Below are 144,179 nucleotides of genomic sequence, written 5' to 3'. Positions count from 1 at the left end.
TGACCAGTGAGTCAATGCAAATGTCTACACATAGTTAACTGGGATGGTCTGACTTAGGGAATTCATGTTTTTCAAACTCAAGGACTTGAAACTAAGTATGGAAATGTTTCAGAAAATCAAAACCATGATATTAATATTTTGTGTTAGGAAGGAGTCTGTCCATATTTGGTATTTTCTGTACTTTTAATGTTGGAAAGAATTAGGCCTACTAGAGTGCCAGTGTTGTGATTCCAACTTAAAATATATAGCTGAATGACTGATTTAGGCTTATGATTTTAGGTTGGTATATTACTAAGTTTATACAAAGCATTGAGAATCTAGGTTCACCATATCTCTAAGTTTAACTTACTAGAGTCATAAAAAATAGTGTTTGGGAAGTATCATTAAGTCGAAGGAACATGTATAAAGAAAGTAATCAAATATATAAAGGCACTTTATAATATCTGAATGTTTCGATTATAGACCAAATGTTATTCAAGAATCTTTGAATGTGAGTAACATTTTCTAGACATATAAACTAACTGAGAGGATACGTAAGCTAAACTTAAAAGCCGAACAAAGAACTAGGTATTATGAATTTTGTAAACCCAAAGCAAACTTGTGAATAATCTTCTGTGCACACAACAATTACACTGAATAACACCAAAAGTTTCACATCAACGCTTCAGATTTGAGTGTGGAAATTGGAAGAGACCCCTTCCCCTGCCAGGGAATTAAAATCTTTAGGGTTAATTATAACCCTGATTGCTATCTCAGAGTCTAAGAATGAACCTTCCATAGCAGGGAATGGAAGGGCAGGGTCATTGTGCATTTCTTGTTTAATGTCTCACATCTAAAACTATGCTCTAGATAGTGGAGTTTCACTCTAATATTCACAGATCAGGGCAAATGGAGCACACTGGAAATCACACAGATCATAGTGACAATCTGAGAACTCTAAGGAGCTCAGTGTGGCTGACCATAGAGTACAAAGGAGGACAACTTTAACTTCATAATCTCTCTCTCTTTTTTTTTTTTAAGATTTAATGTCTTTACTCATGAGAGACACAGAGAGAGAGGCAGAGACACAGGCAGAGGGAGAAGCAGGTCCCTGTGGGGAGCCCAATGCGGGACTTGATCCCAGGGCCCCAGGATCACCACCTGAGCCAAAGGCAGATGCTCAACCACTGAGCCACCCAAGTGCCCTAACCTCATAATCTATTTAAACACAGGAATCAGACATCCATGAACAAAGAAAAATTTTTAGAACTGTAAGTAACCCTAGAGAGATTATCTATTTCACTTTATCAACAGCAGAGCTATCTATCTTCAATCTAATAGCTTGGGTTTTTTTTTTTTTTTAAGATTTCTTTCTTTCTTTTAGAGCAAGAGAGTGTGTGTGTGCAAATGGGAGAGGGGCAGAGGGAGAGAATTGTTCAAGCAGAGCATGACCCATGAGATCACAACATGAGTGGGAACCAAGAGTTGGGGCATTTCAACCATCTGAGCCACCCAGACACTCCTCTAATAGCTTGTTAAATGCAAAACACAAATTAGAACGTATGACCCTGTAATACGTGGCTAAATATTTTAAACTCCTAGAACCAAAAAAATTTAAAAAATAAATAAAAAAAAAATAAACTCCTAAAACCATCGCAGCTTTCCCATAGAACACTTACATGGCAATTCTTGATGAAAAGGCAAACGCAATTACAGCATCATAATTAACAAATAAAAAACAAGGGAACAGCAAATGGTGCTTGAAAAGATGTTGACAATAACTTGTTGAATCCTCAGAGGAGATTGAAAATGGCCCTTGGGATCTGCTGAACGGTAATATGAGCATAACCCGGAACAAAGAATATTTTCCATCTGGAATAATATACCTACATACACTAAGTAACTCCTCCTACATAAAGGAACAAAGTAAGTAGGAAAAGCACTCACACCCTTTGCTTGGTCCAAGAAATCTAGTGGAAATCTGTGTTTCTAAACATTTGTCATTCAGGTTCAACCATCATAGTTTTTGCCATATCCTCATCACTCTTGTGTCCCATCATTTACTTAACATTTTTCTTTAAGTCAAATTTAGCTTTTTCCTGTACATACTTTTACAGTGTATATATAGGTATAGATCCTAGAAACGAGATATGCATTATGCTATATACGTACTGTAAATTCTGTACTTAGGAAAATATCGGGCAAGTAAGGCAATGACGCTTTTTGTTCAGGAATTGCCAAATGCACAAAAGTTTTCTCTAGCTTCCAAAAGGAAAGACATTCTGCATTTGTCCTTCCTCTAAAAGAACCATTTATATACCATGTAGGTAGTTCAGCAAACATGAGCTCTTCTTACTCCATGTCAAGTCCAATCCTGTGCCCTGAGGGTCCCAGAGTCTCATCCTTGCACTCCGCGAATCGAGAATGTAATGCTGAATGAATGGATTTTTTGGGGAAAAAATATTCACCCCATCTTAATAAATATTCCTGTTATGACGGAATTTTAACATGCACTTTTCTCCTGAGACTGGTTAGAGTATCATTAAGGACAAAACTGATTCCTGACAAAGCAGACTGAGGAGCCCAGAATTAAATTTTCCCAGAAAGGAGCCAGGCGGGAACAATCTTGTGTGATATATTAAGATCTGAAATAGGTAATGAAATAATGTGTACGATGGGAGCATAATTATACAAATATATGTATATTTATGCATAAAATAAAGATTAGAAGGAAGTACACCAAGACCTCAAAGTATTAACAGTAATTATCTCTGCATATTGGAATTACACGTGAGTTTTATTTCCTTACTTGTAATTTTTGTGTTGTTTCATTTGATGAGATTCTATCTTTTTTGATATCAAAAATAAAATTTCTTTTTACTTTAACCTTTGATTCCCATTTACCTAAGACTTTTTTATTAGAGAGGTATTTTTTGTGTTACGTATGTGTGTTTGGGCGCCCCATCTTGAGCAACAAGAAAAAGACCACTTTTTCATAAATCTGATATTTTCAGCACTGACTTTCCCTACGTTTTCCTAGTCAGATACTTAAATATCCTCTCTACCTGCCTTTTCCCAATTATTTTATTTACTAGTATAATGAAAAATCTCACTTAATGGGCAGCTGAAAAATGTTGATTTCCAAATCCGGCAAGAAATTCTCTCAATTATTTTGTAGGAAAGGAGCTTTATACTACATTAGGGACCCACTTAAAGGGATTCTTCAACTTTCATTCAACCCACCCTTCCCTACATCCCATGCCGACCCCTCCAAGACACCTGCCCACATAGAACCCAGATTCATAACACATTTCACATTAGCTGATAGCAGTGCAGCCTTTTAAACACCAGTTATGTTTATTTATTATTAGGCAATCATTTAAAAATTTTATTACATTTCCTGTCACGTGGTATAGGAAATGGAAAATAAAAGCGCACACCCAGCTCTACTACAATTAATGCAATTCATTTGAGGGGGAAAATGGCGAACTCGAAGTATACTGAAAACTACACAGTCAGATACTCATTGGATTGAGAAAGAACCCTGTGTTTATAATTGTGAAGGAAACGGAACAATATGTTCAAAAGGCTGAAAATATATTATCAAATATTTTCTTAAAGGCAGTACTTTTTTAACATTGTTTCAACTATCTGGGAAAGGAAACCTCTTTATAACATGTTAAGTCTTTCTCAGATGCCAGACAGGTTCCAGTAAATCATCTATTAATTCTCTTTGACTTTTTGTTCTTGAATAAAGGTACTTACTTCTGCACCAGCTCCCTGGGCTTTCTACCCTTTCTAAAATATTGGTTCTTCCCCCCGTTTTGTTCAGAAGCCAAATGATTAGCTTCAGGCTCATGACTGATTTCCTATTGTTCCATTCACTCTAACCTCTCCTCATTGCGCCAACAATCTGGACCCCAGAGGGATTTGTCACAGTTCTCCAATTCTCTTTCTCCCTTGGCAGCAATTTTTTATTTGATTTTTTCTCTTCCTTTACTTTTATAAAAAGAAAAATTCTCACTTTAACACTTCCTTTTAAATGGTCCTTTGGTTATGAGAGGAGGAAAGGGCCTTCACTTCTTGGAACTCATGCAACGTTGACAGGGAACGCCGAGGCTCATCTCTTTGTGCTACAACCCAGGGATATGGAAATGATACTCTTAAAAATGGTATTGCCTTCCAGTCTATATTGGAATCTATTCATCATGATGATAAATTCGGTTTGATTCTATCACAGAAGCTATTTTTTTAAAAATCACTGATAAAGTAAAAACAATCAACAGGTACTTAAAAAAATCTCTGGAAAGGAATACAAAAATGATACTCCGCTCTCAGATAAATGGTATGACTTTCAGATAACAAAGTATGTGCAGCGATAGAACAAATATAACTATTGAAATCATTCTGGGGTGAGGGGGAGTGGGAGATAGAGGTTTCCAGTCATGGGCGGAATAAGTCAAGGGGATAAAAGGTACAGCATAGGGAATATAGTCAATGGTATTGGAATAGCATGCGATGACAGGTGGCAGCTACACTTGTGGTGAGCATAGCATAATATATAAAAAAGTTGAATCACTACTTCATGCACTTGAAAGTAATGTAACACTGCATGTCAACTATACTTAAATAAAAATAAAGAAATTATTCTGAGTGAGGAATCTTGTTGCCATCATTATGAGTAATTGCATCAATGATCCAGGCAGTATACACTGGAAATCATATTTCATCTCCCCAACATTCTGTGAGGCATGTAGTTCTTACCCTCCTTTTTTATATGTTAAGAACCAGGCTCAGAGAGGTTGCTTAATGCCCCCACGTCACATGGTAGGGCTGAAATGAATACTCGTGCAGAACTGGGAAAGCCTGAATGCAAGAAGAAAGTCAGGCAAATGAATTCTGTGTTGGACTCTGCATCATTTGAATCTTGAAGATTTGTCCAGAAAGAACAGATCTTTTAAAAAAAGATCTCACTTAGTTGAAATCCCATTTTTGTAAACTGTACACATACAGGAACTATTCATACGCAGGAACTATTCTAGTGGCTAAAACAATAAAATTAAAGTTTTATAAACGTCGCCTGATAACTAGTTATCACCACTATTGGGAATTTTATTTTAATATTTAAAATTTTAGATAACATCTTTTTTACCCTGATTTAATCTATGTAAAACAATCTGTGTTCCATATATCTCATTCACATATGTTATCATTACGATTTGAAAGATTTTATGTTATTTATGCCTAAGAAAAGTATCAAGAGTGGACTAAATTTACAGTTTAATTACAGAAATTTGAAAGCTGACCACTAGTTTCCTAGAATTCTAATTCTTTTTTTTTTTTTTTTTTTTTTTTTTTTTATTGCATTGGCAGTAAAACGCAGCCAATATGAGAGAATCCTTTTGGAAGCAATCCCAATGACCACAGGATATCTTTCATCTACACCTCATGTCTTACTTAACATCAGAAAACACAAAGTGGGTGGGTATTCAAACTATTACAAATCAGTTTTGAATTATAACACAGGCAAATCTTGTTGATTTTACCATGATTTTTTTTAAAGATTGTATTTATTTATTCATGAGAGATACAGAGAGAAAGGCAGAGACACAGGCAGAAGGAGAAGCAGGCTCCATGCAGGGACCCCAATGTGGGATTTGATCCCAGGTCTCCAGGATCACGCCCTGGGCTGAAGACGGCGTTAAACCTCTGAGCCACCAGTAAAATCATTTACCATGATTTTTTTAAGGTCCTTCTAGCACTATTTCCACTTATTAAACAGGACCCTCCAACTTCAATAAGATCTGCATCCCTAGAAATTGAAGAGTTAATTTCTTTGTTAAAAAAAAAGTTATTTTTCTACAGTCTTCTCCTTTCCCCTTAAGACTTCCAAGTCAACACAGTAGTGAGAGTCTCTCTCTCTCTCTCTCTCTCTTTCTCTCTCTCTCTCTCCCCCCCCCTTTCTTATTTATAGACCTATAGTGGCATTAGCTCATTTTTAATAATAATTTAAAATAAATCTACGTCTTAAATCTCTTGATTTGGGGATGATAAAGACAACTAAATCTTGAGAGATACAGAATTTAGGAGGGACAGAGTTACTTTTTCTTGCCAAAGCATGATATCCTGTTACGCAATTAAATGAGGAGTCTTCAAAAGGCTTAACTGACATCCCGGGCACCTCTGGGCTCAACAGCATAACATTTTGATAAGGAAAGTTGTAAACAGATGAGATACATATGGATTATGTTTCCCTTGAAATGCTCAGGGTTTTAAAAACTAACAGATAATGTGCTTTGAGCTTTCATCCAACTCTCCCTTCTTGTGAAATTCGATGACCCTGAACACAGCTCTCTCCCTCACCTAGGATTATGAACTGGTGTGGAAAGAGGAGCCACATATCGCAGCAGATCAGTGATGAGGGCACATAAAAATATCTGATGTACCAAATCCACCCTCTGTATTCAGATTTGTAGTTCAAGCCCACGAGACACATCAGAAAGTAAAGGGTAACAGAGAAAAAAAAGCAAAAGAGGCAAATGAAACAAACATGGCACAAGAGCATTGGAAGGGTTTTATTATACCACGAGTCCACAATTCTCAATTTTGCAAAATCCCTGAACGTTGAAACAATATGAAGTAAGTATGACCAGCCTATGAAACATTACTAAATGGGGCATTTGTCCTTATGTTCAATTGCCACAAATAATATATTTAATCAACTGAAAGGGATATAGTTGTATAAGGAAAAAGCAATTGGACATATTCTACTTAACAGTGTCTTGCAAGACCCCATCTCAGAACTTTTATTACTTTTAATATATAACATAAATACATGATAATATAATATAATTAATATTTTTAATATAAGTGAATCCTTAGGAGAGGACTTCTGTATACTAGTAACCTGAAAATAAGCCCGCAGCAGACAGAACTATACACAAAAGCACTTTGGGAAGGAGAATGAATGGACATTGCAGTTTGCTGGATGGCATAATTATGCTGTGGCCACAGTTGCCTGGAGCTTAAAAATACTATAGGACTTAGCTCTGGACAAATAAACTAACATTTTCAGAGTCTGCTGTGAGCCAGGCACCATATCTAAATCACATACCCAACCTCTTTGCCTCCTAAAAGCTCTCATCATGATCATCACCTTGAACGTGTCAATGACAACCTCCAGGACTCCAAGAGATCAAGCCAGGTTATTGTTAACTCTCAACTGTGTATATAAAATTTTATAGTTAACTTGTAGTTCAACGTGCCATACAAAGCACACATATTCCTCTTCTCCCTCCCAACTCCCTTCGAGATTACAAAGGTAAACAGACAAAAGAAGAGGAGAACAAAACCCATGGCACGGTGGAGTCAGAAGGGATGCTTTCTAAGGATTTGGAAGTCTGATATTTTCACAAATTTCTGGAAGATGGAAGGAGAAAGGACTTACGTTTATAAATCCAGTCTTTCAAAACCAAAACAGTCCAGCTTACATACGTGAGGAGGCTATAAAAGGGGATGCTGGCTTTCTCTTGAAACAGATACACATTCAGGAGGGCTGTGGCATTCATTTCCAGCTGGAGCTGCAAGAACTTTCCACTAAAAACAGTGTAAGATTTGTTTGGGAAGGATTATCACTTAGAGCGTTTGGGCTGGAGACATAGGCAGAGCAAAGCCTGCAAGAATCCCAAAATAACTTAGTGTACCCAGAGAGTAAAACAAGGATGGCAGTTATCCCCAGGGGTAAAACTCAGTGAAGGCCTCTGCTACGGGCTGAATCGTGTCCTTCCCAAATCCGTATGTTGAAATCCCAGCGCTAGTACCTCAGAATGCAATGTATTTGGAGACAGAGTCTTTAAAGATGTGATTAGCTTAAGATTATGGGGGGGCCCTAATCCATGAGGACTAGCGTTCTTATAAGAAGAGGAGAAAGAACACAGACATAGAGGAAAAAAACCATGTTAATGAAAAGGAGAGAGAGGCCTTGGAAGAAACCAACCATGCCGACACTTTGATTTCACACTTGAAGCCTCCAGGACTGTGAAAAAGTAGATTTCTGTTGTTTAAGTCAACCAGTCTGTGGTCCTTTGTTACGGCGGCTGTAACAAACTAATACAATCACCACCCTATTGGTCCCAGTGAATCTCCACTGCTTTGAAAACTGTGAGGATCCCAAGCTAGACCATCAATCTCCACCGATGGAGCCGAAAGTCCATAGTCAGTCTTGTATCCCATTCAAGAAAGACCTTGTGCCGAGCAGATGCCATACCGGGTATTTAGATGAATCAATATACTCCCCGTTTCAAAAAGATGATTGCTCAACCAAAACCCAACAAATATCTAATGGAAACTGAATAAGATGGAGAAACTTAACCTGGATGGATGAGAAATAATACAAGACAGAAATGCAGTCTAAAAAAAAAAATCTAAAAAAAAATTAAAAACTAAAAAAAATAAAAATAAAAATCTAAATAGTATCCTCAGAGTGTTATGGACATGAAGAGCCAGCCTCCGAATGGAGAGCTATCTCATTTGAAATCCCCTTCTCATACCCAGGCCACCAGCACTGCCAGCCACCTGTTTCTTTAGGCTCTAGACAGCTAGGGACAACGATTAGTAAATGAACGGGGAAAATATAAAGACAGAACAGAGTGCGCGGGTTTTCGTGGGCTACATCCCCACAAAGTTTCAGAATACCTGGTAAGGGAACTTTGATTAGTACCAGAACTATGCTGTATCCTAGTAAGAGATGATAGCTGTAAGCGTGTAGATGAGTCACAAACGTTAAATATCACCATATATCCGATATGCAGATAAAAATAATTATTATTATAAAGAAATAAATAATTTCTTTATTTCATCTGTGATGCCTCCAGTCTAGGTTTCTACCCAGGGGGTAAGCAAAAGTATGCGCATGGGTACTGTTAGATGATAGATAGACAGATGGATGGATGGATGGATGGATATTAGGATAAATGTCCAATGGTGTATAAAGTTTAGCCTCATCCAGTAGTTAAAGCAGTTCCGTGAGAACCAGTCCATATGAGTGTATCAGCGTGGTGCTTCGCACAGCGGCAGGTGACTGGCACTCGTGGGTCCAGATCCCTCTGCCCGGCTTGTGCTCATTCAGCTCTGGCTGCTGCAGGCCCCAGACCCTCGGCTTCACCTTCCATGGGGTTCCTAGCCCATGGGGCCCCTCCACCGGGAGGATCTTTGGGCGAGCTGGCTAGAGCTCCAGGACCCACTGCACAGGAGGGCTCCGAACTTCAGATCCCTACACGACCTCAACCCGTTTTGTTATCAAGTTTACGTTCCTGTGGCTGTGCCCAAGGTTTAAGGAGGAAGAACTCGAGAGACAGCCTCTTTCTAGGGGCCTAACAACGAGCGGGGAAGGTGGCGCAGCTCTAGCAGCCACCACCACCACCACCACCACCCCACCCCACCCCCCTGCCCTGGACGTTGCCCCCTCCCGGGCCTCCCTGTGCTTCTCTGCCCAGGGCGGGAGAGGGCGGGCCTGCCCACCTCGGGGGCCCACCTCCTGGCCCAGCAGGCCTAGATCTTGATAAGGCGGAAAGAAAGAGAAGTGAACTCGGACAACCCTTTCTGAAGATAATAGCTCGGTTTCCAAATCAGCAAAATCTTATTTTTGAACGTGAACAGTCAAATATGATCTTTGTTCTCCTCGCACTTATTCATGCTTTTCCTAAACCAAACCCAGGCCTTTGGATGCTCAAAGCCAAGCAAGATCATCCACTCTAAACAAGAAAGAAGGTGGTGAACGAGACGTGGCCACACAGAATATTCTTTGGCCGCACAAAGGAATACAGTGCTAGTTTATGCTACAGGGGCCTCAGTCAGGGACGGGAGTCTGCACGGTGGGAGCGGAGGCCTGGGGCCTCGACTCCCCACGACGAGAACTCGCCCGGGTCTCCCCACTTTAGGGAGGGACGAGCACGGAGGGCAGCATTCAGGCCAAAGGTGGGAGAGTCCCCAGGCTCCGCGAAGGTGAACCGGCCCCCAAGTGATTCTGGAACCCGGTATACTTAGGTGCCCCCCGGGTGAGCCGTGACCTCAGCGGGTCTCTCCGGGACGCTGCTTCCAGTCGGGCCGCGCCTGGCACAGGTGGGCAGGGAGCAGCGCCACGGCAGTCTTGGGGGGGGGGCGGGGGGGCTGCACCTGCCCAAACCCGGTGGCTGCACCTGCCAGAACCCGGGGGCTGCACCTGCCCGAACCCTGGAGCTGCACCTGCCCGAACCCTGGAGCTGCACCTGCCCGAACTCGGGGGCTGCACCTGCCCGAACCCTGGAGCTGCACCTGCCCGAACTCGGGGGCTGCACCTGCCCGAACCCTGGAGCTGCACCTGCCCGAACCCGGGGGCTGCACCTGCCTGAAGCCGGGGGCTGCCCTGGAGCAGAGCTGGAGCCGGGAGCGTCAGCCGCAGGGCTCGGAAGCCCCCAGGCCCGGGTGCTGTGTCCCCAGGCTTCTAGCGTGCGGCTTGTGTATCAGGGTCACACGTCCACCGCTTCCCTTGGAGGACTTGGGGCTCTGCCCGGAGGCACGCCCCCCCCCCCCCCCCATGCTCCCTTCTAGCTCCTCCCTGAGCCTTGGAAACCTCAGGTGAAGGAAGCCAGTTCCAGAAGGCCGCAAGCTGTGCGGGTCGGTGATAAGGAAGCTCCCAAGGGGCAAATCCATAGAGACAAGAAGTGGCTCAGCCATCGTCTGGGGCCGGGAAGGTGGGAGGAACTGGGAATGACTGGGGTGCCAGAGTGGCACAGGGTTGCTGATGCTAAGGTCCTAAAAATCGTGCCCAACTCTGCGAATATAATAAAACGGTTAAACTGTGAACTTTAAATGGGTAAAATGTATGGCGTGGAAATTACAGCTGAATAACCTGTTATAAAAAAAGTAAACCTAAAAGGTACCGACCGTACTTCCCAACCGACGATTGCAGCCAATACTTTGTGGCCAAGGATGTGCGGCAAGCAAGCGACACCACTTTCTAGGACATCTTAACTCGCTCTGCCCTCTCCGGGAGTGTGATGCGTTGTCATAGCTCCACACTGATGATATTTGTGATTTAGCAGCATCATCACCTTCATCTCCCGCAGCGATCGCACAGTTCAGTGCCACCTGCTTATCTCCTGCTGAGACTCCTATTGTTCTGTTTATCTTATTACTAAATAAATCTGTTTCATTTTAAAATGCTATGTTTTGGCTCCTGTGGCACAACAGCAAGCCCCTGGAAACTTGGCTCTTCGTGTTCATTCCTGATATCATTTTAATGGACTTCTGGCGCGCATAGGCAAAAAACAGGTAGGCCATTTTCTAAAAAGATTCTCTTTTCAGAGTTGACGTGGAGATATTTAAAATCTCAGATAAAAAAATAAAATAAAATAAAATCTCAGATAAGATTTTTTTAAAAGATTAAATTTTCTCTGTAAGATCTTCAAAACTCTAAGATAAATAAGTACTAAAACAAAAAAAAAAAGAAGAAAAAAAAAAGCTGGTGAAACCAAAATACCTCACCAGAGAGTTAATGTCAATTATTGAAAGAATATCTGAACTCATCAGGTTTTTTCTTAGTCATGAAGAGTACGTAATAAATACATTTTCAAATTTATGTTCATCAACGTTGGCTTCTTCGGGGGCTCGTATAGACCCACAAGGACAAGGAGGAGGCCCAGGTCTTTGTCTCAGAGCAGGGTTGCCAGAAAAATAGAAATCTGAGCTCAGGAAAGAAAAGATCATTTTGGGTTGTAGAAAGGGACAACTGCATCCAAAGTAAAGTGTCAGCCAAGGACCTCAAAAGATGATTGGGTCCCTTTGGCAGAGCCTAGAACATTCTCTAAGGTAATGAGCTGCGAGAGGTAAGATGTGTCGGAACGGGGCTTTGTAGTAGCTGCTGCAAACAGCCCATTGACAAGAAAAAGATTGGGAAGGACATTGGCATTCTGATTTTTTTAATCTTTATTTTTTTCTTAAGGACTTAAAATGTAGTTGATTCTATGCCCATGCATATTTCTTGAAATGTTAAAGGAGAATTGAAATGCAACTCCCAAATCTTCAAATCTGCAAAAGTATTTGATCTCAAAACTCATGTTCATACCATATACAATAATTTTTACCTATTTCTTTTTTTTTTTAATTTTATTTATTTATTTATTTGAGAGAAAGAGCATAAGCAGGGGGAGAAAGAGAGCAGGGGTGGGAGCTGGGGGGTGGGAAACAGGCACCCCGCAGAGCTGGGAGCCCAGTGTGGGGCTCCATCCCAGGACCCCGGGATCATGACCTGAGCTGCAGGCAGACACAACCAACTGGCCCACCCAGGTGCCCCACTGTTACTTCTTCCTGTGACTTTCCTATCAACTAGAGTAAAGGGGAAAAGACTAAAGCATCTGACTCAGACACAATTCACCACAAGTTCCCAAATAAACACTTCGTGAATTCATCATGAGAAAGGACTTCTAGAGGAGTCCTAGGAGAGTGCCAGGGTCAGTGAGTTCATACGTGACTGTAGATGCTCAACTAACGTTTGCTGATTGAAGACAGGTGACTAAATATGTGCCCAGACTGAGTCCTTACGACAACCACTCCTTAGCCTCACCATACACTATAGTTTTTGGTGAATCCTGCTAAAATCTAAGTGTATAGAGACACTACTACCAAAGTCATATTAATCCCCACAATCCTTCACACCAAAGGCCGCAACTGAAAGTCAGACACACTGTAATTATATTGATCTTAACTTGCGATAAGCTCCAAAGCCCTGGAGATGAGCCACATTAATCATTTACTCCATATACTTACTCTGAAGCTTCCAGACTGAATGGGCAACCAGTAACGATAAGTCCATGAGTGCCTTATGATATTCCATGACAGGTAAAATTTGGAACTCTTTCTACAGATGTCAAAAAACATTTGTGCTTTTCCGTATTCTGGTTAGAAAGGTTCCTTGTGTCAGTAATTTTGCACGAAACCCCAGACTATTTAGGAAAAAAGATTTTAGGTACATTAAGAGAAAATATTTATTAAATTAATATGAGATGAAAATTGCCTGAGGAAATAGTTGAAGTCTTAATCCTATTGACTGTGTGAGCTACTAATGCACAATTAATTATTCTCATACAATAGTCATTTGTGACATTGTTCTGTACTTGAGGGAAACATTAGGAATTTTTATGGAAACCAATTTTCATTGTGACGTCATAAAATCTGCTAGTTTTCTAACAGGTAATCAATAAGAGGCATTTGAGCCACCACGTATTCTAATAAATAATCATGCATTTTACAAGCTTACTAAATGGGGAACCAGACAGTGAGAAACAAGATGGGAAAGCTTTTAAGCAGAACAGGAAATAGAAATGGATAATTGTGATTATTTCAAAGTCGGGTTAGTACTTAAAATAAGAATAATTCTAACCAAATAAAATACATTGGGTTAATGTTTTTGATCACAGAAAAAAATAGATCAAGTTCAAAGTTCATGATAATGAAAGACAGACAACTAAAACTCTGAGTGATGCCAATTTCTAAACTATAGACAACACAATTGACCCACAGGAGCTATTTGAACAGTTTCTGAAACTTAAAAAAAAAAAATATCCATCTAATTTTGTCAGCTGCTGCTGCCAAGGAATGCATCGTGTTAAAATAAAAATGTCATACAATGTGTCCTTCAGCATAAAATCACCAAAGTGTTCTATGTTATTAACACAAGCACCTTTTATTATTCATAGAGAACTTCATTTCCATGCCTTTGAGTTAAAGGGGTTTAACTTAGTGAACAGTGTCCTCCATTTATTGCATACTTTCTCTAAAGCCCTGGACATTTCCAGCTGACAAATACAGACACAGTTTTCATTTTCAGAAACAACATTAGTTTGCTGCACCACTGGGTGAAATCCAAGCATTTAGTCAGGCTTGTTTCCCTTGCTGCCTGGCTTAGCACATGTAATGAGAATTATGTCTTTCATTTCTACGCCAACTTGAATATATTAGATGCAAGAATAACAGAGTCAGCACTATATCAAGATAGACATGCCTGCAGAAAATAATCTAATGCGTCCTTACCCAGGTGGCATTCAACTCCTAAGCACTGTAACTAATGAACCACAAAAAACTAAGGACAGACCACGGTTTTATATTAGTCTCATAAAATTTCATAATTTAAACTATTCAAGCCATTTGTTCTTTTAAGCAGAATTACCTTAAGACACTGTCCAACAATCTACTAGAGTATTTTCTGCCATTTTGAAAGTAAGCGTAGGAGGAACGCGGAGACATAATCAGACGATATTTGAGAGGTTAAAAAAGGCTGAGTACTACACCAAACAATACTATTTTCTCAAGAACAGTTAAGATCAAGAAAAGTAAATCAGAGTAATTGTATTTATTTTTTTACTTAGTTTTTTATATGTAGATTTTGGACTTTTTCCCAGTAAAGTGCCAAGTGCTAGTCTATCCTATCTCACATGTCTTTTCACTGAAGACTTACTGTCATGAATGAAATAAAGACTTCAATATCTTAATTTTAATGATGGAAAAATAGGGCTTGGAAAAACTAGGCTTGGAAGAATTAAGTAACTTACTCAGATGAGCTAAAATCCAAACTGACGTTCGCTGATTCATTTAATCACTCGACTGTATGGCCCCCCCAGGACGTTTTGTCCTTAGTAAACAATACCTACGTGGAGTGCCTAGGTGGTTCAGGCGGTTACACGTCCGACTCTTGATTTTGGCTCATGTCAGGATCTCAGAGTCCTGGGAGGGAGGCCCCATGTTGGGCTCTGTGCTCAGCAAGGAGTCTGCTTAAGATTCTCTCTCCCTCTTCTCCCCCACCTCCACTGCACTTTCTCTTTCTATCTCTCTCTCAAATAACTAAATAAAATCTTAAACACACACACACAATGACTACCTGCTTTTATCATTTTTATCATTTTATTTCATTTGTTATTTTTCATTGTATTTGATTCTAGGTCCTTACACTCTCCTTAGGTTTAGTTAACTGTCCAAAAAACTCAAATTCCTTACAGAAGTTAATATTGATAAACAGGAATTTAGCCATTTACTATACTCCTGAGCTAAAGCAACTCTTGTCGTTTTGGTCAACATTCACTCAATGACTTTGTGTTGACTGCTTTGGTAGATGCTATTGGCCATTCCCAAGACTCTCTTCCCCTTTGCCTGCCTCTGCTAAAGCATTTGGACGTTTTGAACAGTCATCTTCCAGACTCCTTTTCAGCTAGGAGTGGCTACATGACACAATTCTATTCAATGACATCCAAGCAAAAGTCACCTGGGAGTTTGTGGAAATATCTCCACTGCCTGATAAAAAAGTAACAAAGGTTCCTGGGATGACCTCTTTCTTTCTCTATCTGCCAAGATTATAAACTTAATGCCTGGAACTGAGGCAGTCATCTTGTGTTTGAGAGTAAAAAACATAAGGACCCAAGAACAACACTGAAAACGGGCAATTCAGATGGAGAGTGAAAGTCTTAAGACTCCACTCCAATCCCATGACAGTCAGCATTTTAGGAGTCTTTTAAAGTGTAGATAAATGTCCTTATAGTTCAAGGCTCTCTTGGCTGCATTTTCTGTAACGCAGAACCAAAAAACCATTCTAACTCAGGTATGCGCTAGCCACGTTGCACGCACTTTCCTAAGTCGTCTTGATACAGCAAACATATTCGCAGAACTCACATTCTCATGAAAATGACATAAACAAACAAGCAAGTAAAGAATTTTGAGTACAGTAAAGAACTAAATAAAGCAGGGCAAGGTAGAGTGTGACAGGATATGTCCACAGAAAGTTTCTCGAAGGAGGTGACATTTGACCTAAATAACATGTGGGACAAAACCATGCTTTGGAGGAAAATCGTTTTAAACTAAAAAACAGTATACGCAAAAGCCATGAGACAAGAAAATTCCTGACGTATTTAAGGATTCACAAATGACCAGTATGATGGAAGCCCAGTGGAAGGAAGAGCAGACACTGCCACAAAAGTAAGCAATGCAGTTTTAATATCCATGAACTTTGATTTTAAAGCCTCGTATTTATCTGGGAGCATTTAATTTCTTTAAAAAAAAAAAAAAAGCCATTCCCTTGACTTTTGGTAATTCCCTGCCATGCACTAAAAACTTTTTGTAGAACATTATCCTATCTCAACTCTCCATGACATCATTGGAACCATTTGAAACTCCCATCCATTCACCTGTTTTTAAGGACATTGATGATACCAAAGAATGGTGGAGTTTCTTCGAAGTTTGTCTTTAGACATCCAAGCGATGCATAACAGCACTTGCTGAGACCATAAAATAAATCAGTTCTCTGAATAGAGGTCTGCCATATTTTTCATACTTCTTTCCCTAAGATGCTTCTAACACTAACCTACAGCATTTTTTTAAATGAGTTAGCACCTAAGAATGGAAAAAATTAAACAATTTCCTCACAACATATTCAGAAATTTTGACATCCACATTAATGATGAACTATGGGATTCCTTCAAGTCACCATCTGTTTGCAGAGCTATTTCAGAACCAGTGGTGCAAAGATGCTGGATATTTCCTTCTATGAGGAGACAGCTGGTAGGTAAAAGAGAAAAATGATAGACCCTAATCTAACCAATTAATCTGGTTTCCATATCCCTTTGTATAAGCATTATGGCAATAAGCTAAGGATGATTGCTTTTCACCTTGCATCTCAGTAGGGAAAGTGATGGATTTGCAAAATTTAGAACAATTCTAAAGATGGAATCAGAGGAAAACACTACACCAAGTGGCAAGACTAGGGTTCTGTTAAAGTCTACTTGAAGCTCTAGTATTAATATGTAGTTGAACTTATGATAAGCCTCCAAGACTCCATTATAAGTCTAAATATTGACTCTGAAGATAAACAGAGAGATACATTCATAGAAATGAAATACATCAGATTATATTTCATCATATTGAAATATTTATGAAAGTCTTATTCAATACAAGAGAAAGTAATTTCTTCAAGTAGTCCAGCTAATCAACGTCAAAGAATTGATAACATTAGAATATCACCATTTTGCAACCCAAATGAAATCACTGATTCAAGCACTACTCATTAATGAATGAAACCATTAGTTAACAATTTGATGGTGGACTTTTCAATGGGAGGCAACAGGCTTCACCACCAGAAACCACTGGTCAATCTTGGAGCTTTTTTTAAAAAATTGTATTTATTTATTTGAGAGAGAGAGAGAGAGAGAGAGAGTGAGCAAACAAGCATGAGTTGAGGCTGGGGGGAGGGAGAAGCAGACTCCCCACTGAGCAGGGAACTTGAAGCAGGGCTGGATCCCAGAAGCCTAAGATCATGATCTGAGCCACCCAGGTGTCCCTGATCTGTTTTTATAACAAGTGGGCCAACCTGACATTGTGCCTCCACATGTGATACAACAGGAAACACAAAGGATGACCTGGAAAATAATCTGTTTCAAAAATTTGAATGTGGATCAAATCATATCCGTAGCACTAACTTTCATTTACAGGAAGTATGTAGGAATGAGGAACAATTTTAACATTGAAAGAAAGCAAATAGACAAATCCAGAACTTGGGCAACCTACAGGGCACTTGCCATGAGTCAATGACATGGGGAGAAAGCTACTGAGGAGATGACTTCAAGTGAAAAGAGTTTTAAGGGAGACAACCAACAAATGCATAAACTTGTTTGAATCTTTATTCTAAAAAAACAAACAAAAAAAACAGGTAAAGAGTTTTTTTAAACCAGAGAAATGTAATTATGAATTGCTTATTAGATGATACCAAAGAATTATTTTCAAAGTTTATTGTGAGAATGACACTGTGAGAATATAGCTTTTTTTCTTTGAGAAATGAATACCAAAGTTCATTGAGGTGAAGTGATGCTATGTGTAGATTGTACCTTACACTAAATCAGCAAAGTAGGGAGAGGGGAGAGTAGATGAAGCAAATATGTCAAAATCCTGATAATCTGAGTGAAGGGAATAGAGAGTTTATTGAACGATTTTTCCTATTTTTTTTCACATTTAAAAGTTTTTTTTTAGAGAGAGAGAGCACACAAGGGGAGGGGAGGGCAGAGGGAGAGAGAGAATCCCAAGCAGGCCCCATGCCCAGCACAGAGCCCATGCGGGGCTAGTCTCATGACCCTGAGATCATGACCTGAGCTGAAATCAAGAGTGGGTCGTTTAACTGACTAAGCCACTCAGGGGCCCCTCATATTTGAAAGTTTTTATAATAATTTTTAATACTCATTAATCAGAGCTTCATTAGGTAATTTGTTTGAAAATGTTTCTCTTAGGACAAATAATATTACCAAAGCACTTTTAAAAATACGTGGCTACTGAAAATGTGCTAATTATGTAAGCTGTCCTACATCCATGCATTCATATGTGGCACCTTTCATTAATGGGATAAATCTGCCCTTTTTTACTGGTTGATTTTAACATAATTTCCTCTTAGGCAGCCCAGGTGGCTCAGCGGTGTAGCGCCGCCTTCAGCCCAGGGCGTGATACCGGAGTCCTAGGATCGAGTCCCACATCGGGCTCCCTGCATGGAGCCTGCTTCTCCCTCTGCCTGTGTCTCTGCCTCTGTGTGTGTGTGTGTGTCTCTCATGATTAAATAAATAAAAAATTTAAAAAAAATAGTTTCCTCTTTGGTGGTCTGGCATTTTATTTTTACTTTTCCTGTTTGAAACTAATTGTGCTTCTTACAAACAAGACTTTGTAAAAAATAAAAATAAAAAAATAAAATAAAAAAACAAGACTTCGTGTCTTTCATCAATTCTGCTAAATTCTCAGTCATCATGCCTTCAAATATTTCTAGTTCATGCCTTCAATTTTCTCTAGTACATCTCTTTTGCTCTCCTTCTGAGTATGCAATTAAATGTATGTTGAACATGATTTTTCAATGTCTGCCACTATCACCTTCCTATTTTCTATTTTCCTGTTTCTCTGCAATTATTTGGTTTATTTATTCAAATATGTCTTCCATTTGCTAATTTTCTCTCCAGCTAACCTATTGTTCAACTTACTCTTCAAATTTTAAATCTAGCAACTACATTTTTTCATCTCTAAAAATCCTATTTTAAAATTTTACCTCTTTATAAATATCTTATTTACCAATAGCTTCTATTTTCTTGCCTTTTGATTATTATAAACATATTTACTTTACAATTTCTTACAGATTATTCACTATCATCTCAAGTTCTTAGATAATCTTGTTTGCTGAATCAGTCTGACTCACTCATTTTCTTGCATGTGTGTGTGATTGTGTCTGTACACACGCATGCGCCTGTGTGTTCACTCGTTTAGAAAATATATATTGGGCACCTAAGTGCCAGGCACAGTTCTACCTGCTGGCCAGTAGAAGTGAACAAGAGATAATAATAGTGAACAAGAGATAATAATCCCTGCCCTCTACAGCTTTCTTTCTAATCTTGTTCTTAAGCAAGACTCTCCGTCCTTATCCCAATCCCAAGAAAATATGGTGCATTGTGCATCATTGACACATTTCTCCTGAGCAGTTTTATTTCCCTTCCATCAGGTGACCCAACATGTTACAGCTTCAGATACATTTTTATGTTAATTTCTCATTTTAGAATTTCCTAAACCATCAGGATACTGTAACTTAACTCCAAATCCATTTGAAGGATAGACCAAAGTTTAAATATCTCCCACCCAAAAAAGAGGTAATTTTCCTTTTTCTCTCTTTCACCGTCCACTCTAATGGGTGATGTTTTCAGTCCCTTCTCTTAGAGTATATTCTGGGCTCTATGCATGGGTCCAGCCTCCAACTCTCCGTCTCAAGAGCCCCAGGTCCACTCTCACATCTTTGTGTAGGTGATCAAATCTAAGCCCCTAGCTGCTCTCTGGTCCAATTCCTCTTCCAGGCTGTCACAATGTCCCGTTTGTACCTATCCAGTGTTCGTGTTCCTATTTGCTCAAGCACCTGAGAATTTCTTTCATACTCTGTTAAGTTCATCTATGCTTATTATAAAAAATATTTTGCTTGTTTTCTCAAGGTGGGAAAATTTCTATTAACTTTCGGGAAGCAGAAATAGCAATACTAACATTTAACAAGCTGCTAAGCTGGCCTGGCTGTCATAACGTTGGGATGTCTTCACATGAAACTAAGGACAATTCTTTTGCTTTTAACTCTGTATGCATGTTGAATTGTTTTACTGCTTATAAAGTCAAATTTTCATCTTATAATGATAATTCGCAAGTGAAAGGACTTCATAGAGTAAGAGTTTAGTTTCTAAGATACTTTAAGATGAGACTTGAAAAAAGATGTGAAAAAAATACATACTAGAGAAAATGTATAGCTTTAGTTATTATAGACCAAAAAAGTAAGGGACATAGGGGACTTAACACCAAAATGATTCCAGGTGAAACCAAATAGAATCATGGAGTTATATGAATAGAATTTCTCAGTGGACAAAAAGTAGAATTAAGGGGCACTTGGCTGGCTCAGTCAGTAGAACATCAGTAGAACATGTGATTTTTAATCTTAGGGTTGTAAATTCAAGCCCCCTGTTGGGTGTAGAGATCACTCAAAATCTTTTTTTAAAAATTGTTGATGTGAGTTATCAGTTAGATATGACACTAGGGCCATTATGACCAAAATTCTTATTATAAAATATGATTTAGTTTCAGACAAACACTACCCTCTATCATATTAAATTATTGTTAATTTGAGTTTTATTTGTTTTTATGGTTTGATATATAGTGTATAACTTGTTATGATTTTATGGTTCTATTAGAGCTACAAGAGTGAAAAGAGTCTAATATTACGTTTATATATATTTATGTAACACTATAAAAATGTAAGTAAATACTAGAAACTGGACTTTTTTTCTCTAAAAAGATTAAGAAACAGAAATGCAACTGCAAAAGGTTATCCTTTCCAGGTTTGTTTGTAGTTGCAAAATATATGCCCACACATAGGAGAGTAATATAACAAACTGTGGGCAAGTCTCTTGAGGCTGCAGTTTTAGATTAATGCTCAAAAAGTGAATTTTTTTATTATGTGAAACTAAAATGACATTATGTTTTGTCAAAAGATAATTTAAAGACCCTCTTTCAATAATAAAGGAATGAAGCTAACATGTTAAGGTTAAAAACATGGTGTTAAACAACACTACGTTCAAATGCTGACTCCATCATTTACTCACTCTGTGACCTGGAATAAATTATTTAACCACACTGAACTTCAGTTTTCTCCAGTGTAAAATGGAGTTAATAATTACTTCAAAGGGCTGTTAAAAAAATTAGATGAGATTTACTATTGAAAGTATATGACTAACACCCAATTGGTCTTAACTCAAAGTTAAATCCCTCCTCCTACTTTTCCCTTATCCTGTAGAGGACAGGCAATAGAGTTCTGACTCTTTTTTTTTTAATCCCTAAAGAAGATGTTCATATTCTATAAAACTCTTGATGAAAAATGATGGCAGTTCAAGTATCTTTAGAAAAGAGCAATGGAAATAACTTTTATTTTTAAAATGTAAGCCTGTATCATGTCAAGTGTTCAATAAACAGCTGTGGGGTTTTTTATTTGTTTGGATAATAATCTATTTTATGCTTTATTATAAATAATTCATCATGCATACGTTTTTTAGTCAAATATTTTCTTTAGTATAAAACTGCATTGGAATTAATGATATAATATTTTTAAAGAGTTATTATTGAATGAGTTTCAATTTTTAAGAGAGCTAGTTCTGAAAAATTATAACTACAAATACAGGAAATACTAGAAACTTTACATAGGATTAATCAGCCAGTTAATACTGTTTTCTGAACATAACAATCAGATGACAATGAATGAAAGATTATAGAAATTAGATAATTCAGTCAACATAAATCATCAAAGCTTAGGTTGAAACATTTTTTCCTAATAATAGACATGTTCTAGTCTAAAGTCTACTCATTAAAGCCAAAGTATTCTATACCTTTATTTTTTAGTTAGTCACAGCCCAAATAAGTATAATCCAAGCTCTTCCAAAGAAGTAAATCAGCTGAAATTATTTAAAGACACATTTTTTTTAGACTCTTACCTATAGAGAACATTCTAATGGTGACCAGAAGGGAGGCAAGTGGGGGGATGGGTGAAACAGGCGGTGGGGATTAAGGAGGGCCCTTGTGATGAGCACCAGGTGCTGTATGGATACTATATTGTACACTCAGAACTAATATTACACTGTATGTGAACTAATTGGAATTTAAATAAAAACCTAAAAAAAAGAGAGAAGGGAAAAAAAATCCTAAAGATAACATTATTGAAACCTAAGCCTAAATATGTATTTATGGTACTATGATAAAAGGTGTTCACAAACTAATTTTAATACTCACTAATGTCCTTCACATCACTATGTAAATAAATTAAATGCCTGTTAATGTAGATAAAATATGTATAAATCATTATTTATTGAAGGCTTATTTTGCACAAGGCAATGTAATGCAATCATTGATTAAAATCATTTTTGATAAAATTAATGATGTCCTACATTTGAAACGAAAAAAAATGCTATTCAACAATCTATGACCAAAAAAAAAAAAAAAAAAACCATCTATGACCAGGAAGCCGCTGCATACCTTATTAGTCATTAACTTTACCTTTCTCCGTCAAATAAGTAACTGAGATTTTCTCTGTCTTCCTCTCCCTGAATGCTGTATTAGAGAGTGCAAATCAATGACCACTACAAAATGACTACTCCTGACTGATAAAAATCTCTTCTTGTGCCTATAAGAAGAGTTACATATGAAGAAGCAAAGCACGTTTCATATCCACCTACAATAAAAGCTCATTAAAGTTATGCAGCCCTCCAAATCCGGCTCAGTAAACGAGATTTACAGAGACATATTTGCATATATTAGTAGTACTAGACAGGATTTCTTAAATGCGATATTAAAAATCTGGCCTAGGAGCACTAGGCTGCCTCAGTCGGTAAAGCATGGGACCCTCTCCTGGGTTTGTAAGTTTGAGACCCAGGTTAGGTGTAGAAATTACTTAAAAAAATAAAATCTTAAAAAAAAAATATGGCATAAAAATTTTAGAAAGGAAAACTACGAACAGGGACACCCAGGTGGCTCAGCAGTTGAGCATCTGCCTTTGGCTCAGGTCGTGATCCCAGGGTCCTGGGATCGAGTCCCGCATTGGACTCCCCTTGGGTTTCCTGCTTCTACCTTTGCCTATGTCTCTGCCTCTCTCTGTGTGTCTCTTATGAATAAATAAAATATTTCAAAAAGAAAAGAAAACTATGAACATACATACATATCATTGTAGCCATATTTATGTATAGTTATATGTAGCTTTATGGTACCTAGGTTGTCCCTGTATCATTTTTAGAAATAAAATGTTAAGAGTGAGTTGAGAAATAGCAAAGGATTCTTCAGGAGCCCTTCCGTCCTTTATCAAAGACTCCTTGAGAAAGAAAATAGCTTCCAGACAAGACTCGTTCCTGATTAAACCCACAGAAAATAAGGACTCCTGAGTGGCTCGGTGGCTTAAGTGCCTGCCTTCGGCTCAGGTGGTGACCCCAGGGTGCTAATCAAGTCCCCATGGGGCTCCCTGCTCAGCAGGGAGCTTGCTTCTCCCTCTCCTCCCCGCTCACACACACTCTCGCTCTTTCTCAAATAAATAAATAAAATCTTTTAAAAATAAAATAAAAAACTTAAAAGTGGGGAATAATAGGAGACTCTCAGCCATCTGAATTGCTTCATAAACGCTCAGGAATTGGAGGGAGAACAATGTAACGGTAGCAAAGGTGAGGGATGTTGCTAACTTCTTCCTCTTGTCGGAGCCCATGAGAAGTAGCAGGTAGGGAAACAGAACGGGAAATGTGACAGCTTCATGGCAAAAGAATTCAACTCCGATAAATACTAGGCAGAAACAACAAAATTGTCAAGACTTCTCATTTACAGTGATGACTCTCAAACTGTAGGGTCTTCTAGTCATTAAGTGTCCCAATCAAAGTGTTGTTTTTCAAGTACAGGGATCCCTCGCTTAATGATTTTCATTAGTGCTTGAAAACCCTGTGGTTAAGTAAAGAGCTTTTAAATGAAAAAATAAAAATAAAAAACAAAGTGTTTCCATTAAGTTTAATAAGGAAATTGTGATGTTTGATCTCAACACAAAATTCTCAAATCATTTTCACAGCTAGAAAAATATATCAGTTGAATGAAAACATGTTTATATTAGTAATAAACAGCAATTTGAAAGTAAACAAATATGGCTTGTACATAAAACCCACTGTTATTGTAGTTAACTGTTTTCTTTATTTGTGAGACATTTTTCTTTTTTTTTTCTTTTTTCTTTTTTCTTTTGGTATATTTTTTTATTGGAGTTCGATTTGCCGATACATAGCATAACTCCCAGTGCTCATTCTGCCAAGTGGCCCCCTCAGTGCCTGTCACCCAGTCACCCCAACCCCCTGCCCACCTCCCCTTCCACTACCTCTTGTCCGTTTCTCAGTTAGGAGTCTCTCAGGCTCTGTCACCCTCTCTGATATTTGAAACATTTTTCTTGACCAATCTTTGAGATTTGAAGGCTCGTGATCATTTTGTCCTTAAAATAAAATCATATCCCAGAAAAATACCTTTTGGGCAAAATATAGGCTAAGTAAGGGAGGACATAACAGATTGAAGATACTAAATCTTCATCTCTCTCTTTAGAGTACACACACAAGGAAGTTTAGTTTAGTTTAGTTAGTTTAGTTTACCTAAACCACAAGCGCCAGCACATGTTTTAAATGGAAGGAATTTGAGAAACAGCAGGAGCAGGCAGTGCTCTCTGACCCTCCCTCCTTCCTTCCCTCCCCCCCACTCCCCGTGAAGCAGGTAATGTAACCCTCCTGTGAGAGGTGCCCTCCCCATTCCCAGAGGAAAGGATCATCCTTATTTCCAAAGATGCAAGTGGAGAGGAATCCAAACAGGATTCATAAGCTTCCCCCAGTTTACAAGTCTTAGCTCATACCCTCCATCCTATCATATTTTCCCAGAGTCTTCCACTCTTCATCAAACCTTGAAAAAAAACTCAGATTCCACCATTTGTTTGGATCTTCCTTACAAAAAGATTCCTGTGTCCCATAAAACTCATGTTAAAAAAAAATAATAAAAAAAAAAAAACTTGTATGCTTTTCTCTTGTTAATCTATCTTTTGTCAATCTAATTTACAGGGCCCCAGCCAGAGGACCTGGGACAGGAGAGAAAAAGTTTACCTTTCCTTCCCCTACACACACAAAGCAAAATGGTTTGGATTCATTTGTACATGGCAGGCAATTCAAATGTGTTCCATGTGGAAAGCTCTGAATGGAAATTTTTACATCAAGGAAATTGTCAAATATGTCTTTGCCTGAAATCATAACATTGAAATGTCATTTTTATGGTGTATTCCTTTAGTGTACTTTGGGGGGGAACAAGTTATTTAAGGAAAAGAATAAATAAAAAGAGTCATTGTCCAAAATGGTATCACTTTTCCAGTCATCACAGTGAAAAGTTCCTTCACTGAACAGTCATTATGGGGATAAATCTGAATAGAATTACAAATGGAAGACAGATTAGTTATTCAATAAGAATTTTTTAAATGCCTGTCCAAAGCAAATTGGACTGCTTGCAGAACCTAACCCTTAGATGGGTTGAACTACTCTGTTTACCCTTGTTGAGATTTTGCTGGAGGAAATGCCACAGGCTAAACCTGTTCAACCTCAAGGTAGCTTTCCTTTAGCAAAACTCTGCAAAACAAAAGATATGTCATTCTGGTACCATTTAGCCTGATTTCTTAAAACAGAATAATTGGCCCTGGCGTTATCAGCCACAGGATACCTAGATCAATCTTGTAGACTGAAAACCTATTACTACTTGTAGATCTTAGTCAAAACAACTGTATTCTAAAAGCGCTCTGACTCGGGAGGTGACAAATGGCGTGGGAGGAGATGAACCCCTGCCTGGCCAGCTGGGAATCAGCAAACTCAACCCTGGCTTGACAGATTTGTAGCTCATTTCCCTTTCCTCTGAACATTACCTTCATGTCATCCCCTCTGCCTTAAACTCTACCCTGAAACAATTCCTGTTCCTTAATGTTTTGCACAGAGAGTTAATATTTTACCATTTTCATTATCTTTCAAAAGTATATGACAATCACATATGGATTATTCCCCCATTGGCTGATCCTGTGTGATGTCATTTATTTATTTTTTCAAACATTTAATTTTTAGGGAATCTCTACACCCAGCGTAGGGCTCAAACCCATAACCCCGAGATCAAGAGTCACACACTCTACCAACAGCCAGCCAAGCACCCTAGACTGCCATTTAGATGTCAAAAAAGCAATAGCCATCTGAACTCAAGTCTGAAAAGCTGTTCTATTTACACCTCAAGTCTTTTTAGAACAACATAAAGGCAGTGCTAGCCAATAAATTTCTGCAATAATGGTTATTTTCAAGAACTGCACTGTGCCATAGGGTAGCCACTAGCCAATTTCTGTTAATTTGAGTTTGAATAGCTGCATATGCCTGTTAGGCAAAGGAAAAGGACAAAAAGTGAAAGTCTGGAAGGTCTTGGCAAAGGAGCCCATGTAGCATAGTAAAGAAGTGTAGTTGGGATGTTGTTAGCACAATGCAAACAGAAGTCAGAGTTATGGCTCTCAAGCAAGAGGCCTTGATCTCCACAGCAAGAAAGGAAGAGCCACAACTCTGTGCACACCGCTGGAGCTTATCTAAGACTTGTTATTGTAGAAGAGGAAAAAAACTGTATTCTCTACCCTCTTGAGTTTAGTACCTGAGATCTGTGAATTAAACTGACAAAAGAGAGATTACAGAAGAAAAGGCATACAAGTGTTATTTGATCTGAATAGTTTATTGCTTTTCTGCATAGGAATCTTCATAGAAAAGAAATGAAGACCCAAAGAAGTAGTTATACCCAAGGGCTTATATGCCATTTTAACAAAGACTGATGAACTGGTAGAGAAGTGACAAAAAGAGAGGGGCTTCTCGGGCTGGTCAGTGGTGTGAAGGTAGATATATGGGGGAACTAATGGAAGATAAAGGTAATTTTAGGAAGGGCTGTTAGTGTAGATCCAACTCAGTGCTGACTTTTTATCTCCAGTAATAATATCTGTTCCCCGCCCCCAAATCCGGATATAGGAGATGCAACAGGGAAGATCTCCACAAAGGGAAATCATGTCCTGCTATTAGGCCGATGAAGAAGACAGACACCTCTTTCTGCCTTTACTGCGTCTTAATTGCCTTCAGCTCAATACAGTTCTCCTGCAAGAGTGGCATATTTGGCTGAGGCGCGCTCCGATCGCCTTCGCTATCACTACCAACTTCTGCACAAGCTAAAGTCCTCTGTTTTCTAAGATGATTTTCGTTTCAATATCTTCCCTCTTTAAAAGAAATGTGTGTGGAAATACAATGGGACAGGACTATACAGGTCCACCTTCTCAAAGTTACGGGCTCACCCCAACCGTTTCTGAGATTTTTGCTTTCCTGGTCTCTAATCCACTTCAAATTTGGACCCTATGAATCTTTATAAGGCTCCTTTTTCTGCTGACATCATTGTAACCCATCAAAATACATCAGATGGTAATCAGATCGCACGCGTATGTAGTCAGAATCCACCAGGTACATAAGACTGTGCTAAGTACTGGAAATGTACTGGTGAACAACACACACTGACTCCCTCCCGGTCCTCAGTGAGCTTACAGTTTGATGCATCAGATATGAAAAAAAGTAAACAACCTTTTTTTGAACTGGAGTGAGGCTCTGCAGGAAAAGAACTGGGTGGCCCAAGAGAGAATAGCAGAGTGGTTGGGGGCGGGGGGCATACTCAAGCCAGGGGAGTTAAGGAAACCTCCCTGGAAATGTGAGCCGAGCAGCACACAAAGGAGCCAAAGACGGAAATATTAGAAAGGGCAAAAAAGCAGGACTGTGGGAAGGTGCATTTGAGGGAACAAAAGGACAGAGGTGCTCAGGAGAAGAGGACAGAAGCGGGCAGGAATGCCTTTATTCAGGGTCCTGTAGTCCTGAGCAGGTGTTGGGATTTTATTCTAAGTGCAGCAGAAAGCTTGGAAGCATTTTGGAAAGAAAATGATATGATCCGATTTACATTCTAAAAGAGTAGTTCTGGCTGCTGCATAATAGAGAACAAAATAGAGGGAACAAGAATGGATGCAGGGAGAACGTTCTGGAGATTATAAAGTGCCCTTGTAAGTGCTCACTGAATGACTGCAAATATTCCCACAGCAGTCTATAAATAATCACTGTCCCACGTGAACCATTTTTTTTTGAAACCCAGAACTATATCAGTAGGTTAGGAGGCTGGGTCCTGAAATTTCATCACAAATCAGCTTAATCCTGAGGCTGAGGCCTGAGATTGATGCAACTGAGAGACTACAGTAGCAGGATCAGGCATAGGTGATGAGAACCCAAAAAATGAGAAGAAGGAACGATCCAAAGACATATGAAATGACAGCACGTGGTGACAGAGGGACTACCGGAGCCAAGACGGAATCATGAAACGCAATTCTCCAAGGTGATGAGACTCAGTCCCAAGACCACACAGCTGCTCAGCAGCATGTGTCCATGTGCAGCTCTACGTCCTACTTTCCTCATCGGTAGGATGGGCAGGGGACGGGTTTCTAGATCCTGGTGGGGCGGTGACGATCAAACAGCTAATAAATAGGAGCACTGGGAACAGTATCTCAAAAACCAGTTCAGAACACGTACAAACCTTGTTGAAGTACATTTAAGTAAAAATGTCAGATACCCCTCGAGTTTTGTTCTGACTTCCAAAAACAGCAATTCCATATGGCCATCCAGGAAAATTTAAGGTAATATTTACAAGGTCATTTTAATATAAATTTTGTTGACTTACATGGTTTAGCCGCCCCATCTTATTAACTTTTATTTTTTTTATTAGTTATTTTATATACACCCAGTACCTCCTTTAGAAATCTTGCTTATTCGTTTTGTGGCTCCCTCTTGAGTTTAATAAGATATTTACTCTTAATAATGTAATAATTCTAGGTAAAACAGTATTGAATAGTTTGAAATTTATTTTCTGACTTCATGAAAAATATTTAAGTCTCTAGATAGACCAAAGTTCTATCTTGCAAGGCTAGGATCAACCTGGAAAATAATCACCTTCAAGATGATGAGTAAAGGTCTTGAGACATCAGACAAAACAGAGAGGCATCCTTTTACTTTGAAACATTTTGGGGAAAGGTCAAGAAAAGAAGTACTTTTATTTGAAGGATGATTCATATTGCTCTTTCAGTGATTACAAATCAGGAGAAAATATTTCATTACATTTCAATACCTAACTTGCAAATCAAATAGCTGTTGGGGTCATAAGTATTTACAATATATAATAAATTTTTCAGTTACAAGTGCTGATAGGAATCAACATTAACATTTTTATTCTTTTCTCTCACAGAGGGATTAAGGGACTGAAATCCCTTTAATTGTTACTAAATCCTATTCCAAGCTTGAATTTGCTCTTATGGAAATTTTAAAGCACTAGAAGTCTGAACCCATTTTAAAATAAATGCCATTTGCTTCTCGCGACTTTCCTTTAATAATTGTTTAAGTTATTTAAATGCATGCAGACTTCTTACCGAGTGCTGAAACTAGGTGCCCACACTAAGAGTAAAATTAAATGCCTCATTTCCTTTATGACCAAGGCGGCAAACCTTTTCTTGCTATTATGGTGTGAATTCAGCAAATAACTCCACCGCCATTTATTGAATTTTTCCTCGTTCAGATATTCACATTCCAAGCTCTTGTATAGGTAGTGAACTGGTAACATTTTTCAATAAACCTCAAAATTTCATTTGAAATGCCCTGAAGCGAAGACAATACTAGCTATTACCTAGCAGAGGGGTGAGCCAGTTTAGCCTTTCGAAAGTTTGACATTTAAAAGAAGTCCGGAAACATAGATTAAGAACATCTTAAATTAATGCTGTAGGTTAACATCCGGCAAAGAACACATTTGCCATTAACTATTTTTGAAGAAACCTCCTGCTTGAGAGAAAAGAATTCCCTTTCTTTCCTAAACAAGGTATCCCCTTGTGAGTAGCCTTGAAATACAATTTCCAAAGGCACAAAGCACCTTTGCCCTTTTTCTGCAAATAGAACTCTAATACCTCCACTTAGAGCGTGCCGTCATCCTACTGCAAAAGAACAAGAATCGGGGACTCTACAACAGTGGAACCTGGCAACTGCTAAATGGCGATTCGGGGGAGTCAGGAACAGAACATCATGAACGGGCTCTAAGAATCCTGGTAATTGTTTAAGAATTTTTGGAAAGCTTGAGAGGACTATGGGATGGAGGTGCTTTTGCATCTCCTCTAAAATCAACTTTCTTGCCTCCTTTAAAGCCCCACCCAAGATCAGTTTGGCTTTAGATGGAAAACTATTTTTAACCCACTGATCACTAATAAAAACATGATCTTCATATGGTTGGTACCTCGCATGCGTTTCTGGTTGCAGATAAAGAAGATAGCAAGAGACCCATCTGTTGCTAGGACATTCCAAAGATGTTATATTTTTGCGTCATAATTATGAGATGAATTAGGGCAAGGCTACGTGTGATACCAACTACTAAAAACGATAGCAGGTCGCAGTCTAGTTTCTGAAGGTATCCTTCACCCTCTCCCTTTGTCGTCTATATTCAATCTGTCACCAGGCACTGTCCTTCCTCCAACATCATCTTCCGGCCTTCACTGTTCTTTCTCCTCCTTTCCTAGATTCTCATCATCTTACGCCTGAATATTGATGACATTCCCTTAGCTCACTGACTCTCAGACATCCGTCTGAGGAGGCGGGCAGGCACAGGACACAGCTTTACTGGTACAAGAGAAGATGAGAAAATAAGGACAATGCAGTAAGTCTTTAATGACACCAAGTGGATTCGTTCTAATGTTCTGTCCTTTGCTCTGGGAGAGCGTCCTTCCTACTAATTTGGTGTTAAAATTCGATTCCTTTATGAAATAGTGGAGATAACATGCAGTCATTACTTTTTTTTTTTTTTTTTTTTTTTGGTGTGTGTGTGTGTTTTTTTTTTCTTAACATCCTTCCTTAGCAAAACAAATATTTGACAACTCTATGTTAGTTCTCAAGAAGAGCCTGCCCATGTGGACTAGTGAGCTAGGTGGCCTCCCTCACTCCCACGTACCCTGTCCTTCCAGCTCCAGCTCTGATTATGCTCTTAATCTCTGGAAACAAAACAAAACAAAATGAACCACCTCATTCTTTCCCCAGTTTAAATATGCCTGAAATTTAAAAATTCTATGCATTCCTATAAGGGGTTGCTCATCCTGTTCATTTGCTCTAGTTCCCTTCTAGAGCCAGATTCCCTCAATTTCTTTTCTTGCTGAGTCAGCCAGTTAATCTTCTTAATCTTTTGTCTTGACTATTCCCAGGAGTCTGTGCATATTCTCAAGGAGGCTGACTTTGAGAAGGATTTTATTAACATGAATTTGAATTGGGAAAGGCAAAGCCAGACTTTTGGTTCTAAGTGTTCACCCCTCTGGTACACTTTAATATTGAAAAGAACCTTTTAGGGAGCCACGCTTTAGTTTACTGCATACGGATCAGCCTTACACATCGAGTGGTGTTCTGTAGACTCCCAGACACGGATAAACCAGCGAAGGTGCCCAGCAAATTTTGTTATGACTACTTTAGGACAGATTGAAACTTAAATCAACAGCCTGTGGCTATGCTTAGGATAACAATTGTATCCAATTAGTTTTCTCACCATTTCTGCCCAAACGTCTTTACCCTCTTCTCATTGCCAAAGACTATTAAACACCTCTCTCTGTGTTAAGGACAAGGTCCACTTACATGTTCGGAGCAGAGTGGTGGAAAGAGCATCTCTCAAAGTGTCTGGCGGTTCCTTAGTAGCAGCCTAAGCTCATTTGACATCTAAAAGCTCTCAATATGTAATTTTAATAGGGCATCAAAATAGCATTAAATTATGGGACATGAATGGTCCTGGAATGTTTTAACAAAAATGATGGTTTAAAAAGTAGATTTAGGGATCCCTGGGTGGCGCAGCGGTTCGGCGCCTGCCTTTGGCCCAGGGCGCGATCCTGGAGACCTGGGATCGAATCCCACATCGGGCTCCCGGTGCATGGAGCCTGCTTCTCCCTCTGCCTGTGTCTCTGCCTCTCTCTCTCTCTCTGTGACTATCTTAAATAAATAAAAAAAAGTTTAAAAAAAATAGTACATAAAAAAAAATAAATAAATAAAAAGTAGATTTACTGGGCAGCCCGGGTGGCTCAGCGGTTTAGCACCACGTTCAGCCCAAGGTATGACTCTGGAGACCCAGGATTGAGTCCCACGTTGGGCTCCCTGCATGGAGCCTGCTTCTCCCTCGGCCTGTGTCTCTGCCTCTCTCTGTGTCTCTCATGAATAAATAAAATCTTTAAAAAAAAAAAGTAGATTTACTTTGAAGAGTCACAGTACCTCTGTTTTTCCTTATGTTCATGTGCTGCATCCAAGTAGCCAGGTCCTAATGGAAACAGCTCTAAATTGGGACTAGAAGAGCTAGCGTTGGGCAAACCCATCCTCACAACCTGTGGCAAGGTGAATTGTGGCCATTTATCTCCTTCTCTGAGTTTCAGTTCCGTCATTTGTAAGTAGGGTGAAAATTAAATACCCTTCAAGAAGTCCTTTGGGGAGTAAATGAGGAAATGTCTGTGAAAAATCCCTGTAATATTATTGTATTACTATAGGGAAGTCTCAAATTGAACAAGCCTTCATTATATTTGTGTTCAAGTATTGTGACCGTCAGCCAAAAGAGAAAAAAAAAAAATAGACACTACACAGCCTGCAATCAAAGTCCCTACTGAAATAAATAAGGATAGGGAATCACTTTGCATACCTTCCAAACTTGCAACCAATGGTACCGCTTCAAGCGACACAAAACATTTTTATTGTACAAGTTTCTGTTTACTGCTAACAAAAATATATTATTTCTTATTCCATGCAGTTTGAGTGACAGGTTCAATTTTCTCTTTGGCTAATACAAAATGAACTACTCAGCAAATAATCCGTGCACTGTGTCACAATATAAAATTAAAGAGATTTATGCAGAAAGTAAAACACAGAAAAGCTAATTATAGTTGGTTTTCATGAAAAATCTCCTTGGCATGAGCCATTTCAGTAGATTGATGAGGTCAAAAGTCAATTTGTAGTAGGCTGAGAAGGTGAAGAAGTGCAAATTGCAATTACATGCTTCTCTTTTAAGAAGTTCCAGGGAGAAAGGATGGAGGAAGCTGCGACACAATCTCCAGGAAGCCCACAGAGGTGGGAAGGAGGGGAGGAAGGAAAGAGTATTGGAGGGACGGAACTTCAAAGTGAGTAGGGAAAAGGGAAGGGAGAAATCAGTGGGATCAGAGGCCAATGGTTGATGTTGGCCAATTAAATGAGAAGCAAGAGAATGGCAACAGCAAGAGCCTCTCTCCCTTCTCCTACTGCCCAGACTTGTCATTTTTCTCTTGAGTTGTTAACCCTTTGAAAGGGACTGTGTTTGCTGCACATTGTATGATTTCCTACAATCACGAATGACCCTCAAATGCCAGAGCAAATGAAGACTTCTCAGTCTCTGTCTCGCAGTGAATCCTTCCCATCTTCATCATCTCAAAACCTCTCACCAACCTCTTTTCATCTTCCTGAATGTCTCCTTTCCTAAAAGCCTTCCCGGAACCAGTAGGGCTGCCAGGGTCATCATGAGGTAACAGCATCCCCCACCCCCACCCCGCCCCATGGCATATCCTGAAAAAAGCGCAGCCCTCACTCACACTACAAGCCCCAGCTGGGTCGTGAGGGGCTTCAGTATGGATGATCACTCAAGACAGGGTGACAGAGACTCCATCTCAACACATTTCATGATCATCAAGGCAGGAAGGAGGGAGCCAGCAGGCTCACGCGTTGTGGCCTAAAGCTCCTGTGAGGAGTGACATGCATCACTTCTGCTCACATTCCATTGACCTAATCAAGTAGCATGGCTGTCACTTCACAAAGGCCAGGGAAATGGAATACTTCTCTATGCCCAGAAGGAAGAGCACAGGAATATTTGTAAACAGTCCCTAAAACTCTATCCTCTCCCTCCCACCCTAAATATTTCACAAAATTAGATTCTTAACTTCCTTTTTCCACTGTGTACATTCTTCCTGAATAAACTTATTTACTTCCCACGTGACAATAACACTAAATCGACATGTCTTGCCCCAAATTCTCTTATAAACTCAAGACCCATTTACCTCCACTTGGATATCCCAAAAGCACCTTTAATTTAACACATATAATTGTAACTACCATTCTCACCCTATCCTATCTCCTATAATTGACTGTTTGCTGATTTTCCCTCCTATTAAACTGTAATTCACTTTAAATTATGTTTTATTTACGCTTGCATCACCAGGACCAAGCAACACATGAATTCTGGGAGGACACAAACATTCAGTCCACAACTGCTATTGAAGACTTTGGGTTTTACCCTGAGGGAAATGGGGAGCCATTGGACTGCTGGGCTTGCCATTTAAAAGCAGATTGATGGTACTCAAAAAAAATAAAAAATAAAAAAAAATAAAAGCAGATTGATGGAGGGTATATTAGTTATCTGTTTGTACATGAATTTCCAAAAGACGTAGCAACTTAAAACCATAAGCATTTACAGTTTCTCAGTTTCTAAGGGTCCATAATTTGGAAGCAGCTAGGAGAGGTCATTCTAGCTCAGGGTCTCTCATGAAGTTTTCGACGAGATGTCAGCTGGGGCTGTAACTCCAAGGCTCAACTGGGGCCCGAGGATTCCTTTCCAAGATGACTGACCTATGCAGTTGCTGTCAAGAAGTCTCAGTTTCCTGTTGGCTATTAGCAAGAGTTTTCGGTTCCCCATCATCGGGTTTCTTCATAGGATTGCCTGAGTGTACGCATGTCACGCCCGCTGATTTCCCCCAGGGAAGCGATCCAAGTGAAAGAGGCTAACATCACAATGTCTTCTATGACCCAACTCTCAGAGATGCACCTGCCCTTTGTGCCTCAATCTATGCACTAGAAGCAAATCTTTAAGTCCAGCTCACACCGAAGGAGAAGGGAGTTAGGCTCTACCTGTTGAAGACTCAGAGTTTGTAAATAGACTTTCAACCTCCACAGAGGGCAAGGGTAGAAACAGAGGACTAGTTAGGAGGTGCTAGCACAGGAAAAGGTGATAGTAGGGTGGGTGGGACAGGGTGGTAGCAATGGAGATATTAGGAACTGATTGGATGGTTGCCAGAGGCAAGAGGGTGAGAAGTTGGGCAAAACAGGGGAAGGAGAGAGGGAGGTACAGGCCTCCAGTTATGGAATGGGTGACTCTAAGAATAAAAGGCACAGCGTAAGGAGTACAGTCAATGATATTCTAAGAGCAATGTGATGGGACAGCTGGTAGCTACACTTGTGCTGAACGTCATGTATAAACTCGTCAAATCACTAAGTTGTATCCCTGAAACTAATGTAACATTGTGCGTGAACTATATTCAAAAAAGGAAGAAGAAGAATGGATTGGAATCTTGATATAAATTGAAAATTGAGCTAGCAGGATTTACTGAGGGACAAGCAAGATGAGGAGTAAAAGAGGATGAGGGAAGTCAAGAAGTGGCTACAAGTTGCTTGGCCTGAGCAACAGAAGGACAGGGTCATCCCTAACAGATAAAACTTTGGGGATGAGTACGAGCAGTTCAATTTTGGACAACTGAAGTGAGACCCAGAGGGAGTAACCAACAAGACGGGAAGGGAACCAAGTCTGCCAGCCCTGGAGAAAGCAAAAATGGGTATCAAGGGGAAGGCAGCGACTGATGGTCAAGTAAGAGGAGGACTAGAACTGACCAGGGCATTAGGACAGCACAGGACATCAGGAACCTCATGTGATGCCATCTCGGGGGTGTGGAGAGAGAAGCCTGGAAGGGGTGAGTGAGCTCAGGGAAGATGGAAGAGGAAGAAGGATCTACCCTCAAGGTTTGAGGAGCCGGGCACAAGGGCAAGTGGAAGCTAACACACATTCTCATCTTTTAACCAGTGATTCCACCTTTAGTTAGTGAATAATAATAGCATGTTTCAGGGATTTCACGTGACCTATTGACCTATTCAAGCTGTGGGTTTGATGAGAATAACTTTCTTGCTCGTTTTCCTTATTTTGATCAATAGTTAAGTCATCATTAGTTTATTAAAATTATTAATTTATCATGTTCTACTCATGATTTTTATGTGAGTCATCCTCAAAAAGAACTTTGTGCTTTATTTCTAGCTTTTAAAAATGTAAGCAGATTGCCTTTTTTGTAAGTTTTCTATTCCTTTTATTCCTTTTTTTTCCCTTCTAATTTTCTTCCTTCTTGAGCCTTACTTTTGAGGAAAGTACTTAAAAACTAAGACTCCATTTTTTTCTATTTTTATTCTTTTTATCACCATGGTGACATATGCATTCCCAATAACTTAAAGAATTAAAAACCAAATGGGGGCACCTGGGGGTCTCAGCCAGTTAAGCATCTGCGTTCAGCTCACGTCATGATCTCAGGGTCCCAGGACGGAGCCCCACATCGGGCTCCCTGCTCAGCAGGGGTCTGTTTCTTCCTCTCCCTCCACCCTTCCCCCTGCTTGTGCTCTCTCTGTTTCTCTAAAATAAATAAATAAAATTCAAAAAAAAAAAAAAAGAAGTAAATATAACTTTTTCAAAGTGTTCAAATGTGTATTTGTATCAAAAATATGAGTTAAAGCAAATGTTGAAAATTGAAAAAATTATTCCTCATATATCTTCAGATAGTTTATTTTTCTCCTAAAATATTCAAAATTATTTTTTAAAATGAAAAGTCGCAGAGCTACCAGTTTCAAATTTTCACATCAGAATTATTTAAAGTCCGTAGTTTAGTTTCATTTTTAAAATTTACTTAATAGTAATTATTCAATTAATATTAAGTTAATATGAATTAATATTATTCATTACTTTGGGAATTCAATACTTTGGACAAGTAAAACCATTCCCGATTCTCACCTGGAATAGCCATCTACCTGTCAACGTGGTATCATACTTAATACATAGTGAATCTAAGCATAAATACACAAGGATTGTGTTTAAGAACAAAACAGATTATCGTCGCCAAACCTGCCTCAGTAGCCATGTGCAACCACTGAGAAGACTTCACTAACTGGTGAGTGCCTCCGACCCACACGTTGGAACATGAAGGGAGACGAGGAGAGGACACCAGGCCGCAGGGGGTCCACTGCATTGGTGCCATCTCCCAGGAAGGCTTGGTAAGTGAACCTGTCTTTCGTCTCACTGATGTGTTTCCTGGGCTCACAGCCTCCCCAGGCCTTGAAGCTGGGTCCTTCCCAGTGTGGACACCAGCACAGTACACGCCCTTCACAGCGTTCAGGCTCAAGGACCTTGGGCAAGAGAAGGAGGGATGTTTCCCCTGTACCTAACCAGTGCGAGTCCTGAGAGCGAACGCTTCCTAACTGAAGTCCCCCAGCTGCGCTCTCACCCTCCCCGACCACAGAGAGGAGGGAGAGGGTCAGAAATGCCCCATTTGGTTTCCAGAGCAACCTCATACCCGCTACAGGCTGGTAAATGAAAATCACACAATCACCAGTGAGTCAACTAAGAGCTTGGGCACCCGGGGCTTTTTGGATAGTTGAAGATGCTCACCTCCAGGTAGAGGCTGAGAGCAGTGTGACCAAAATCAGAATATTATCGGGACACTTGCATTGGACAGAGAATAAGGGGCAGGAAGAAGCCTTTGAATGATCTTAGCTTTCTGAAATTTCCATTTCATTGCTATTTCAAAACTCAAAGTAAGGTCTAGACCAAGGTGGAAAGTCATCTCTACTTTTGGCAGTCAGCTATTTTCTCATTAAAGCTCTTTTTTTAAGGGAGGGGAGGGGCAAGGGGAGAGGCAGAGCGAGAACCCAAGCAGGAGCCATGCCCAGCACAGAACCGGATGTGGGGCTCGATCTCACAACCCTGAGACCATGACCTGAGCTGAAATCAAGACTCAGACACTTAACTGACTCAGCCACCCAGGCGCCCATACATAAAGATCTTTTTATTATTTTATTTTTAAATGTTCTGTCCTGTTTCCTTTAGTCTTAATTTATTTTAGTTGCTATAAATGCGTTAATTTATGTAATTGCAACATATCTTCCATAAACAGTCATCCATAGGGAGAAATTCTATAGTTTTGTGTATATTCTAACTTTTGGATGGAATCATGCAGAATTTTTTAAATAGTTGACATCCAAAATTTAGGTTTTTTGGAAAATAATCGCTTCTAAGAAGGTGATATACTTTTTTTTTAATAGCCACTGTGTTCTATACTTAATTTTATGAAAGGTTTAGTCCTCCATTGAGCGATGATAAAACTGATCCCAGATGCAGTTTTTATTTCACTAAATGCAATCTGAAAATGAACATGCTCTTTCATTTGGGAACAAAATTCAATTATAAAGAAACAGAAAAATGTGATCTGAGATCAATAGCCTATTACAGTGCCAGCATGAGGGATAATTTCAGTTCAGTTTAATGTACTGAAATATGTGGCTATATACTGTTTATTTGCTTGTGCATTCCTACGTGAGAACTGACATACATTTAGCTTAATTTTATGAGATACAAAGGATATACGTACAATTGAGTAGTGTTGAAAAGCGTAATAGAAAACTCAAAACCAACAAGTTAACATCCTATGGAGGAAAAATTATCTCAGCAAAATATGTAGATTCTCTTTTAAAAAGACAATGGGGGACGCCTGGGTGGCTCAGCGGTTGGGCGCCTGCCTTCGGCCCAGGGCGTGATCCCGAGGACCTGGGATCGAGTCCCACGTCGGGCTCCCTGCATGGAGCCTGCTTCTCCCTCTGCCTGTGTCTCTGCCTCTCTCTGTGTGTCTGTCTCTCTCATGAATAAATAAATCTTAAATAAAAAATACAGTGGAATGTTTAGATCCAACAGTCTCATTTTAATGAAATTCATATTTTTTTAAAAGTTGATTGTCAACAGAAATGCACTATGTCCCTGAGCTAATTAATTTTAAAGACGCATATTTCAATTTCATAGATTTGTTTTTAAGGTATGAGATTTATACAGATTATGTAATCCACGTCCGTGCTTTCATGGGTGAACAAGCAGAGGTCCAGAGAGGAAACAGAGTGACCGGCTAAGGTCCATCAGCTAGTTAGTTGGATAAGAAATGTGCTTCCGTGGCTGGTTGGATGGGATAGGAAGCCTCCGTATTTGAAATGTCTCTGACGGTGCTCAGGACATGCTACCCCAAAATATGGAACCTTGGTATATTAAATATTTTAAGCTGAAGGAATCTGGGGAATGGTGTGTTGAAATAAATTTCCGGGCCCGGGATGGAGCCACACATGCCTAGGGTACAACTCAAAACTTAGATAACTGTCTGGTCTCTGAAAATGATCTACTCGATCAGCGCCCATTTTCTTAGTTATCCATGTATTTGTTTAAATATTTTACTTATGAAAGTAATGCGTGTTTGTTATAAATAATTCAGGCCCCAAAAAAGCGTAATGTCTCATTTCACAAATACAGCATTTCACAATATGCAGCTATTACACGCCATAATTCTCTTAAACTACATAATGTCCAACTTCACAGTCGTCTCAGGAAGTTTCTCCCTCTGTCACAAATACTGACTTTGATCAAGGGCTAGTTTTCCAGTCAAATACATTTTTTTGGTGTTAGTGAAAAGCCCCACTCCCTTGCTAGGATTCCATCACAGTATTTTTATAAACAGTGATACAGGAAGGGAAGTCCAGGTCCCTGACATCAAGGATGTCTTCATCTAGTAAATTGGCTCATCTCCTTACAAGAGTAAATAAACAAATAAATAATCGTCATCAACAGAAAGAAGAAAGAAGAATGCCGTCTGGATCCCTAAATCCTTCAATGTCCTACAACAGCATAAAATTCTCTAGACATGCCTTTCAGATTTTTTTTTAAGATTTTATTTATTTATTCATGAGAGACACAGAGAGGCAGAGAACAGAACAGCACAATAAACTTAAATTTGCAGTAAATATAAATTTAATTAACCTAGAAAGAATGAGGACGGCCTAAGTTTCTGCACGAGGTCTCTCACTTTTCGTTTTACATCTATATGAACCAATGGTATTCCTCAGATCCCCTGGAGAATTTGCTCTAAAAACTGCCCACGAAACAAATCTGATGTTTCTTCACACTGCCCCAAATAACAGAGTTCCCTTTAAAATGTACCCAACCCTGCCCTTGTCTAGCTGTGACCTGAGTGTTCTGTCCTTAGCAAACTACAGTCAACCTCTACTTCTTGGACACATTCACACAAGCTCTATTAAAATAAATAGGGGCGCCTGGGAGGCTCAGTCTTTTGAGCATCCGACTCTTGCTTTTGGCTCAGGTCACGATCCCAGAGTCATGAGACGGAGCCCCGAGTGGTGCTCCTCAGTCAGCGTGGAGTCGGCTTGTCCCTCTCCTTCTGCTCCTCCCCCTACTCATGCTCTCTTCTCTCTCTCTCTCTCTTTCTCTCTCTCAAATACACGGGAGACCAGGGTGGTTAAGCAGAGTAAATGAGGCAAACGGTGGTGAGTGAGGTAAAGAGGTGAGGAAGTAAGGACAGGAAAACCGTAGAGCCGCTTGCGAACCAGAGTTAGAACCTTAACATTTGCTCTGAAGGGTACAAGGGGCCCCTGGAGGGTTTTGAGCAGAGGAGTATCCTGACCTCACACTCAAAAGCATCTCTCTGGTTAAGAATAGATTCTAGGGGCACCTGGGGGGCTCAGTCCATTAAGCATCTGATTTCAGCTCAGGTCATGATCTCAGGGTGATGAGACTAAGGCCTGCATCAGGGTCCATGCTCAGAAGGGAGTCTGCTGGAGACTCTCCCTCTCTCTCCCTCTGCCCCTCCCCCTTGAAAATAAATTAATACAGAAATCTTAAAATATAATATATATTTTGTATATATAAAAATAAATAATAAATATATGTATATATACATAATATATATGTATTAATAAATATATGTATATATATAATATATATGTATAAATAAATAATATGTATATATGCATCTATACATAAAAATATATAAAATATATATATACAAAAATATATAAAAATATATAAATATATATACACACTCCAGGGGCACAAAGGCGAAAACAGTGATGGCAGTGGGGATAGTAAAGGTCGTGAGAAAGAGCAGGATGCTCAGGTTTGCCGGTGGCTTTGATAACAGATGGTGAGAGAAAAGAGTCGTCCAGGATGAGTCCATGGCTCTTTGGCCTGAACAACCACAGGATGGAGTCATCATCAACTGAGGAGTTGGTTCCATGTGGACACGTTAAGTCGGGGGCGCGTGTTAGACACCCAGGGGAGCTGATGAAGAGGCAACGTGTCATAGGACGCGAGAGTTCAGGAGAGAGTTTCACGCCGGGTACAAGGACCGGGAAATACCAACATGGGAGTGATGTTAAAAAATCGTGAGACTGGGATCCCTGGGTGGCGCAGCGGTTTGGCGCCTGCCTTTGGCCCAGGGCGTGATCCTGGAGACCCGGGATCGAATCCCACGTCGGGCTCCCGGTGCATGGAGCCTGCTTCTCCCTCTGCCTGTGTCTCTGCCTCTCTCCCTCTCTCTCTGTGACTATCATAAATAAATTTAAAAAATTGAAAAAAAAAATCGTGAGACTGGATGTGATCACAAAACGAGTAAGTGTGGACAGAAAAGGGAAGAAATGCAAGGGCTGAGCCCTTACCTCCGCCGACATCGAGGAGTTGGAAAGATGAGGAGGTGCCAACCGAAGAGGCCGATCCAGGCCAGCCAGTGGGGTAAGGGAGGGAGGAAGAGGTGCCGGTTGTGCCAAGCGCTGGAGGGGCCGAGCCGACAGGGACGGGGAACGAGCTGTTCCGTTCAGCCACACGGAAGTGGTTGGTCGCCTCCGTCAGGGCAGTTTCAGCGGAAAGTCTGAGGTGAGAAGACGGCCGGGAGCTCGAGGGGAGCTGGGCCGGAGGACCTGGGGCACGTGAGGCCCGCCGTCGAGGAGCGGGCTGCGGCTTGCCCGGGTCGTCGGGTCTCGGCCACGGCCGTCGCGGGCCAGCCCGTGAGCCGTCCCCGGCCGCGGCCCCAAGCGCCTCGCCTGGGCCTTGCCGGCGTCCGCCGCTGTGAGAAACGCGTGCTCGTGGCCGAGGGCCCGGCCTGGGACGGTCCGCGCTGAACCCAGAGGCGGCCGGGCCCCCGCGGCCTTCTGACGGACCGATTCACGGCGAGGACAGAGGCGACGACTCGGGGGAGAAGGGAGAAGCTCGCGGAGGCGAGAGGCCGCAGAGCCGGTGGCCCAGCAGGGCCTTGGCCGGCCGGTCCTCTCCTCTCCGGGTGTGGAGGGGAGAGTGTGTGGAAATGGTCACAGGCGCGCAGGCGACGGAAGCTTGTGGAAGTTCCCCGCAGACCCCTCCGTGGCCGTGAGGAGAAAGCGAGGCGGGAGGCCAGCACGAGGGCGGCGGCCTGGAGGGGAGCCGCGCAGGCCGGGCCGGCCAGTCCCAGGCGACTCTGCTCCTGGAGGAGCGACGTCTCGCCTTCCTGACCCGGCAGCGCTGCCCTCAACAGTCCACCCGCTTGGAGGGAAAGGGCAGGCCGCGGTCGTCCCAGAGGCGCGGGGAGCGGTTCCTGGGCAAACGGGCTGTGCCGCACCGGGTTCCGTCCACTCCAGTTTAACCCCCGGTCGCAGCTGCTCTGCTCCGGGTCCCCGACCCCGCTGGCTCCCGGGCCACAAGCTTCCAGAAGCCAGGGCGTCGTCCCTCCCATGGGGCCGGCCGTGCCCGTGCGACCCCGGGGTCGGGGTGGCGGTGGGACCCTGGAGGCCACCAACCCGCATGCCTGATGAGGGAGGCCTGCTTGCTTTGCTGGGTCCTAGGCTGGTGACATCGGGGCAGTGAGGGGACCCCCAGCCTGATGCTGCCTGCACTGCGGGTGTCCCCAGGAGGCCTGGGACGGCCCCACGGGGTGGCCCACCTCACCCAGGCCGCAGTGGCCCACTGGGGCAGCAGCCGGCCCGTGGGAGCCCGGACGCTGCTCCGTCTCGCCTCTGCAGCCACCCCAGTTGGCCACCCCCACCGCCTCCCACCCCAGCTGGCGGCCCCACAGCCACGCTCCCAAGGAGAAGGGATGGAGAGCAGGTCTACGCGGGGCTGCCTCGTGGACTGAGCAGCACCCGGGCCTCACTCAACCTCCTTCCCTCATATTCTGAGATGGTTACAAACAAGACTTGCTCCCTTCCTGCTGGCCGAGTCCCCTGAGCACAACGTCCTCCTCCTTTTGGGTCCTAACCCCTACGGCTCCGTCTGAATGGGACAAGGGTCATCTTTACTGTCACAGAACAAAGGACGTGATCCGAGTCCTCTGGACAGGGTTCTAGACGAGGGAAGCCCTGGATGAACTTGGAACTGACGGGGGAGCAGTAGGTGGAGTGGCCCTGAGGTATTGGGGCCCCCTCCACACCAACAACCACTCTCTACTTGCTCCGGGTGATCTGGGACTATTGAAACCCCCTGACTCTCCACACTAGTGAGTCATGCAAAGAGGGGGGGGGCTTTTTCAAACCATTTTTCATTCCATGATTGTTTTAGTCGTTCGTGTTTGTTGTCATCACTGCCATTTTGCCTTAATTCTGCACTGAGGTGATTTCGCAAAGGGCACAATTTTTAAGAACCCAATCAATAAATAAATACGCTCCATGGCTATCTAAACTGTAAACCCAAAATATTATACCAAGTGATTATGTTGAGATAATTTATGCATTCCCTTTTAAAGGTCACTTCTCTAAATTGAAGGCTTTCTATCAAACTGACATTGCCTGTGTTTTGCTCATCATTGTTTAACCTGTAACAACCTATTTTCCTCCTGGGAGCAGAAAACCTCATTAATTCACCCAGGTCTGACAGCCAGGGCTGTAAGGAATTCAGTGCGTATTAACACTTAGGTAGCACAACCTCACTGAGAACTTTTCTTCCCGCCAACACACTGAAAATACATGGAAATATAGCTTCACTAAAGAGGCTTGCTTGAGAGCCAGCGCTCTACCTAAGGGATCGAAAATATTGATTCCATTGATTGTTCCTCTTCAAAGTTTGATACGCTGATCATATAGGGTCGTTTTGTGAAGCCAGCCCTGTAGCATTTTCAAATCTCTCAGTGACTCTGACCCTTCACACTCCAGCCTCCCTCTTTCACATATTACGACCCATGTGATCCCACTGGGGCAAACCGGATCATCCAGGATGGTCAAGATCCCTAATCTGATCGATTCACAAAATCTCTTTCGCCAAGGACGGTGACATATTCAGAGGTTCTGGGGGATCAGGATGTGGACATTGTGGGGTGCCACTACTCTTCCTACCGCACTGAGGTTTAATTTTATAATCAGTTGTCCATAAACTCTCTTCACAAACACCTCCAGGATGGTGTCTGAAGTTTCCAAGCTTGGGGGCACCTGGCTGGTTTGGTTGATAGAGCGTGCAACTCTTGATCTCAGGGTAGTGAGTTCAATCCCCATGTTGGGTGTAGAGATTACTTAAAAAAAAGAAAGAAAAGAAGGAAGGGAAGGGAAGGGAAGGGAAGGGAAGGGAAGGGAAGGGAAGGGAAGGGAAGGGAAGGGAAGGGAAGGGAAGGGAAGGGAAGGGAAGGGAAGGGAAGGAAAGGAAGGGAAAAGACGGGAAAGAAAAAAGAAAAGAAAAGAAAAGAAAAAAGAAGAAAAGAAAAGAAAGAAAGAAGGAAAGAAAAGAAAAGAAAAGAAAAAAAAGAAAAGAAAGGGAAAGAAAAGAAAAGAAAAGAAAAGAAAAGAAAAGAAAAGAAAAGAAAAGAAAAAAGAAAAGGCTTAAAAAAAAAGTTCCCAAACTTGGCTACATACACAGGAGGTGGTATCTAAAAACCTAAAGGCTGCAAGTTCCTAGCATAGGAGAGAGTCAAAAAGAGAAAACTGGCAGGTTAAAACAGCCAAGAGGAGACTGTTTGTGGACTTTATAGCTACAAATGACTGATGTATTTATTTACTCCCTTCCTACTAACACCGGAACAGGTAAACATCAAGAAAAAGTGCTAAAGCAACATTTTCAACAGAGATGAAACTGCTCGTCAGTAGTTACTGGGAAGTTAGTGAATATGCCAGGTAGCTAGTTGCTGTTCGTGGAATGTTCTTGGTTGTCACAACGATGGGGAGGGACCCTAGTGGCATTCAGCAGGTGGGGACAGACATGCCGGATACACTGCAACACGGGGACGAGGACTACACAGATTCAGTAGGAAATGGCAACCACATGGCTTGTGTAGGTGAGAACCTGTTTAAGATTGCTTGGGCAAGAAGATGTGAGGTAGATGTATCTGTGTGTGTGTATATGTATATATGTATATATATATGAATGTTACCAAGCCATCAAAAAGGATGAATCTTGCCATTTACAGCGACATGGATGGAACTGGAGGGGCTGAGTGAGGTAAGTCAATAAGGGAAAGACAATCATATGGTTTCACTCATATATAGAATATAAGAGATAGCACAGAGGATCATGGGGGAAGGGAGGGAAAACTGAATGGGAAGAAATCAGAGAGGGAGACAGACCATGAGAGACTCTTAACTCTAGGAAACACACTGAGGGTCGCTGGAGGGGAGCCGGGTGGGGGGATGGGGTGACTGGGTGGTGGGCACTGAGGAGGCCGCGTGATGGGGTGCGCACCGGGTGTTATATGCAACTGATGAATCACTGAACACTACCTCTGAAACTAAGGATGTGCTATATGTTGGCTGATTGGATTTAAATAAAAAAATAATCATTATAAAAAAATAAAATAACTTGGGCCTAGAACCTAATTCCATTTTACACATGAATCCAAAGTATTTTTTGCGTTTTGTTATGCAGTGACCATATATGTGGTTCGGTGTAATCAAGGACAAGATGTATTTTCTATTCAGAACTTAACCAAGAGTCGCTTATTATTTTGGAAAATCCTACCATCACTAGTCATGCTTCCTCGACCTTCTAGTGCAATCCGATCTGCATCGTCAGCTACTGCGGCCAGTGTGCTTCTGTGTCGACACACAAGTCTCTCACGACATCACTATGTCTTCCGGTGTAATTGCGCTCACGGATTTACATACCACAATACATGTGTATTATATATTATTTTATTCTTCTCTTTGTCTTACAATTACGGCATTTCCCCCCCTAAATTTGTGTGTGCGTGCAGGTTACAGTGTCTATGAATTCCTGGCTCCGAGAGTAAAAGAGGCAAAACAAAACACCTGTTATTTAAGGGAGCTTTAGGAATGTGCTGGATTTCTAGAGCTTACGCCTAGCGTCGATCTATCTACACTTTGGCCTTGATTTTACGTAGCCTTTGAAAATCACAAATATTCCTTACTATAGTCACCAAATAGCTATGAAGATTTCACATGCCACTTTTATACCACAAGCACTTTAGGTGGCTGCGTAGAGCGTGGTTTTATTCCATGTCTAACGGCCCACAACGAGTCCCTCTACCAGACCCCAGGGACTTTCTCTAACACTATTCAATCTGCACTTGTGGACTGTGGAGGAAACACTAAACAAATGTATTTTATTATACTAGTAAAAGGGTAATAACAAAATAGAGCCCCATTTTGAAAAATAGGGACGTGTTATGATACCAGTTCTAACTACGGGAATTCAGTGTGTGTAAAAAGTGACCTTTTTTCCCCCAACAAGATAAACAGTGTGACCCTACACAGAATGTTAGGCAGTAGGTGTCTGTAGAGGGAGAATGCTTTACTCCCTTTTTAAAAACACGAATTGATATTTTATTCCTATCTCTAAATTTAAGGACATAGTTTTCTGTCCTAGAGAATTTTGATGTATATGTTGAGTTTTTAGAGGGAAGGGTAATTCCTTTAAAAGGAAACATACTGGATAACCCTAGGTTGGGGGAGATATGCACATAAACTAAATATAGGTGGGCTTCCATGAAGCTGATATCAGCTTATCAACCCCAAAAAAAATAAAAAAAAGTAGAAAAAACAGAAAAGAAAAAAAATTGCCAGAAGCCTCAAAAAATCACATATTTACCACTGCTTTCCTGAAAGGAACAGTGTAAGTGTTACATAGCACATCACACAGAGTTGCCTAAAATTCCTCTTGACATCTCTCCCTCTTCCCGATACATGGCCATTATTAAGCTTTCTTCACAGTCCCCGTGTGTTTATAATCACAGACCTTACCAGTCCCTTAGGATAAGGGTTTTGTACTCCAGGACAACCACTTTTTTTGAGAGACCAGCCCACCAAGGTTTATTAATCATCTATCCCAGTTGCTCCCTGCTTTGGTCTTGTCTTCGAGACCACCTCACTGAGATGCTCTGGGCCCTGCTGCGTCTCAACAGCCTTAACACTTACATCCTTGCAAGTCATGAGCCAGACTGGAAGCTCCTAAACCTGAGCTACTGTGTGATATCCGAGCCGTTACAGTTATCAGGAGAGTCTAATTGCGTATGTTTTTTTAAGGCTCGATTTCACCTTTTTCAAGAGCACTCCTTCCATGAACCCTTGACCCAATTCCACCATCTACCAAATCCTTCCTTCCAAGATGGACCTTCACTTCTCCAGAAACCAACCACATTAAACAGGTTAGGAAGCAACCACTTCCAAATCTCCTTTCCTGTGACTTTTTCATTTGCTTTTTATCTCTTAACTGTGAAACCGTTTAAATATCCATTTTCAAATTTTCTAAGATACTCTTTACTGTGGAATCATTTCTACTTCCTACTGAAAGAAAAAAAAATAAAATCTTTTTATGAAAAAAAGTAAAAATAATAAAATCTTTTTATGACTTGACTCTAATTAACTACAAGCCTTTTATGCCTCTGTTACTAGGCAGTATGAGATTCATTAGAGTTTCCGTCCAGCACCGCCCAAAAGGGACTTTGTATTTGGAAGACATGACTGAGCATGGTCACTAGAGACACACATCCTATAGAGATCTACATTAAAGAGATCCCAGAATTCCCCAACCCTTTGACTTCATTTAATTTGTTCCCAAAGAGTAATCACTGGATTGGAGTTAACTGGAAACTACATAGGTAAATAGATGGATAGATAATATAATATCCATATCAATATCTCTACATGATTTTCTAGTCCTGAAAATTCTGCTTTCTTTCTTAAATAGTTCAACCTCCAAATAGGTCAGCTGCCACTTATCAGAATTAGCATATAGTCTCCTTCTTACTAATGATATCAGCTTTCACATAACACCTGATTTTCTCTTCTGTGCAAATAACTCTCAAACAGAAAAACCGAAAAAGGGGGAACAGATTAAGACAGAAATGACTTCCTGCTTATGTTCAACTGATGTTCCCTTTAAATGATTCTTATCCTATTATACCGTATATATTTTTAGAAGCTCCTTCCAATGCTTTTTTGAAAAAGATCAGAGTGCAAATATAGACACACATACTTACATAATATAGTTATATTTTCTTCTGACACTTCCCATTCTGATCCCTGTTAGGATATTTTTCCCCACTCTGGCAAAATATCTAACATAGATTTTATTTTTTTCTTGAAGGTTAACACAGTCTCTATCAAACTTAATATAAATATAACTATTCTAGGAGTGATTCTAAAAATCACTATCGTTAGCAGGATGGAAAGGGCCTCACAGCTGATTGGCAAGATAATTTGCATCATGCCCAGCAAAGGGCCAGAGTTAAACTTTAAGGATGTTTTTAATTTTTTTAATCGTTTTATTTCATTGTAATCTATTTCATCACGGTAAGTGTACGAGGAGGTTTTTAAAGCAGGATGGCTTCGTATTTCTTTTGCACACTCACAGAATTGCCAACGTCAAACTCCGGTAGCTCTAAAATCACTCGGGGCCGTTGTTTGAGGCCATTTAGCTGAACGCACCTTTGCACCTTGAATGGAGCCACTCGTGCTATCGCGTCTCCCGCCCGCCCACAACTCTCTACCGACAGGTAAGTCTGCGTAGCAGTTTGAAGAGATTAGAAAAGGAATAAAATATTTCCAGCACATGAGATTTATCCAACTATTTCTTGAAGACTGGCCTCTTTAGGATTTTTTAAAGTATGGAAGAGCTGCAATTTCCCACCGACGGGAAGGCTGCACCTCATGCTCCGAGCTCCCCTAACATTTACTCATCTAATAGTTACTGCTCCCCAGGTGCTGTCTTAAGCACTTTTAGACATCAACCCATTTAATTCTTTCACCAGCCCCAGATGATAGACACGAATACCATCTCCCGAGATGGGACGGCCCGCGGGGGGCGGCATCTGCCCCCGAGGCCCACGCTCTCCGTCGTGACGTGTCTTTCCTTTGTCTCTGTTTGGGAAGCCTAGACTATTTTAGAGGCGTCACGGAATAGGATGCTTTTTTTTTTTTAGTGGACGGAGGTGATCAGAGGTAAGATGGGAGAGAGGTGCGCCCCTGGGAGGAAAAGCGACCTGGTGCCACTACAAGATTTGTGATACCTTGAACTTCATGACCTGAAAGTGTTTATAAGTCTCTATTTTTTGAGTGTCTACATGTGCCCCCCGTCGACCCACTTGGAGCGGCCACACCTGGGCCTGCCGCGCTGTCCGTTGTCGGCGGCCACTGGGACGCCGCCTATAGGCCTTCCCAGTAGTGCGAGCTAAAGCCACTCACAATCCCCGACCTGGCGTGGCTTTGTCCTCCAGCCGGCCCAGCCCGGCCTGCTTTCCCGGGGCCCTGGGGACGCTGCGGGCCCCGTCAGGCCTCAAGTGGGGGCCTTCGCACCGTCGCCGCCCCGTATTCCGTTGGTCAGAGCAACTCCCCGAGCTGCCCCAGGCTCGGGGGGGCAGGGAAAGGGACCCCACTTTGCAATGCAAGGAACTGCCGAGTCATGTTGCAAGGGATACGGGCATGAAGTACACAACGGGGCGTCTGGCGGCCCGTCCTCCAGGCCCCAGGCCATGGCTGGCCCCACTACCCGGCGCCTCGCTCTCTGCAGCGCAGGCAGCAGCCTGGACCAGATTCAAGGTGACAAAGCAAACCCCAGCAGATCGGAGAGCCCCCCAAAGACGTCGAGACCCAGGAGTGCACAGCTACGACTCCACCCGCCACGGCCGGAGCCTCCGGACACCCCGCGGTGCCTCCCTGCCAGCCCGGAGCAGCCGAGCTGTGGGCCCAGGGACCCCCGAAGGGCTCCAGCGAGGCTGGTCCCCAGGCGGCACTCTCGGGAGCGGGGGGCAGACACCAGACTTGGGGAGCCCGGGGGCCAGGGGCGTCTAGCTGGAGGATGGGGGGGGTGGCTCCGGCCACCGCGCTGGGCTCTGGACTGCGACCCGCAAGGCCACGCGCCTGCCCTCTGGTGCCAACACCACGCAGTCGTCAGAACAGGTGACACGCGTGGTCTCCGGCGCAGGTAAGTCACAGGGCCCCCGACGCTGCCTTTTATTTTTCTCCTTTAGTCCCAGCCCGTGACCTCAGTGTCCTGTGGGTGGGACCTGTCTCCGTGGACTAGGTGTGAGCTGACTCACGACAGGAAAGACCGTGGGGCACCCAGCAGACTTCCCGGGTGAGGAGCGAGCGAGCCCCCGTGCAACGTCACAGGCCCCCGATGTCCCTGGGCCTTAGCGACTAATCAGTCGTCACCCTAACCACGAGCATCTCAAAACTCACAGGACTAATTTTCTTTCCCACATTGGTCACAGCATAAGTCGTTGATCTTGCAAGAGCTTTACGTCGAGCCCGACAATGTGACATGGGGATCGGGGTTCGGTGGGAGCAGGAGCTTGCTGCCTTGAGGGTGTGCATCGCGCTCCGGTGAGCGGGCTTCCGGCGCTGGGACAACCAGCTGGGCACGAGGCAGCTGGGTCCCCGGAGAGACTTGTCACCGTCGGGAAAGAGTCGTCACAGCAGTGTGCACCCATGCCCAGCGTTGGGCTCAGGGGGAGAGCCTGCCAATGAGACCCTCCCCCCCAGGGACTCGGGGACTCTGGAGGAGCATTCTGGAGCTCTGGGCACTTGACCTACTGCTTCAAAGCTCGTGGCCTCTCGTGGGTGACAGGGTCAGCTGGGGTGACGGAGACCACAAGGGCACCCAGAGGGTCAGCCTCGGTCGTCGCACACATGACGCCGAGCACAGAGCTTGGAGAAAAGCTCTTCTCGGGAGGATTCCCACGGCCGGGCCACTCGTGGTCCTGCTCGTGGCCCCCCTGAGCCACAGCTCCCCGCCCGCGGGCTGGGCTGCCTCGATGGGACCCGTCCTGTTGAGCCACTACTGTGTACGATCGGAGGGGACCAGGAGCTGTGACGGGCCTGACTCACTGAACTTTGCTGCATGTGCTCGAGGCCGCCAGAATGGAAGGGCGTGGAAAACACATCCCAATACTAGGGGACACTGAAACAGGAGCTTAAAGACAATCTTAGGATCTTTTCTCTCTCACTTAATCCTTAGCATTTTGGTTTTAACAAGGACTTAGCTCGTGGGAAGAAAATGCCAAAAAAAAAATAGGACGACAAAAGGCAGTCAAGGATTAAAATTGACTTCAGAGAGAATTCGGGTTGGCTGTGCTACAGACGAGAGGCACCGCTTTCCTCTAAATGAGTGAAATGACTTTAAATTCACATAATCGTTCCAGATCATATTAACCTGGATTTCCTGGGGAGGAAGAAAACATCAAGTAATGCTGAAGTTCGGAAAGCGTCAAAGCCTTTGCAAACTCCCCAAGTTACATCAGGGGTCAAGTCACTGGGCTTTCAGCCTCCAAGGGCGGAAGGCAGGGACCCGAGGGAGAGCCTGAGCGTCCCCCACCCGCGGTCAGGAGGCCCCAGGGACAGGATTAGTGAACGGGCCACACACACTCCGCCCGAGACTCCTCCACCACAAAGCATCCCTTCCCTTCCCTTCCCCTTTCACTCGGGGGGTTCAGGGGCTTATCGCTGCTTCAATCCAATGACCCCAAACGGCTTCAAACAGGGCAATGTTTATTATCTTGCAACTCCTGGAGGCCTGAAGTCTGGAGAGCTGAGAAGAGCCCCCACTTAGAGTCTCCCCAAAATGAAGAGGTCAACAGGGAGGCTGCTTGGGAGAGGCTGCTTCCTCGATGTCCCCTCGAGGTCCCCATCCTCCCCCTCCCCGCTGTCCACTGAGGGCTCCCTTCATCCAAGACACTGTCCACGGTTCAGGGGGTGGAAAGCCTCCTCCAAGCTCAAGGGCTCCTAGGATTAGGCCCCACCTAGATAACCCGATGCCCTGCCCACCTGGAGGCCATACCCTTTTGACGTTTGCTTGTTTTGAGCTTTTCTGTTTAAATTGAGGTGCAATTAACATCCTAGTTTTAAGTTCCCAACAGGATTCGATGTTTGAGTGTATTAAGAAATGATCAATAGTCACGAATTTTTCTATATGATTTTTATTTGTTTAGAGAGAGTGCGTGTGCGAGCGGGGGGAGGGCCAGAGGGACAGGTTAGAACGAGAACCTCACGCAGACTCGGCGCGGAGCGTGGAGCCCTCCCCAGGGCTCAATCCCACGACCCTGAGACCACGGCCTGAGCTGAAATCAAGAGTCCAGTGTTGAGCCGACTGAGCCGCCCAGACGCCCCCCAGTTTCCTTAGGAGAATGTTTAAGATCTACTCTCAGCAACTTTCAAATGCGTATCAGTGTCATTAGCTACGGGCCCCGTGGTGTACGTCCCATCCCACGCCTTATTTAAGACTGGAAGTTAGTACTTTGACCCCCTTCACCCATCCTACCACCCCCCACACACCTCTCCTCCTCTGGCAACCACCAGTCCCTTCTCCGTTATCTACGAAGATGGATTTGTGGTGGTTTTGTTGTTCCTCTGTTGGTCTTTGCTTAGGTTCCAAATAGGAGATCCTACGGTATTAGTCTTTCTCTGCGGGACTCACGTCACGGAGCACAACGCCCACAAGGTCCATCCGTGTTGCTGCATTCTATCACGGCTCGGTGATACTCTGTTGTGTACACACACTACATTTTTTGGACCCACTGATCCAGTGGTGGACGCTTACCGTCGTTTCCAAATCTTGGCTATGGTAAATCAGGCAGCAGTGAACATGGGAGTGCGCACATCTCTTTGAGTTAGTGTCTTTGTTTTCTTTGCATAAATACCCAGAAATAGTATTACTGGATCACGAGAAGGTTGTACTTTTGACTTTATAAGGGAACTCCACTCTTTTCCACAGCAGCTGCCTCCACTTATATTCCCACCAACAGTACTTAAGGGTTTCTTTCTTCTCCACATTCTCGTCAACACTTGCTATTTCTTGTGGTTTTGATAATAGTTATCCAGCAGGTGTGAGGTGGTATCTCATTGGTTTTGATTTGCATTTTTCTGGGGAGGGGCAGTGAGCACCTTTTCATGCACCTGCTGCCAAGGGCCACGCCCTTAATCATATCTGCTCAGCTCCCTTTGCCATGTCCTACAACATATTCACATGTCCTGGGGATCAGGATACTGGCATCTTTTGGGGCCATTACACACCCATCACCAAGAACAAAAGTTCAAGATCTTTATTAAGGTCTAGAAGACCCGATGTGACCTGAGCCACATCACCTCATCTGTTTTCCTACCACTCCTCCCCTTGCTCACTCCACTCCAGCTTCCTCTGTGCTGTTCCTTGAGGTGCCAGGCACACTCCTGCCTTTGCTCTTGCTGTTCCCTCTGCCTGGATCGTTCTTCCACAAACTCCACCCTCACAACCTCATCCCCTTCACATCTGCCCAGATCTCAGCTTGTCGAGGAGGCCTACCTACTAGGAGGGCTATTTAACACCCCAGTACTTCTGATCACTTTGTCCCCAGAGCAGCTACGACCCTTGAACGTGCCCTGTGACTTACTCACCATGATTATACCCTGTGGTCTTCCTGCTGGAATGTAAGCTCCACGGGAGCGGATACCCACCTGTACTCCTCTGATGTAACCCCAAGGCTCTAGCGCGTGTTAAGAGCTCAACTATATTTACTTCAATTGGTTGTTGAAAGAACTTTTCCAAATACTGCTAGGATTACAGGTACTGTGTACTTTTGCAGGTCATACAAACCGTAGTTTAGCTGCTTGAAATACGGAGTTAGATCTCCTTGATACTGACTTCTCCTTTTTAAATCAATGACCTAACTCAGTGTTTCTATGTTTCGATTCATCAATATTCCTTTTATTCTGGCTCAAAAGAAAACTCTGAGAAACAACCTATTTATACCTATTCATTCCCTCCAAAACATATTTTTGATCTTTTATGATAATAGTAAATACATGCAAGAAGACACCAAAGGCTCAATAAAGGGCAGATAGGAACAAAGAAAGTTGTCAATATTTCGAAAAGCGTAAATTTAGCAATTACTTTTCATCTCAGACTTTCCAGCTTGTTTTTACTGTACAACTTCACTTCGGGCACTTCTGCCCGTCTCCACAAGATGGAGCTACCTCTGTAGTTTGAGTTAAATGTGTCTAAGGCACTTGGAACAGAACATTATTGTCAACAATAGAAAATCTATTGAAGTTCCACTTCAAAACCTGTTTCTGCAAGAATTAGCAGGTGCTTATAAAAGAAATGTGAGAGAGACAGACTGAATTCATGAAAAAAAAAAAAAAAAAAAAAAAAGTCTTCCAGATTGGCCAAGAAATAACCCGGTAGGTCACTTGTGACTGGAGAGGCCCCTTCCAGCCCAGCACAAGGGCCTGGGCGCCCGGGCTGCAGAAGCCTGGGCCTTTGAGTTGCCAGAACTTCCTGCGCTAACAAGGCCTAGCTAAGTGCTCGCTGGCACAAGACCCAGGAGGAGCTGGGCAGAGCGTGAGGCTCGAACATTCGCCCTAACAACCGCACGCAGCCACCTATCCTGAGGTGTTCATGTGTTGCAAATGTGGAGAGGACTTTAAACATCCAAGTCATTCACTTCCTTGGTCTTACGTTGTTTTTAATACTTTCTTTTCAAATAGTCTTTTACCAGGTAGTTGATTCTCGGGCTGCACTGGGAACCCAGGAGACTCATTTAAAACACCTCCACAGTGCGTCCCAAGCAACTGAAGCCAAATGACCTAAATACGAAAGAAACCGCACTAGGCCTCCACGGCACTGCCCCGTGAAGCATCCGGTTGCTGTCCTATTCCTCGAAGTATGGATCCACGTGATCTTAGGGAGATGTTTTTTATTATTTTTTCAAGATTTCACACGTGTGTGTGTGTGTGAGCGGACAAGCGCAGGCACACACAACAGGAGGGCAGGGGCGGGGGGGAAGGGAGGGGGATCTGCAGCAGACCCCCGCTGAGCCTAGAGCCCCACCATGTGGGACCGTGGAGGGCGCCCTCCCGTGACCCTGAGAGCCTGACGTGAGCCCAGAGCTTGCCGAGCCACCGGGGTAGGACATGCGCTCTGCGGGCTCACCCTGTTCCAGTTGCTGTGTAACCTGTCTCCCTAAAATTGGGTTTACAGCACCCACGTCACTGTGTCTCCCAAGGTTGTGAGCTCAGGAAGGAAGAGGCTAGGCCCATGGGGTGCAAGCGGCTCTCCCAACGCGGTGCCGGCAGGGGGCTGCTGGGAGACGTGCGGCGGCCTCCCCTCCCCTTGTGGCAAATCAGGGCCTCAGAGCCCCAGGTACAAGCTGGTCCTGCACAGGCCAGTCTGGGGGCCAGTGGACATCACCCCCTACCCTGTGAACCCAACACCTGCACAGGAGACACAGACCCTGCCTCTCGGGGGCGCGGGGGGGAATGTCAAATCTGAAGGCATCCTTAATCTTCCACATACTCATTTTTTTTTTTTGAGACTAGTTAGCAGGCGGATTGACTGACTTGCTAACTACTCCATGATGGTTAACGATCAACGGGTCCTTACTACACGACAGGCGTCGACCTAAACGACTCACACCGTACCCGTTCATCTAGTCCGAACGACCCCGTGAGAAAGACACTGACGTTATTACCATTTTGCTGATGAGGATGCGGAGGCACAGAGATGTAACTTGTCCAAGGTCCTGTAGCTTAGTAGACACAGGATTTTAAGTCTCACTCCAAAATCCACGCTCTTAATTATTGTCGAAAGCAAATTCTAAAATTCCAGTAACTTAGCCACTATTTTCTCACTAACCAGTTAGCAGCACAGGAACGTGGGCCGCACACACTATCAACGTTCACGGACGGTAAGTAAACACCCCGAGTCAGGAAAGTAAGTACTAGGTCCATTTCGTCAGCTATTGAAAATGATGTCAGATGGATTATTTTCACATTAAATCATGACCTACTTAAATGTTTAAGTTAAAATACGGATTCATTTCCTGACCTGCAGTTAATTTCCAAAACTGGGTCTCTGAGTTACAGCACTCAAGCTTTGGCTGCTTTAGCATTCAGAAATCTCCCAACTTAAGAATTTTAACTTCCAGCAGCTTACTACATCCAAGGAGAAATCCCAACTCTTGGAAAGCCTACCTGGACCACCGAACAATTTAGTTAGAATAGTGTTTAATTTTGTGGGGAGGGCGAGGGTGGAGGTTGGACTGGGGCACAGGGAAACTGCAGGTGCAACTGTTCCTTCACGAGTGGTGGTCACATGGTTACTCACCTCATATTCCATTCAGCTGCATTTTCATTTTCTGTATTCATGTCTTATTTGGTGATTAAAATGCTTTTTAAAAAGAAGGGAAACTAAAAAGGTTTTGCTTTACAGACAATTTAAAAAGATCACAAGCAGATACGCACCAAGCCTGAGGCCAGCTGCCCTCAGCCCTACTTTCCCAATAGGAGTCAATTCTTAGACCCAGAAGAAACAGGAAACGACTTACAATTGTGGAGAGAATTTTCAGGGCCCCAGCGAGGACATCCAGTAGCAGTTCCCCCAAGGCTTCCTCATTGCTCTTCTCCTGAAGAGAATCCCCCAGGAATTTTAAGGCCTGTTAGATACAAGGTCATAGGTGACCTGATGAACCCCAATGTTCTCACGGCTCCTGAAAAATGGCCCGTCAGTGGGCAAATCACGGTATGTAACCAGGAAACTCGATCATTCAAATAATGTGCATTGATGGCCTCAGGTTCATTAAAAAGTAAGTGGCACATACTCAGGCAATCCTGGAAAGGCAGGTGGGTGCCGGGGGTGGGAGGTAAAGCACAGAAGTCCAGCTTTACCACATGGGTGCGGTTCTGAAGCCCTACAGCGGGACATCCTGAGACATCTCTCTCCCAAGGACAAATTGTTGTACCTCGTTCCTCCCACCACTACAAGAGATGAAGCATGTGGTAGGCTGCTGGATTTTTGAGACTACACAAAATAGATGGGAAAACACTTCAACCTATCCCATAGGGGACCCGGAAGATTTTAGTGGAGCCACGGGGAGTGGACACCCGACACGTCTTAGCGCCAAAGCATCAATCACACAGCACAGCCGCGTGACCAGGGTGGCCCATCAGCTCAGTGTGGTCAGATCTGCTGGCCCCCAGCCCGGCCAGCGTGGCAATAACCCCCGACACATGCAGCACGGGGGCCAAGCAGGCCCACAGGCTCTGAAGTCTCATGAAATGGTGGCCCAGAACCCTACATCACATACCCCCAAGATACTGACACCTCTCCCTCTGTTCACAGTCTACGACTTAGCCGGAGTTCACTACCATCAGCTAACGGGAGAAAAAATACAAGTTTCATTCACGGAGGGATGAGTTTCTGTACGCCGAACATGGACTGCTGCCGTGTTCGAGTGGACGAGAAAGACGGCAGCGAGGGAAGATCCACCCAGTGAGCTGAGCTTCAAGCAATGACGCTGGTCAGCACTCTGGTGGCGACGTGATGTCAAATTCAATGCTCACCGTAGACTTTGTGTCAACAGCTTCCCAGTAATTCAGCTCGTCTGAGCACATTCTCTGGTCCATTTCCCAGGAAGCGCTCAAGGAAAACATGTTTCCTGAACTCCTGCAAGCTGACGCCTGAGAAGTAATTTTTATGCTTCAAAATCATTTTTGTTAGAAATAAAATATTTTGTTCACATTTTCCCCAAGTATCTTAAATGTATTATTTTTACCTGGCACAGTGCTGTTTCTAAGTCACTTGCTGTTTTTATCTAGATACCCAAACCTGAAGTCTTTATATGAGAGAACATTCTCAGGTAGGCAGAGTGTTCTTTCAATACGTAGCTCCAAGTTTTTTAAAATTATTTTTTTTAGCAAAGTACACCTCCCTAGGAGAGCCCAAGTTCAGCATCTGCCTTGGGCTCAGGTCCTGATCCCAGGGTCCTGGGATCGAGCCCCACCTCCAGCCTTCTGCTTAGCGGGGAGCCTGCTTTTCCCTATCTCTCCACCTGCCACACACCTCCGCACCCCCATGCTTGTGTTTTCTGTCAAATAAAATCTTAAAAAAAAAAAAAAGTACTCCTCATATAATTCATTCTATTTAGGCTCTAAAGTTTGTCATTTTCTCATGAACCTTTTTACATCTTTCCTGATTTGTCTTTTAAGATTTTATTTAATTATTCATGAGAGACAGAGAGAGAGAGAAGCAGGGACACAGGCAGAGGGAGAAGCAGGCTCCATGCAGGGAGCCCGACGTGGACTCAATCCCAGGACCCCAGAGTCACGGCCTGGGCTGAAGGCAGACGCTCAACCACTGAGCCACCCGGGGATCCCCTTTCCAGATTTCTAAAGCCATCCTACTTTGACATTCTATTTCCTGTAAGACATTATCTGCTGTTTATCTGCTTTTGTGTTTATCCTAGTTTAGTCTTCATTTCTAAATTATTTTTCCTTTTATTTTTAGTACTTTCCTAAGTTTTTGAAATTCTGATTGATATTCATACTCTGTATCACTTTCAAAACATCTTAGAAGTCATTTTTAAATAATAGGTCATAGTTCAGATCTACTATGGGAATGTCTGGTGTTCAATGTCTTTAGGATATTTTGCTCCTTTTTCTTAACATCCATTTTTTTAAACAACTTTGCATGACTACAGTTTTATGTTACTTATTTTTGTATGAAATCAGCTTCTCTGAAATTGCAGAGTAACTTTTCTAGCTTTCTCAGTTTCCACTTCTGTAGTATTCTGTAGTATTGAAAAATACGGCACTTTGCTTTCTCAGATTTTCCTGGCTCTTTTCGTTCATTTTGGTTTTTGTAGTGTTTTTTTTTTTTTTTTAATTGAGATGTAATTGACATGTAACACCGTGTAAGTTTAAGTCATACAATGTGTTCATTGGATATATTTACATCTTTCCTGGCTCTTTTTAAGTAAATGATGTAACGGATACAAAGCCAAGTAAGCTACTCAGATATAGCAAACAAGTACTCTTGATTTACCTCAGGTCATGACCTCAGGGTCCTGGGACTGAGCCCCTCATCCGGCTCCCCACTCAGCAAGGAGTCCTGCTGGTCTCCCTTCAACACTTCAACTTTTTTTAAATAGTTAATAAGTCACTTACAAAAATGGTTCAATATATATAATTGACAAAGTTTATTATCAAGAAACTTTAGTGGGTTTTTAAAAAGACTGTTTTGGTTTTAGAATACTGAAGGATGACAATCCACAATAGGACATATATAAACAAGATAATTAAAATATTAAATTAAAAGATCATAATTCAAATTGTTAAGTATAATCTTTGTGTCTTGTCAGAAGGAGCTGTACAAGTTACCCTTCATGAAATTCAGCCCATTAACTCCTGAAGACTACAAAGCCTCACGACAAATTCAATTAGATATTTTACAGTAATCAATGCTGAGTTTTTTGTGCTTAAGCATGCAATTATCACAGAAAGCACCAAATCCTATTTACAGGGATTTTTTTTTCTTTAAAACGTGTCTCAAGCATCTTTTAAAGTGCGAGCTACAAATATGCTGTATCCTTAAAGAAAAAGGCTTCTAAGGAAAGTATGAGCCAGCTTTCCAATACCGCCAAGAGTGGTTATATAACTAACCACAGGAAGTTGGCGGTACTCTGCTGACTCTGTTTTAGTGTAGCAGCCTCCTCCACAGTAGGTGAGTTCTCGGTTCTTACTATACTACCAGCCGAACATGTACTCCATTGCTTTGGATACAAGACTTTCATCTTTTTTTGGCGTTTGTCTGTCAGAAATAACCTATTCAAAAAAACATACACAATTGTTAGGTTATAGTTTCCTCAGTATCATAATCAATTCTTGACTTAAAAGCTAATTTAAAAGAATCGAACAGTTAAAATCCATTTGTAGTACTGAATTGTATATTTAATTATTAATATCTGGATTTAGTCAGAACATCCTTTGCTTTAAAGGAAGGACAAAATCTTATTCCTTTGGCAAGACAAATTATATCTGCTCCTTATATCAGGAAACTGAACAAACACACAAAAGCTACAAGATTTTCTTTTTAATAGCCTATACACCCAGCACGGAGCCTAATGTGGAGCTTGAACTCATGACCCTAAGCTGAGATCAAGAGTTGGATGCTTATCCAACTGAGTCATCCAGGCACTCCCGGAGATGAGGATTTTAAAATACTGGTTTAGGGGCGCCTGGTTGGCTCAGTCAGTAGAACTTGTGACTCTTGATCTCAGTTGTGAGTTCAAGCCCCACACTGGGTATGGAGCCTACTTGGAAAATAAAAAAATAAAATAAAATACTGGCTTAAAAGAAAAACCTTAAGAAAAAAAAAAAAAAAAACAGTCCTAATCTCCAAATATCAAGGGAAATCCAAAGATTAAATCGTCACTGTCTTATTAAAGCATAGGGTAAAAACTTTTATTTGCTGTTTCAAGAACCATGTCTGTGGCTAGGCAAGTTCAGAACCTGGTTAATTAAGTAGGGTATAATATCACATCCTGAATGAGAGTCACAATACTTTTATCATTCTTCAATGTATACATGAACTTTCCCTTAAAATTCTTTGAAATGAGCAATTTTGAAATGGGAGCTGGTCAGTGGTTTTTCTGATAACTCTAACCTGAGGTTATTTGTGATGCCATCAGATTTAGTCATCAATTTTTTTTAAGATTTTATTTATTTATTCATGAGAGACAGAGAGAAAGGCAGAGACATACACAGAGGGAGAAGCAGGCTCCATACAGGGAGCCCAACATGGGACTCAATCCCGGCACTCTGGGATCACACCCTGGGCCGAAGGCGGGAGCTAAACCGCTGAGCCACCCAGGGATCCCTAGTCATCAGTTTTAACACAGTTTTTAATATTCCCTCATGCCAGAGATATTCACAAGAGAAACTTTTAATATATGCAAATATAACTTAGAAAAAATTAAAATAAACTCTCAAAATGTTTTAAAAAAATGGCAAAGTTTCAATGTAAGTTTTCAATTGGCCATAATTCTAATTTTTAAAATAGGAAATTTAAGAATGCAAAGTTTATAGGTATTTCAAGGCAATCACGTCAGTAAGAATTAACCATCAATCCAACGAAAAAGTTAAACATGCTATGCATTTCACCTTTTAAAAGTATATCTTTTAATAAATAAATACATAAAGTATATCTTTTTTTATCCAATTCTTAAAATACCTGATAGTCACTAGTAGAAGCTTTGTATGCTGTAGCAAGAGGTCTCATAGTAGAAATCCTAGGAGTACTTCCAGGTTGGGTTGGTGTACCTAAGGTTTTGATTGGTGGTGTAAAGGCTAGAGATGGAGATGATAAAGCACATCTGTCATTGTTTTCCATAACACTCTGGAGAAATAAAGATAAAGAACTTCTCTGTTTATAAACATAACATGTTATCTATCATCCACTACTACATCCTACTTAAAAAGAAAACTTTATTTTTTTTTAAGATTTTATTAATTCATGAGAGACACACAGAGAGCGAGAGGCAGAGACACAGGCAGAGGGAGAAGCAGGCTCCATACAGGGAGCCCGACATGGGATTGGATCCTGGGTGTCCAGGATCACGCCCTGGGCTGAAGGCGGTGCTAAACCACTGAGCCACCTGGGCTGTCCAAAAAGAAAACTTTAATAAAAGGGGCATCTTTTCTTTGATCTAATTAACCTTTCAAATAATTTTAGCCTTGATAAAGCAATGTATGCTTTTTAGCTAGTTTTTGATACACAATGCTCGGCCAGAAAATCCACTTCAATACTTGATCAAAACAACTAGAGACTCACAACAGCAAAAATCTAACAAACTACTATGAAAAAACACAAGGAAGAAAAAGCAGAATCTTGGGGAAATCCTGGGGTGAGGAGAGGAATAAAGTCCAGTGTTACTTAGTAGCTAGGAACCCCAGATTCTCCTCTATAAGCATCCGTTACAACACAATATAATAATTACATAACTAAAAAAGCTTCAGCCATTTAATAGTTAATCCTTTTAACCATTCCAGTGAAATCTTTCGTTCTACTGAAATAGCAGCATTCTTTTAAAGTATTTAAGGAATTTGATGTTGCTTTGCACAACAGAATGAGAAGTTAAGAAACCTAAAATCTAGGTCTCACCTTTAAAAACACACTCTGGATAAGTTACTTAAATCCTCTTAGCCTCTTTATCTGTAAAATTAAGGGGCCAGTATGGATTATTTCTAAATTCTAAAGTCTTGTGACTACATTTTTGGCTTCCCATGAAAACAGTACTGTAACACCATCACATTTTACAAAGCAAGAAAAAGGGGCATAGTGCAGCCAAGTGGCATAACCGTCAATGTCAATGCTTAGACCCATGCTCTCCGTATAGATTAAGCCACTTTCCTTACATCAGCAATAACTTACTTTATCTATACATGGTTTTACACCGATCATGATGGACTCTCCAAAAATCCTCCCATCTTTGCTTAAGGCTTTCCGGGCCTGCAGTTTAGATTGATAACGAATATGCATCCAATTTCCTGTGTTAGACATCTGCAAAGAATGAAGTTGTTTTTTAAAACATAAGAAATATAAAATCTAAGAAATGAATTCTGTTAGAAAATACAAATATATAAAGATATATCTGCTTCCACTTTTTTTTTTAAGATTTTATTTATTCATGACAGACACAGTGAGAAAGGCAGAGACACAGGCAGAGGGAGAAGCAGGCTCCCTGCAGGGAACCTGCTGTGGGGCTCCATCCCAGGACCCCGGGATCAGGACCTAAGCCAAAGGCAGATGCTCAACCACTGAGCCACCCAGGAGCCTCTGCTTCTACTTTTTATTTAATGCCCCATTATAAGCCGTATGCTAGGATTGAAAAAAAATCCTATTAAACAATTTCAATAATTTCTACCTAACCCTCAATTCTCTATCAAAAATATCTGGCAAATATTGGAGTTCCTAGCTCAGTCATTAATAAGCATATGACTCTTAATTTTGGCTCAGGTCATGACCTCAGGGTCCTGGGATCAAGCCCCATATGGGGCTCTACACTCAGCGAGGAGTCTGCTTGTTCCTCTCCCTCTGCTCCTTCCCCATCTCGTGCACACGCGCACTCTCTCTCTCTCAAATAAATAAATAGAATAGAAAAATAGAATAGAATAGAATAGAATAGAATAGAATAGGATAGGATAGGATAGGATAGGATAGGATAGGATAGGATAGGATAGGATAGGTGGCAAATATTCTCTGAAAGTAAACTAATTCCCAAAAAGATACTTGTTTCTTATAAATAGGCTTTATTAACACTATTAAGTTTATAAAAATTATACTCATCAATCTAATTTTCTGTAGGAGTTAGTCAATCCCTGCTAACAGAAAAAAGATTTGTTATTCATAACTTGTTATAGGTAAAGCAAGGTAAGATACTTTTTCAAAAATGTTCAACATAAGGTTAAAAAAAACCCTAAGAACTCTGTACATCAGGAACTTCTCTCTTTTCCTTTATCTCCAATAAAACAAGCTCATACTGGAAGACATATAATATATGTCATATATAAATATAAATATTTCCCATAATTTTTGTTAAAAGAGACTGTGAACTATTTAAGGGTGGGAGTCTGAAATTCTCATTCTCTTGTTTATCTTCTCTATCCCTTTTTATCAACTACTATGCAACTTCTACCCTTCTACACTCCAACAGATATATTAAATGAAAATTTAAGAAAGAAAAACTTTAGTTTGGAAAAAGTAGACAGTATTCAGCAGCAAAGTTTCCCTCAATTCACAGTTGGTTTTTTTTTCATACTAAATCTTGAACTGAAAAGAAGCCTTACCACATGTTTTAAGATATTCCCATATTGTGCAAATTGTAATAATATATAGGAAGCAGATGCTTGAGGAAACCTGAAAAAAGAATTGTCCAAATAGTCAACTTCCATAACAAATACAAATGCAAATTAACATACTTGTAAGTGTTTTAAGATACGGTCCCAAGAGACTAAAATATTAAGGAAACCCCTGATTGCTGTTTCCCCCATGTCAGCTAAATCTATCATTGCCTGTCACCCAAAAACAAATATGTTAAAATTAGTTTTGACTCAGCCATTCTTCTCCATCCCTATATTCCATCTATGAAATCTCTAAAATTCCACTGCCACTGCCTTACCATGCCCAAAGAACTAAGAACTTGCAGCTCTGTATATATTTTGCAAGAGTGTGTGAGCATGTATATAGGAGTATGTGTGAAATACTGAGGTATACTATGGTTATTAAAAGGAAACGAATTTTAAATTATATAGTCCTTATTACACATTGAGCACCAATTGAAAATTCAGAAATTTAGTTCTCAAACAAAAATGAAAGTCAGTACCAAGTATCAATGGTATAGAAACATTTAAAAGGATGGTTACCAAGATTTTAATAGCCAAAATCTGAGAAAATTGTGATTTTCATTTTCTCCTTTATAAAATTCTGTATGGTTTAAATATTTTATCAGACATTACTATTATAATCCAAACAATAAAGTTATTTTAAGTTGAAAATCTGGAGTTCTCTTAACCAACAGCTTCAGTTAGGGAGGACTTGAGACAAACCATAAGAGACCCTTAATCAAGCAAACAAACTGAGGGTTGCTGGAAGTGAAGTGGGTGGGGGAATGGAGTAACTGGGTGATGGACATTAAGGAGAGCACATGATGTAAAGAGCACTAGGTATTATATAAGACTGATGAATCACTGACCTCTACCTTTGAAACTAGTAATATATTATATGTTAATTAACTGAATGTAAATAAAAAATTTAAAAATTTAAAATAAAGAAGGAAAAAAACCTAAGGAAAAAAAGGAGTCACAAAAATAAATGAGACGTGTACATATTAAAATGTGAGTAAAATACTCACTGCATTCAAGACTCAAATTTTATAAGATTTCTAACCTTTTTTTTTTTAAGATTCCTAACCTTAAAGTAAAGCAACAAGTGCCTATAAACCAGAGCTGAAGAAAATAAAAATGAAAGAAAAATAATGGTTGCAGTAGGAGGTATTTGAAAAATAAAATGTAGTTCTAAGACCCTAGGACCACTCTGAATGGAAACATTCCAATATTCTGTAAAAGAAGTACCCTAAAACAATGAATGAATGAATGATGACCCTGAGTCAACAGGAAAAAGTTAAATTATCAAAGAAAGAACATACATATTTTAGATATACTACCCTATAAATGATCAAATTATTAAATGTTTCAGGGTGGGGTTGAGTGGGTGACGGGCACTGAGGGGGACACTTGACGGGATGAGCACTGGGTGTTATTCTGTATGTTGGTAAATTGAACACCAATAAAAAATTAATTTATTAAAAAAAATAAAAAAATAAAAAATAAACACATACTGTTAAAGGGTAAAAAAAAAAAAAAATGTTTCAGTTCTTGCAATCAAACTCATATGGTTACTAAACATAAAACCAACAGAAAATTAAGAGGTATGAAAGTGTTGATCTTAAAAATGAAGAAAAAGACTAGCAGAAGAACTTCAAGTAATTTATCCACTTACTGAGAAATCTAAAAGAGACACCATTAATACTGAGTCTCAAAAACAGACTTAAGGGTGGACGTCCAAGTTCAAAAACACAGCCATGCCATGAAAGAATATGAAAATTTAAATAAAGAAAAAAAATCAAGAGGCCATCCAATTGCTGTGGGCTAAGCATGATCTTTCTGGAGAATAAGAGAAAGCAATGATCCTGATTTGTCACCTAAACAGGATCAGTAACAAAGAATCTGTGGTAGGTTACACACAGAACAGGTGTCAAGTATTGCCTTAGAAGAAAAATTGCAGCTGGGAAGTGGAAAAAAAAGGACAAAAGTGGGAAGGACAAGTTTTCACTGTAGATTCTTATAATTCCTTTGAATTTTTAAATTTTAAATAAATTGAACATATAAAGTCCACTAACATTTACTGTGTATTGTTCAAGAAGCTCATGTGTTATTTTTATACTTCTTATCCCAAAACTAAATATAGTAAGATCCAGTATCAGTATGACACATCACACTTTCAAAAGCAACCTTACGTAGTATGGTAGTACGGTATGAACAGTAACAGCTTAAAAATCAAAGACCTAAGGTTTTTTGCGGACACTTTACTTAGAACTAGATGTAAACCTCTGAATAAGTCATTTAACCTACTACTTTGGTTTTCTCATATGTAAATAATGCAATGTGATCTCCAAAAGCTATAAAGTACTTTTTTTTAATCTAATAATCTATTCAAAATGCATCTAGGGCTGTCATGTACAATTTCTATTAATACTCAATATCTTGTGACTATTAAGTACCAACCTTGGGATACAGTATGTATGTATATGTATGTATACGTATACACACACATATGAAATTCGATTTTAGTTCCAAACTGGTTAAGTCCAATATAAGCAGAGAAATAACCACTACAAAGAAAGGAACTCCTAAAGTCTAAAGATGCAATACTATTCCATTATCCAACAAATAGGCTTAAGAGAAAAGAATATGAGAACTGGCAAACAGATAAACACAAATACTGAACGCTTGTTCAGAGGGGTACCTGGGTAACTCAGTTAAGTGTCTGACTCCTGATTTCAGCTCAGATCATGACCTCAGGGTTGTGAGATCGAGCCCTACTTCAGACTCCATGCTCAGCACGGAGCCTGCTTAAGATTCTCTTTCCCCCTCTCCCTCTGCCCTTCCCCTCCCTCTTTAAATAAATAAACAAAAATTTTAAAAAACAATATGCATGCTGAAGTGTCAGGATAAATGATTGGTAGTGATGTGTGCAACTTACTCTGAAATGTACCAACAAAAAAGGATGAGCTAATGGAAGATAAAATGAATGTAAGTAAAAAATTAACTGTAAAAGCCAGGTGGTGGGTATACAACCATCTGCTGTGCAATTTTTTTTGATATGTTTGATATAATGTTTATTATAAATGTTGGAGAAGGTTTTTTTTCTTTTCTTTTTTTTTTTTTTTCTGGAAGAGTAAATTATTCAGAAACCTTACCCAAACACAGTCACCCAAGTGTCATCAAGGTGATCTTCAGAAGTCAGAGAATCTCCTTGAGTATAAAAAGGATCCAGCTGTGCAGGAGATAATGTTGTCTTTCGTGGTTGACCAATGTTTGCTGGACTAAACATACTTTGCCCTATATTAGTATATTTAGTAAGTTAGTTACAAATATAAACATCTTGGTTTATTTTAAATCAAAGCTCTCAGTTTAAAATGAAAAAATACACATTAAAAGTTGGCAATTGCATAAATATTTCAAAATATACAACTGTAATCAAATGATAATTTTATACTACCGTACAATTTCAGAGCTCATTAATAATTGAGTATAACTTATAATCTTGCAAAAGTTTTATTATTTATTATAAATTTACTAATGTTTTAATTTTCAGTTAAGCCTACACCAGAAGGATCTCCAATCAACCTCAAGGACTTCTACTAGATTCATATTCCAAAGTACCACTTTCATCACAAAACCTTTGCCTTAAAAATATGCAATAACTCACTACCTACAGAAAAACCTAAATGCCTTGGCCTCCACAAAATAGTTCCAACCTTACTTTTTCAATATTCCCCTAAAGAGTATCTACCCTAGTTCCTGAGATATAAATGCAGTTTTGTTTTCTTTTATTCAGGTCATTTCTTTCTGAAATTTCTAACACTGTTTTCTGCTTATCCTTCAACAACAACTACCAATTAATGAGTACTGCTACATCGCCAAAAGGCCAAGCTAAATGCTTTACAACATGTTCATTTTATTTCAGAGGCACCATTATACTAAGACCACACATTTCTGAGAAGCAGAGATTATTCCTTCATCTTTGGAGTAGTAATAATGAGTCAAACAAAAATATTTTTACAGCACTTAACTATGCACCAAGCAGAGGTGCCTGGGTGGCTCAGTTGGTTAAGCATCAGACTTTTAATTTCAACTCAGGTTATGATCTTAGAGTCATGAGATTGAGCCCCTCATCGGGCTCCATGCTAGGCACAGAACCTGCTTGGGATTCGCTCCTTCCCTCTCCCTCTGTCCCTCCCCACACTAGCTTATGCCTCCGCCCTACCAAAACACACTAAGCATATTCTAGGTTATTGAAGAGACAGTAGTGAACAAGTTAGGCTAAAATAAACAAAAACCCCACCTATCTCTAATACAACTTAGATTCTAATGGAAGACAGGCAAACAAGTGAATAAAGTATATTAGAAAACAGAAGCTCCTACAGAAAAATAAACAGATAAAGCAGAGAAGGGAGACAGAAGTGTGTGTGTGTGTGTGTGTGTGTGTGTGTGTGTATATATAGAAGGGCTAAATGAAAAAAAATATTTCACTGAGGTGCCATTAAAACAAAACCCTGATAGAAATAGAAGTCAGAACATGCCAATATCTGAAGAAGTAAATGTTAACCGGGGAAAAAAATCTTGTACAAAGGCCCTAAGAAAGGATATGACTGGTGTTTGATGAACAGTAAGAAAACCAGTATTTGCATGGTAAGGAGGGGCATTTGAGGTGAAAACAAGTATATTAGCACAGAGGTAACTAGAAGCAGATCATGAAAAAAACCTTTGTGAACCACTGTAAATAAAGCCTCTGGCTTTCACCTCAAATGAGTTGGGAAGCCAAAGGAAAATTGTGAGCAAAAGTGACACAACAGGAGAAAAATTTTGAAATAATGAACAGCAGCAATTTATTTGGAGTACTTATTATACCATTTTTACATGTACAATTTTATTTTTTTTTAAGATTTTATTTATTTATTCATGAGAGACAGAGACAGGCAGAAACACAGGCAGAGGGAGCAGCAGGCTCCATGCAGGGAGCCCAATGTGGGACTCGATCCCAGGACCCCAGGATCACGACCTGAGCCAAAGGCGTCTAGACGCTCAACCACTGAGCCACCCAAGTGCCCCAATTTTATTTAATTCTAACAATCTTATAAGATAGGTCCTATTAATAACTCCACTTAACAAATTAGGAAACAGGGAATGTTAATGTCTAGAAGGGCAGCTGGAATTCCAATCTACATGATCCAAATTCAAAGTATAAGCTCTTAGGAAGTAGCCTAGTTAACACTTGTATTTACTCCAGCAGCGGTTTGTAAAAGTGTGCACTAGAGACCAAGAGCTCCCTATGATCCCTCTCACAAGATCAGCCAAGTCGTAATTATTTTCATAGTCATTTAAGGTTTCATTTGCCTTTACACTCTCACTCTCTCATGAGTGTACGGTGAACCTTTCCAGAGGATACCTGGTGTGATACAATCAACTGAGATTGAATACAGAAGCAGATAGGAGATTTCAGCTATTATTTTAGGCCAAACATCAAAATCTGAAAAGCACAAAGCAATGTCACTCTTCTCATAAGAATCTTTTCTTGTAGAAAAATATTTTATTTTTAAAAAAAAAGGTTACTTAGGTTTATATGAAACAAATTACTTTTAGATGAATTAATACATACTGCAAAATAGTTTTAATTTCTAATGCAGTAAATAAACATCAATAGCTATAATCCAAAAGCTCTTTGGGCTTTAATTTCTAAGTATATTAAGGACCCAAGGGGCCCCTGAGTGGCTGTCAGTTGAGCATCCTACTCTTGATATCAGCTCAGGTCACGATCTCAGGGTGGTGGGATGCAGTCCTGAGTCAGGCTCTGAGCTTGGCAGGAGTGGGCTTGAGGGTTCTCTCCTTCCTCCTCTCCCCCCACACCCTCTCTGATAGTAGAAATAAGTAAATCTTATTTAATAGGGGTATAAAGGACCCTGAAACTAAGAAGTCTGAGAACAAGTGTTCTACAGGGCCTTGTACATGATTCACAATCCATGTGCTAACTTCTAGAGGCTCTCTGCTCAGTACATTCTAACTGTGTATCCACTGCCTGGTCATTTGTCCTGAATGCCCAACGGAGTTGGAAATCAACCTAAAATCATTTCAAAGTGTTTGTAGTCAAATGGAGCTTTCAAAGTATGCTCTTTTTTTTTTTTAAGATTTTATTTATTTATTCATGAGAGACATAGAGAGAGAGAGAGAGAGAGGCAGAGACACAGGCAGAGGGAGAAGCAGGCTTCATGCAGAGAGCCCAATGTGGGAACTCAATCCCGGGTCTCCAGGATCACACCCTGGGCGGAAGGCAGGCGCTAAACCGCTGAACCACAGGGACCCCCTCAAGGTATGCTCTTAAAACACATAAAAGAGGAGGGACAAAGTTACTGTGTTAAGTTTCATAAAAGGCCATATACTCTATTATCCTGATCGGAGTTTTACAATGCAAATAAAAAATTCTCAAAGATTATTCAATAAAGAAAGATTTATTTGTAACTTTATTCAACCCAATATCTCCTATACTTTAATGACATTTTACCTTCATAAAACACATACTTTGGTAAATGGTGATCGTGAGTTGAGTATATCCTAAATGATATCGTGAGTTGATTAATGGGAGAACTTACACGAAATGTTATTAGGAAATGAGTAATAAAGCTATTCCAATCCAAAGCTGAGATACAAAAAGGGTAACTGAGTTTTCCTATTTATAAATACAGAATGATTTTCTCCGAACCACACAGAAAGTTCTCTTAACAAACATATTCGGGATCCCTGGGTGGCGCAGCGGTCTGGCGCCTGCCTTTGGCCCAGGGCGCGATCCTGGAGACCCAGGATCGAATCCCACATCAGGCTCCCGGTGCATGGAGCCTGCTTCTCCCTCTGCCTATACCTCTCTCTCTCTCTCTCTCTCTCTCTCTCTCTCTGTGACTATCATAAAAAAAAAAAAAAAAAAAAAAATATTCAATGACCAGTCACAGTGACACACTGTTAATCCATAACAAAGTAGTACTGGAGTTAAGTTATTCTCCAGATATACCACTCAAAAGGTCAAACTAAATTTTAAAAAGAAAAATCCTAAACATCCCCCCAAAATTTATTTGGGGATATTATTATTTTATTTTAGATCCTCATGTTCCAATTGCTAGTGAATTACAAAAAAATATGAAAATATCTTTAATGTACGGGGAGAGAAGGAAGTACAGCATCTTGCTTTTAGGAAGGCATCATGTGATCCTGGCAGGAGCCCAGAACAAGACTGGACTGAATAGCAGAAGGCTAGTGTTGCTACCCCTGGACCAATCATTGATCTTGGTAGAGAGCATCATGGGAAGATGAGATGGAAGACAGTAAATGGGTTTGTAGTTAGTTCACACTGTAGTTCTATTATTTATTGTCACAACTAGAGGGAATTACTGAACCTCACTTCCTAAATATTACAACAACAAAAATAAAAACAGTAACAGTATAATGATAATTGCTAGCAAATATATATCCTATATATTCAAGGTGCTGTTACAGGTTCTTTTGCATGCATTCATATTTAATCCTAAAAGGAATTCTATGAGATAGAACCTACCTTCCACATTTTACATATGAGGAACACAAAACACAACTGTATATAAAACACCTATCCAACATAGTTGAAGATTAACTGAAAGAGCATGTTTAATAGATTCAATAAATATTAGTTTCCATTTTATGAGGCCAGTATTATTCTGATGCAAAAGCTGGATTAAAATCAGATGATCATCAACAGAAGTAGAAAAAGCTTTTGACAAAAATGTAACGTCTTCTCATGATAAAAATGCTCAAATGGATACTTCAACATAATAAAGGCCATATTTGTCAAGTCTACATTTCACATATTCAGTGGTGAAAGGTAGAAAGTTTTTCCTCTAAAATAAGGAAGAAAGAAGTGTGCCCACTTATCACTCCTTTTGACATACTACTGCAAGTCCTAGCCAGAGCAACCAAGCAAGAAAAAAATAAAAAATAAAACACATCTAAATTGGAAAGAAGGCTGCAAAACTGTTTTTGCATATAAAATGATCTCATACATGGAAAATCTTCAAGACGCCACTAAAAAACTTTTAGAAGTAATTAATGGATTCAGTAAAGTTGCAGGATACATAATCACACAGAAATCAGTTGCATTTCTACACACTAATAACAAAATTAAAAATATGTAAGACAATCTTCTTTAAAATATCATTCAAGAACAATACATAGGAATAAATTTAACTAAGGAGGTGAAAGATTTTTATACTGTAAACCACAATACTTTGATGAAATAAACTGTACAGACACAAATGGAAAGAATCCCAGGGTCATAAATAGGAAGAATTAATATTGTTAAAATCCATACTTATCAAAGCCATCTACAAAATCATCAGCAAGATGAAAAAGGCAACACATGGAATGGGAGAAAATATTCACAAACCATGTATCTGATAGAGGCTACTCTCCAAAATATATAAGGAACTCCTACAACTCAACAGAAAAAAAAAAAAATTTTAAGCAGAGGAACCGAATAACATTTTTCCAAGGAAGACATATAGTCAACAGAGACCAAAAATGGTGCTTAAAATCACTAACCATCGGGGAAATGCAAATCAAAACCACGGAGATATCATCTCATACCTTTTAGAAAGGCTATCTTCAGAAAGATAAGAGCTAGGATTTGAAGAAAAGGAAAACCTTGTATTCCTTTTCAAATATAAATGGTACAAATATAAATTGGTACAGCCACTATGGAAAACTGTATGGAGGCTTCTCAAAAATTACAAATAGCACTATCATATGATCCAGCAATCCCCACTTCTGGGTATATATCCAAAGAAAATGCAAACAGGATCTTGAAATTGCACTCCCATGTTCCTGGCAGCATTACTCACAACAGCCAAGATATGGAAACAATCAAAGTGTCCCTCATTGGATGAATGGATAAAGAAGGGGTGGCACATATATGGATGTTTTTCAGGCATGAGAAGGGGGAAATCCCACTATTTGCAAAACAAGGATAGATCCTGAGGACATAATGTTAAGAAAAAGAAGTCAGACAAAGAAAAGACAAATACTCCATGATCTCACCTTTATGTGGAATGTAAAAAAAGCCCAACTCAGAGAAAGAAAGAGTAAAGGTTACTATGGCCTGGGGGCTGTAGAATATGGAGAGATGTTAGTCAAAGGATACAAACTTCTAGTCCTAATACTAGTAAGATCTTGGGAGGTAAAGAACACCACAGTGGTTATTATTAATGATACTGTATTATATACTTGGAAGAAAGTTAACTCCATGATCACTTTGTAATATGTGTGCCAAATAAACACAGTGCATACCTTAAACTTACACAATGTTTTATGTCAACTATATCTTGAACTTATAATACATGTTTCCCTTAGTTACTATATCCATAAGACTTACTCCAATTGGTTACTCCAATAATCAAAAGGAACAGTGGTAGATAAGAACAAAAGTTAACTGTTTAAACAATACAGAACTTCAATATAAATGATGTACTTGGTACAATTATTCTTTTACACTGAAGGAAAAAATATACTCAGAGTCAAGTCTAAAAAAAGACTTCCAGGAATGATGTCTAACTCTTGCTTCCAAATGGCACCAAACCAAAACTATACCCTCAACAGGATCAAAAGTTAAAGGTATCAATTAATTAAAAACTATAGTGTAACTATATTCTAACCACAGAGGAAAAAATATGGTCACTTAAAGATCTGAAAATTCTTAACTCTTTAGTACACCATACAACTTGAATCCACACACTTCACTTGGACTCAAGTTTAGAAACCTACAATTAATCTAATTTAACCTAATTTAGCCATTAAAGTAATGCAGCCTTTCCTTCAGAAAAAAAACTGTTTCAGATCACCTCAGATCTATAAGGCTCATTAAAGTACCTATTTAATTCAGAACACTATCTTAGACACTACTAGAAAACAAGGAAAGATGCTCAAGACTGCTTATGTTCAGTCGTCAAGTCACCAGGTTAATAAGAAACAGCTCAGCAGCCAGAAAGCTTGAAAAATATTCAAATATTTTTTAAAAAAGCAATCAAGCAAGTGAAGATATGCAATCATTATTAACTCTAGAGAAAACAAAAAAGCATACAAGAAGGAAATGGAATCTCAGTATATATTACATGGGTCAGTCTCATAGACTTATCTTTTAAACCCAAATTCATCCTTACAAAAAAGACAGTACAATTTATTGGGGAAAAAAAAATCAAACTATATACATGATATATAATACATTTAACAATTATTCTTCTTTTCAACATCACAGATGCATTTAATAAGTACAACACATTTTTAAAATCAGGATGATTTAAAATGAACATGCTACTTTGACAACTGTCGGCTTACCAGCTAACTTATCAACTATCCCCTTTAGGAAATAAGCAAAAGCACACAAAAGATACCTTTAAATAAATTTAGTTTTTACTACAAAGACACGCCTTTAACATAGAAAAGTTAGTAAATGGTATTTTAGTATAAAATCTGAAGCCAATTCCAATTTTTTATGTTGTATATTGCCATTAAAAAAGGTTCAATTTACTTATGCTACATCATGTAATAACCTTCAAGCAAGAAATTAAATGAAGGCTCAAAATGAGACAACCATTATGACCTTTAAAAATAAAACAAATCAAAATTAAGTCTCAAACGAATAAGCAATCTAATTTTTGCCCCGTCAACTACTCTGAAAAACATAATTACTTATACATAATCTAAAACTATTTACATAACTTTAGCATAATTGCCCCCCACCTTGTTAATGTTTAATTGCTCCACTGATTTTACTTCCTTTCAATCAGACTTCTGGTACCCACATGCTAAGCTCTGTAAAATGAAAATAAAGTACACCTATCAAACCACATCAAATTGGACTGTAATGTGTCTCCCTTGGTAAATCACTATTCAAACACTCTTCATAAGATCAAATTAAAGCAGAGGGCAAAAGACCTTATTACTCTTTATGAAATGTCTTCAATTAAAGAACAGATTCAATTATTTCAAAATAGGCCACTAACATAAATGAAAAAAAAAAAGAGTGGTAAATTTTAAACAGATGCATGGCATAAGAAAGGTGGGAAAGAGAGGTTCCTGGTACTGTTGTTCCCTTCTTACCATGAAACAATGTAGCACAAGGTATAGTAAAGAATTTAGCCTCAGCCCAAAGAAAGGTCTGGCCTTTGTTCAGGTTCTCAGGAGGTAACCTCAAAACCCTAGGAATTCCGGGGGAGACAGGAGTATTTGTGTTATTCATGGCTTGTCCCACAAGTGCACTTGATAGTTTATGCTAACAAGGTGGCTCACAGGGGGACAGGTCACAACATAAAGACCAACCATGTGATTCTGGTTGGAGCTTTGAGCCACATGCTGTCATCCCACCTCTCAGCAGAGGAAGGGACTGGAAACTGATTTTAGCCACTAGGTCACCATCTTTATGTAAAGAGACTCCAATAAAAAACTATGGACATGAAGACTTCAGTGAGCTTCCCTGATTGGCAATATTGCATGTATAAGCACCATATATCAACGCTGGGAGGGTAACACATCATGGAAGCTTCGTGTTTGGAACTCTCTTAGACGTTAACCCTATGCATCTTTGGCTCTAATTTATACTGTTTTGCTATAATAAAACTATAACTTTAAGCACTTTCAGGGGGTTCTGAATCTTTCTAGTGAATTATCAAACCTTAAGAGTAGGTTTGGGAAATCCCTGTGTTTGTAGCCACTTGGTCTGAAGTTGCAGGCAACTTTGGGGACCTCCAAATTTGCAACTGGCATCTAAATCCTGGCATATTAATCTGAATGTTTCTTCAGACTTTTCTGATTAATAAACTCATTGTACTCCAAGAGTACATTGAACAATGGATATAATACCCAAACATAGCGAATACCTGTATTCATCTCTAAGCCCTCTCAGACACCCCAATGATAGTCATTCTAGGAAGTCTCAGGTTTTGAGAACATGGGAACTGTGGAAGGTGTGAAAGAGGATGCTGGCTGAAATCAAGGAAAAATTCTTTTAAGGTATATATAATAAGGAATGAGATGGCAGGCCTTTCTTCATCTTAAGTAACCAGATGACCACCCTTCAGCCACTCCACCCCTAAGAGACCAAGAATTTAGTTAGTATCCGAGGAAAAAGGAACCTAACTGGCTCAGGATCCAGTGAGTCCAACCACAGTAGAGAACTATACAGAAACGGATAAAGTGAAAGTCTTGCATATTGAAAAGGAGACTGCTCCCTTTTCTATATTCAGAATACCTGCTTAGACATAAAGGCTGAATGTAAAGAACTCTTCTTTGGGAAAATTTTAATTCAAAGAAAAAGAGACCTACATAAACTGAAATCAGAGATTTTCCCAACAAAAATCTAGCTGATTGTCCATTCCTCTTACAGTAAAGCCCAGTAAGAGACAAAACATCAATTTCCACTTTCCAGCCAATGTTGATCCACATACATAGATTCTAAGTAGTTTTAGTGTCTCATTGAACTAAATATGCCCCCACCAAGAAAGAAAGAACACTTAAAAAAGAGAAAGGAGGAAAAAAGTAAGAACCAGAAGGAAATAGTATGAACAGGAATAACACGCTAACATTAATCTCACTTGTAAGATATCTTATCCATAAAACAAGAAAAGGATACTATGTTTTAAAGTACATTTAGAGAATAAAAATTAAAAACGGGAAAATAAAAAATTATTACAAGAGTTGGAAACTGAGACTGAAGACATGTCCCACCAAGTAGAATACATACATAAAAGACCCCATAAGAGAGAAAAAGTAGAACATTAGAAATCTCTTCAGTGCTCACAAACAAAAGGAATTCCAGAAACAGGAAACAAACAAACAAACAAACAAACAAACAGAAGAATAATTACCAAACAAATACAGGGAAATTTCCCAGAACTGTAGGTTAAGTGCTTTGATTTAAAGGATCTATAAATCAATTCCCCAGGAAAACAAATGAAAAAGTCCCACATCAAAGCACAGTTGTGAAATTGAGTATACTAACCATAGAGCGATCTTAAATTTTTCGAAACATACAAAAGCCTAAGAAATCATCACAAGTGACTTCCACGAAACACTAGAAGCTTGTAGACAATGGAATGATGCCTCCAAAATTCTGAACTAAAATACTATACCCAGCCAAATCAGCATCCAATGTGAAGACGGGGGAAAAAAAAAAAAAAAAGCATTTCAGATATGAGGTCTTAAATTTCATTTCCTTTTTTTTTTTTTTTAATTTCATTTCCTTCACAAGCTTTCTTAGAACGCCACTCAAACAAATATGTTCCTCACCAAAATGAGCAAATAAACTAAGAAAGAAGAAAGCATATCATGTAGGAAAAATAGCTCAAGTCTAGAAACTTGCTAAGGCAAGTTCTAGGATGATAGCTGTATACCATGCTGAAACAGCAAACCGCCAAAAGAGAGGCTAAGAGAGAGAAGGTCTCAGTTTAAAGCAAAACAAAACAGTATTTGAAACGGTCTTTGAGCATTTTTTAAAAGACAGATAAGTATCTTAGCAACAACATTTGCTTAAAATAAAGGTAGCAGATGGCACAGAGAAAATCAAATAGAAAAAAAACAATTATTAACTTAATGAGAAATACAAATTTTAGAGAAAGGATAATTATACTATTTGGTTCAGCATAAAAAAGTGTTTATATAGTCAGAAACACTGACAAAAGGAGTAAAGTCTGACATACTTATATTCAGATAATGTGGGGGATGGGATGTAAGACAGATTATCTCCAATTGCCTTAAGATAAATTACCAATACTGAAAACTGAAAATCAGTTAACATACATAATCATATATGGTTGAGTAATGGACCTCCAACATGACTACATCTCAATACCTGCAGCCTGTGAATATTTACCTAATATGGCAAAAGGGACTCTTCTGCAGATGTGATTAACAATCTTGAAATGGGGAGATTATCCAAGATTATTCAGATAGGCCCCCAATATATCCACTAGTGCCCTTACAAAAGGAAGAAGGAGGGAGATTTTAACTACAGAGGGGATGTGATGATGGAAACAGATTGGAGAGATACACTTTGAAGATGAAAGAGGCCACAAACCAAAGAATACAGCTAGAAACCAGGGGGAAAAAAAAAGGATTCTTTCTCCCTAGAACTTCCAGAAGAAACCCGCCCTATGAACACTTTGACTCTAGCCTTTCTGGACTTCTGACTTCTAGAACTGTTTGAAAATAAATCTGAGTTATGTTAAGCCACTAAATTTGTGGTTATTTGGTACAGCACCAATAGAAAGCTAATACACCATCTCAATTAGATAAATGGAGTTAAATTCCAAAAGGAATAGCTCTAAGATCTGGACTGATTGGTTCTGGAGGAATAAAGCTAAAGAATGCTACATTTTGGTTCTGGAGAAATAAAGCTAAAGAATGCTACATTTCATTGATTTTCTAAAACTATCTCCTTTTATGGTTTTGACTAAAAAATGTAAAATATTATCCCCACCAAAACTAGATACCACCCCATGATCCTATGGTTAGTCCGGCATGAGATTATATAAATTTTGGTGACTACTTTTTTAAAAATATGGTAGGGAGAAAATGGTCTCCCAAAGATGCCAGGTCCTAATATCCAGAAACTGAGTACATAATATTACATGATAAAAAGAAATAAGGGATGTAGATGAAATTAAGACTGCTAATCATCTGATTTTAAATGAGAAGACTGTTATGGATTAACCTAGTAGGTCCACATAATCACAAGGTTCCATACATGGGGAAGGAAAAGAGTGATATAAGAAAGGCCCAAGTGGCTAGTACAGGCTTCACAGATGGTAGGGAACCATGAACCAAGGAATATGGACAACTCTAGAAGCCGGAAGAGAGAGAGAAAAAAAAAAGATTTAGCCCTAGAACCCCCAGAAAAGAATATAGGCCTAAAAAATGCCTTGATTTTAGACACATTTTATACTTCTGACTTCTAGAATCTTAATAAATTTGAGTTGTTTCACACCATAAATCTGCAATAATTTGTTTTAGCAGCATCTGAAATTAATGCAATCTAGAATAAGGTTATTGTTTACTAAAATTATTTTTTTTAAAAACACTATGTCATGCCAAGTTGCACACAAATATTCCAATATGTTTTTTGGCACTGGGATGTCACTGCCTCAAAACATAACATATATATTGGCTTTCTGTGTCTCCTGTAACAAATTACCACATACTGGGTGGCTTAAAACAACAGAAATTTATTCTTTCACCATTCTGGAGGCCAGAAGTCCAAGATAAATCAAATTTTCAAAAGGGTTAAATGTATGCCAAAGGCACGAAGAGAAAACCCACTGCTTGCCTCTCTTACCTTCTGGTTACTGCTGGCATGTTTGGTGTTGACTGGCTCTTAGTGCCAATACTCTAATCTTTGCCTCAGTCTTCACATCATCTTATCCTCTGCAGGTCTCTCAGGTCTGTGTCAAATCTCTCTCCTGAATGTTCAGGACACTAATAACTGGATTCAGGACTAGCAAGGTAATTACCAGGATTATCTTCTCCCCATCTTTCTCTCTCCTTAACTCCCTAGCTTTCCTTGGGAGCTCCTCCTCTCATGATCTTAACTACTTGTTTTAACCACAGGGGTTCTGGGGATTAGGACACAGACATGTCATTTTGTGGCCACCATTCAACTCACTACAACTTACATCAATCCATTCAGTCAACAAATATTTACTGAGGTCCCTTTATAACCAGCTCTGTGATGGGTAAATAATGGGTGAAAAAAGGGGGGGGGGGGGAATTAATGTCCTGAATGAGTTCATAATCCAGTAATGGAGAAAGACAGGAGCTGAGCAGAAGGAGCCATACAGGAGCACATACAAGGAGCTACTAACCCCATAACCCTTTTCAGTAAAAGGTCCCTCACAGAGAAACTAACCCTTTCCTTTCCCTTCTGGGAACACTATCAGAACTCGGAGTCCCTAGCATCAACAAAAGCAGTCAGAAGTGCTATAGTCTGCATATCATACTTACTCTGTTAGCCATATGCTAAAATAAGGGCTCTCACATTCAAATTGTAGATAGATAAAACTGGTAACCATCTGAGAAGACAACTGATAGATATGGGAAAGAACTTCCCAAAAAAAATTTAAGAAAAAATTTAAAAGAGTGTAAAAAGCAGAGGAACATTTAAATAGTAGCAGAAGAAAACTGAAGAGTAAGGATGGGGAAATAGGGCAAACATATATTCAGGGCAATAATATCCCATGGTTGAAAAGTGTTTCTGAAATTCTCTAGAGTTTCCACTTTGTCAAGATTTCCCTGCATCAGAAATAAGATTTTTCAAAAGATTTTAACATCAGCTATGAAATAAAAACAAACTCCTTATTGGAAACAAAGACCTAAGCATAAAATAAGTCACATCATCAAGTCCCATGACATCGCTTTATAAAAGCTGCCAATCTCAGAAGCTAAAAATTACAAATTATATACAGAAGTTTCCATTTATTTAACACTATAGGAGCTTAAAAAAATAGCTCTAAGTAAGAAATTTATGTTTCCCTTCAATTTTCTCAAGTCAACTCCTTTTCCCAATTCTTGCCTATTACTGACCATGTATGATAGATCCTCAGGCCCATCACATATTTTCAAAAACACTTTTTTTCCACTTCTACTCCATTTAGACTTTGTACACATAAATTCCTTAACCTCAAAGTAGAAGCAGCAGTGGCTCCCAGTGGCCAATTTATGATACATGTATTTTCCTCCTACCATGGTTCTTATATTTTCACATATAATTTCTAAAAATACAAGAAGCTCCTAGAAGTTAAACTATTAGAAAAAAATTACAAAGGATGTCTAATTAACTTTAATTATATGCTCTTTCACTTGACAACAGTAAGAATACTATGTTTGCTCTTCAAACATTAAAAGACCCTTTAAAGAATAAAATACACTACTTAACATTATGTGTTTTTGCATTTTCAATGTCCCTGGGATCATTTACTAACTCAATAACTGACTCAGCAACTACTCAAATAACAGCACTGTCATCTACCTATTTCTATGATCAGATTAAGATTAAACCCTGAACTAATTCCCCCAGCACATTCCACCAAACATATGTAACTGAAACGGAAGTAACAAATCTAGAATTTTCACTATGATTAAGATGGCAAACAGAAATCTAAAGATACCTCCTCAAAGTTTCTGTCCCCTGATTTGACTGGTAATTCAAACACTAATCCAGGTACTGCTGAGATGGGACTTTGCAAAAGAATTAAGGTTATTAATTAGCTAGACCTTAAAATAAGGAATTACCCTGGGTTATTCCAGGGAACCCAGAGTAATCAAATGAGCCCTTAATAGCAAAGGCCAGATATGTCAGAAATACAACAGAAGGAGGAGGTCAGAGAGACTATGAGGACACTGCCTAATGAAAATTCAGACTGCTTGAAACTGCCTGGAAGATCAAAAGATCTAACTAGTCATTGGATATTGCTTTTATTACCCATTCTGATCATCTCTGCCTTTTGCTGGAATGTTCAGTACATTTCATTTTATAACAATTGTAGATTTGGTTCATTTTATTTATTTATTTACATCCTTATTTTTAAGACTTTTACTTATTCATGAGAGACACAGAGACAGAGGCAGAGACACGGGCAGAGGGAGAAGCAGGCTCCCCATGGGGAGCCGGACGTGGGATTTGATCCCGGGACTCCAGGATCACTTCCTGAGCCAAAGGCAGATACTCAACCACTGAGCCACCCAGGTGCCCGATTTGGTTCATTTTAAATCTATTGTCTTGCTATTGCTTCTTTGGTTCCATCTTGTTGCTATTCCTCGTTTTCTCCTTTCCTACTCTGCTTTGTCCCTCATTTGGATTAACGCAGTAGTAGCCTGGTCTCCCTGCTTCTACCCCACCCCTCACCCCAAAGTCTACAATCACTACAGCAGCAGTTTCATCCTATTTGTTTTCCACCTTTTCTGGGTAAAGATCAGCTGATATAATGACATACAAGTCCCCGAACTAAGGGTCCCCGTTATCATTCTGACCTCATTTCCTGTTTTACCCCTCACTCGCACCATTTCACACTAGCCTCCTTGAACACCCCAGATACACTCCCACTTCAGTGCCTTTGTACTTGCTATTTCCTCTTTTTAGAACACTTTCCCTACTTCCCTTACTTAGTTCAGGTTTCTGAACAAATGTTACTTTTCCTCTACCCTTCTATAGGAAGCAGAGTAATTGTCCCCAGAGATGTTCATGTTCTTAGTCCCAGAACCTGGGAAGAAGTCATGTTACATGGGAAAGGAGAATTAAGATTGCAGATGGAGTTAAGGCTGCTAATCAGCTGACCTTAAAATAAGGAGATTATCCCAGATTATCCAGTAGAGTCCAATGTACTCACAAGGGAATTTAAGAGGGGGACAGAGATGTGGTTACAGAAGAAATGACCAGAGACGCAAAGCTGCCAGTTTTGAAGATGAGGAAGGCGATCACAAGCAAAGAAACGTGCGAGGCCTCTAGAAGATGGAAAAGGCAAGTGAACAGATTGTCCCCCAAAGCCTCCAAAAACTAAACACAGCTCTCTACCAATGCCTTGATTTCAGCCCACTGAGATCCATTTCAGACTTCTCACCTCTAGATCTGCTTTTTAAGCCATTTTTAAAATCGTGGTAATTTATTATGGCAACAACAGAAAACTAATATACTACCTTACTTAAAATCCTAAGCCCTGACACCCACTACTTACCCTCTTTGCTTAGTTTTTCTCCATAAAATGCATTATTTTCTAACAAACTTTGTAATTTAATTATTTTATTTATAAATGTAAATTCTGTAAATAAATGCAAGCTCCACAGAGGTAAGGGTTATCTATTTTGTTCAGTTTCCCAGGGTCTGGTACATGGTTATGTGTTCATGTATTTGTTGAGCGAACATGTGACAGGCGATATGAATATGTAAGAAGAGTGTGCTAATGATGAAGCTAATGGTGATAAAAATACCATTAAAGAAAAACTACAGGGGATCCCTGGGTGGCTCGGCGGTTTAGCATCCGCCTTTGGCCCAGGGCACAATCCTGGAGACCCGGGATCGAGTCCCATGTCAGGCTCCCGGCATGGAGCCTGCTTCTCCATCTGCCTGTGTGTGTCTCTGCCTCTCTCTCTCTCTGTGTGTCTATCATGAATAAATAAAGAAAATATTTTAAAAATAATAAAATTAAATTAAAAAATAAAGAAAAACTACATATAATCAGTGAATGTTTGTAGTTAATAACATTTAGATCTATAGGTATGCATTAACTTCTTTCAAAACACCTTTATTGCTCGGTCTCTGTAATTCCTTTTCTTCCCAATTGCAACACCCCCTTTTTAAATCACAGGTTTTAGTTACTCAGGAGAGTAACTTAATAGTGTATGTACTATTCTGTATGTATTAAGTATGTATTTTTGGGGGGCGCCTGGGTGGCCGACTCTTGATTTTGGTTTAGGTCATGATCTCAGGGTCGTGGTACTGAGACCTGGGACAGGCTACACACTCAGCAAGGAGTCTGCTTGAGATTCTCTCTCTCCCTTTTCCTCTGTCCCTCTCCGCCACTCACATGTGCACTTTCCAATAAATAATTTTTTTAAAGTATGTATTTTTTCAAAAACTCTTAATGTTTTGAGAATATCACATCCTACCTATAAAATCAGGGAAAAACCTCAATTTACAAAGTATTTCCTGCCCAAATGAAATTACTAACATTTGAGTAAGTCTCCAAGTTTGAAACGTAAAAGAAAAAATTTTGGCAATTATCAAGGAAATTAGTCTTTAATGTTAAATGGCATTATTTACCTGCTCCAGGAGTAGGAGTAGTTGTCATAACTCCAACAAGAGGACTCTGCATCACTGAAATGTTTGGCTACATGAAAACAGAATAGAATGTTAAAGTAAAAACACAAAGTTCTAACTTCTAACCATAATGTAAACGCAGTGAGTGTTGGAAGGTTTCATTCATTAGACAATTGCATGCCGGGAGGTACTACAGAGGCCTCTAATTAGTTCACAATCTAAGAGTACTCCAACTTTTCCCACTGAGCAGTATTAATCTAAAATATGCTGAACCCTTTAGCATATTCTTTAAAATAAGACACATCATGGGGCAGCCCGGGTGGCTCAGCGGTTTAGCGCCGCCTTCAGCCAAGGGCGTGATCCTAGAGTCCTGGGATCAAGTCCCACATTGGGCTCCCTGCATGGAGCCTGCTTCTCACTCTGCCTGTGTCTCGCCTCTCTCTCTCTGTGTCTCTCATGAATAAATAAAATCTTTAAAAAAATAAATAAAATAAGACACATCAGAGAAAGACACTATTTTTAGTAGAAAGTAACTTGCTATTAGGTTTTAATCCCTAACGTACACAGTATTTGAAATAACGGAGAGCACGTGGTTCTTCAGATCACCAAGCTCACACAGAAAAATAGAAAGATGACAGACCTATTTGTAAACAGACATTTACAAACCATGAAAAAATAGTCAAATCAATCTACATAATAAAAGACAGCGTATCTCTGCCTCTACAAGTAGAAAGTTATAGAGCAAGAAAATTATCCATACAAATCCCTTTAAATGTGAGAAAACTAAAGATTAAACAGTTAGAAGTCCTTCTATAAACAAAGACAACATTATCTAATCAAAAATAAGAACAGACTCTTTCTCTAGAAATAAATATATAGATTTTTTTCTGCAACGTCCTCAATTAAGGAAATCTAAAATTTGGCTATCATCTAGCAACCAGAACAAAATGCTGAAATTATATTAAGAGAGATACAAAATACATTATATTGTTCAATTCTTTTTTTTTTTTTTTTTTATTGTTCAATTCTTAATGCCAGTTTCTTTCATGATTAGAAAGAGGCCTCAGGGGGCAAAACTAGTTTAGGCTTTACTAATATTCTTACCAACTTTTAAGTCAAAAACATTCTCTACAAATTATGACAGAAGACTTTTAAATATTTTGAACACACCAGTAACTGTAAACTACCTTTGTTTTCATTGATCATCAGAGAAGTAATGAAAACTAGCATGAATTTATAAGCCAGTGGTTCTCATACCAAACTAAACAACAGATTTACTTGTCAGTCTTTAGAAAAATATCCCAGGCCAGAATATTCTGATTTGTTAGAATGCCACTGTCCAAATATAACACAAACAATATAAGTAATTTTAAATTTCATAGACACATTAAGAAAATAAAAACAAGTAGTTTATTTAATCTAGTACAAACAAATTATTATCATTTTCAATATGTAATTAACAAAAAAAGCAAATGAGGTAGTTCACTTTCTTTCTAGTCTTCAAAATCTGGTGTGTATTTTTTAAGTTTTTATTTATTTATTCACCAGAGACACAGAGAAAGGGGCAGAGACACAGGCAGAGGGAGAAACAATGCAGGGAGCCCAATGTGGGACTCGATCCCAGACTCTGGGATCACGCCCTGAGCCGAAGGCAGACGCCCAACTGCTGAGCCACCCAGGCGTCCTGGGTGTGTATTTAACACTTAAGTATATCTCAGTTTAGTACAGGAAGAGCCACATTTCAAATGTCAATAGCCACAGTTGGCCAGTGGCTACTGTGCTGGAGAGTATAGCAGTTATAAAAGTGTTGGAAAGAGAGGTAATGTGTTCAACCCAATGTATTACTTTTGCTTTAAAACAAGTAGGCATAAAAAAAAAAAAAAAAAGGTAGACCTAGTATGCTACATTTTCCCAAACCAAACAGAAAAAATGTCTTTATTCAAAGAACTTATCAGTTTAACTGACACACAGTTTTAAGTCCTGCTAAGCACAAAAGTGACAGAAAACTTGCAACTATATAGGCAACTAAACTTCGTTGCCTATAAAGAAAAACCCATACTACCTTTCAACTAACCACAGTAGTGCGGCATGGCGGTTACAAACGCTGGCTCTAGACTGAAGACTGCCTGGGTTTAAACCATAGCTCCACTACACTAGTTGCATTAATCTTAAAAATTACCTAAGCTTTCTGTGTCCTAGTTTCCTCAATGATAAAATGAAGCTCATAAGAGCTACTTTGAAAATTCACCATGAGGAGCAACTGAAATAAAACCAGAACCTATAAAACCACAGAATTACTGATCTGAGAAAATAATCTGTTGTTCTATTACATTAAATACATTTCATGATAAACACAATCAAGGGGCAGCCCGGGTGGCTCAGCGGTTTAGCGCCGCCTTCAGCCCAGGGCCTGATCCTGGAGACCCAGGATCGAGTCCCACGTCAGGCTCCCTGCATGGAGCCTGCTTCTCTCTCTCTGCCCCTCTCTCTCTCTCTCTGTCCCTCTCTCTCTCTCTCTGTCTCTCTCTCTCTGTCTCTGATGAATAAATAAAATCTTTAAAAAAAATAAAATAAAATAAAATAAATAAACATAATCGAAGTAGATCCTATGATAAATGTCCTTAATGCTTATCCTGTACAACACAGTTCCACTAAAGCAAACCTCAGTAAAACATTGATCTTCACTGTGCATCCACATAAAAAAAACAAGAAATTATTGTGGGTCATATACATGAATGTGTATGTCACCTGTCTTCTTGAAGTTAAAGGTGTTGATCCAAGTCCTGGGCTGGAAATATCATCATATATACTTCTAACCGGTGGAGCTCCACTTTTATCTTTATGAGCTGGTACAACTGGTTGTGGTGGTGATCCACCTACAATGTACAAAAAATACAGTCAGATGAGAAAACAAAGAAATTTTCCACCTTTCTTTTTTCTTTTCTTCCACCTTCCTGATAAGATTCTTTCTCATTTATATTTTTAATATGTTGATTTAAACTCTTGTTTACTAGGGCTTCTCAAATTTCAATACACTTAAAAATCACCTGGGAATCCTGTCAAAAATTCAGATTCTGATTCAGAACATGTGAAGTGAAGCCTGAGATTGTGAATTTCTAACAAACTCCCAGTTATGCCAATGCTGGTGATTCAGACTCCATGTAAATGAAAGGTTTCAGAATAAGAAAACAGAAATTTTAGTTTTTAACAAATACATGTAGTTTTTGCTTTCTCTACAAAATCCTTAACATTTCAATACAAAACTTAATCCTATTTTTCACTTGATAGTAGGTAAACAGTTACAGCTTGTAGAAAACTTGAATCAATATAATCCCCTAATGTGGAAATTGACTGTCAAAATTAAACAGGTATCATTCATGTTTCACACAACAGAAGCATATTTAAGTACATTATAAACATATAAGAAAAGAATCAACTCTTGGGGACATAAAGATGTCTTTATAAGTCAGAGAACCAGCAATGCCAAATAGTAAAACAGTCCAGATTCTCTGTTATGACTTATCCTCTGAACTTAAATAGTATAGCCTAGGCTATAGCGTAGGCTGTAAAACAAGACTGATCTGCTCTGTCACTTATTAACAAGTAGACTTAAGCAATTCTTTATTGCATTTAGTCTCAGTTTCCTATTTTGAAAATCAGGGATACTACTATCTATCCCTTATGATTGACAAAAGAATTAAAGTAACATAAAATGCTTAGCATATTGCCTGGCTCATATGTACTCAATATATAGTAACTACAATAAAAACACACTTGAAATATACATTTGACCCTTGAATGACACAAGTATGAACTGTACAGGTCCACCTATACACAGATTTTTTACAGTACAGTACTATAAATCTATTTTATGATTTTTTAAAAAAAATTTTGAGAGCGAGAAAGCAAGAACAGAGCAGGAGCAGAGGGCGAGGGGCAAAGGGAGAGGAAGAAGCAGACTCCCCAGTGAGCAGGGAGCCTGATGCAGGACTCGATCCCAGGACCCCAGGATCATGACCTGAGCCAAAGGCAGACGCTTAACCGACTGAACCACAAAGGCGCCCCATCCTTATATTTTTTAAAGATTAATTTATTTTAGAGATAGAGAGTGAAAGAGCGTACAAGCAGGACAAGGGGCAGAAGGGAGAGCGAATCTTCAAGCAGACTCCCCACTGAGCACGGAGCCCAATGTGGCGCTCAATCCTAGGACCGTGAGATCATGACTGAGCAGAAAGTAAGAGTCAGCGGCCAACCAACTGAGCCACACAGGTGCCCCATCTTTCTTATGATTTTTTTTTTTAAAAAGGTTTTACTTATTTATTCATGAGAGACACAGAGAGAGAGGCAGAGACACAGGCAGAGGGAGAAGCAGGCTCCCCATGGGGAGCCGGATGTGGGACTTGATCCCAGGACTCCAGGATCACGCCCTGAGCTGAAGGCAGATGCTCAACCACTGAGCCACCCAGGTGCTCCTTATTTTCTTAATAACATTTTCTTCTCTTTAGCTTTACTTTACCGTAAGGATAGTTTTTTTTGGTTTTTTTGTTGTTGTTTTAATTTTTTATTTTAATTTTTTATTTTATGATAGTCACAGAGAGAGAGAGAGAGGCAGAGACACAGGCAGAGGGAGAAGCAGGCTCCATGCACCGGGAGCCCGATGTGGGACTCGATCCCGGGTCTCTAGGATCGCGCCCCGGGCCAAAGGCAGGCGCCAAACCGCTGTGCCACCCAGGGATCCCAAGGATAGTTTATAACATATATAACATACAAAGTGTGTGTCAGACAACTAATTTATGTTACCAGTAAGGCTTCCAGTCAATAGTAGGCTATTCGTAGTTAAGTTTTGGGGGAGTCAAAATTATATATTTTTCAAGTGTCCAGGGGGTCAGTACTTCTAACCCCTGCATTGTCTGAAGGTCAACTGTATAGAAAACAAAAGCTATCCAGAATAATGTTAAGTCAATTATATCAAATATAATTTTACCTTCCCTGATCAATCTTAAAATAATAAACCACTTTAAACCAAGTAATACTTTAAGAACAATCAAATTAAGAAGTTTTCCATTTAATCCCTTAAAAGGATTTTAGCTCACATTTGGAATTCAATCATTTTTGCAGCTAATTTTTACTTCTCATAGTCAAAACTTCACTTATCTTTAATATTTTGTGCTGATCACTGCAAACTCTGTAAAAAACTGCCCCACAGTTTGTAGAGTAAGTCCTTTCATTAAACAAGGTGAAACTCTTACTATGGCTAGAAGTAGAACTCATATCTACAAATTTCAAATTACACTTCTGATTGTTACAAATGGCAAGGTCTCATCTTTTTTATAGGTAACAGTCCATTGTGTACATGTCCTACACATTCTTTATTCATTCATCTATAAAGTCCTAGAAGGTACTGCGCTAAGTGAAAGAAGTCAGACAGAGAAAGACAAATACCATGATTTTACATGTATGTGGAATCTAGAAAACCAACTAAAATAACAAAACAAACCAGACTCTCGGATATACAGAATGAACTGGTGATGGCCAGAGGGAAGATAAGTGGGAGAATGGCAAAATAAAGGGGATTATGAGGTACAAGGTGCTAGTTATAAAATAAGCAAGCCATGGAGATGAAAAGCACAGCCTAGGGAATATAGTCAATAGTACTGTAATAATGTATGGTGACAGCTGGGGACTATACCTTCCATAATGAGCACTGAGTAACACAGAATTGTCAAGTCAATACATTGTACACTGAAAATAATATAGCACTGTAGGTTGATTATATTTCAATAAAAAAAAAAAACAAGTCACAGTTATTTTGACTGAATGTTTGCTATTGTATTTATGTTATTTAAATGCATTAAGTTATTCAGTTGAAATTATATGACAATATTTCTTCCCCAGTCCTCCACACTTTAACATCTCTGATATGGACAATTTATAAAATATGGTATCTTGACACTGTATCATGTTTAGTGCTTTTCTTTCTTGGTGCTACTTAAGATAACAGTGAGTTTATAATCAAGGGCATCCTAAATTGGATGAAATGCAATAAACATAGTTTTAATGTATGGTTCTTGGAATTAAAATAGCATATATGACATATACCTGTACTCCAAGACTCTAAAAATTAAAAATAGAGGCACTGCTTTTTTTTTTTAATTGATAATGTGTTGAAAAGGGTGAACTAGTGAATTACTCTTTTTTAAAACTCTAATACACATATTAATTAATAGTACTATGAAATTATTTTAAGCAGTTTACCTACCTGCAAGTAAAGGTGATCTCATTTCCATTACTCCTACCGATGGGCCACTGATTGATCGAGGTTGTGGAGTTACTGGAGCTGGCAAATCCCCCATTAAAAATCCAGGTAAGAACTGGGCATTAACCCCTGGCTTCGGAGATGTCGGTGACCCTAGCATCATTGGTTCAGATCCTAAATGAATCAAAGGATAAAAGGACTTTAACGTTACAATATCTAAAAGATGTAGGAATCTAGCATAAATAATTTTGAGAATTTAATCAAAACTTACATATTACAGAAGCATAGTTGAATTTATTACTTAAAAAAAAAACAATAAAAATTTCTATAAAAATGTGAAAGCATTTTTAATAATATTAATCTGACAGTTGTTCGGTTTACATCATTTCACAGATTTAAGAATCAACATTTATGTTTAAATGGAAAAATTTTGGATCTTAAAAAAATTCTTACTATATACAGAATATCATCTTTCCATTTCTGGGTCAGCTTCTACTATGCAACAACCAAAACAAGTGCAACGTGCTTGACACAAAGTCTTAGCATATCAAACATAATAGGTTCAGCTTGCCATATGTACCATTTTTTTCTTTCCCATAAACAAAAACCGTAAAAATTTTTGTAATAAGAGTAAAATCATGCACACTCATCATTGCATGTATATGAAATAACAGTAATGATTAGCATCCAAACTAAGAAATATATTGAAAAATTTGGAAAGTTTATTTTTTGTATCATTTTTTAAAATCATTTTAAAGTTAGGAATACTCAACAAAAGTCTCCCCAACATACTTCACAATCATGAATTCAAAATTAATTTTCACAATTTACAGGGCATTATTCCCATTATGAAGATAAGGAGGCTATAACGTACCCTAATTTCACAGCACAACAGCACAGTAAGGAAAACATGGGTCCTGGAGTTAGAGACCTGGGTTCAAGTCTCTCGGCAAAATGGGCACAATCAAAGCGCCCAGTCACAGAGCTTTGCTTAGGATTGCAGCCAAGAAAGCACTGACCCAGTACCTAATATACAGTAAGTGCTCAACAAACATTAGTTATTATCATTATTCTAAGGGTATCCTAGAATAGCAAAAACTGAGTCACTAAAATGTAAATGTAGAGCTTGCAATTTCTGCTTAAGATAATTTAAATTTTCAACTTTGTGAGAAGGCTGAATGTAACTCAGGGCACTCAGAAAGGGCATCATCTATAATGGTTAACTATCCTTGACCTCTACGCAGCCTCAAAAATCTGTTTCTTGCTATCCAAATGCTATTATTTATCCTTCCTCATTAACGGAGACACAGATATTAGCGTTGCCAATGCAAGTGTATAAAAGAGGAAAAAGGCAAAGCAATCCAGGAAAAAAATAAAGCAAATGCTGAAATAATGTGTGAAAAACTATAACTACATTGCGGTTATTTTAAAGTGCCATATTACTTACTATGTTACTATTACATATTTCCAAAGATCACAGGCACCAAAAGTCTAAAAAGAATATTCTGAACAGACCCTGAGAGACCTGTGGCAGTAAACACAAAGTTTTAGGTACGACTGACCAACTACCTCATTCTCTCGTCCCCACAAAACACAAACCAAACCAAAGACCATATGGCAATTGTAAGAATCAAGTCCATAAAAGTTCTGATCTACATTGTGACACACAGAAAGCACCAGAGTGGAGGGCACAAAGGGTGTTAATGCGCCTGCTACCAACCACCCTTCAGCCTACATTCCACTCGGGGAGCTGGAACAACGGCTCCTGCGGGTCTAAAACTCCATTTCGTGGTCTGTACACCTAAGATGCTGAGTCCTCCGTCCTACTCAGCTGGCACCATTTGCCGAAGAAACCCTTAAGTTTTAAGGCCGTATTGGTGCTGGGAAAGTCATTTACTCTTCACCTGGGATCCCTGCACTAGGTGGACCTGAGCAATCAGTATCAGCCAATGTCAGATTGCTAAGCAGGCGATAAACAGGAACAAGTTCATTCACATTCGCAGGCCCAAGAGGCATGGACTCCAAAATGTTCTGCTAAGTCGAAAACTTTGGAACTGGAAAGGGACGGTCTTCCGTTCTCGAAAACATACAGAAGTCCCTAGACCAACGTCTGTGTAGTAAGTGTACAGGCAGCAGAGCAGCGGCCCAACGTCATGCACGGACGAATACACTGCAAGTTATTCCTTGAAAGAAGCATTTTGCACAAAGCATGGCAAGCACTAAACACTTTTTAAGTTCTAAAAAACAAAACACTGTACAAACACACATGGTGCTTGCTCTTTCAGAATGTCTAGCCTCGTTTTCCAAGGCTCTCTAGGACAGCAGACAGCCCTCTGCTCTAAACCCGCGCACGGTTCTCCCAAGCGCCAAAAGGCACCAACGAAAAAGGATGTCAAGGAAGTGGACATCCTGGTCACTTGATAAGTCCGTATTTTTGTTGTTGTTTACTTTTTTGTTTTGTTTTTCTGTTTTTCCCAACGACAAAACACTTTCACCAGGGCTGTGGCTGATGCGAGATAGAGACCTCCGACGAAAAGTAAGTCACTTCCCTAAGATGAAGGCGGGAAAACGGGGCTGGACAGGGACAAAATGCAAAAGCCAGCATCTCCGTGGCTACCAACAATGGGTTAAAGGTCAAAGGTCGCGCAGCTCCAGTTCCCATCAATAACAGCTTCCTTTTGCGAAAAAGCCTGGGGAGAAGGCAGACCTCCCATCCTGCAGGAACTAAAAGCCAAGTGGGGGGTGGGGGGGAGCCTGGAGCCCTCTGGAGAGGGGAGCGGGGAGGAGGGAGCCTGGAGGGGTGGGGGGAGGGGGGACAGGGAGAGGGGAGAGCCTGGAGAGGGGAGGGGAAGGGGGGGGAGTCGGGAGGGGGGGGAGCCCGGAGGGGAGAGCGGGGAGGGAGGGAGCCGGGAAGGGGGAGAGGAGAGCGAGGAGGGGGTAGAGGGAGCCGGGAGGGGGGAGCCAGGAGGGAGAAGCGGGGAGGAGGAAGCCGGGAGGGGGAAGCGCAGAGGGAGGGAGCCGGGAGGGGGGAGCCGGGAGGGGGGAGCGGGAAGGGGGGGAGCCGGGAGGGGGGTGAGCCAGGAGGGGGAAGCGGGGAGGGGGAAGCGCGGAGGGGGGGAGCCGGGAGGGGGGGGCGGGAAGGGGGAAAGCGGGAGAGGAGGAGCCAGGGGGAGGGGAGGGGGAGGAGCAGTCCGCGCATCCAGGGCACCGCCCACCCACGTGGACGCGCCCCTCGCCCCCCGCACTCCCCGCGCCCCTGCCCCCCGCGCCCCTGCACCCCCGAGCCTCCCCGCGCCCCCCGCCCGCCCCGCGCCGGCCCCGGGGGAGGCTCAGGGAGGCGCGGCCGGAGCGCGGGTCCGCCGCCGCCAGCCGCCCCGCCGCCCCGCCGCCCCGCCGCCCCGCCGCCAGCGCCCATCCGCCCGGGGCCGCCCTCCCGGCGCGGAGCTCGGGGACAGCTGGGAGCTTGGGGGCCGACAGGGGCTCGTCGCCGCCACGCGAACTAGCGCAGGGCCTGACGGCTCCGGGGGCTCGGGCGCGGGCCGCGGGGCCGCCGGCGAAGAGCAGCCGCCCACACTCACCCGGCGCGGGCGCCTGGGCTTCCACCGCAAAGGCCGCCATAGCAGCGGCCACTCCGCCGGGCCCCGGGCCTTCCCGATTTTCAAAAATGGCGGAAACTCTCCCCACGGGTAAGGGCGCGCTGCCGCGCGAGGTTGCGTCACTTCCGGACCTGCGCCGTACGCGCGCTGTGGGCGCCGCGGCCGCCATTTTGGAATCGGGCAAACGTGTTTGCGCAGGCTCCGCCTTTCCGGCAGGGTTGCGGCGGGAACGAGGTCCCGGGACTGTTGTTGCTGCTGCTGGGATCTCACGGATGCACGAGCCCTTTCACCCACTGTTTTCTAATTAGCGTTGAGTTTACCCAGGACCTGCCGTCGGCCAGCTTTTGCAAGTGACACCTGGGACAAAGGACCTTCCTGAAGCCGTTGCTGCGGCTCTGCAGCGCTGTGGGCTCGGGGGAGGAGCCCCATCCCGAGGCCTAGCGCCCACCGTCTCCCTGCCGCTGCAGGGCCACAGGTGTACGCCAGGCATCATGCATGTGACGGCTTATTACACCTGAATACCTACAAGAGCTTTGCAGTAGCCGCCCCCCCCCCCCGCCGGCCTCCCCCCTGCTTTGCTACTTTCCTTGACAGGGTCTTCCAGGATGATAGGCAGCACTCATCGTGTATATCTGCATGTGCAAAAAACGTGTTTCCTGCTGCTCATGACTATAAAAGTGACACATTGCATGTGCATATTCCTTACCCTCTAAACACCCACCCATGCTCCCTCCCACCTGCCTCTGGGATTTCCTGAAATCCCAAGTCCAGCAAGAATGTTCTGAGTGAGGCAATGACAATTCCAGCATTGCCTAATTTCTGGCAAGTTCCCAGAAACCAAACCTAAAACCGGTTGACTTAAAAAAAAAAACAAAAAACCGGGTGTCTGGGTTGAATGGTGTCCCTCAAAGAGGTCATGACCTCAAAGAGGTCATGTTCAAGGTCTGACCTCCAGTACATATTTATTTATGTGACCTCATTTGGAAATAAGGTCTTTGCAGATGTCACCAAGGTCAGAGGAGGTCATACTACATCAGGACAGATTTGGCAGCTTAAACCAACAAAAAATTTATCTTTTATAGTTCCGAGGCCAGAAATTTGAAATTAGTCTTATGGGGCCAAAATTAAGGTTTCAGCAAGACTGGTTTCTTCTGCAGGCTTCAGGGGAAAATCTGTTTTCTTGGGCTCATAGCTCCTTCTTGGCCCTTCAAAGCCAGCGGCATAGCATCCTCTATCTCTCTGCTTCTGTCATCACACGCCCTTCTTCTGTCGTAAACTCTCCCTGTCCCTTCCTCTTTATAAGGACATTTGTGATTATATTTAGCGCCCCCTGAGATAATCCAGGATAATCTTCTCACTTCAATATCCAGTTATACTAAGTCAATAGTCATATCTGCAAAGCACCTTGTGCCATGTCCGGTAACATTCTTAGGTTCCAGAGGTGAGAGTGAAGAGACCTTCAGGGGCTATCATTCTGCCCAACACACCCACCATTCTCCTTTTTAGAATGAAGGTACCAAGTAGGATGCATAAATGAAGGAATTTCTATGTAAATTTTGATCTGGCCAAACCAAAGAACACTATGCACCTGTTAAAAATCATGAGATATATTTGATGTGTGTGAATTGACTTAGGAAAATCTTCATGATCCATATACTGAAAGAAGCAATTTAGGGGCGACTAGGTGGCTTGGTGGTTAAGTGTCTGCCTTTGGATCAGGTCATGATCCCTGGGGTCCTGGGGTCCTGGGGTCCTGGGGTCCTGGGGTCCTGGGATCAAGCCCCATGTCGGGCTGCTTGCTCATCAGGGAGCCTGCTTCTCGGTCTCCCTCTGCCCCCTGCTCGTGCTCACTCTCTCATTCTATCTCAAATAAATAAATAAAATCTTTGTTAAAAAGAAGCAATTTGAAAAAATATATATGACATCATTTTATCTTATTTTTTAAAGAAATTGGATCCATGTGCAAAGGAGTGGAAAGAATGCTTATTTAAATAAAAGAAAAAGGGATCCCTGGGTGGCGCAGCGGTTTGGCGCCTGCCTTTGGCCCAGGGCGCGATCCTGGAGACCCGGGATCGAATCCCACGTCGGGCTCCCGGTGCATGGAGCCTGCTTCTCCCTCTGCCTGTGTCTCAGCCTCTCTCCTCTCTCTGTGTGACTATCATAAATAAATAAAAATTAAAAAAAAATAAATAAAAATAAATAAATAAATAAAAGAAAAAGGGCAGCCCCGGTGGCGCAGCGGTTTAATGCCGTCTGCAGCCCAGGGTGTGATTCTGGAGACCCTGGATCAAGTCCCACATCAGGCTCCCTGCGTGGAGCCTGCTTCTCCCTCTGCCTGTGTCTCTGCCTCTGTGTGTGTGTGTGTGTGTGTGTGTGTGTGTGTGTTTCTATGAATTAATTAATTAATTAAAAAGTTGGAAAACATTTGTGCCAAACTATTAACAGGAAGGTAGAGTAGGAGACAGGTTTGTAGATTTGAGGGTTTCAGCAGGACCTTTAACTTATTCTATATAACTTTTTAGTGGTTGATTATACATGTCATTTACTATTGTAATTGTTCTTCACATTAAAAACTTCACTTGATCTTAGCCAAAAGGCTGAGAATCTTCCAATTAAAAACTTGATTTTTTTTAAAGAAAGTCATTTTCCTTCCTTCACTTGCATTTCAATTCTTCTACCCTTTCGACCCTTTCTTCCTTTCCTTATCAAGTTATAAAGATGCCCCCAGTTTGCCCTATAAAAAAACCTTCTCTAGACCTTGCTCCTTCTTCTAGATACCATGCACTAATTTCACTCAAGACCTCAAATGGAGGCTCTACAGACTTTAGTAGGTGATCTCTTTCCCTAACGTTTCCTTCTTGTTTTCTAATTCATTGCACACTGGCCCCTGTGTAAATCCTCTTCTGAAACCGCTGACCCCAACCCTTTCTCCTAATTGCCAAGTCCAGGCCTGCCTCTCTGACATCTGCAGTACTCGACTGCTTTGACAGTCTTTTCCTCCATACAAGTGTTTTTTGTTTGTTTGTTTGTTTGTTTGTTTGTTTGTTTTTTTCCCGTTTTGGTGACACTACACTTCCTGTTTCTCCTTACAACTTTCTCCTCTTTCCCTAACTTTTTCCGTTCCTGATCCATTTCATTCTAACCTGGAAATATTGTTGTTAGTAAAAACTTGGTCCTCTCTCTCTTCTGTCCAGTGTATGCCCCACCACTCTCTAAGGCCAAATGCTACTTTTCTAGATGGTTCCTGAACAACCTAGCATAGGAAACCTCAAAAACAAACTAATATTATCCCTAAAACTAGCCCCATTCCATTCATACCTTTCTCTTTTAGTCTCTTAGAAACCCAAAATTAAAATCGCAACATGTTAAAACAGAATTTAAGGTCAAACAGACTTGAATTCAGAGCCTAACCTGCCCACCTAAATCCTATATTACTTGGATTTGTATTAAATATCTCCAGATTTTACTTTCTGTAAAATAGAAACAATACCTTAAAAACGGAGTAACGCTTAATACAGGCGCCCGGTCCACTCTACTTTTTTCTGGCTTCCACCTTCCCTGCCATCAAGCATTCAGGTACCAAGTCTTATTTTTTTCTGCCTCCTCAATTCTTAGACAATTGCAGTCAACACTTGACATTTCCTGGCCTCCAGCCTCTCCCATAAAATCTAACATTCCACCAGCCAGTTCTCTCTTCTTTGCTCCTATTACCCAGCTGTTCAAAAGCCCTCACGGACTTCCTGTTCCCTAGAGCATCCCCCTTATCCTCAAACCCCTAAGATTCACGTGTGTAACACTTACCAGCCGGTACATATATTCTCACCTGGGCAAACAGGGAAAGGGAAAACCAGAAGCTCAGGGTGTAAGGTACTATATGTGTGGGTCCCCCAGATTCAAATGTTGATATCCTAACCCTCAATCTGATGGTTTTCAGAAATGAGCCATTGGGAAGTGATTAGGTCATGGGGCGGAGCCCTCATGCATGAGACTTCTAGTCTTATAAAAGAGACCCCACTGAACTCTCCATGCCTCCCAACCTCTGCTGTGTGAGGATATGCCATGTGTGAACCATGAAACAGCCTCTCACCAGACACCAAATCTGCTAGTGCCTTGATCTCAGACTTCTCAGCTCCCAGAACTGTGAGAAATAAATGTCTCTTTTATAACTCACCCAGCCCATAGTATTCTGTTCTAACAGACCAAATATACTGAGACAGGAGGGGAGCATCTCTTTCAGAGATTGCAAGAGGCCCCCTTAATGGGAATACGCATTGTCGTCCTAATATCACCATAATGTGGTTGAGAACTCTGGCCTCAAACATCAGGTCCCTTTACCCCAACCTTCTTCAATCAATTCTCCCCATCATTTCCCTGGGCAAACCTTCAACCTCTTGTGAAAGGTATTCACACTCTTCGCCTTGGTCACAAAGATCCCTCTTTGCTTTCCACCCCAATGACTAAGCCCTGCGCTTCCTACGGGTGGCAGCTCAAGCCTCTCTGCTACCATGAAGCTTGCTCCCCCTGTGCCAGCCCTCAGTCATCATTCCATTTCAGAATGTCCAACACGTTATTTCTGCAACTCATTTGCTATAAGACATTTGTTTCTTAAGTTTTTTCTCACTAGATGGGTTTTCTCAAGGACAGGGACTGTAAACTTTTCTATATTTCCATCAATCTTCAGTAAATACGTATTAGAAAAGTAAGTAATATATTGAAAAAGTAAATGAGTGAATGAGCTCCAAATAAGTAAACATTAAATAAAGGTTAATTGTCTGACATTTTGAATCAATTTTGTATGTTTTCAGATTTTTTAAGATCATAATTTTGTACACTAACTCTATTGTAAGTGCTTATTATTTATAAAATGAAGTTTATAGTTCTAATTATCCTTCTTTGATAAAGTGAAATTATCATAACTTGGATTATCTTGAATGAAAAACTCGTGGCATGATTTTACTTTTTTATATTTATTAAACTAGAATCTTTAACAATATTGCATGTTTACCATATTCCTCTGCACATGAATATTAATATCTTAATTACAATATACTTGTTTTTGTACTTTCCCCTCTGAACATATTAAGTAAAATTTCACATAAAATGGAACATCTAAAAAATAAATAAATTAAAAATTAAAAAAATTTTTAAATGGAACATCTATTCCCTATTTCTATTCTGGATTCATGGTTCCCTGAAGTCTGCCCTCTGATGACATAAGATTTCATCAAAGCACCATTTTTGTAGACTACGGATATTCAAATTTAGATGAGGAACCCTTTCTTTAACAAAGTATTGTGCAGATACTTACTACATACAAGAGAACTGCTCTGGTTGGGGGAAAAAATGGGAAGACTCTGAGGCCCACTAACTCAGGTTCTTGTGCCCTAAACTGTAGATTGATATCACACCTCCAGGTGACCCCGGAAACCTTTGGGTGGAGTACCTGGGGCTACACAGAGCCCAACTTGAAAATTAGATCTGGGCTTTATGTATATTTCAACTTTCTTCTAAAGTCAAAACAAATTTCTTAAAAGTCAGAAATGTGTGAAATCTCAAGATTTACTTATGTTCAACATATTTGATATATTCACAGAGCCGAGCTGCTTGTGTATATATCATATATACTCGATACTCGGTACCTATTTATGTTTATTAATATGCAGTATTTGTATATAAGCATAAATTCATTCTCCTAAAAGCCCACTCCTAGCCCATTCTAAAAATAAAAACAAATAGTTTTTTTAAATTAAAGTGAAGAAAAAAGATATCCAAACAGTTTGTCACCTTCAGAAAGAAAGCAAGGAGAGGAAGCCTCGGATCACTCAGGTTCTCAGCATCGCAGCCTCTGGCAGTTGGTATAGAGGGGCTGCCAGGCACTGAGACTGTGACGTCACATAGAGCACACAGAGGAACCATGACTCTGTAGGCCCCAAGGACAAGTGATCTCCAAGAGAGTTTTGTGATGTTTAAGATGTAGGGAACATGTCCAGAAAAATACAGATCCATTAGTTCCTATTCGCATCATCTGACTTCCATAAATAATCACCAAAGCCATGTCTTTATAAATCAAAAATGAACTATTACATTTGGAAATGTGTGAGTTTTGTCTCATCATCTTATTACAGGAAACAACTGGCAGAAAGGGGCAGCCAAATATCAGGAAACATCAGTTTAGCTGATTCACCTGTTGTTGTTAAAAAATTAAATGGTTCTTTGCGTCTGTTGGAAGTGAAAAGGTAACATCAAAATTTACAAACTTTGAGAGTGAGGGATGAATAGGTGCAACACAGAGGACCTTTAGGGCAGTAAAACTACTCTGCATGATACATAATAGTGGATACGTGTCATTACAAATTTGTTCAAACCACAGAATGTACAACAGGAAGAGTGAACCCTGATATAAGTGATGGATTTTGGATGAGAATGATGTGTCAGCGTAACAAGTGTACCATCCCGGTAGGAGATGAGGGAGGAGGGGCATGGGCACAAGGCACACGGGACATCTGCTGTGAATTTAAAACTGCTCTAAAAAATAAGGTATATTTTTTAAAAACTCATATGACTTTCAGGCTTAATTTTATTTCCTGCTTTTATATTGGAACTATCGTATAGATTTAATCAGATATTTGAAAACCCTGTGGAAGTTTAAGCAGGCAAAATAGACCGCTTTGAGAATAAAAAATAGGATTGATTTTAGAAAGAGCTTTGTCTGGGATTTGCTTTGAAATAATCTGTTGTGGTGAGGAGGGCAGGAGCAGGGAAGGAGCATAATGGTTAAAGGTATTCTTTAAAGAAGAAAAGCCGTGGGGTGATAATTACTGAGGAGGCATTGATTATGCTGATCTCTATAACTTTGTGTATGACATTTTTCCTAACTAAATTCTTTTTTTTATTTAATAAGACTAAATTCTAAGGTGTTCAAAGGTGTAAAAAAAAAAAAAAAAACTAAACTAAATTGTGACCAAAAAAAAAAATTTAATGGAAAAATAAATCTTCCTACTTGACAATGTCTTCATTTAGAGAAGCAGCATTTTCTTGAGGACAGGAGCAAACCTTGATTTTAAATAATGGTTGTTTGACATTAAAATCTCTAGAAGTTAGCTCTTTCATCTGAGTACTGGAAATAATAGTAACTACGTCATATGTAATACATTGATTTATTCACCTAGTGATAAATATATGAAATATATATTCAATGACTGAAATTTATCCTAATGTTCTTATCTGTATTCGGCATATCATATAGTTTTTAACAAACTTCTTTCCCCATTAACCCACCAAGCAGTTCTTGCCAGGGTCACCAAAGACCTCCACGAAACTAAATCCAAGACATTGTCAGTCCTTATCCTAAATAAATCTCAACAGCATTAGTTCACACTAAATGCTCTTTGAAATTCTCCTTAGTTTCTTTGACATTATACCCTCTTGGTTTTCCTCCCACCTCTCTGATCACATGGTCAGGTTTCTTTTCTTGACTCATCCTTCCCCGCCAGCCTTTAAACGATACTCCCCAAGGCTCAGTCTTACGGTCTGGTCTCACTCAAAGCTCTTTCCCTGTGATGTCATTCGTGTCCGTTGCCCTCAGTGCGTCTCAATTCATGCCTCCAGCCCAGATCATTCTCTGAGCTCCAAACTTATGTATCCAATTGTATCCTATGACATCTCCACTTAGATATTTCAAAGGTGCCCCCAAAACCAAATATAAAAACCCAAACTTAAGCTCTTTTCTGTAAAACATGAATATTTATCGCAGAGAAAGGAACCACCAGCCATCTAGGCCATCTAGGTGGAAAAGCCTTAAACCGTGGGATGGCCTTGAAAATTTCTTCCCAATACCAGTCCAGTGTCAGGCCCTAGGAATTCTGCTTTTAAATACCTTTCAAAAATATCCACTTCTTCCTGTTTTTACTGCTGTAACCAAATCCCAGCTTTCTCGTCTGATACCTGGACTTAGCTTCCTGAATGCTCTTACTTTTTCTCCCTAACCCATTCTCCACAATGCAGTGCGAGTGATCTTTTAAGAAATAACATTCTGGGGGCGCCTGGGTGGCTCAGTTGGTTAAGTGACTGCCTTTGGTTCAGGGCTCAGATCATGATCCCAGGGTCCTGGGATCGAGCTCCCTGCTCAGCGTGGAGCCTGCTTCTCCCTCTCCTCCCACTTGTGCTCTCTCTTGCTATCTCTCTCTCTCTAATAAATAATTTTTAAAAAAAAAGAAAAAGAAAAAGAAAAATAACATTCTGAGCATATTGCTCTCCTGCTTAAAATCTTTGAGTTGTTCCCACTGGTTTAAAAGACCAAAATCCTGGACGCCTGGGTGGCTCAGAGGTTGAGCACCTGCCTTCGGCTCAGTGAGTGCGGCTAACCGTGTGTCACCCAAGGACCCCCAGGTGCTTTGGGCTGTAAAGGAAGCTGCTCTCCATGCTCAGGTGCAGGCTTTTGTATTACTGTACATCGTCTTTTCTCTGAAGACAACGACCAGGTTCACAGTTGCCAGGGCTTAGGGTGGTTGCATGTTTAGCTTTTTGAGAACCTGCCAAACTGGTTTCCAGACAGCAGCTCTGCACTAGGGTTCCACCAGCAGCATGACCTGCAAGTGATCAGGTTTCTCCTCGTCCCAGGTGATCCCCAGTTTCTCCTCGTCCCAGGTGAGCCAGTTTCTCCTCGTCCCTGCCGGAATTCCTGTTGCCCCCGGGTCTCACTGTAACGTCCTGATGGGGACGCAGGGATGGCTCCTCGCGGGTCTGACCTGCACCTGCCTGGTGGCCAGTGGTGCTGGGCATCTCCTCGTGTGCTTACTCACCACGTGTGTGTCCTCTTCAGTCAAACGTCTCTTCATGCCTTTGTCCGACTTCTAATTTGATGGATTTTTTTTTTACATCAAGTTTTGAGGGTTCTTTATATATTCTATACGCCAGCCTTTTGTTGGATACATGGTTTGCAAATATTTTCTTCCATTCTGTAGCTTCTGTTTTCAACCTCGTCATAAGGTCTTTCAACAGAGTAAAATCTTGAATACTGATTAAGTCCAGCTTATAAATTTTGCCTCTTATGGATCATAAGTTTGGCGTCAAGTAAAAGAACTTTTTGCCTAGCTCTAGATCTCAAAGATTCTCTTCTATTCTTTTCTAGAATTTTTCATAGTTTAACAATTAAGTTTCTGCTCCATTTTGAATTGATTTTTGTAGAAGGTATTAGACTACGTCAAAACTCATCTTTTTAACTATGAAAAACCAGATATCCAATTGCTCCAACATCATTTGTTGAAAGGCTCTCTTTCATTCTTTTTTTTTTTTTTTTTTCCTCTTTCATTCTTTGAATGGCTTTTGTCAAAAGTCAGTTGAGTGTTTGTGTGGGTCTATTTTCAGGGTTCTCTGTTCTTTTTGGTTCCATTGATCGAAGTGACTATCTGTCTTGGGTGTGCCACACAATCTTGATTACCGTAGCTGTATAGTAAGTCTTACAGCTGTATGAGAAGTACTGCCATGGCTATATAATAAGTACACTAGGGATCCCTGGGTGGCGCAGCGGTTTGGCGCCTGCCTTTGGCCCAGGGCGCGATCCTGGAGAACCGGGATCGAATCCCACGTCGGGCTCCCGGTGCATGGAGCCTGCTTCTCCCTCTGCCTGTGTCTCTGCCTCTCTCTCTCTCTCTCTCTGTGACTATCATAAATAAATAAAAATTAAAAAAAAATAATAAGTACACTTTCTTTTTCTTTTTTCTGAATTGTTGTAGCTATTCTTGTTCCTTGCCTTTCCATATAGATTTTAGAATAATCTTATTTATAGCTATAAAAATCCTTGCTGAGATTCTTTTTTTTAAATTTTTATTTATTTATGATAGTCACAGAGAGAGAGAGAGAGAGAGAGAGAGAGGCAGACACACAGGCAGAGGGAGAAGCAGGCTCCATGCACCGGGAGCCCGATGTGGAATTCGATCCCGGGTCTCCAGGATCGCGCCCTGGGCCAAAGGCAGGCACCAAACCGCTGCAACCACCCAGGGATCCCGCTTGCTGAGATTCTGATAAGAATTGCATTAAACCTGTATATCAACCTGGGGAAAATTGACATCTTTACTATGGTGAATCTTCCAGTCCATGAACTTCCAGTCCATTTATTTACATCTTCAATTTCTTTCATCAGCATTCTGAGATTTGGAGCATAGAAGTCCTATTCATATTTTGTTAGATTTATGTCTAAGTATTTCTGTCTCTGTCTCTCTCTCTGAGTGATTATGAATGGTATTGCCTTTTAAATTTCGGTGACCTAGCGTTCATTGCTAGTATATAGAAAAACAATTAATTTTAGATATTTATCTGGTACACTACAACCTTGCTGAACTTTAACTTGTTCTAGTCTTTTTGTAGATTCTTTGGAATTTTTTATGCAGACAACAGTGCCGTCTGCAAAACGAAGACTTGTTTCTTTTTCTCTGATCTGTATACCTTTTATTTCCTTCTCATGATTTATTGCACTGGCTAGAAATTGAAGCAATATATTGAAAAAGAGTGGTGAGAATGCACATCCTTGCCTTGCTCCCAATTTAAAAAATAAAGAACAGCAGCATGCAGTCTTTCACTCTTACATATGTCAGCTATAGGGTTTTGTTTTTTGTTTTTTGTTTTTTGTTTTTTTTGTAGCTCCTCTTTATCAAGTTGGCAGAATTCTCGGTTTTTCTTATTTTTCTGGGAGGATGCTGAACAAGTGTTGAAGTTTGTCAAATGCTTTTTCTGCACTGATTGACATGAGCATGTGATCTTTCTTCTTTGCCTGGTAATCTGGTGGATTATACAAATCGACTCTCAAATGTTGAACCGGCTTTGTATACTTGAAAACCCCATTCTGTCATGGTATGTAATTCATTTTTTATATAGCTGAATTCTATTTCTAATATTTTGTCAAAGATTTTTCCATCTGTACTTCAGGAGTGATATTGGCTGTAGTTTCATTTTTCTTTTCTTCTTTCTTTTCTTTTCTCCCACTGTCCTTGTCAGGTTTTGGTATGAGACTAATACTACCTCCATAAAATGAATTGGGAAATATTCTCTCTTGTATTTTCAGTAAGAAATTGTGAAGTTATTGTTAATCTCTTTTAAACACTTCTCTAATGAAATTAGAGAATTAGAGTTAGAATTCTCTAATGAAATTTTATAAGAAAATCTGATCTTGGGGCCTGGGTGGCTCAGTGGTTGGGCGTCTGCCTTTACCTTAGGGCGTGACCCCGGGGTCCCGGGATCGAGTTCCGCATCGGGCTCCCTGGATGGAGCCTGCTTCTCCCTTTGCCTGGGTCTCTGCCTCTCTCTCTGTGTGTCTCTCATGAATAAATAAATAAAATCTCTTTTAAAAAATGATATTGGAGATGTCTCTTTTTAGCAGCTTTTAAATTGCTAATTCAATTTACCTAATAGTTTATAGAACTATTCAAATTATCTAATCATGTTGAGGGAGTTATGGTAGTTTGTGCTTTCCAAGGAAGTGATCCATTATTTTGTCTAAATTGCCAAGGTTATATGTAGAGTTATTCATAGTATCTATCTCTTTATTGTCCTTTTGATGTCTGCAGTCTCATAGTCCATTTAATTCCTGATATTGGTAATCTGTTTCTTCTCTTTTTCCTTTGTCAATCTTACAAGAGGTTTGTTAATTTTATTGGTGTTTTCAAAGAACCAGCTCTTGTATCGATTTTCCTGTTACTTTTCTGTGTTCAATTTCATTGATTTCTTTTCTTTCATCCTTCTGTTTTCTTTGCACTTATTTTGCTTTTCTTTTTGAGGCTCTTGAAGTAAGACTTAGATTAATGACTTGAGGCTTTCCCTTTTTTCTAAGGTATGCATTTCATTTCTCCTATAAGTTTCCCTTTCAGAGCTGTTTTAGCTAGGTGTGTCCCACACATTTTTCTATTATTTTTATATTCATTCAGTTCAGCGTATTTTTTGTTACTCTGAAACACTTGCCTTATTTGCCCTATGGATTATTTTGTAGTGCGCTGCTTAATTTCCAAGTGTTTGATGATTTTCTTGGTGTCTCATATTACTGGTTTATAAAATAATTCCAGCGTGGCCAAGAAATACATTTTATATGATTCAAATTCCTTTACATTTGTTAGAGTTTGGTTTCTAGCCCAGGGTATGTTCTTTCTTGATACATGTTCCACGGGCACTTGAAAAAAATGAACAATTCTGCTGTGGTTGGGTGGAGTATTCAATAAATGTCAGCTGGATCCTGCTGGTTGATGGCATGGAGTTCTTCTATATCCCTGCTGATTTTTTGAACATTTATCCTATCAAGTAATTGGTAAGAAAGGAGTGAAGTGTCCAAGTATGATTGTAGATTTGTCTATTCTTTCAATTCTGTAGGTTTTTGCTTTGCACGTTTGCATCCGTATTGGTTGGTACGGACACGTGTAGGAGTGCTGTGTCTTGTTGGTCTGATTATTCCATCACTTATTTCTTTATCCAGATTTGCAGCATGTTCAGCCATTCTTTTTTCAAGTACTTTGTTCAGCCTTGCTTTTCCACCTGTCTTCTAGGACTCTAATAACAGTATCACATCTTTTGTTATTGTATAGCTACTTGAGGCTCTCCTTTTTTTTTTCTTTTTTATTTTTATTACTTCTGTGCTCAGACTGAGTGATTTCTATTCTTCTGTCTTCCAGCTCACTGAGTCTTTCTTCTGTTCCTTCCATCCTACTGTTAAGCCCATCTCCTGAGATTTTTATTGTGCATACCTTTTGGTTCTAAAATTTCCATTTAGTTATGATTTATAGCTTCTATTTCTCTGATGACACTTCCTTTTTTTTTTTTTTCCTGAGGCTTTCTAACTTTTTTCATTTGTTTCAACTCTGTTTATAATGGCTCACTGAAACATTTTTATCATGACTGCTTTAAAACCTATGTCACATGTTCCATAGTTAATATTATCTTCAGGATCATAATTATTGATAGATTTTAGAAGAGAATACTAACATTTCTCCCATTACATAGATTTTCCTTGATACAAACAGTTTTTCAGCTTCTTGCACCCTGTACCATCACTGGAACATGCGGTAACTTTGCTCTTCCTCAGTGGCTTCTATTGTCTGTCATCTGTCATTCTGACTTCATTCCTAAACCTGTCTCTTATGCAACAACTTCCCAACAGCTTCTAAGTCTTTTAATTATTTTTAATATATTGCCTGCAGTTATATTGACCTCTTTCTCCACAAAATTCACTTACAAACATGAGAAATGTCTTTAGATGTGTTCTGAGCTTTGAACAGTATTTATATATGTAGTTCTAAGCATAACCCAGTAGTACTAAGAAACCCAATATTTATTAAGAGTATTTGTTGAGGGCAGCCCGGGTGGCTCAGAGGTTTAGTGCCACCTTCAGCCCAGGGTGTGATCCTGGAGACCCAGGATCGAGTCTCATGTCGGGCTCCCTGCATGGAGCCTGCTTCTCCCTCTGCCTGTGTCTCTGCCTCTCTCTGTGTGTCTCTCATGAATAAATAAATAAAAAATATTTTTTAAAAAAAGAGTGTTTGTTGAGAGCATTAGTTTTATGTCTACATAGGTTACAATATATGAGGTTCATTTTTAAAAAGATTTTACTTATTTTTTTAAGATTTTATTTATTTGAGTGAGAGTGTGAGCAAGAGAGAGAAAAGGAGTAGGGAGAGAGGCAGAGGGGGAGGGAGAAGCAGACTCCTTGCTGAGCAGGGAGCCCAATCGGGGCTCAATCCCAGATCCTCAGGTCAGGATCATGACCTGAGCTGAAGCCAGACGCTCAGCCGACTAAGCCACCCAAGTGCCCCTATGATTTTATTTACTTAGGGAGAGAGGGAGAGCAATAGAGCAAGCACAGGGCAGGGGCAGAGAGAGAGGGAGAGAGAGAATTCCAAGCCAACTCTGCACTAAGTGCGGAGCCCTACGCAGGACTCAGTCTCACAACCCTGAGATCATGACCTGAGCCAAAATCAAGAGTTGGATGCTTAACCAACTGAGCCACCCAGGTGCCCCAATGAGATTCTATAAATTACAAGAGAAAATAAAGTTCTAACACTAATAACAAGAAACTTTCTTGTTTGGAATATCTGTGTGCTCATTAACTAATGAATTATATTGCACAGTTGACATTTTATTATTTAAAGTAAAAATAATTGAAGGGACTATCTTACAGACTGGGGACGACTGGCATACCCCATGCTATTGGCTGGGAGAGGACTGGCATCCTCTGTGCTAGGAACTTGGGGAAGACTAGTATACTCGGTGCTACAGAATAAAGGAAGGCTGGTACACTCTGTGTTAGAAGCGTATCAGATTGTGTTATCCTGTGATGTGAACAAACATTTTACAAAAGCAGAAAACAAGTGAAGTTTCTGAAAAAAAAAAGAAAAAGTCCAAAATGACTAAAAGATTTTTCCTGACCAATTCAGAGTAAGAAAATAACATCAGTATAGTGCTTTATAGTTTAAAAAATATTTTTCACATTATTTAAGGATAGACATTGATTAGGATAGACAATTATCAAGTTAACATATAACAAAAGAGAATGGCTTGATGCCTAATTTGTTCCAAGTTCCTCTGACCAAAGTATTGCAAAAGGTAGAACAGGGAGCCTGGTTTTCCTCTGCTTATGTCTCTGCCTCTCTCTGTGTGTTTTTCGTGAATAAATGAAAATCTTAAAAAAAAAATTTTTTTAACTGCACATTGAGGAAGGAAATTTTAAAATTGTGATTTTTTTGCAGCAACCTCTTTGATATCAGCCATAGCAACTTCTGAGACATGTCTCTGGAGGCAAGGGAAACAAAAGCAAAAATGAACTATTGGGACCTCTTCAAGATAAAAAGCTTCTACACAGTGAAGGAAACAATCAACAAAACTAAAAAGCAACCTTCAAAATGGGAGGAGGTATTTGCAAATGACATGTGTGAAAAAGGGTCAGCATCCAAAATCTGTAAAGAATTTATCAAACTCCACACCCCAAAAACAAATACCCAGTAAGAAATGGGCAGAAGACATGAGTAGATATTTTTCCAAAGAAGATAGATGTATAGATGGCCAGCCGACACATGACAAGACGCTCAACATCACTCATCATTAGGGGAAAACAAAACTACAATAAGCTATCACATTACACCTGTCAGAATGGCTAAAACTAACAACAGGTGTTGGCAAGGCTGTGGAGAAAGGGGAACCCTCTTGGACTGTTGGTAGGCAGGCAATGCAAAGCAAACTGGTGCAGGCACTCTGGGAAACAGTATTAGAGGCTCCTCAAAAAGTTAAAAATAGAGCCACCCTATGATCCAGCAATTGCACTACTAGGTATTTACGCAAAGGATACAAAAATACTGACTCAAAGGGACACGTGCATCCTGATGTTCATAGCAGCATTATCAACAACAGTCAAACTACGGAAGGAGCCCAAATGTCCATCGACTGATGAATGGATAAAGAAGAGGTAGTGTACACACACACTCTGAAATACTACTCAGCCATGAAAAGGAATGAAATCTTGCCATTTGCAATGACATGGATGGGACTAGAAAGTATTATGCTAAGCAAAATAAGTCGGAGAAAGACAAATACCATACGATTTCACTCATATGGAATTTAAGAAACAAACCAGATGAATATAGGGGAAAAGAGAGAGAGAAACTATGAGACACACTCTGTAGAGAACAAACAGGGTTGATGGAGGGAGGTGGGTGGGGGTGATGGGGATCAAGGAGGGCATTTGTGATCATCACTGGGTGTTACATGTAAGTGATGAATCACTAAATTCTACTCCAATTAATATTACACTCTATGTTAACTAACTAGAATTTCAATTAAAACTTGAAACAAATGAAAACTATGATTTTTAGGCATATTTTCTTACAATGAAAAGAATACACCATTGGTATCTGTAGACACATTTTTTCCTGGTGATGATAAACAGGTAATTGCTTTCTTTAAACTTTTTGCTGTTGTTAATTAATATTACCATTGTAAGAAGATGCTGGTAAGGGGCACCTGGGTGGCTCAGCAGTTGAGCATCATCTGCCTTTGGTTCAGGGCATGATCCCAGGGGTCCTGGGATCGAGTCCCACACTGAGCTCCCCACAGAGAGCCTGCTTCTCCCTCTGCCTCTCTCTGTGTCTCTCATGAATAAATAAAATCTTAAATAAAAGAAAGAAAGAAGTTTAAACAACATGGGAATAAGTGATGTAAAGGGCAGCCCCCCCCCCCCCCAGGGGCTGAGAATTCAAGGAAGAGCATTCCCAGGTTGGCACCTGATTGCTGTTGCAGTGGAGCCATGGCCCACTGGATGGCCGAGGTAGCACTGCGACGCTGAGTGATGGAACTTGCTGGAAGCCCCCCCAGGATGCTACCACACAACCAACCACCCGAAGGCCTACCTGGGGAACCTGCCGGCTGGTGGGCCTCGGGTTCTGAGCCAGGTGGTGGAGAAGCTGCAGCTCCACAGGAGCCGGGCCACCTTGGGGTACCAGAACCCCACAGAAAGCCCCCCCCTCCAGGTCTCTCCAGAACACTACATCTTGCCAGTTGTCACAGGGAAGTTCTCCAGCCCTGGCCTCCTCCTTGCGGAAGCAGTGAGGGTGGGGTTGGAGCTGAGGGACACTAAAACAGCCACATCACCCCTGTTCCTTCCTATTATGAGTGATGCAAAATATCACACAGAACACTCTCGCTAATGATCTGATTTCTAAGTAATTTTGGTAGAAGACTTTACCTGAGGTAAAAGGCACTTGTATTTGCTGCTGCTTAGAGTCCCTATGTGGGTCCTGTTCCAGACCTGTCATTCCCACTGTCACCTTCAGGCCCCATCAGACAGGCTGCCGAAGGACACTGTGGACTCTGCCAGGGCTGAACTGTCCTCTGCAGTGGCTGGTATTAAACCGCCACGACGACCTGCGTCAACTTTTGCCCCTTCCTTCCTCCCTCCCTTCCTTCTAACAAGCGATTTTTGAAAAGACTTACAAAGAGATCACACTGATGTACGTAAACAACATGGTAAAAAAAAAAAAAAACAAAGTCTCTGTCCTCTTTGGGAGCCCAAGCTTTAACGGAAAAAACCAACAAAGTAGAAAAGTAAAATATAGAGAATGTTGGTGATGATTCGGGCATGCAGCAAATCAGGGAGGAAAGGGAGATAGAAGTGTTAGGGACAGGGGCAACTTTGAATAGGGTGGTCAGAGGAGGCTTTACGAGGGGCTAACCCTTGGGCTCGGGTCTGATGTTGCGGGGGTGGGGTATGACAGGTAGAGAGAAAGGCTGTTTCGTGGTGGAGTCTTGATTATGCATTTTCAAGCAGATGCCGGGGTGGCTGCAGGAGGGAGGGAGAAAGCAGTCATCAGGGAGGCCGGAGCCAGACTGTGCCCAAATCATCTTGGTGCTGTCACGGTTGGAACACTCAGGAGTTCAAGAGTAATTCAGCATATTCTCTTGGTTTAAAATACGAGTGTTCTATTGGAATTTCACTGCCAGTTTATCCACCGCAATGACAATTATAAGATCTCACTTTAGCATTTCATATCCTCAAACGGTTGGCGCAACAAACCTCCACATAGACCTTTAACTAACTTATATTCTAAAACGTGTACTTTCGTGTTTTGCCGACAGAAGGTTTAACCCAGAATTTGATAACAAATAAGTAGTACATATTTTGGAACAAACAGCCTCAGAGAAACAAAGATATTAATAGGGGAAAACAGTAAATGTATTATTTTTATTAAAGTGTATCAATACCTAGAAACAATAAAGGGTACATTATAAATATGAATACAAAATAAGTAGATCACTTGAAATAGAAAAGTTTAACCATAAGTTAACTTTTAAAAGGATATCAATGGAAACAAATCATAATTTGTTAACTGTAAATGCCACTGTATGTAAGAATATAAACCTTTAAAATCTTGTTTAGATTTTTAAATAACTACAGCATGACTAGATATGTTAAGGATCCTTTAGGCATAAAAATTATTACTTAGAGACACCTAGCAAACCAAATACAGCTGACCTCTGAACAAAATGTGTTGAAACTACACAGGGCCTCTTAGTGCAGATTTTTCTGCAGTACAATACTGTAAATGTGTTTTCATTATGTGATTTTAATTTTTTTCTCTAATTGTTAGAATATAGTATATAATGCATATAACATACAAAATGTGCTGGTCACCTCTTTACATTATCAGTAAGGCCTCCGGTCCACGGTAGGCTGTTGGTATTTGTTTCAGGGGAGTCAGAAGTTACACATGGATTTTTTACTATGTGGGGGGTTGATGCCCCAACCCACATTGTTCAAGGATCAACTGTAATTTATTGTGCTGTATTTTTGTTTTAAAATGTACTGCAGTTTTGTTTATAAAGGTGTTAATTCATTAACTGAGTAATATTGTTAAAACAATGCTGACTTATATACTTGCTACACTTTGAGTATTTGAAGAAATTTTTTTTTTTTTTAAGATTTTATTTGAGAGACAGAGTGTGAGAGAGAGCATGAGTACGGGCAAGTGGAGAGGGAGAGGGACAAGCAGACTCCCCGCTGAGCAGAGGGCCTGATACGGGGCTTGATCCCAGGACTTGAGATCATTACCTGAGCCAAAGTCAGGGACAACCAACTGAGCCACCCAGGCGCCCCTGGAGGAATTACTTTTGAGGGGGGCTTTGTGCATTTGAACCTCATTTGAGTTACTAATAATCACACTGACAAATTCAGGAAAGTTCCCCACCACCACTGAAATTATCCACCAGAATCAAAGCAGGTTCCCTGTGTCAAACGCAAAAAAAATTTCTAATTCTATGTCCATACATTTCAATCAGGGTCAAAAGGGAAGAAGGGATACAGAAGTAAAGCTGCAGTAACAATTTTAAATATTGTACTCCATTTTCCCTGAAATCTTTCTCTTAGTCTAATGGTCTAAATTTTACCCAGAACCAAGAAAAATATTTCTTCAGTTTTCCAAAAATTTAAATAGTTCCTGTATTTTCCATTCAAATTATATATGATCACTAACGTATATTAAAGCACAAAGTTAGCAAAAGATTTAAAAAACATTAACCTCAAATAAATATAATTTTTATCATATGTTCCAGTATCTTTGTTCTACTTATCTTTTTCAGCTTGATAGGAAGGCTGTATATTTCTTTTAAATGTTTAAAAGCAAATGATATTTTAATTTCCTCCTCTCTCTAAAAATGGTAGAAAAAATCCATTTTAAAATAGAGGCAAAAAGTCCTTGAAACACTTTTCCTCTCCTCAAAACAAACCTATACTTGGTATGCATTTTTAAGACTTTTTAATATGGGAGACAGATGATCATTATAAACAATTTTCTTTTTATAAATAACTAGGTCTGACACAGTGACATATCCATGGGGCACACAAGAAACATGCTGTGCGTAACATATATAGGAGATACACCATTGCCTTATACAGTATCCCTAACTTAAAAAACTGAATTACATTCACTGATTTGTTTACCTATGTTAGATATAGCAAACTACTATCATTTAAGATAAAACAATATTGATGTTCAAAGCACTTCTGTAGCTGATACAGAAGGTATGTGTTTGCACCATAACCAGATAACTGACAACTAAGCACACAAACCAGAGACAAATAATATACTATCCGCTATGAACAAGTTCTAGTCAAGGCTCCATGTCACAACATCTAGTGGCTGAAGACTAAAGAGCACCTAGTAAAAAAAAAAAAAAAGATATTTAAATAAATGCTTTCGTGCAAATCGAATAGGTTCACTTAGCAAACCCTCAGCAATACTGACCATAAAGACAACATTATATATCAGTCTCATGCTTGAGAAGATTCCGCCTCCTTGGTCTGCTTCCAAGAGTTCACTGTAGGTAGGTCACCCACATTTGTTACTTCTCAACAGAAGCAGAGTTCATAGCTGTGCATGTGATGGCATCCTGTCAGGGTATAAGCAATCTCAAAACATCAGTTGCATTTATCAGTTCCACTTTTCGATCTTGACAGCGTAAGGAATATGCGTTCTCAAATACACGGAGGTACTCAATGTGCACTTTCCAACTTACACATAGGAATACGCTTGTTTTCTATAATGTGTATTTAAGAAGGGCTCGAGACTTTCTTAATAAAATCTAGATGGCGAATGAAATTTTCTAAGTCATGAAAGGCTATTCAAAAGCTATTAAATAAATTCTATCCCAATTACTGTGATTAATTTTAAATACACTTTATTCTGAATGATTCAAGTAGTATCTTTAAACAAATTTATAATGTACAGAGTTCAGCCTTGCCAATATGGAGACTTAATTTAAAAAAAAAAAAAAAGAAAAAGAAAGAAAACTATTCAAAGCCTCTTGCCAGAGATAAAATTGCAAATGATTTTAGGCTTTCTAACAAAGGACTTAAAATTTCTCACAAAACCATAGCTCTTCTTTCTTGAAAAATACATTCTCTAGTAGAATACCAAATTAGAAGACAGACTTGAACAAATCACACCCAAAGCATGATCCTTCACCATAAAATATATTCCCACAGATCCAAGGAGATAAAAAATTATGACATGTAACCCAAAAACAGAAAGCTAGGGACCTAGGATATGAAAAACAGCATGAGACCAGATCACCAAAAGAACCATAAGCTCACAATCACATGACAACATCTGTACAAAAGTTTTAAAAATTAAAAAATAAATAAATACAGGCAATAGAATTAAGTTAAAAATAAAAAGAAAGTTCATTTTCACAAAAGGACGTAAAATACTTTGTGAATACTGTAACCACTATATAAATACAGGCATACCCCAGAGATATTGCGGGTTCAGTTCCAGACTACAACAAAGTAAATATTGTGAGTCAAATGAACTGTGTGGCTTCCCAGTGCATATAAAAATTATGTTTACACTATAGTCTACTAAGTGTGCAATAGCATTATATCTAAAGAAACAATGTACATATCTTAATTTAAAAATACTTTATTGCTAAAAAATGCTAACCATCATCTGAGCTTTCAGCAATCCGTAATTTTTTTGCTGGTGGAGGGTCATGCCGTGATGTTGATGGTTGCTGAGTGATCAGGGTGGTGGTTGCTGAAGGCTGGGGGGACTGTGGCAATTTCTTAAAATAAGACAATAATGAAATCTGCCGCATTGATGGACTCTTCCTTTCACGAACAATTTCTCTGTAGCACGAGATACTGTTTGATAGCATTTTACCCACAGTGGAACTTCTTTCAAAATTGGAGTCAATCCTCTCAAACCCCGCTGCTGCTTTATCAACTAAGCTTATGTAGTATTCTAAATCCTTTGTTGTCATTTCGACAATCTTTACATCATCCTCACCAGGCGTAGATTCCATCTCAAGAAACCACTTCCTTTGCTCATCCATAGGAAGCAACTCCTCATCCATTACAGTTTTATCATGAGATTGAAGCAATTCAGTCACATCTTCAGGCTCTACTTCTAGTTCTAATTCTTTTGCTATTTTTACCACATCTGCAGTTACTTCCTCCACTGAAGTCTTGAACCCGTCAAAGTCATCCATGAGGCCTGGAATGAATGTCTTCCAAACTCCTGTTAGTGTTGACATTTTGACCTCTTCCCATGAATCACGAATGTTCTTAATGGCATCTAGAATGGTGAATCCTCTCCAGAAGGTTTTCAATTTACTTTGCCCAGATCCATCAGAGGAATCACTGTCTGTGGCAGCTATAGCCTTACGAAATGTATTTCTTAAATAATAAGACTTGAAAGCGGAAATGACTCCTTGGTCCATGGGCTGTAGAACGGATGTTGAGTTAGCAGGCATGAAAACAACATTAATCTCACTGTACATCTCCATCAGAGCTCGTGGGTGACCAGGTGCATTGTCAACGAGCAGTAGTATTTTGAAAGGAATCTTTTTTTCTGAGCAGTAGGTCTCAACCGTGGGCTTAAAATATTCAGTAAACCACGTTGTAAACAGATGTGCTGTCATGCAGGCTTTGTTGTTCCATTTGTAGAGCACGGGCAGAGTAGATTTAGCATAATTCTTAAGGGCCCTAGGATTTTCAGAATGGTATATGAGCATTGGCTTCAACTTAAAGTCACCAGCTGCATTAGCCCCTAGCAAGAGTGTCAGCCTGTCCTTTGAAGCTTTGAAGCCAGGCATTGACTTCTCCTCTCTAGCTATGAAAGTCCTAGATGGCATCTTCTTCCAATATAAGGCTGTTTCATCTACATTAAAAATCTGCTGTTTAGTGTAGCCACCTTCATTAATGATCCTAGCTAGATCATCTGGATAACTTGCTGCAGCTTCTACATCAGCACTTGCTGCTTCACCTTGCACTTTGATGTTACAGAGACGGCTTCTTTCCTTAAACCTCATGAACCAACCTCTGCTAGCTTCAAACTTCTCTTCTGCAGCCTCCTCACCTCTCTCAGCCTTCATAGAATTGAAGAGAGTCAGGGCCTTGCTCTGGATTAGGCTTTGGCTCAAGGGAATGTTGTGGCTGGTTTGATCTTCTATCCAGACCACTAAGACTTTCTCCATATCAGCAATAAGGCTGTTTCGCTTTCTTATCATTCGTGTGTTCACTGGAGTACCACTTTTAATTTCCTTCAAGAACTTATCCTTTGCATTCACAACTTGGCTAACTGTTTGGCGCAAGAGGCCTAGCTTCCGACCTATCTCTGCTTTCGACATGCCTTCCTCACTAAGCTTAATCATTTCTAGCTTTTGATTTAAAGTGAGAGACATGCGACTCTTCCGTTCAGTTGAACACTTAGAGGCCATCGTAGGGTAAATAACTGGCCTAATTTCAGTATTGTTGTGTCTCAGGGAGTAGGGAGGCCCGACAAGGAAGGAGAGATGGGGAAAGGGCCAACTGAATAGTCACCACATAAGCAGTATTTATCAGTTAAGTTCACCATATTACATGGGTCTGGTTCGTGGCACCCCAAAACGATTACAGTAGCAACATCAAAGATCACCGATCACAGACCACCAGAACAAATACAATTTCAATGAACAAGTTTGAAAGACTGTGAGAATTACCAAAATGTGACACCAAGACACAAAGTGAGCAAATGCTTTTGGAAAAAATGGTGCCAATACACTTCCTCAATGCAGGGCTGCCACTTTCAATCTGTAGCACATATAACATCTGCAAAGCACAATCAAGTAAAGTGCGCCTGCATTGTGTCAACCTTCAGATTTTGGTTATATCTTTTTGGGAGGTTTAAAGTATTAGTTTTTCATCTCAAATGCTTTACACAGAAATTGACCACCCTCTGAAATGGTAAGTGAAGTAGCACTTCAAGTTTTTTCCTTCATGAAAATATTGCTGGAATAGAAAAATACCAAAAGTCTTAATCAACTGATTTAACCTTTCCATGCTCGAATAAAGATTTTGAATGTAATTCTTTTTCTTCTACAGAAATCAAGCATTGGTAATACATTATTTTTTCTTAGCAAATCAAAGCAGCATTCGATCACACATTATAATACCAAAGAAAACATCATATAACTTAAAAATGTATTTATACTCTAGCTCAAGACAATCCATTCACCTCCATTTCTACTTGAAAAACGCCAAGACAGAAGTAAGTTTTTACTGGTCTACTTTTCAAAAACAAGGACGGGTAGCTGTAGGGGCCAATGCAGAAATTACAGTTGTCCTTTATCTGCTGGAATGTGACTCACAGACTGGTCACCCCTTTCTGACTCCTGTATGTTGTCACACTTAGTGCTTTCTTTGCCCTGTTGATATGTACGAAGCTGCTCCATGAAGCCAGCATTTGGACATATGGAAGGCCTTGCATTCTTCACCAAAGAAAAAGCACTGGTAAATGAGAGTTCTTCAGAATTCATCAGGAATCCTATTACAATTGCAGCAGCCCTGGAAACTCCTGCATTACAATGAACCAGAACCACTCCATCCTGTAACAAAATCAATGAAAAACCTCCATTATTCACTTGGAAAGGTTACTAAATCACTTGTACACTCTTACACTACTTGAAATTATAAAAGGAGGTTCATTTTATTAATTTGATTCAATGTATTCAATTAACAAAATTTAATTCACTGGGCAGCCCGGGTGGCTCAGCGGTTTAGTGCCGCCTTCAGCCCAGGGCCTGATCCTGAAGACCCGGGATCGAGACTCACACGTCAGGCTCCCTGCATGGAGCCTGCTTCTCCCTCAGCCTATGTCTCTGCCTCTCTCTCTCTCTCTCTCTCTCTCTCTCTCTGTGTCTGTCATGAATAAATAAAATCTTAAAAAAATATATATGTAATTCACTGTAAGCAACGAATGGAAAATAATCCGCCAATCAACCAACCAACTTCTCTTCCTACCCCTCCTCCCCCCGGAAATGAAATGCTTTGACAATGTATTTGGAATTTTGAAAAAGTATTTTTTATCAAACTGAAATAATCTACTAAAGTACATGTAAGAGCCTAATAAGCTTAGTAGATACATATCTATAACTAAGAGAAAAGTCACAGGTCATGTATGTGGAAACTTTTTTTTTCAAAAAAAGTTTGAAGACTTTATTTGAGAGAGAGAGAGAGACCTCGTGTGAGAGAGCAAGCACAAGTGGGAGGAGGCAGAGAGAGATGCAGGGTCCCCGCTGAGCAGTGAGCCTGATGCAACGTGGGGCTCGATCCCAGGACCCCAGGATCATTACCTGAGCCAAAGACAGACACCCAACTAACTGAGCCACCCAGGCGCCCCTGTTTTCTTATATATATGACTATTTCCAAATTTTAACTGCTTCTGTACAAGACGGGCTAACGCCAATACTCACTCTACATACATGGAACTTTTCTGTGTATAATAGCTCGTTTTTATGAGATTAAAGACATTTAAAAAATCATGTTTCAGTAAGTGATGAAAACTAGTAAGGAACTTCTCTCAAAACAAACCAGATGTTCCAAACAGACCCAGAGTGGTAAGCGAAATGAAAGATAACAGTCAATGTCATTTTTAGTATTTCCTGACTACACACTAGTCATCTGTTTTGAGCCATAATATGCCTTTGAAAATGAAACCAGCTTTATTTTCAGTCTTTTACACTATACATTCAGTGCCAGCTCATGTTTAATGTTAGTATTTTCTTCTTTCTTATATCTTGTATGTAACAGCCACCTTTCTGTTGCTTTTCTACAGCCTTTGAAATGACTTATTTACCTTTTATTACTCTGGTATCAAAATGTCCTCGCAAGTATTCCCACAGGGGCTTCTGGGTGGCTCAGTCTGTTAAGTGTCTGGCTCTTGGTTTCCGCTCAGGTCATGATCTCAGGATGGGGAGATCGAGCCCCATACAGACTCTGTACTCATTGAGGAATCTGCCTGAGATTCTCTCTCGCTCTCCTTCTACCCCTCCCCACCTCGTTCTCTTAATAAATAAATCTTAACAGAAAAAAAAAAGTATTCTCAGAAAAGTTATTGGCTTTATAGCCCCTTTCCAGAACTCAAAATAGTAATAATTTAAAAACTTATAAAGTGGGGCACCCGGGTGGCTCAGCGGTTTAGTGCCTGCCTTCAGCCCAGCACATGATCCTGGAGACCCAGGATCGAGTCCCACGTCGGGCTCCCTGCATGGAGCCTGCTTCTCCCTCTGCCTGTGTCTCTGCCTCTCTCTCTCTCTCTTTCCATGTCTCTCATGAATAAATAAATAAAATCTTTAAAATAGACAGATAGATAGATGATAGATAGATAGATAGATAAAAACTTATAATTTTTTCTTTGCACTTGCTGTTGTCCTCTCCCTGGAAAGCCTTTGTTCCTCTTCTTGGTCCAGCTAACACTGGCTTCTGTTCTAAGAAGTCTGTCTCTCTCTGAGTGAGATGGGGTCGGGGGAATAGCTCAGCCATCTTTGGGTACTGTGTCCTTAGTGCAATTTGAGGCACATAGTAGATATTCCAAAATGTTTGCCAAGCAAGTAAATTAATTTTGTTCTCCATTTCCAAGAAGAAAGTGTTCTCCTACAAATTTGAATCACTGTTTTGCTATGGGCAGACAGGAATCATGTTATAGTATTTCCAGTTTATCAAGCATCCTGTTTTCATGCTGTTGTGAATAAATTTTCAACTAGACCTTAAGCTCTTTGAGGGCAGCAGTATGTACGTATCCCTCATATCTTCTCAGAATAAGTAATTAATATTTATTGACAGATTAATGAACCAAGTTTAGGTTTTTATTTTTTTTTTCTTTTTAAAGGTTTTTTTTTATTTATTTATTCATGAGAGACACAGAGAGAGAGAGAGAGAGAGAGAGGCAGAGACACAGGCAGAGGGAGAAGCAGGCTCCATGCAGGGAGCCCAACGCGGGACTCGACTCCAGGTCTCCGGGATCACACCCTCGGCTGAAGGCGGCGCTAAACCGCTGAGCCACCTGGGCTGCCCAAGTTTAGGTTTTTAAATGAATCTTTTGATAAATAAAAAAATATCAAAACGCTACCAGTAGTTATGTCCACATGGTGTAAGAAGGGTGAATTTTTACTTATCTTTGTATTTGTCAATTTTTCTACAATGACATAATTTACTTACATCATGTTTTTAAAATCACATCTCATAAAATGAGTAATAAAGTAAACATGGAATATCAAATACGTATTTTGATATTAACAAAACCTTTTGTACATAAAAAAAAAAAGGGAGTCAAATAAATTTTCATGAAAGAACTCTTATGACCATACAGGTTACCCTACTATATATACCCTCATGTGTATTTCTATCCCTTCAGGTATAAACCTAACAAATAATGCATGACACAGAGATAGTGGAAAGGCAGAGAAACCAAACAACAGGGTTTTCACAAGTTCAGAGGACAATGAGAAAACACATGGGAAACCAGAAGAGATCCCATTTGGCAGCTGCAGGTAGAAAGATAAAACAAGCAAGTAGGGTCTAGAAAGGTAGTTTTGAAATACTCAATTCACTGAGTAATCACATTTATTAAAACTCTGCATATGCAACAGAGAAAGTTACAAAAAGATCTCTTCTAGAAAAAAAAAAAAGAAAATTCAAGAATTCCATCGCTCAAACTAAGTATGTATTAATCTGAAGAGTAAAGAGTTTTCAGGGCAAGGAAATACTGGCTGAGGTTAGGAATGCATCATAAAACTGCTTGAGAAATCAGAATAGATTATGGAATTCCAGCACATCTTGTAGCAGAAACATCTTAGGTACCTCCTCAGATTCTCTTGCTGCCATCATCTCATGGGCTTGCTGCACCTCAGCCTCCACCCCTGTGGCCAACTGCTCCCCTTAGGCCTGATGAGCATTGCTTGCCTAAGAAGGCCTGGCTCTTGCCCTGTGCTGGTCTCTGCATAAACAAGTACACCCTGAACTTCTGAATGTGGATGAAAAGTCAGACCACAGGCCACTGAGCTTGGCTCCAAGGCAGCTGCAGAAGGAGTGGAGTGCTGTCACCAGGCGTTGGGCGACCAGTCACCACCCCCTGCCCCTCCCCGTGGATAAACTTTGACCAGCCTAGCGCAGGAGCTGACAGAGAGCCAGACAGATACGTGCTCTCCCCTCTCCCTCCCAAAGTCGGTGTGGAGGAGTGATTTCTTTGGGCTCCCTGCGGGGAGGTGCCTTATGTGGCAGAGCAGATACACCTGCTGAGCACCCGACTGTGTCACACGCAGCTCATGGTGCACTGTGCTTGGCAAAGTAAATGCACCAGCTCACGTGGCTGCGCATCCTGTCCTGAGTCACCTCCCTTTCTACCCACTCTCACTGCCCGTGGATTCCACCTCTCACCTGAAGCACCAGCTCTTAATCTTGGTCTCAGGGTCTGTGTTTTAGGAAACCCAAGCAAAGGAAACTTCTACTTAACTGTTACCCTTTCCACTTGCAACATGGACACATCTTCTAACATGAATATCATTTGGATGATGCCTACATTTTTCTCTTCCCATGTAAGGTCTACCTCACATCTCCCTAGAGAAGCAGCTAACACGGAAACGTTATCTTGTTTATTTTCGCACTATCAGCCGGCACATTGGAATGGTATGATGTAGACCCTATAAAATTTTTCATGAGAGAAAACACTGGGCAGTATTAGGCCTTGAATCAGAAACTCTCTTCCTCTTCTTTTATCTAAATATCTGCTATTAAATAAAGCTGAATGGCAGTCATTTTGCAGATGACCTAATGGAAAGCACCTAGAACAGTGCTGGGGATGTAAGGCATTCAATAAATATTACTAAATAAAAGGAAGGAAGGGAGAGGGAGGAAAAAAGGGAAGGAGAAAAGGTAGAAAGGAAATCATTAGCCAGAACTCAGCTAAGCTGGATTCTGATTGTTAGAGGTGCCCCAGGGGAGTTAACTTTACTCTTTAAGTGCTTCTATCTATTTATCTCACATGAATTTTGTAAGAAATTATATACTAACTAAAAATGATGTCATTTCAAGGTACAATTACTGGTAACAGCCAACCTAGAAGCCCAATGTTGACTTGACTCTATTACCAAAGTTGAAGCATTATATTATCTGTTGGTCTTTTGAGGTCAGAAAACCAATGGACAGCTTCTGAACAACGTTTTCATACAATATCAGTAAAGCAATACACATATAGTCCTTAGAGCGGCCTATAATTTTCTACTGTTGACAATGCATAAATTCACTACTAGCCTTACCACAGCCACAAAAATGCATATTAACCTTTGTAAATACATTAAGAGGCCTACAGCAGCATCTATCCCTTACTCCACCTTATCTTGCAAATTGGTCAGAGGGCAGGTGGTTATAAATCATCAAAAGAGGGATCCCTGGGTGGCACAGCGGTTTGGCGCCTGCCTTTGGCCCAGGGCGCGATCCTGGAGACCCGGGATCGAATCCCACATCGGGCTCCCGGTGCATGGAGCCTGCTTCTCCCTCTGCCTGTGTCTCTGCGCCTCTCTCTCTCTGTGACTAAAAAATAAATAAATAAATAAAAATAAAAAATAAAAAATAAAAAATTTAAATAAATAAATAAAAATAAATAAATAAAAAATTTAAAAAATAAATAAATAAAATAAAATAAAAAAATAAATCATCAAAAGAAATCTAAGCATATATAAACACAGGGAAGTTCAGTAAGTGGAGAATTTTATCTCCTAACACTTCTCAGGAAGCCCAGGAAGATGAGAAATTAATGTTAAGAGTAAATATCTCATTGAAGGGCGCCTGGCTGGCCCAGCCAATACCGCATGCAACTTGTGATCTCAGGGTCATGAGTGCGAGCCCCACGCTGGGCAGAGAGATTACTTTTAAAAAAAAAAAAATCTCACTAAGAAAAAAAAATTGGAGAACTAAATAGTTGTAGATGTTCATGAAAGATTGTTGGAGGGGAAATTTCATAGTGGTTCTCTCTGTATTCATTTCAAAAAGAATTAAGATTGGATAACAGATGGTCTCTTAAAATTTCTGCCTTTGAAGAACCTGTGGATCACAATAAAACTTACCTTTGCTTTTGCTTGTTCAATAAATTCAAAACATTCTGGAAAATAAGACAGGATATTGGTTTCAGGAAGATCCAATATAGAAATGCTCTTATATATAAAGTCACCGAGGAAAGCATTTTCAACTCCATATGCAACATTGAGAATGTGGGTCACCTTAAAGAAAAAAAGAGGATGGTTTTTAACATTCTTTAATGAATTAATACTAGGTTGATCAAAAAGAGAATGGCATGTTGAGATCTGTAACAAGAATAAACAATTTAGGCATCACTCACTTGAATAATTCTTGCAGGAAGCCTTCTCCGACTGCCCATCCCTCGCCAGAAGTGCTAATTCTACATTCCCATGGCACCCTCTACTTGCCTTAATTAGGCATTTAGAGATTATTTGTCTCCCTTGTGGTACTAGAAACTCCATGAGGGTACAAACCATGTTTGGTTTATTATTATTATAAGTAAGTACTGTTGAGTAAGCAGTGACTTTAGCACAGAAAGTACTTAAAATACTTGTCGGGGAACAAAAAAATCAATGATTATCCACATAAAAAACAGGAATAAGGAAAGTGCATCAGTAACACAACCTTCCCTTTCAATAATTATTTCCCAGTTTTCCTTCATATTCTTTATACATATGATGGTTCTTAAGTGTGCTGCACATTAGAATCACTCGATGAGTTTGTAAAATATGTCAAAGCCACCAGGCCTCAAACCCAGAGATTCCCATGAATTAGTCGTGTTGAAAGGACAGTCACAAAAGATTTTCTTTCAAATGGTACACAGAAGCAACTTTCTACTCCATCTATGCATTTGAATTCCTTTCCTACAGTCTACCAAGCATATGGAAGGAGCCAAGTGGAAAGTCAATTAGAAGAATCTGAAAGCTAAATGGATCAGAAAAATAAGGCCCTGTTTCTTGTCGTGACATGCCTCTCTGTACTCTTCTTTTTCTTCACATGGGTGTTAGGTTTTGCCTATTTCTGTATTTTCACGTATTTCACGCATATCTTAGAATATCTGTCCAGCTGTGCCTCTCTTGCCCCACTGCCCTCATAGTTGCAACTCCAGCAGTGCCCTACTCCTCCTAGCACAGCTGACTAGATTCAGGCAGACACTGGACTTAAACAAGACTGATCAAATTATTTTTAGAAATTTAAAAAACAGGTGTATAAGACAGCTAGAGTGGTCCACAAACTTCAGAGCTTTAAGACAGCCACTTTCTATTAGTGCTCAAATAAACTGAAAAAAATTCTGCTCCTAAGAATAGAGTAGATGTGTAGAGAGAGGCCGTGACACCAGTGGGAGAGAGGGACCCTCTTGGATGGCAATCGATTCTCTAGCACAGCCACTCTCTGCCCCCAGAGATCCCCCTGAATCATTATACACATTCTCCTTCCTTCCTCTGGTGTTTGTGCTTCCCAACACAAAGAACACTGGTTAAGACACTACAGGAGTTAGGCCTTATGAAGAGAAAGCCACAGGCCATTACCTAACTGCCTTGTAGAAGACAACAGAAAAACCCTCAAATGTCTACTAAAAAAAGACTTTTAAAAAAATATTTTTTTAATTTATTCATGAGAGACAGAGAGAGAGAGCAGAGACACAGGCAGAGGGAGAAGGAGGGTCCCTGCAAGGAGCCCAACGTGGGACTCCATCCCAGGACCCTGAGATCACAACCTGGCCAAAGGTAGATGCTCAACTACTGATCACACCCTGGGCCCTAAGAAAGACTCTCGAATACAGAGGAGATGGGAGAACTAGAAAGAAAGATAAGAACATTTTTAGAAGATAAAGTCTGAAGTGTCCTCCTGCTTTCCCCAGTGAAGTCTTATCTATGTCAAGTCACTCAACACCAGTATACTCGTGACTGGGATTATGATTTTGCCCTTAATTATATAACCTCATCCAATGTTTCACATTATTGATGTGTCTCCCTTGTCTTTACGACTATATTCTACATTCCCAAAAGACCAGGAAAGAGGTCTCTTATATACAGATGTACTCATGCATGTATATATATCTCACTATCTATATATCTTCACAGCATTATGGAGAACACCAAATGCGAATCTTGGGAAAACCTGCTGAAAGGTAAAAGTGCTTTATGAATATGGTGGGTTACCAATGCCTGGGGAATTTAGTTGTTGGGAAATACAATTTACGTGTGTACTGATTGGTTCTGATAAAAAAAGAAAAAAAAATTGTACTGAGTTACAGGTGGTGTTGGGGATGGGGACCCAGTCTAAAACCCTTTCCAGTAATTAAACCTACTTCCAAAATGTAGTTATGGAGGTCCTGACTAGAGTGGTTGCCCTTGGGATGCCCTTTGTAACAGGGATAATAATAGCCCCTTTACTGAGAACTTAGTACGTGCCAGGCATATAAGTTATCTCACTTAATCCTCACGTTTAGGTATTATGATTTCCAATTTTAATAAACTTTCATATTTTGAAACTGGTTCAAAAATCGTAACATTATAAAAAAGAAGCAGTAAGAAGCCTTGCTCTCACCCTGTCCCTATCCACTCCATTATCTACCACCTACATGGTAACTACTTTTGTTGGTTTCCTGTACATTCTTCTAGAGCATCTTTAGGCAAATCATTTATCCCCTTTCTTAAACAAAGGGAACACCTTGGGTTCCTCTCTCACTTAAATATGTCCTGGAGATTTTCTCACATCAGTATTTACAGACCCTTTTCTTGGTTTTTTTTTTTTTTTTTTTTTTTTTATAGCTATACAGTATTCTATGGTGTGAATGTACTATTATTTATTTAGCCAGTTCCCTCCCTATCAATGAACATGTGGGTTGTTTTCAATGATTTGCTATTATGAACAATACGGCAGTAAGTAACTTGGAACATTTTATGTTATAGTCTGTTTTCTATTTTCCATAGAGCTTTATAGGGCACACACCAGGCACTCAGATATCTTATTAATATAAAGCAACTATTATTACTGTACCTAAACATTAAAATGAAATTCCTATCGAAATTTCTGAAATGATCCTCCACAAGAGAATTTCTATTCATTATAGCATTTAAGTCCTAGAATAGCCCTTTGAAACATGCCATGCATTTAAATGAATAATCTAAATTTTGCCAAATTGTGAAACTTTTCACTAAACCCTCTTATTCAGCTGCCTAGTTTACCTTTGCTTCTTTTAGGCATCTAACAGGGTCACGTGTACAGAGACAGAGGGACCTTTTAAACTTGCTGGGTTCACATAGCCAGGATGAACGTGAATTTGAACTAGCGTATTGTAAGGGGGGCTAGATAATGAAACACTTGCCAATGAATGAACTTATCAGTTTTTCTATTTTGCATTCTTTCCCCAAGAAAAACTAACTTATTAATGTAAGCAAGACTTTGAAACTTGTTCTACTTATGTTAAAATATTAATCTAAGAAGCGCCTGGGTGGCTCAGTCAGTTAAATGTCTACCTTCAGCTTGGGTCATGATCCCACGGTCCTGGGATTGAGCCCCAAGTCAGGCTCCCTGCTCAGCCTCTTATTTATCTGACTTTGTGTCAAATAAATACAATCTTTTAAAAAAAAAAATTGACCTAAGATGGATCCTATTAGGAAATAACAGTAACTCTCATATCCTTATGTGATTCCAGGCCATGATCTCTTATTGTCATGCAGTTATTATTATAACTGTTACTGCAACTACCTGCCAACTAGTCTCCCCACCTTTAGTTTGTGCAACACTCCAATTTATTTTCTATACTTCCTCTGACAAACAATTTTCCTAAACTGCCAATTTAGAAATCTGGTCTTTTCTCTGGGTAAAGACCTTCAAAGACTTTGGCGTCAAGTCCAAAGCGTTTACTCTGGCTTACATGGACTTTTGGGATCTGACTCTTGCTTATATCTCTGGCCCTATTTCTTGGTATCCTCTTTCTCACTCTCTATTCCTGGGCTACTGAACTTTTTTTATTTTCCTCTCTCTCTGAAAGCATTAGCCTTTCTCTTACTTCTAGGCCTCTACACAAATCATTTCTGCCTGTTCCCTCCCCATCCCATTCAGAGCACACTTCAGTATCATTGCCTCCAGGAAGATTTCCCTGACCTTACAATCCCTAACCCAACCCAATCCAAACAAACATGGCTGAAGGGCATCATCTCATACACTCTCCAATCGCACCTGCATTTTCCCATCAAAGTACATAGTACTCTGTCCTGAAGGTGCTTATCTGTCTTTCTCCCCTCCATGTCCCTTGGATTATAAGCATCACGTGAATAAAAACCTCTTGCATTCCTCAAACCATAGCAATTCCATGATGCTGAAATATTGCTTGACAAAGCAGATGGCTGAAATTCTTTTAGGAAATACTGAAATAAGTAATAAATCACATCCGTTGAGGGTGAGAGATGGCACTGGGGAAGAAGTGGTATGTGAGGTGGGGACTTGGACATGGGTAGATCTTGGACAAGAAGAGAGGAAAGTCTATCCCACACATAGGAACTACGTAAGCAGAGGCAAGAAAAAGCAATTCAAAGTCAGGTTCATGAGAATACATGAAGGGAGACAATATAAAACTGGAAAGTTGGGTTACAAATCCACACATTCTAATTAGGTACAATAATTTTTGCAACTTTATTAAAATGACAACTAAAAAATTAAACTCTGAAATGGGGAGGGGCCCCTTGGTGGTGCAGTCAGCTAAGTGTCCGACTCTTGGTTTCAGCTCAGGTCTTGACCTTGAGATCAAGCCCTGCATCGGGCTCCAAGCTCAGCAAGAAATTTGCTAAAATTTTCTCTCCCTCTTCCTCTGTCCCTCCCAGTGCTTGCTCATTCTCTCTCTCTAAAAATAAATTTAAAAAACCCCACCACCAAAAACTCTGAAATGGACTAATAACTTCCTAAATAACTGTAATAATTAAAATACTTCCTATACACGGTGCCAGACCTGAAGCATTTTTTTTACCTTGTGCTTTTTCAGAGTATCCAGATCATGAGCAGCATCTTGTGACCCTATAAGAAATAAATCATATCACCATGATCATAAAAACAATCATCCTTTTTAATCTAATTTTTACAATAATCCTATTAGTTATTCATTTATTTTAAAAATACAACTTGGGAGGACTTCAACGCAGCACTCTAAAAGACAATTTAGAAATATTCATTAAGGGGTGCCTGGGTGGCTCAGTTGGTTAAGCACATGCCTTTGGCTCAGGGAACCTGCTTCTCCTGCTCCCACTCCCCCTGCTTGTGCGCTGTCAACCAAATAAATAGAAACATTGATTAAAAAATATTCATTTTGTATATATCTTGTCTTCTAAAATCCCACTTCCAGCAATTTGTCTTAAAAGTCCCTGGTATTGCAAAGATTAGCTATCAGGATGTTCATTATAGTATTGTTTATAATACAAAAAACAAACAAAAACTCCAAAACAAATAAAAATTTTCAACCAAAAGCCTAATAATAAGGGTTGGGTTAAATAAGATAGGGTACACTGATGTAGTGAAATATATATATACAACCATTAAAATGAGACTGCACAGGCACCTGGCTGGCCCAGTGCATAGAGTATGTGACCCTTGATCTCAGAGTCATGAATTTGGGTCCCACGTTCGGGATAATTTACTTAAAAACAAACAAACAAAAAACAACCCAATGAGAATACAGAAGGCAAGGAAATATATTCTCGATATATTAGGTGATGATACCATTAGGTTACAAAACACCATCATCCATTTTTATATATAAAAAAAAATGTATATGCCTAAAAATGAAAAGGAAGTACTTTGAACAAAATATTTACAGTGGGTTTATCGGTGATTTTTCTTTGTCATGCTCGTTTGTGTTTTTTACAATACATACCTATTTCTTTTGTAACTTGAAAAAGGGTATTAAAAAACCACCCATAGAATGACTTGGCGCCATTTGGCTATGGAATACCAAATAGCTTAGAGCAAACACTGCTGGTCCCTGAATTCCACCCACATTCCGTGTACCAACAGGGCCATCCCCTTGTACCAGTTCTTCCTGTCAGAGCTGGCTCTCCAGATCTACCAAACTTGGAAAATGACTCTGGCTAATAAGCAAGATCAAACAGGAGATAACTGGTTAAAACAAAGTGAGTTAAAACATTTGAAAACACAGGGCATTTATTATTTAAAGATTTCAAATATTTTACTTTCCTAAATTAGGATCCATTTCTATGCACAATGTTTTTCTCACCATACCTACCTGGGGAACCTGCCAGCTTCTATTATGTGATTTTTAGATAGCTGAGAAGCCAGCAAGTACACTGGTGGGCCGATATTCTCCTAGTAATCTGAAACACACTGGTTTCTTACCGAGCCTACACTTAACTCTATTCCTAAAAATTAGTCTATCAAAATATCAACATCTGTTAAAGCTGGATGGTGGATACGTAGCTTTCTGTACTATTACGGCTTGTAATTTTCTATACATTTGAGATACTTCGCAATTAAAAAATAATTTTAGTTTCCTGCAGGAAGTTCTAAATCATCTCTGGGGGAAAAAAATGGCTTCCAATAAATTCAATGCTATTATTCTTGAGACCAAAAAAATGCAACTTGTATGCTCTGCCTTTTCAAGCAATAAGAAAATCATGAGTGTGTTAATAGGTGGGGCAACAATTTAGTCAGCATAAATGGATTTCAGGTAATTGGCTTGTATGTGTCATCTAATATTTGGTAGCATTAGAGTTCAAGTTAATTTTCTCTAAATTCTAGATATAAACATCAGCTTTTCTCCTTTTTTAAGTGGTTGCTTTGTGTTACAGTCCTGTGTTAAATTTTTATTGGGAAGATACCTCATTGGGCAGCCTTGGTGGCTCAGCGGTTTAGCGCCGCCTTCAGCCCAGGTTGTGATCCTGGAGACGCGGGATCGAGTCTCACATCGGGCTCCCTGCATGGAGCCTGCTTCTCCCTCTGCCTGTGTCTCTGCCTCTTTATCTGTTTCTTGAATAAATAAAATCTTAAAAAAAAAAAAAAAAACATTATACCATACTGGGGCAGCCCGGGTGGCTCAGCGGTTTCATGCCGCCTTCGGCCTGGGGTGTGATCCCAGAGCCCCGGGATCGAGTTCCATGTTGGGCTCCCTGCATGGAGCCTGCCTCTCCCTCTGCCTGTGTCTCTGGCTCTCTCTCTGGGTCTCTCATGAATAAATAAATAAAATCTTAAAAAAAAAAATAAAATAAAATTCTACCATAGTATTTTAAACCATTATTGCTACAATGGAAGCTGAATAACCAAAAAAGGTGCCTGGGCGTGTTTTCCTTCCTAGGAAGAGTGGTGTGCAAGTCCTGGGTAAACCTTTCAGACTAGCTAAATGACCCCTTAATTTTTCACTGGGCTTCAGAAACTAGCTGGGGACATTTATCTGAAATGCAAGATAGCTCATGGAGCGATTAGTGCACTGCATAACACAGTAACAAATCCGGTGTGAGCTGTGATTAATTTGTTTCAAAGACTTTTCACCACCTCAGGATAACCCTGTGAGAGAAACAGATACCTTGGCCTTAGTTTTACAGGCAGTTTCTTGGGGAACCACAGAGAATGAAGGACTTGTGCTAGTTCATCTACCAAGAGGCCGAGGAAGACTGAAAACCTGACTCCCTGGGGCATCCTAAACCACAGTGTAGACCAGGAGTGGATCAGACTCGGGCTAGATGCCCAGCTCTGTCATGTACTATGCGTGTTAGCTTGTGCAAACTACCTAACCCTTGTTAAATCCAGTTCCCATCTGTGAAACGGAGCTGATCATCCCTACTTTTTTTTTTAATATTTATTTATTTATTCATGAGAGACAGAGAAAGAGGCATAGACACAGGCGGAGGGAGAAGCAGGCTCCATGCCGGGAGCTTGACACGGGACTCGATCCTGGGACTCCAGGATCAGGCCCTGAGCTGAAGGCGGTGCCAAACCACTGAGCCACCCCGGCTGCCCCGATCATCCCTACTCTATAAAGAAAGGTGGTGTTTTTGTTTTGTTTTGTTTTTAAAGGAGATGCTGTGTGTGCTGCACAACAGGATGTGGCTATTTCTGACGCCCACCAGCTCAGGGTTTGTTCTACTCAAGAATGCATATATATGGACAAATCACTGGTCTTTCCAAGTCATAATTTCTCTATTCACAAATGAAAAAGAATCCAAATCGACTTAACACATTGCTGTCTTTTTTTTTTTTTTTTTTTTAAAAGGACTAGTGTAGGGGATCCCTGGGTGGCCCGGCAGTTTAGCACCTGTTTTCAGCCCAGGGTCTGACCCTGGAGACCCAGGATCGAGTCTCACGTCGGGCTCCCTGCATGGGGCCTGCTTCTCTGCCTCTCTCTCTCTCCCTCTCTCTGTCTCTTATGAATAAATAAGTTAATAAATAATCTTAAAAAAAAAAAAAACTACCGTAACAAACTCTTGCCAAGCCAACAGGTGTGTGTGCTTTTCATACCTGTGCTTCATTTACTATCTGTGGACCACGCACTGTATAGGGAAACAATATTCTCCACCATACAAGAAATCATAAAACTGGGATGCCTGGATGGCTCAGGGGTTGAGCGTCTGCCTTGGGCCCAGGGCATGACCCTGGGGGTCCTGGAATCCAGTCCCACATCGGGGTCCCTGCATGGAGCCTGTTTCTCCCTCTGTGTCTCTGCCTTTCTCTGTGTCTCATGAATAAATAAATAAAATATTTTTTTTAAAAAAGGGAAATCATGGGCAGCCCCGGTGGCTCAGCGGTTTAGCACCACCTGCAGCCCAGGGTGTGACCCTGGGGTCCCAGGATCGAGTCCCGCATCTGGCTCCCTGCAGGGAGCCTGCTTCTCCCTCTGCCTGTGTCTCTGCCCCTCTCTCTCTTTGTCTCTATGAATAAATAAAAAAATAAAATATCTTTTAAAAAAAAGGAAATCATAAAACTATCAAATCCACAGCTACAAAGTAAAGTCTCCTATTCCTTCAAGTCTTGCATCCCTCCGTAAGACTCCGAAAGCAGGCCCTTGGATGGGCTGCGGGAGGCTGGCCTTCCACCGGGTTCCCAGCAGCCCAGGAGGCAACAGGCACTTGGCTGGTTCGTTTCTGTGACCTCAACCCTTGCCTCTTCACAGTCCTACCTAATGAAAGCATTCCCTTTAACTTGATGATTTGGGAGCCTATACCCGTGTATAATCCGAGAAAATGCAACGTGGACATGCTATCCTGCAGAGAAAAAAAAAAAGCACCAGGCCGTAAGCTGTTCTCGAATCCAAGATCCAAGCAGCAGGTGCGGTGCGCTCCCAGCACCTGGGCTGCCTGCGGGTTATGCTGTGGGGCAGACACCACCGGCCGGCCCTCGCCAAGTCCCGAATCTGAGAAATAACGAGACATTTCGGCTTTTCGGGAAGCTGCGTGATGAGACTAGAGCACCGCGCATCCGGGGGTTGGGGGGGACCCGAGGAAGATTCAGGGCCCGCAGGGGGGGCGGAGGCAGCGGCAGGTGCGCGGACTCACCCAGCAGCAACCAGGGCTTCAGGACGGCGACCCGCAGGTCGAGGCTGAGGTCCGGCACGAATCCGCAGCTGCCCCCGCGGCCCGGCGGCCCGGCCTCCACCACGACACGCCGCGCGCCGTCCCATGTTTCTACGGTGGTCCTCCCGGTCAGCGAGGTCACCCTGGTGCATTGCTTCCGCAGGCCCTTCCGGGAGAAGGCGCGAATTTCCTGGCTGAGGGCGTGCATCCCCCGCGCCCCCGGCGCCCCGCCACCCGCGGCCGGCCAGCCCGGGCGGAACCGGAAACGGCCGGGGGAGGAGCGCGGAGTGCGCCTGCGCCGGGGCGGGGGCGTCGCCGTCGCAGTAAGGCGGCACCTGATTGGCCGCCGCCGCGCCTCGGGGCTGGCTACTTCCGGCGCCCGCCCCTGCCCCGCTGTCCGCGCTGGGCCGGCCGCCGGGCTCCTTCCGGCTGCTGTTGGCTCTGGCTCTCTTTTTACTTTTTTTGTAAGATTCTACTTATTGGTTCGTGAGGGACGCCGAGGCGCGGGCAGAGGGAGCGCAGGCGCCCTGCGGGCCGGTGATGTGATGCGGGGCTCGGTGCGGGACCCCGGGGCACGCCCTGGGCCGAGGGCGGAGCCCCCCCCCCCGCCGAGCCCCAGGCGCCCCCAGGTCGGTCGGTGACCCCCGCGGGAGCTCCGGGCCCTCCGGGCGGGCACTGCCGGCGGAGCCGCTCCGCGTCGCTCGGACCCCGCGCAGGGGCCACGGCGGCAGGCGCGGGACGGGGCCAGGGCGCCCGGGCTCCTCCGCGGAGACCCCCGCGGGACACCCCGTCTGCGGAGCCCCTCCCCCCGCGGAGACGCCCCCGTCCTCGGAGCCCCCACCCGGGCGCGGATCCGCCCCTCCGCGGAGCGCCTCCCCCCGCGGAGCACACCCCTGGCCGCGGGGACCCCTCCCTCCACGGAGATCCCTCCTCCCCCGTCCTCGGAGCCCCCCCCAGCCCCCTCCCCCCTCCCTCCAGGGGCCCGTCCTCGGAGCCCCCTACCCCCCAGTCCGCGGAGCCCCCTCCCCTCATCCTGGGAGCCCCCTCCCTCCACGGAGCCCCCCCGAGCCCCTCCCCCCTCCCTCCAGGGGCCCATCCTCGGAGCCCCCCGCGGAGCCCCCTCCCCTCATCCTGGGAGCCCCCTCCCTCCACGGAGCCCCCCCCCCCGCGTAGCCGTCTCCCCAGCATGGAGCAACCCCCTCGTCCTCGGAGCCCCCTCCGTCCACGGAGCCCCCCCACGGAGCCCCCTCCCCCCCCCGTGGAGCACCCCCACGGAGCTCCCCCCTGGTCCTCGGAGCCCCCCGCGGAGCCCCCTCCCCTCATCCTGGGAGCCCCCTCCCTCCACGGAGCCCCCCCCCGCGTAGCCGTCTCCCCAGCATGGAGCAACCCCCTCGTCCTCGGAGCCCCCTCCGTCCACGGAGCCCCCCCACGGAGCCCCCTCTCCCCCCGTGGAGCACCCCCCCCGCGGAGCCCCCTCCCCCCACGGAGCTCCCCCCCGCGGAGCCCCCTCCGCCGGCGCCGCGCTCCCGGGCGTTTGCTGCCGGAACACCGGGGGTAGATTGGGGAGGCAAAGCCGCAGAAATCACGCCGACGTTCTCCGTGCGGTTGAGAGGAGCTCGGGTCTCGCCCCCCGCCCCCGCCCCCGCCCCCCCATATTGACCGCCACCGTTGGAGCCCTTCTTGGCAGCGAATGCGCGCTTTAAGGCTCCCTTACACGGTTGCGGGGACGCGGGGACGCGAGCACTCGGTACCCAGCGCCTCGACTCCGGGACAGGGTTCTGCTGACAAAGGGACGCCGCGTTTTGCAAACGAAATCACGAGGTTAGCGCAGCCGGGTGGCGCAGCGGTTAGCGCCGCCTTCGGCCCAGGGCGTGACCCTGGAGACCCGGGATCGAGGCCCGCGTCGGGCTCCCTGCGTGGGGCCTGCCTCTCCCTCTGCCTGGGTCTCTGCCTCTCTCGCTCTCTCTCTCTCTCTCTCTCTCATATGAGTGAATAAATAAAATCTTTAAAAAAGAAATCACAAGATTAAATACAAAGTTCCTTACCCCGCTTATTAAATGCTCTTACTAAGGCGTGTATTTGCACTTGCATACAGTGAAGAAGTTTCACCTAACGAAAACTCCCCCACACGACATACCCAGCTTTTCCTCGTTTTGAAGTTTTCTGATGTGGAACTGAAATAAACCAAGTTTCTCCCTGTTGAAGAACGAGCTCCAACACCCGGCTATCCACAGGGCCCTCCAACATAAAGAGCTGGAAAAAATGCTTTGCACCATCTCCACGATCACAGGTTCATTAAAATCAACTCTAAGCACACATTATTCTATATGTTTATCATACAATGATAAAAAAAAAGGGGGGGGGAGCCCTATTAAATATTGAGCATTTCCTACTTGCTAGGAAGGGTGCTTGCAAGCAAGCAGTTTTTAGATTCTCAGGGCTATCCATCAGGTGCTTAATGGTGGTTTATACACATCATCCCATCTGATCTCACCACAAGCCTATTAGGGACATAGTAGTATAATCATCTGCATTTTACAACTGAGTGAACTCAGACACGGAGAAAGCAAATAACATATCCTACACTTCACAGCTCCTAAGTTTATAACTACAAATAAAACCTACGTTTGGGGATCCCTGGGTGGCGCAGCGGTTTGGCGCCTGCCTTTGGCCTAGGGCGCGATCCTGGAGACCCAGGATCGATTCCCACGTCGGGCTCCCGGTGCATGGAGCCTGCTTCTCTCTGCCTGTGTCTCTGCCTCTCTTTCTCTCTCTGTGACTTTCATAAATAAATAAAAATTAAAAAAAAAAAACCTACATTTGTTTTAATCCAATGCCTTAGCTCTTATTTTCTTTGAAATAGTGCCTCACTCCCCCCAAAATTACAGCTAACAAATACTTATCCAGTATCTGCTATGTGCCAGGCACTATCACAGTCACTGGGGATGTAGCACTGAATAAAAACAAAGTCCCCTCTTTCGTGGAGCTTGTATCTAAGTGGAGGGAGCAGATGGATAGACAATCAATATATAACCACGTTAGGTCATGATTTAAGTGCTAAAAAGAAAAATTAAGTGAGATAAGGGAACAGAGTGAAGGCACAATGTGCTATTTGTCATGGGTCAGTGAGAGAAAGGCCCTCTGAAAAAGTGAATTTTGAGCAGAATTTTGAATAAAGTTCAAGAGCCAGACCCTCCTCGCCATCTGGGAGAAGAGCTTTGCAGATGGAAGAAATAGCAAGTGACACAGAAGTGTACTGGTGGGAGGAAAGAGATGGAGACATTCAGGAAACTTAAAGGGTGGCTAACATGGAGTTTGGGAGAGTGAAGGGAAGAGTGGTAAGAGAGGAGGTCAAGAGGAAAATGGTAAAGACTTCGGGTTTTACACTGAGCCACTGGAGGGAGATGGGAAGCCAGGTGGTGGATCCCCCTTCAGTGAATGCCTATTGCCCGGGGGTGCTTTTGACACTCCCCTTAGGGACCACCTCACCTGCAGAGAGCAGGTGTGCCTTCAGTTGTGCCCCTCACAAGACAGACCACATCCACAACTGATGGATGAGGAAGCACAAAGGCCTGGCCATCTTAGCCCAATTTGAATGACTCTGCAGGGCACCGTGGGTTTAAAGTCCAGCATGTGGTTGGCCGAGTCTGTCACTGGGCATGAAAACCTCTTGGCTTCTCGGTCTGCCCAGGCCTGATCCTTCCCTTCACTTCCACAATTGCTGATACCAAGGCCAATCCTTAAAAAAAGTCCTGCATGTCCGAACTCAACCTTCGTCTGCTTCTGGGGAAACGCAATCCGTGACAAGTGATGTGGCATCATCCTTCTGCTGAAGGATCTTTCCGGCTGCTGTGTGTGTGTGTGTGGGGGGGGGGGGGGTTGCAGAATGGAGGCAGGGAGATTTGTTAGGAGGCTCCTGCAGTGGTCCACGTGGGAGAAGACAGTGGCTTGGGCTAGAACGGCAGCAGAGGCAGAGGTAACAGGTAGGCAGATCCTAGATGCATATATATGGGAACCAAGCCAAGGGGATTTGTTAGCAGATTAATGTGGAGATTAGGATAATTACAAGGATTTTTGGTCTAAGCAACTAACGAGATTTGCCATTTACCAAGAAAGGGGTGATGTGCAGATGAGAAGTTCACTTTGGGACATGGTAAGTTTAATGTGCCTATTAATCAACCAAGTAGATATGTCAGGTGCACAGCCGGTGCACCTATGAATCTCTGAATCTCAGAAAGGATCTCTGCCAGAGGTGTGAATTTTGGGGTAATTGGCTCAATTTTAAAGCCCAGAGCCTGGGGCGCCTGGGTGGCTCAGTCGGTTAGGCATCTGATCACGGCTCAGGTCATGATCTCAGGGTCCGCGTGGGCCCCTCTCCCTCTGTCCCTCCCCACCCCCGCTCGTGCTTGCTCTCTCTTGCTCGCTAGTTCTTGCTCCTTCTGTCTCAGATAAGTAAAACCTTAAAAATAAATAAATAAATAAAGTCATGAGACTAAACATGATGATCCAGTAGTGAAAACTGATGGAGAAGCCTGCCGCCTATGCCCTCATTCAAGGGCGAGGAGGAAGAGGAGGATCCAGCAAAGCAGAGTAAGAAGAGGTTCCGAAGATCAGAGGGAAAAGGGAGAGGGGAGCCAGAGAGTACAAAGAGAGTGTTTCAAGGACAGTGTGATCGACTGTCACATGCTTCACACTGCCCATGGTGTTAGGAGGGAAACCGAGCACTGTTGCTGGATGTAAAGGCCTCCTCAGCCAGAACAGATGCTGTGTCCCCGCGCTGTAGGTGCAGCATCTGATCCAGTCCTCGTGACAACACCATGGGGCAGATACTCTCTACTACATTTTTTTTTAAGAAAATGACATTTAATTTGGAATTTAAGGACCTAGTCGTTGGTCACAGAGTGTGGGTTGGTTTGTTGGATTCTAAGAACACGAGGAGCACAGGTGCATCTTACTCAAAAGCCCGCGTCCGTGTCCTGCGCGCCACAATGCTCTCCGAGGACGGGAGGACTCGGCCTGGCACCTGCCCACGACGTGTGCCCCGGCGCCCGCATGCCTGCAGCAGCCCCTCGGAGGCCGGCACACGGCTCTGATCCCAGCTCTCTGGATTCAGTATTTAATGCTTGTTCTACGCGGCTACATGGGCTTCCCAAAAGCCCTTTGAGGGCAAGACTCCTTTTCACCTAGCTAGCCTGGATGCAGAGGGATTGGGGATGCAGAGGGATAGGGGGAGCCCTGCAATCCGGGACTGGAGTGTGGGCAGCAGACAGAGAAGAGGCAAACTGTTAGGAGGCCCAGGCCAGAGGGGAAGGGCAGCGGCTCATCCATGGAGGAAGCTTGCCTATGCGGGGACACCACCGGCAAGGGAGTATCCTGGAGGAGGGTGACATCCTCTCAGAGCCCAAGGGGCACCCCATGTAACTTTCCTCTCCTAACAGATTTAGAGTATTTATGCCAAGTGCAGTACTAGGCATTTTCTAGTCATCCTACAAATCCCACTTTACTCAGATAAAGTAATCGAAATGCAAAGTACAAGTAAGCAGTGGCTCTAGTATTCAGTCTCAGGTCTATTGGATCCCAATGCCCACTTTCATCCTGCTACATAATGCATTCAGACATATTACATAATAAAATCATCATGGTGATATGTACTCTTACTTCACATAGGACCTATATGGGTAAAAACATTTATAAATATTAAAAAATATTTTTTGCATTACAATTTGGGGCTTGAGTTAATGGTCCCCATTCTGCACGTCACTGAGAATGTGCAGACATAGGCTGAAATACATACAGAGAAAAACCAAACTTCTCTTGTGATTATGGCACTGTTCCCTGTGCAAGCTTTGTAAAGATATTTCCAAAAACTCAATTCAATTAAAACAAGTTTCAATGCAGATTTTTCTTTATGGCTACAATGCCTATAATATGAATAGGCATGCTCCAGTTTGTTACTGGAGCATTTTCATTACATAACATTTTTTGTTTACGTATGCATGGCTATAGTGATACTACAATGGTTAAAGACCTCACATGGCCCAAAACAATGGAGATCGTTTCAAAGCCTGGAGAAAGAGATTTTAGGATATAACTTAGAACTTTAGAGTTCAATTCTTTGTAATATACATTTTTTAAAAAGTAGGTGTCACATAATTGTCTAATTCTTTTTCATCTTTTCTATCTCCCCTCAAAAAACAAACGGTTTTTGTTTTAATTTTTGAAATCAATAACATGCTAGGTATATGAGTTTATCTCTATTGCAGCCACGGTTCAAAACCATATAACTAGAAAACAAATCAACCAACAAGCATTTATGGCATATCTGCAACGAGCATAATATTTCTCCAAGGGTAAAAAAAAAAAAAAAAAAAAAAAAAAAATTTCTCCAAGGGTAGTAAAAGTAGAAAAAAATTGGCATTTGATTGCATTTAAGATACTATTGAGTACACAGTATTATTTTGTATACCACCAGGAGAGAATATATTCTGCCCTTGAAACTATTACAATGTTTAAGATGTCAATTTTTGTTGTAAGATGCTTCTCGACTTTAGGAAAGTTAATAAGATGAAAAAATGTGCATTTTTGGAGCTGATAAAATTAAACAACTAAAAATAGATTCTGATTTCCAAGAGCTCACAATGCTATTTTGGGGGTAAGGCAATCAACCAAGAAAAAAATAAATCACAAAATAGGAAAAGCAGTATTTGCAAAAATATAGAAGTAACAAAAAAATCCACACTGTGGGGCAACAATATGAATTAGCTTTCTAGCTATAAAGAAAGGATGCATGTTGGGAATAAAATTTATGCAGTATGGGGAGTCTAGGTTATAAAAAGCTTCAAATACCAGGTGGAAATGTTTGGGCTTGCAGTGTCTAGGAACAGTAAAAGTGACATGATAAGAAATATTTTATTATACAGGCTGAAGAAAATAATCAGAAGACCAATTAGAAAAGCAAAGAAATAATCCAGGTATAAGGGACATGACAACTTGGATTACATTGAATCCCATAAGAACTGATGACTTAAAAGGCAGTTTTCAAAAATAAGTGAAAGATATTGAAAGAATGAATGAAGAGATTGAACAAAGAGGTTCATCAAACACAATATGAAAATTTAAAGCTAGGGCAACTTGAACTCTAGTCTCTTGAGGGTTATGAGTTTAGTTTTATAGAGTGTCAAGGAACCCAATTTATTTATTTAATACCTGCCATTTTGTAAGCCTTCAATAAATTTTTCACAGACAAAGGAGTGAGGAAAGCCATGACATCTGGGTTGAGTTGAGGCCATTCACATAGAGGTGATGGTTCAATGAGAAAATATGAATTTCTCAAAAGAGCCAGTTTAGAGAAAGCCCAGTCAAGGACAATGCCCTGGGGGACAAACTTTGGAGGCCTGAAAAGCAGGTGAAACATGAAAAGAAACCAGATAAGGAGAAGTCATGAAAGCTAGTAGAAAATATGGGCTGTGTAATCAAAGGTTAAATAGAGTTTAAAACAAACAGTTGCCCAACGATATAAGAAGTTACAGAGAGGCCAGGGTACAGAGAACCAACAAAAGACAACTCGACATGATAAAATGAGGTCAGCTGGTGATTTTTCTTGGAATGGCTTCATCAGAGTGACAGAGACAGCTGTCAAATTAGAGGGGCTGAAGGGATTTGATGGATTGGAAGCAAAGACAGATGTAGGTCATGCTCAAAATCCTAGATTATCAATGACAAAAAATTCCCCTTCTATGCCATCATCCTCAAGTAATGTTAACCTCTCCACTTTCTTTCAGGAATTTATTGATTTTTTTTATCTCATTTAAACGTCTTTAATTATTATATTGTATGTATAATTATGTGTAATTATACATATTTTTAAAATATTTATTTATTTTGGAGACTCAGTGCAAGTAGGGGGAGGGGCAGAGGGTGAGGGAGCTAGAATCTCAAGCAGACTGCGTTGATCATGGAACCTGTTGCAGAGGTTGATCCCAGGACGGTGAGACCATGACCTGAGCCGAAATCAAGAGTTGGATGCTTAACTGAGTTACCTAGGTGCCCCTCTAATTATACATTATATATATATATGCATATAATTTATTTATTTATTTAAATATATATTTGTATATATTAACTTGATATTTTTATTTAAAATGATAGAAATGGAGAACTGTGAACAAATTATTTTTTAAAAATTAGGAATAATATGGATAATGTTAACTAAGTTAATAAAAGCCTAGGATATTTAAAAATACTAGGGAGTGTATTTTGAAGTTTAAAAGAAGTAATTTTATGTCAACCAAAAGAATGTGGTGGATCGTAATGTTAACTGATTATGTTGTCTAAAGCACCGAAATAAGCAAACCACAGAATAATGGTCAAGAAATCTATTTTTATTTTTTTTTAAGATTTTATTTTTATTTATTCATAGAGACACAGAGAGAGAGAGGCAGAGACACAGGCAGAGGGAGAAGCAGGCATCATACAGAGAGCCTGATGTGGGACTCGCACCGCTGCGCCACCGGGGCTGCCCAATGGTCAAGAAATTTAGAAAATGTTTGGGTCATACATCAACTGATCTAATCCATTAAGGAAACCATCTATATTTCTGGATTTTAGATGGATTAATTAGAAAGCCATACTGCTTTCCTTTAAAATGTGTCTTGGTGTCATGGGTAGAATAGGTGATGGGGATTGAAGACTACATTTATCATGATGAGCACTGAGTAATGTGTAGAATTTTTGAACCTCTATATTGTATGCCTGAAACTAATATGACACTGTATGTTAACTATACCAGAGTTAAAATTAACGATGTGTCTTGATGTCAACTGTCAGCTGAATGACCACTTGGTCCAATGCAATATGACATTTCTTCTATTTTTATCTTCAATCTTCTCAATTAAGTCAAGAGTTCATAGTAACTTTTGTTTCTCTGGAAATACTCAAAAGGAACTATATATTTATCTGAAGATATCTCTAAAAATATTCTATGATGATGAGTAGTAAAAGCTAGAATCACTAGAGCTAAGCACATAGATGAAAGCACTCCTTCTTTTCAAAAATTGGTTATTTAAGTGCTTATGTTGGCAGCGCATATACTAAAATTGGAAAAACATAGAGAAAGTTAGCATGGTCCCCATGCAAGGATGACATGCACATTTGTGAAACATTTCATACTTTAAAAAAAATGGTTATTGAAAACTAAGTTAATTTGGGATGAGACTATGTAGAGTGAAAGGATTTTTTTTCTGATCTCTGAGAGGTCACTCATTTGATGATAGTTCAGTCTTTTTACTTCCTGATGGTCTGATTTAAAAGACCAAGATTGAAAGACTTCAGATTTTAAAGATCTGGATTTAAATATATTGATAAATAAGCATTTAGCAGGAAGAGGGGTAAGGCATATTGGATCAATGAATTTAGGGAAAAAATACAAATTTCACAACTTTTTCCATGCTGCAATTCTAGAAAGCAGACTGCAAGAATAGTGAAGTGAAGGTTAGGGAATTATATTACTAGATATTTTGCTGATCTCAGTTTTGGATTTTGTTAATTTTTCAAATGAAGAATACACCCCAGCTCTAAAACTACATGATGCCTCAGGTTGAAAAAAAGCAGCAAATAATGAGAAACTTTACATGAGTATTTTTTATGGAAAGACTGCAAAAGATGATGTGCTGTTCTATAGTTGTACTATATAACTTTTGCGTACTCTTAGGAAGTCTAGAGTATTTGTCTACTAATCAAATATGTTAAAATAGTTATAAAAGCAAAAACACATTTTGGTTTTGTTTATTTAATTTATATTTCCTGTGTTTCTATAAAACAAATCAAGGTTCATGGCTTCCTGTAAATATACTTTTAAATACATAGCACTAATTAGTCTAAAAAGTTTAACTGTGTTATTAAAAAAGATTTCTCTTTTTCATAATAAAGAGACAAACAGTGCTTCAAAGCTAAATGTAGCTAAATCATCAGTATATTCAATGTTTGAATGCTTGATGAAGCCTTATTATTCTAGTTCTACTCATTCTTTACACTACTGAATTTAGTACCTCACATTGTACCCTATTGACAAAGAAATCTTTGAAGTTTCCAAGAAAACTATAAAAAAAAATCAGATTATGGAGGAAAAAGTTTTCTTATTGGCTAATGGAATGATTTAAAATGATGGAGGAAGGAGGGTTATAAATCAAACAGAATTAGCTGTATGTCAATAAGTACTGAAGCTGGGTGATCGGTACATGGGAGGAGGGTTGATTTTACTATCCTTTCTCCTGTTTTTTGAAAATTTGAAAATATCCATTACTGAAAAGCAAACAAATACATAAATTAAATAAAAACAAATTAACTTATCAGAACATACACCTTTGTGGGGCACTTGGGTGGCTTAGTCAGTTAAGTGTCCAACTCTTTGATGTTAGCTCAGATCATGATCCCAGGGTCATGAGATTGAGCCCCATGTCACTGGGCGTGGAGCCTACTTAAGATTATCTCTCTTCCTTTCCCTTTGCGCTTCCCCCATTCTTTCTTTCTCTTTAAAAAAAAAAAAAGAAATAAAGAAAATATACCTTTGTGATCTCCTGAAATTGGCCTGTCTTGGCAATTTAAGGATCTTAAAAATTGTGTTCATTAAAGGAAGAGCAAAAGCAAAGAAAAAAAAGAAGAAGAAAGAAAAACAAAGAAAAGCAAACGAAAAAAGGAAAGAGAGGCAGGGAGAGAAAGACTAACCAGAAAATGATGCCCTAATGTAATTAATACTACTATTAATAACTGTTATTAACCTTAATAATATGTTAGTGTTAATATTATTGAATGCTCTGGGGAAAATAACTCAATAACTTTTTAATAATATACTCTGGGTTTTTCTACTACTTTTAAAAATATATTTTATTTTATTTTATTTTTTAAAATATTATATTTATTTATTTATTCATGAGAGAAACAGAGAGGGAGAGAAGCAGAGAGAGAAGGAGGCTCCATGCAGGGGGCCCGATGTGACTCGATCCCAGGTCTCTAGGATCACACCCTGGGCTGAAGGCAAGCCCTAAACCGCTGAGCCATCCAGGCTGCCCTTATTTATTTTTTTTAAGTAAGCTCTATGTCCAATGTGGATCTTGAACTCATGACTCCAAGATTAAAAGTCACATGCTCTACTGATTGAGCCAGTCAGGCACCCCATTATACTTCCTTATTTTTGCATTTCTACTCTAAAGAGGACTGAGAGCTAAGATGTTTTCATCATTTTTTTTTTTTTTACATGGGAAGTGTGTTATTAGTCTTTGAGCACGATTCAGGCTATTGTTACAATGTTTTTAAAAAGTCATTTTATATATTTGTACAATACAACATTTTAAAGTGTCTAGAGTTTGCAGGTCCCTTCCCCATCAGAGATCAGCACTGCATGGAGTTTTATTATTTTACCAAAAGAGGGGAACCATATAACTTCGCTGTGCACGTGTGCATGGGCTGGTGTGCACGTGTGTGTGCGCGGCTATTTATGT

The 144,179-nt window shown here is 40.8% G+C and overlaps 3 protein-coding genes, 1 long non-coding RNA gene and 1 other non-coding gene across 7 annotated transcripts; 2 read left to right on the top strand and 3 right to left on the bottom strand.

Annotated features, from left to right (window-relative positions):
• Nucleotides 1-59,422: 59,422 nt before the first annotated feature.
• NUP35 (nucleoporin 35) lies at nt 59,423-99,699 on the bottom strand. Of its 3 annotated transcripts, none has more exons than XM_025460424.3 (9): nt 99,598-99,699; nt 90,221-90,391; nt 86,710-86,837; nt 83,965-84,031; nt 67,286-67,427; nt 64,095-64,164; nt 62,680-62,808; nt 61,480-61,644; nt 59,423-60,071 (listed from the first exon to the last, which is right to left on the bottom strand). In XM_025460424.3, exons 2-9 carry the CDS (start codon nt 90,378-90,380, stop codon nt 59,994-59,996), a joined length of 939 nt encoding a protein of 312 aa, XP_025316209.1. In that variant the 5' UTR covers nt 90,381-90,391; nt 99,598-99,699; the 3' UTR covers nt 59,423-59,993. The 3 variants fall into 3 exon arrangements, with proteins under 3 accessions (XP_025316209.1, XP_025316207.1, XP_035554655.1); XM_025460422.3 differs by lacking the exon at nt 99,598-99,699 and adding an exon at nt 93,796-93,952; XM_035698762.2 differs by lacking the exon at nt 99,598-99,699 and adding an exon at nt 91,092-91,280.
• A 12,564-nt stretch (nt 99,700-112,263) lies between these two features.
• TIGD1 (tigger transposable element derived 1) lies at nt 112,264-116,553 on the bottom strand. Its single transcript, XM_049106239.1, has 2 exons — nt 113,580-116,553; nt 112,264-113,492 (listed from the first exon to the last, which is right to left on the bottom strand). The coding sequence occupies exon 1, from the start codon at nt 116,551-116,553 to the stop codon at nt 114,772-114,774; it is 1,782 nt and encodes a 593-aa protein (XP_048962196.1). The 3' UTR covers nt 112,264-113,492; nt 113,580-114,771.
• Nucleotides 112,264-132,966, bottom strand: DUSP19 (dual specificity phosphatase 19). The gene is made up of 4 exons (XM_025460421.3): nt 132,667-132,966; nt 128,139-128,185; nt 123,214-123,366; nt 112,264-117,699 (listed from the first exon to the last, which is right to left on the bottom strand). Exons 1-4 carry the CDS (start codon nt 132,890-132,892, stop codon nt 117,427-117,429), a joined length of 699 nt encoding a protein of 232 aa, XP_025316206.1. The 5' UTR covers nt 132,893-132,966; the 3' UTR covers nt 112,264-117,426.
• Nucleotides 129,696-131,533, top strand: LOC125754432 (uncharacterized). Its single transcript, XR_007408622.1, has 2 exons — nt 129,696-130,016; nt 131,161-131,533. It is a non-coding gene; the product is annotated as an uncharacterized LOC125754432 (long non-coding RNA).
• Nucleotides 132,967-141,749: 8,783 nt separating the features above from the next.
• Nucleotides 141,750-141,856, top strand: LOC112668316 (U6 spliceosomal RNA). Its single transcript, XR_003141646.1, has one exon. It is a non-coding gene; the product is annotated as a U6 spliceosomal RNA (small nuclear RNA).
• Nucleotides 141,857-144,179: the final 2,323 nt, after the last annotated feature.

This window comes from Canis lupus, chromosome 36 (assembly GCF_003254725.2).
Source record: "Canis lupus dingo isolate Sandy chromosome 36, ASM325472v2, whole genome shotgun sequence".
NCBI lineage: Eukaryota > Metazoa > Chordata > Mammalia > Carnivora > Canidae > Canis > Canis lupus.
Note: the sequence above shows the minus strand (reverse complement) of the source record. Positions and strands in the feature narration are given on the sequence as shown.

Coding starts and splice junctions, on each gene's coding strand:
- NUP35 (XM_025460422.3), bottom strand. CDS start 93,835: ATGGCGGCCTTTGCGGTGGAAGCCCAGGCGCCCGCGCCGG. Junction 62,809..64,094: donor GGAATATCTTAAAACATGTG/GTAAGGCTTCTT, acceptor CATTCTTTGCAG/ATGTCTAACACAGGAAATTG. Junction 60,072..61,479: donor CTTCTACTAGTGACTATCAG/GTATTTTAAGAA, acceptor TTTTTTGAATAG/GTTATTTCTGACAGACAAAC.
- TIGD1 (XM_049106239.1), bottom strand. CDS start 116,553: ATGGCCTCTAAGTGTTCAACTGAACGGAAGAGTCGCATGTCTCTCACT.
- DUSP19 (XM_025460421.3), bottom strand. CDS start 132,892: ATGCACGCCCTCAGCCAGGAAATTCGCGCCTTCTCCCGGAAGGGCCTG. Junction 123,367..128,138: donor ATACTCTGAAAAAGCACAAG/GTAAAAAAAATG, acceptor TTTTTCTTTAAG/GTGACCCACATTCTCAATGT. Junction 117,700..123,213: donor TTGAACAAGCAAAAGCAAAG/GTAAGTTTTATT, acceptor ATTTTGTTACAG/GATGGAGTGGTTCTGGTTCA.